At 58.1% G+C, this 135782-nt stretch overlaps 8 protein-coding genes across 8 annotated transcripts in view; all 8 read right to left on the bottom strand.

Moving 5' to 3' along the window:
* Positions 1-5600: 5600 nt before the first annotated feature.
* On the bottom strand, positions 5601-14795 carry LOC106731822 (CD177 antigen-like). The gene is made up of 8 exons (XM_075908214.1): positions 14647-14795; positions 13481-13597; positions 12675-12824; positions 12148-12288; positions 11482-11742; positions 7231-7383; positions 6710-6850; positions 5601-5931 (listed from the first exon to the last, which is right to left on the bottom strand). The coding sequence occupies exons 1-8, from the start codon at positions 14693-14695 to the stop codon at positions 5750-5752; spliced, it is 1194 nt and encodes a 397-aa protein (XP_075764329.1). The 5' UTR covers positions 14696-14795; the 3' UTR covers positions 5601-5749.
* A 4188-nt stretch (positions 14796-18983) lies between these two features.
* Positions 18984-23281, bottom strand: LOC142819681 (uncharacterized). The gene is made up of 7 exons (XM_075908213.1): positions 22354-23281; positions 22065-22189; positions 20714-20849; positions 20571-20625; positions 20390-20477; positions 19917-20066; positions 18984-19537 (listed from the first exon to the last, which is right to left on the bottom strand). Exons 1-7 carry the CDS (start codon positions 22449-22451, stop codon positions 18984-18986), a joined length of 1206 nt encoding a protein of 401 aa, XP_075764328.1. The 5' UTR covers positions 22452-23281.
* A 1317-nt stretch (positions 23282-24598) lies between these two features.
* On the bottom strand, positions 24599-28514 carry LOC102452732 (phospholipase A2 inhibitor gamma subunit B-like). Its single transcript, XM_025183394.2, has 6 exons — positions 28350-28514; positions 27654-27778; positions 27058-27174; positions 25925-26071; positions 25451-25591; positions 24599-24919 (listed from the first exon to the last, which is right to left on the bottom strand). The coding sequence occupies exons 2-6, from the start codon at positions 27700-27702 to the stop codon at positions 24681-24683; spliced, it is 693 nt and encodes a 230-aa protein (XP_025039179.2). The 5' UTR covers positions 27703-27778; positions 28350-28514; the 3' UTR covers positions 24599-24680.
* A 7744-nt stretch (positions 28515-36258) lies between these two features.
* Positions 36259-42210, bottom strand: LOC142819576 (phospholipase A2 inhibitor NAI-like). Its single transcript, XM_075907670.1, has 4 exons — positions 42117-42210; positions 39568-39693; positions 38021-38137; positions 36259-37099 (listed from the first exon to the last, which is right to left on the bottom strand). Exons 2-4 carry the CDS (start codon positions 39614-39616, stop codon positions 36906-36908), a joined length of 360 nt encoding a protein of 119 aa, XP_075763785.1. The 5' UTR covers positions 39617-39693; positions 42117-42210; the 3' UTR covers positions 36259-36905.
* Positions 42211-47980: 5770 nt separating this feature from the next.
* LOC106731821 (uncharacterized) lies at positions 47981-90595 on the bottom strand. Its single transcript, XM_075908212.1, has 12 exons — positions 90443-90595; positions 88703-88803; positions 87705-87821; positions 85328-85486; positions 84778-84918; positions 83853-84141; positions 61057-61388; positions 56101-56202; positions 54463-54576; positions 53455-53607; positions 50555-50698; positions 47981-49128 (listed from the first exon to the last, which is right to left on the bottom strand). The coding sequence occupies exons 2-12, from the start codon at positions 88761-88763 to the stop codon at positions 48905-48907; spliced, it is 1836 nt and encodes a 611-aa protein (XP_075764327.1). The 5' UTR covers positions 88764-88803; positions 90443-90595; the 3' UTR covers positions 47981-48904.
* On the bottom strand, positions 77686-80634 carry LOC142819493 (pregnancy-specific beta-1-glycoprotein 4-like). Its single transcript, XM_075907073.1, has 4 exons — positions 80407-80634; positions 79325-79693; positions 79132-79239; positions 77686-78942 (listed from the first exon to the last, which is right to left on the bottom strand). The coding sequence occupies exons 1-4, from the start codon at positions 80474-80476 to the stop codon at positions 78887-78889; spliced, it is 603 nt and encodes a 200-aa protein (XP_075763188.1). The 5' UTR covers positions 80477-80634; the 3' UTR covers positions 77686-78886.
* A 19100-nt stretch (positions 90596-109695) lies between the features above and the next one.
* LOC142819534 (phospholipase A2 inhibitor and Ly6/PLAUR domain-containing protein-like) lies at positions 109696-119818 on the bottom strand. The gene is made up of 6 exons (XM_075907394.1): positions 119625-119818; positions 117191-117320; positions 114672-114788; positions 113251-113409; positions 112511-112651; positions 109696-111748 (listed from the first exon to the last, which is right to left on the bottom strand). The coding sequence occupies exons 2-6, from the start codon at positions 117249-117251 to the stop codon at positions 111513-111515; spliced, it is 714 nt and encodes a 237-aa protein (XP_075763509.1). The 5' UTR covers positions 117252-117320; positions 119625-119818; the 3' UTR covers positions 109696-111512.
* Positions 119819-128201: 8383 nt separating this feature from the next.
* Positions 128202-135782, bottom strand: part of LOC142819734 (protein RoBo-1-like) — a 14310-nt gene continuing 6729 nt past the window's right edge. Inside the window, exons 4-6 of the mRNA XM_075908474.1 lie at positions 132597-132755; positions 130280-130420; positions 128202-129459 (exon numbers count right to left, since the gene is read on the bottom strand). Coding sequence (XP_075764589.1) covers positions 129212-129459; positions 130280-130420; positions 132597-132755 — 548 coding nt within the window. The 3' untranslated portion in view covers positions 128202-129211. The remainder of the gene's footprint in view (positions 129460-130279; positions 130421-132596; positions 132756-135782) is intronic.

The raw sequence follows: 135782 nt of genomic DNA, 5'->3' as shown, positions 1-135782 counted from the left end.
CGCCGGGGGGCCTGGCTCCATAGGGTGGACAGTGGAACATTCTAGAGTCGGGGGAGAGGTTGGAAATCCAAAATCCCAGTTTCAGAAGCACGTGGGGCCCAGTCTACGCAGGGGGAAGGGGCCTTCGGCTCAGGGCTGCTGGGTCCCAGTGGGGAGGAGTGGGGCAGGGCAGTTACATCTGGGGGAGGACTCCCGGGTTCTGGCTCAGGGAGGAAGTGACCTCACTGGGCGCTGATGGGAAGGGACCCGACACTGTTGCAACCGCTGTTCTCTGCCTGCCCGGGCCCTGTGCAGAGCAGCCAAGGGAGGGCTCTGCGGGGAGCCGAGGAGCCGCGGGGGCTCTCCAGCTGCGGGTGGCGTTAGGAGCACTGGCTCTGCACCTCAGTTACCAGCATGTGCTCGGGCGAGGCCCCCCCAGGCTTAGCCCGGCTCTCACGGAAGGGGGGCTGGTCACAAGGGTGATCAGTGAAGTGAAAAAGCAACATGGAGCAGGGACATGGGGGAGTGGCAGCCCTCTGCCCCCACACCCAGGCAAGTGGAGGGGCCGCAGTGGCGGCTCTGGGGGGCAGAGCCTTGTGGGGAAGAGGAGGGGCAGGGAGTGGAAGTGCTGGTGGAAAGTGCAAGGGCCATGGAGCTTGCCCATCCACCTAGGCTGGCTTCCCTGGGAGGTGCCCGGACGCCTGGGTCCCAGGGAGGAGGTAGAGGGGGCAGGGAAGGGCGGGGTGGGCAATGCAGGTGTGGGGGCTGGTGGGTGGGTGTGAGAGGGACGGCACCTCCAGGCCCAGGCTCCGGGATGCCATAGAACCGGGGGAGGGGGATAGTGATGACAGTGGCTGTCAGGACCCCGGGTTCTTTCCCAGCCATGTTGGGGGAGGGGTTAGGCACTTGGAGCAGGGAGCCAAGGCACCTGAGTTCTGTTCCCAGCTCCACCCACCCCTGTATCTCCTCTTCCGCTGGATCCAGCATAGGCCCCCCCAGGCGGGAGCGGCCGGTGGCAGCAGCCAGGGCCTGCAGTGCAATGTCAGCCGGTAGTCAGGGCAGTGAGTGGTGTGTGTGTTACACCTGAGTCTTCAACTGCTGGAACACAAGGCCCCGTCGCAGTGGGAAGTGTAGGAGAGACTGACAGGCGCCCCAAGGAGTTTAACGTTCGTGTCTTTCCCGCTCGTATCAGGATCCCTTGGCGGCGGGCAGCCAACAGGCTGACAGATGCCCCAGAGTTTACAGGGAGAGCCTATTACACCTCAGATTTTGACTGCCAGGATACACGATCCCTTTGCCGTGGGCAGCCTGGGGAGGCTGAGAGATGCCCAAACGGATCTGTCCCCTGGAAGCGACACGATCCAACGCTCAAGGTCTCCCTATATCTCTCCTTATGACCGGCTGGAGTTCTTTTGTTTGTGTTCATTTCGGGTGCAGCAGCACAAGTTCAAGTCAGAAACCTGAACGCACTAGCTTATTTGTAGGAGAAAAGAAAGAGAAAGAAAATAAAAACTTGGTTTTTATATATATAAAGTGAATGAGGGCACCAACTTATTTTCACTATAATTTAGGCAGCGGTCCAAAGGCAAACCGGGGTGATTTGATTGACAGGAAAATGATTTCTCGGGGCTTTAAAAAGGGCTGCCCACTTTATGAATGAAGCAACATGGTTGCTGCACCTTTGATTGACAAGCTAATGATTTTTCTGCGGTTTGATTGGATAATTGCTGACTGCAGGTCTCCAATGAAACAAAATGGCCACTGGGAGTGCTTCAATTAAGGAGAAAGTTTTCTTAAGTGTGATTAACAGTCTAACAAGATACCGGAGTTTACATTGAAGGGAAGGGCAGTTCTAATAGAAGTTAAGTGTTTATTGCAGTTACAGTTAGATACAAAGACTCCCTGCGGTTTGATTGACAAGTTAATTGGGTTCCTCGGTTTATAGCTAAATCACCTTACCAAAGGCAGTTTACAATAGACATGAAGCAGTTTGACTTAAGAAACTATAAGAGTAACTAAACTTATAACATAGTTACAATTAAAGTGTTCACATAAAGAAACACACTGCAGGTATAATTCTCACCCCTGCGTTCCAGACCTGGCATGGCCACCGTCTTTCTCTCAATCCCTCCGGAATAAGTAGGGCGAGGTTGGGCGTCCCACGGACCTCGGGAGACAATCAATACCTGCCAGCAGGTGTAGGTGATTGGAGCTCAAATGCGGTGGGCTACTAAACCCCTCTTTATATCCCTTGGGTCACGTAGGCTTCTTCCTGGTCTCAAGTGGCCAATTTAGGAAAAATGGCTTTGAAAGCCAAGTTTCCCAAGAAGGGTGCAAAGCATAATTCACACCTGGGAAAATGAAGACAATGGGCACTTCTAGTATGTGATGGGCAAAGATTCCTCTCCTGGGACAGTGTAGGCGTGTTAATTACTGGTATTAGCCATCAGGGCAACAGGAGGCCTCCCAGTCGTCAGCTAGCCCATTGACTGTCTGGTTTCTGTTTATGGTAGAAGCAGAGGCAGGCAGCACACCTGCGCTCCCAGGGCATCAAAGGCTGACTGCATCACTGGCAGTGGTGGCGGGGAAGGTGCAGGTTGGGCAGCGCCAACAGGGAAGAGGCGGGGCGGGGGTGGAGCAAGGGGGCACCGAGGGATGGGTCAAGGGCAGGGGTGGAGCAAGGATGGGGACAGGCGGGGTGGGGCAGAGCAAAGAGGGGAGGGGCAAGAGAGGAGGAGCTAGGGATGGGAAGATATGGTGCCCCTCCCCTTCCTCCTGCCGCCAGTGTCTATAAAAACCTTGGGAAAGGCCTTGGTACATTTGGATGTGGACAGGGCCAAAGCTCTGAGGGGTTTTGGGTCCCTCCCCAAGGCCCTCGGCCACAGCTCTGGTGCAAGGCCGGGGGTGACTGGCCGCAGCCTCTGTGTCTGTTTCCTCTCTCCATCAGCTGCGGCTACCCCAGCGCTGGAAATGCCGGGCAAGAGCAGAGCTGGATCCCACCCCAGCCCAGAGGTAATGTCAGATTTCATCAGCTGCCCCCCAAAATTGTCCAAAATCAGGAAATCAGTAAATAATAATCCCCTGGGACAGCCCCACATCTCCCCTCCTGCAGGGCCTGGTCCCTGCCTCCAGCACGTCTGTTTCATGCCGCGGCTCCTTCAGCTGGTCCCTGAGAGTTCGCACCCCACAGGAGGCTGGACTGTGGTTCTCCTGGGCTGGGTAGCTCCCGCCTGGGGTACCTAATTGCCCCCCTAGGGCCTTTCCTGTGATGTTGGATTGTGATAGGAACGTACAGGTCATGGTAGCAACCCCTGTTCTAGGTGTGCCCCTAATCCTGCACCACGTGAGCCACCTGACCGGTCTGTGAAAAGCTGATGATTGGCTGATCCTGTTTGTACATGCCCAGAGTATTTCCACACTGAAAGTTGTGGGAATCGGCGCTGGGCTTGGATTTCAGTCTTTGCTTCTGGGCAGCGCTTCTTCTGTCACAAAAAAGGTGCCGGTACTCCAGGGGAAAAGTTGTTGAGCAAACAAACAGAAAACGGCAGTGGGGCCAGCGTTACCCTTTTAAGAGACGTGGCCCCTTTAAGACACTCCGACTGTTGGCCACTTTCATTACAGAGGAGCCAGTACGCTCCGTTCTTTCCAGGGATGCTCCGATTGGAGGTGCTGCTGCTGCGTATGGGGCAGTCCCCTCCCAAAGGAAGCTCTGCTTGTGGGAGACACCGCCGGGAGGCTGGGCCAGCCCATTGTGAGAAGATTATTAGCCATGAAATCGCAGCACTTGACTGACAATGCACCTGGAGTGGTGCCGATTCACAGCTGAGCCGCTTTGCTGGGAACGTTCACACCAGCACGGGAGCCCTGGCTGCTGCCTGAAAAGGATTGAATCCAGCCCGGTCAGGCGACTTGTCCGTGTGACAGGCTGAACCTTGGGACAAACTTACAGCAAGAACAATGGGGTTGCCTCCTCGTGGGACAGGGTAGAAAAAGAACCGCCCCACTGGTCTTCAGTCCAGCTCCTCCCCACTGGAGGGTCTCTGCTCTGAGCTGTAGCCTGGAAGGACAGATGGCCCATCCTCACAGACAACGTAGCCCAGAGTCGCGATCAAAGGCAGCAGAGTATACCACAGGCCAGCACCAGGAACTGTGCAATTGTGTGTGCGTAATCTGATTCCGTTAACGATTTTAATTCTCACTTTCTTTCTTTTGCTGTGTCTACACTGCCCTGTTCTTCTGGGGAAAGCTATGGGAATTCTGAAGTGCAATTCGCGTAGCTTTTTCTGCTTCTTTTTTTGGAAGAGGCTTTTCTGACACTTGGCCTATCTTCGCTGGGCCAAATGTCGGACAAAAAACACATTTTCAGAACAAGCCTTCTTCCTCATAAAACGAGGTTTACCGGGATGCCGAAAAAGTGCATCTGCTCTTCCCAAAAAATGTTGGAAGAGCAGACGCCTTCCCTGGATGTGACAGAGTTTTTCCAGGATACGGAAGTGTAGACATAGGCTTTTTCTTTCTTTCTTTCTTTCTTTCTTTCTTTCTTTCTTTCTTTCTTTCTTTCTTTCTTTCTTTCTTTCTTTCTTTCTTTCTTTCTTTCTTTCTTTCTTTCTTCAATAAAGCTTTAGATACTAGATTCTAAAGAACTGGCCCAGAGGGCTCTTTTGAGTAAGGTCTGAGATATGCATCAGCGTAGGAATGGGGTTGGTGCTTTGGGATGGGCAGAACCTGTTTGGATTCAGTGAGATTGGTTTTCATCACCTCCCACCTGTGGGAGGGGCAGAGTTGGTGTGGGGAGAAGTGAACGGGAGGATCTGAGGGATTGCTCGCAGGACTTCTAGCTGGCCCGTGTGGGATACAGAAGTGCTCTTTGTGGCTGGTTTGGTACCTGATAAAGGGTTCCCCCCACCCAGTCTTGGGCTGTAAGTAGCCCTGTCTCCAGGCAATTCACCCTGAATTGACCCTCTCATTGGGGCCCCCAGAAACCTCCTCCCTTGCACCCCCGTAGGGTCTTTCTAAGCCTGATCTTCGGGCATGGAACAGCTTCTGTGTGAAGGGAGACTCAAAAGATTAGGGCTGTTCAGCATGGCAAAGAGAGGACTAAGGGATGATGTGACAGATCGCCAGAAAATCATGCAATAGGGTGGAGAACGTGACCAGAGAATTAATATTTCCCCCTTTCCCAGCATGCCACAACCTGTCCTCTCCCCTTGAAACTTCTTTCACACAAACAAGGGGATTTTTTTTCCAATCTGCAGTTAACCTTTGGAACTCCTTGCCACTGGATGTGCAGATGAGCACCAGATGAAAGGATCCAAAAAAGAGTTAGATCCATTCCTGGGCCACCAATAGCCAGGATGCATGGGGACAAACCCCCATGTTCTGGGGTCTCCCTAAATCTCCTTCTGCCAGAAGCCAGTAGGAGATATTGGGCAAGTCTGTCCTACATTAATGTGTGCTGTGCATGGCCCGAGAGTCCTGTGTTGCCATTGTCGGAGACAGGACATGGGACTAGCTGTGAACACTCTTACATTCTTACCTGGCTTCTTGACGGCCCGACCACAAGAATTAAATCCCCTACCCCCGTTGAATTCAATCAATAAATGAATCAATAATCCAAGGAATTTTCTTTCGGGGCTGTTTTATTCAGCACACAGACATCACGGGAGGTGACTCCATCGGGGAGCTCAGGCCCCCTGGTGGGAAGAGTGGGTAAGGCAGGCTGTGGGATGCTCTTCAGTGTGGTGTCGCCGTTGAAATGGGGGAGAGAAGATTAAGAAGCAGGCCGGTGACCCGCTAGTCCCAGAGCCAGCCCCATCGCGCTGGAGGCTGCTGTGCATTTGGCTGTGGTCACAGTTACACTGCTCCCTGCAATGGTCCCTGGATCCACTTTTAACTGGGCACAAGCGGACTCAGATGCGCAGCCCTTCATGACGGTCTGTAATGAGCTTTGACCTGCATGCGAGGGGAGAGTATGGGATGGAAAGCAGTAACTCGGTCCTCAGTCTGGACTAGGACACATCGTCTCCACCCCCATCCTCCATCTCCCCTTGGCTGTGCTCCTCCCAGACTGTCTGGCCTCGGACCGCCTCCCCCTTCTCCTCCGCTCTGACACGGAGTCCCGGTATGTCCATAATCCAGTCACCTGGAGCCCCAAACTAGAGCCCACCACCGACATCCAGATTGGATCAGGTCAGGATTAGCCCCACCGCTCATCTACAAAGCAGCAACTCGCTACTGGTGTTAGAAGTGGGATCATCAAGCAAGGTGGCTGGGTGGTGAGCTAAGACACCAGGATCGGACTGCACAAAACTAGCTTCACATCACTGCTCCTTGCCTCAGTTTCCCCATCTTTAAAATGGGAAGGAAAATCCTTGCTTTGCCCCCTTTGGAATACAGTCGCTTTGGGAACAAGGGTCATATCTCATGAGGGGTCCTTCGTCACAGGAGAGCACCCCAGTCTGGGTCAGTGCTCGGTCCAGGGCCTGGCACAGCAGGAGTCCCAGCACTAAGCCAGCTCCTCCCACAAAGAGTTTACAGATGAAACTATAAACTAACATTGGATGGAGGAGACCCTGAGGCCCAGAGAGGAGACTGGAGGGCACCGCTCGAACAGAACCCAGGAGTTCCGATCTGCAGCTGGTATCTTTCCTCCCTCCAGCACCTAGCTTCTGCCCTTTGCTGACTAGAACAACACAGGACAAATAACCCCGACAAAGCAGACACACGTTACCCATGTTGACGGTCCCAGCAGACTCGATACATTGGAACTCGGATCCGGTACAACTTACGATCTTCTCGCTGCACTGACCAGCGAACACAGAGAAGCAGGCTGGGCAGCGGCGGCCATTGGGTTTGGTGTCAGGCGGGGGCACTGGGAAGAGGGGGAGCAAACACACTCAGCTCACAGGACAAGCCCCAGGGAGAGTTGGGGTAGGGAGAGCAGCTGGGGGCTGCACCGATCAGCCCCGGATCCCCCTGCAGGGGGCGCTGCAGCTCTGGGGATGCCAGAGACAACAGGGGCAGGGGGGAGGTTTGCAGCTGGGATCCTTGGACCCGAGTGGGGTCAGCTGGGTTCACCCCTGGGGGGGAAGCTGCAGCCCCACCCACAAACCTCCACCCACCCAGGTGCTGAGTGTTATTCCATGGGGCCCCCTGGAGGGTGGGAGGACCAGACACAGGCAGGTAGGGGAGGGTCCAGGAGTGGGGGATGCTCAGGGCCGGAGGAGGCACGGCAGAGAGGGGGAGATTTACGTGTGACGTTGACTGTCCTGCAGGAGTCTCCTGTGCAGCAGGCGACGCCCGTCCTTGTCATTCCCATCCCAAAATGCACAGAGCTGGGGCCGGCTGTGCACTGGCTGGGCATCACGCAGCTCTTCAGGATGGTCTGGGACTTTATCTCCCCTGCTCAGGAGGAAAAGCCGGAGATTGATTCCCCTTCCATGCGCACCCCATTAACACCCTGCTCGTCTTCACGATGATGGCCCTGGGCTATTAGCTAGTCTCGAACTGTGGTGAAACTGAGGCACGGGGCGGGGCACTGACATATAATGCGAGGCTAGACTAAGTGATTTCAGCCCCTGAGCCGGCATTTAGATCCGTCACCCCCCTCTCCCCGACTGAGCTGTGGCTGAATCCTGGGGCCCTGAATCTCCTACCCGCAAGGCCCTTCCAATGTGAAATTTCCACCAGTGGCTACATGGAGGGGGGCAGATGTGCCCCCCACCTGCTGGGGCCTCCTTCGTGAGCGGATTGTGCCAGACACCCGATTCCAGCGAGAGCTTCCCGGCCGCGGTGCCAAGCCTGAGCTCGTACTAGAAACCCAACCTCTCAGTGGGGGGCGGGGCTTAGACCACACCCTCCCCCTCGGCATTTCCTATTGGCTGGCCCAGGCGGCTCCCACCCACCTGGATGCCTTTGGCCCTTCCCCAGGGGGCGCCAGCAGGTTCGTCACCTGGGCAGCTACAGGGGATGCTCCACCCAGCCAGCCCGCTCCGGCCCCGGGGAGGGGTAGAGCAGAGCCCAGGCGATGTCGGGGGCCTCGCTGGCCAAGCGGAGAAGCCGGACCCGTCGCTTGTGCCTCCTGCTCGGAGCCGGCTGGTGCATGTCGCGCCCTCTGGCTTATATAGCCAGGCCGGGGACCCGTGTTGATGCCAGGCAGCAGCTGTTCAAAGGTTCTGGCTTGATCAGATAACATCTGCCGATATCAGCTCCCCTCCCTGGCCCTGCCCACTCCTTGGCCCCACACAATGCCAGCCTGTTCCCTCCTGCTGCCGACAATGGGAAGAGGGGAACGAGAGAATCCCGCTCTCTGGAGGGCGAGGAGGGGTCGCGGGTCACACAAGGGACAGGGCAGCCGGACCCCAGGTTCAGATTCAGGTGCGTAAGGGCAGGACGCTTGGGTCCCCTCCTCACAGTCAGGAGGAGCCGGATCAAGTCAAGGAAACGGCCCCTGATGAAAGGCCTAGAAATCAGGGTGCGCAGGGAACATGCCCTGGCTGGGCTGGTTGAGCTGGGCTGCTCCTGCTTTGGGCAGGGGGCTGGATTTGATGCCCCCTGAGGTCTCTGCCCACCCTGTGGTTCTGTGAGTCTGAGTCACACCATGGCGCCTCCTGCTGGCTGTTCTGGGAATTACCTCTGGGTTCACCAGGGCGCCCTCCTCTACTGCCTCCCTCCCCAACATGCCTGCTCCCTGCCCTGCACCAACCTCCTCTGTACTTGGTTACCTGCCCCCTTCCAGGGCAACCTGTCTCCAGTCCAGCCACTGGCTTTATACCAGCGTTTCTCAAGCCGTGGGACGAGTCCCCTGGGGGTGCTCAAGAGAAGTCGGTGTGGGGCAGGGTAGATCAACACTGGCATTTGGAGAAAACGGAATGATTGTTTTAAGTGTTGCAGCGCTTTATTGGTTTTGTACTTATGACACCCAAAAACACCATCGCCCGCCTGGCTACAATGTAGTTGTTTAAACAAACGTGTTGCAATGGTAATGTCACCTTACTGGAGTTTAAGGGAAGCAGCCAGGTCACTGCTGCACCCATGGAGTGGGGTGTTTGCCCCAAAAGTTGGCACGAAGGGGGCCATGTGAGGTGTCAAAGCAAAGCTTACCTTCTACTGATTCTGTATATGCTCGTCATACATCAGTATAATGGCTGTGTGTGGAGTTAGGAATACGTACTCTGTGCGGAGACTGGAAGTTTATCTGTATATGGCTGAGCAATGAGTTCAGCCTATGGACATGCTAATTAGCAGGGCTCCAGGGACAAAGGTCTATTAAGTACCAGAGACCCACCTATGAAGGAATCTAGGTGCCTAGTTAGAGATCATGTGACTCTCTCCGGCTTGGAAGAAACCAGACGGGAGATAAATAGGCCACGTGGCTGACTCTATCTTGGTCTCCAGATCTGTTCCTGAGCCCACATGCGGCCTCACAGGGAATCACAAGCCGGGAAGGAAAGTGGACCCATCCTGATATAGCATGTGCACCGAGGACTTTTAAGCCAGCAGTTATAACATCTCTGCTGTGAGCCTGTATCGAGAACTGGGAGATTCGACGCATGTAACGTATGGTACTTTAACAACCTCACTCTCCTGCTTTTCGTTCTTTTAGTAATAAACCTTTAGATGGTAGATTCTAAAGGATTGGCTCAGCGTGATGTGTGGGTAAGATCCAGAGGGTAAATTGACCAGGGATCTGTGGCTGGTTTCTTGGAACCGGACAGAACTTGTCTGGGGATGGTGAGATTGGGCTCCAAAACCCCTCACCGGTGCATGAGGCCCAGGGGGTCTCTGGGGCACGGACATTGCTGGGGTGCTGGAGGGGTTTTGCTCCTGAGGCTTCTGGCTGGCTGAGCCGACAGCTGGAGCACTCTGTGGGACTGGTTTGTGGCCTGCTTGGGAGGGTCTCCAGTCTGGGAACTGTATAGAGCCCCGAATTGGAGCAATTCATGCTGAGCAGATGCCCTCAGTGGTGCCAGGACCCGGCCCGGTCTTTCACAGGTGGAAAAAAATGTTCTGTGTCGGAAAACTGTAGTTACTGGAGGTACTTATAACTCTTTTTTTTTAAAGGGGGTGTGACGGACCCCCCTCCCTCATGCTTTATGAAATGGACTTAAGGACAGGAATATACAGAGCTCAAAAGTGTGTGGAGTGAAGTATTTCATGTGACCCATCGATCTTCATGTCATGATCTGCTGGTTCTGTTCATCTGTCTTTGATGTAGGTATCGTTTTTGAGGTGTCAAATTAGACACACGGAGTGGGGAATACTTGGGAGGTTTCAAAGCTGAATGAAAGACACGGAGGGTGTTACCCTCAATTGTGAAACTTTGTCCTTCACTCTGAGCAGTGGTTGGTAGGGAGAAGCCTCAATTCTTTAACGAAAAGGATAGGAAAGCAGAGGTCTGGGTCTTTTGGGGGGGGGCTGCACCTGAAGGAAGGCGCCTGAGACCCAGGGTGGGGATGCAGCCCTGGGTTAGAGGGGCAGCCGGAAAAGAGGTTTGAGGGTGAGCGTTAGGAGTTTGTGCTGAGGTTTCAGTGTCGAATTAGCCAAGAATTTTGTTTCTTTTGATTTGTAACCTGCTTTGCTCTGCCTGTTCTCACTTATCACCACTTCAGTCCTACTGCTTGTACTTAATACAATCATTTCCTGTCAAACCCAGCGTAAGCGATTGTTACTGGGCGGGGGGGGGGGGGGGGGAACCGCTGTGCACATTCCCCTTTCATTGTTAAAGGGGGCTCACCTAATTCTTTGGGGTCTGATCCATCTGGGGAGTGCTACCCCAGGAGGCTGGGCCCTAAACTGTCCTCTCCTTGGACCTGAAGTGGTTCATTGTCTGTGCTGCTTCTCGGTGGGGGCAGGGACCTCAGCTCGGGGCCTTGACTGGGGGAGACCAGGGAGCTGGCCCAGCAGGACCGGGCGGTGAGGGGCCCCAGAGAGCAGGAAGGTGAGTGGCAGTGGCCTTGTCTGCACCCCGGCAGGCAGCCCCAAGGGTTTGTCTGTGACACCCTCCCCCCCATCATCACAAGGGGTACTTAACAAGGTTGGGAAACTGCTGTATACAATCCCAGAGCCGGCAGGGCCTCGAGACGTCATCAAGTCCCATCCCGTGACGGCAGGACCAAGCCCCACCAAGACCATCGCTCACAGGTGAGTGTCCATCCTGCTCTCCGGCATCTCCACGGTCGGGGACCCCAGAACCCCCCAGGCAACGTATCCCCATGTTTCATCACCCTGACAGGCAGGACCTTTTTCCTAATGTCCAACCCGAACCTCACTCGCTGCAGTTCAAGCCCGTTGCCTCCTGACAGCCCCTCCCATGAGAATTCCAGCGCGATAAAGCCAATCCCAAATCCCTCGCTCTCTGGATGGTTTTATTCACTGTAGCCGCCTCCAGGAGCAGTGACCCCACCCCGGGCAGAGAAGTCCCGTGTGAGGGCGGGCAGCTAGTGCCGGACGTAGGGGGACAGCGGAGCGCGACGGTGCTTGGCCCGGAGTAGGGGACTCAGGACAGAAGCCACAGGAGGAGGCCAGCGAGGGCTGGGAGGAGCCTGGCCAGTCCTAGAGCTGCACCCTCCCTGTGGGAGGTCGCGGAGCCTGGGCAGGAGCGCAGAACTGTGAGGGGCACTTTCCCTCCACCGGGGCCGTCTGAGCATTTGGCCGCAGTCAGAGTCACGTTGGATCCCACGAAGGTCCCCGAACCCACTTGGAACTGGTCCCAGGCGGACTCAGAAGCGCAGCCCTTCATGGTGAACTTGAATGGTCTTTCACCTGCATACAGGGGGAAAGCAGTAACTCAGTCCTCAGTCTGGATTGGGACACACCAGCCCCACCCTCATCCTCCATCTCCCCGTTGGCTCTGCTCCTTCCTGACTGCCTGGCCCACAATGGCCTCCCCATCCCCTCCGCTCTGACACAGGCTCCCGCTGTGTCCATAATCAAGTCACTTGCAGTCCCGAGCTAGAGCCCACCACTGGCGCACCGATGAATCTATAAACTAACAATGGATGGAGGAGAACTTGAGGCCCAGGGAGGGGAGCGGAGGGCAGCCCTGGAACAGAACCCAGGTGTCTCGAACTGCAGCCGGTATCTTCCCTCCCCCAGCACCTAGCTTCTGCCCTTTGGCGACTGGAACAACACAGGAGAAATAACCCCGACAAAGCAGACACACGTTACCCATATTGATGGTCCCAGCAGCCTCGAGACATTGGGTCTCAGATCCGATACAACTTACGGTCTCCTCTCTGCAGGGAGCAGGGGGAGCAGAGAAGCAGGCTGGGCAGAGGCGGCCATTGGGTTCGGTGTCAGGCGGGGGCACTGGGAAGAGGGGGGGCAAACGCAGTCAGCTCATGGAACGAGCCCCAGAGGGCGTTGGGGCAGGGAGAGCAGCTGGGGGCTGCACTGCTCAGCCCTGAATCCCCCTGCAGGGGGCGCTGCAGCTCTGGGGATGCCAGAGACAACAGGGGTAGGGGGGAGGTTTCCAGTGGGGATCCCTGGACCCGAGTGGGGTCAGCTGGGTTCACCCCCGGGGGGGTGGAGCTGCAGCCCCCCCCCCACAAACCTCCACCCACCCAGGTGCTGAGTGTTATTCCATGGGGCGCTCCCTGGAGGGTGGGAGGACCAGGCTCAGGCAGGTAGGGGAGGGTCCAGGCATGGGGGATGCTCAGGGCCGGAGGAGGCACGACAGAGAGGGGGAGATTTACGTGTGACGTTGACTGTCCTGCAGGCGTCTCCTGTGCAGCAGGCGATGCCCGTCCTTGTCATTCCTGTCCCAAAACGCACAGAGATGGGGCCGGCTGTGCACAGGCTGGGCGTCACGCAGCTCTTCAGGATGCCCTGGGACTTTATCTCCCCTGCTCAGGAGGAAAAGCCGGAGACTGATACCCCTTCCATGCGCACCCCGCTAACACCCCCCTCATCTTCAACCCTGAGCTATTAGCCAGCCTCGACCTGCGGGGAAACTGAGGCACAGGGCAGGGCAGTGACTCATCCTGCAAGGTTAGACTCATTGATTTCAGCCCCTGAGTCGGCATTTAGATCTGTCACCCGCCGCATCCCCACTGTCGCTTAATCCTGGAGCCCCCGAATCTCCTACCCGCAAGGCCCTTCCAGTGTGAAATTTCCACCAGTGGCTACATGGGAGGGGGAGGGCAGATGTGCCCCCACCTGCTGGGGTCTCCTTCGCGAGCGTTTTGTGCCAGACACCCGATTCCAGCGAGAGCTTCCCGGCCGCGGTGCCCAACCCGAGCTCGTACTACAAACCCAACCTCTCGGTGGGGGGCGGGGCTTAGGCCACACCTTCCCCCTCGGCATTTCCTATTGGCTGGCCCAGGCGGCTCCCACCCACCGGGCTGGCTTTGGCCCATCCCCAGGGCGCCCCGGCTGGTTTGTCTCCTGGGCAGCTACAGGGGATGCTCCACCCAGCCAGCCCGCTCCGGCCCCAGGGAGGGGTAGAGCAGAGCCCAGGCACCCGGAGTCCCCCTCCGGCGCTAGGCCCCAGCCCACCTACCCTGCGTGACTTCGATGAGGAAGATGCCGCAGGAGTCTTGCCCGGCGGGGCAGGGCTGCAGGCTGCCCGAGCAGTTCTGTCCCATTGCGGCGCACACCTCGCACTGCAGGCCGGCCCCTGTGGATGGAGCGAGAAGAGTGCGGGGCTCAATTTGTGGGGAAACTGAGGCACGGGACAGGTCTGTGACCCATTGCCCTCCCCTACCCCCTAGAGGAAGGTACGTGACACAAACCCCTCGGAGGCTGGAGGAGCAACTGGCACAAACCTCCTCTGTCCTTTAGCCTGCATGAGGGGTTGGGGGCAGTCGCCTGTGTTCCTAAAAACACCTGGAGAGACTCAGGGGCTGGGGTGTGTTGGCTGGGCTGCCCCGAGGGAAGGAGCCGGAGCGCCCGGGCGGCTTGGAGGAACAGCTGGGAAAGAAGTTTTCGGGGAGTGAGAGTCAGTTTGCTCTGAGCTTTCGGTGTCGAGTTACCCAAGCGCTTTGTTTCATCTGATTTGTCACCTGCTTTGCCTCCCTCTTCTCGCCTGTTCCCAGTCAGTCCTCCTGCTCGTACTGAGTACCATCGCTTGTGTTTCTATCACACCCAGTGTCAGGAGCTGTGACCTGGGGGCAACCAGTGTGCACATCCCCCTTAGCAAAGCCTTTGGGGTCTGATCTCATTTGGGAGGGGATCCCAGGAACCTGGGCCCTACACTTCCCTCTCCTTGGATCTGAAGTGGTTCAGTGTCTGTGCTGCTTCTTGGGGGCCAGGGACCTCAGCTGGGGTCTCGGCTGGGGGGGACCCGGGAGCTGGCCCAGCAGGACTGGGCGGTGAAGAGTTCAGAGAGCGGGAAGGCGAGAGGCAGTGCCCTAGGGTCACCCCCGAGGGGTCCTCTCTGACCACCCCCCAACACAGAAACAACGGCCCCTCATCCCCCAGTGGGAGCCCTGCCGTAGAAACACCGTTACCCTGCCTGGAGCCTGCATTGCTAAACCTGTTCCTCCTGTGACGGAAACTGGCTCCGTGCCAGACTGGAGGAAAATCCCCTCGGGAGTGTCCTTGGCTGCAGGCCAGCACTGACAGACGGCGACCAGGACACGTTTATAGAGCAGAGACCCTGGCAGGAGGCTCAGAGCTGTGGGCGTGTTGGCGAAGGTGGGAAATGGGGGGCCGAGCTCCACTCACCGGTGCCCAGCAGAGCAGCCAAGAGGCAGGCGGCCAGAGACACCGTCATGGTGCCGGGAGCAGGCGATGGGCGCTGGAGTCTCTGATGCAGCCCAATCTCCAGCTGAGGGGTGATCCCAGAGGGGCTGCAAGGAGATCAGACGGGGTCGGCACCACATGGGCCATGGGGGTGGAACCGGAGTGAGGCCCAGTCTCCAAGCACGCGCAGACCCGAGGGCTGTCACTCACCAGCGGCTCTGAAGGAGACGTTTGCCGGGGGTGATGTCGGCCAAGTGGGGAAGCTGAATCCGTCCCTTGCACCTCCAGCTCGGAGCCGGCTGGTGCATGTCGCGCCGTCTGGCTTATATAGCCGGGCCAGGGACCCACGGGGATGCCAGGCAGCAGCTGGTCAAAGGTTCTTGCTTGATCAGATAACATCTGCCAATATCAGCTCCTTTCACTCGCCCTGCCCATCCCTCGGCCCTGCACAGTGCCAGCCTGTTCCCTCCAGCTGCAGAGAATGGGAAGAGGGAAACTAGTGAACCCAGCTTCCAGGAGCGTGACAAGGGGTCGTGGGTCACACAAGGGACACGGCGGCCGGGCACCCAGATTCGGATTCAGGTGCGTAAGGGCAGGACGCTCGGGTCCCCTCCTCACAGTCAGGAGGAGCCGGATCAAGTCAAGGAAACGGCCCCTGATGAAAGGCCTAGAAATCAGGGTGCGCAGGGAACATGCCCTGGCTGGGCTGGTTGAGTTGGGCTGCTCCTGCTTTCGGCAGGGGGCTGGATTCGATGCCCCCTGAGTTCTCTACCCACCCTGGGGTTCTGTGAGTCTGAGTCACACCATGGCGCCTCCTGCTGGCTGTTCTGGGAATTACCTCTGGGTTCACCAGTGAGCCCTCCTCTAGTGGTGTCTAGCTACTGCCTCCCCCTCCCCCAACCCGCCTGCTCCTTGCCCCGCACCATCCTCCTCTGCGCTTGGTTACCTGCCCCCTTCCAGGGCAACCTGTCTCCAGTCCAGCCACTGGCTTTATACCAGCGTTTCTCAAGCAGTGGGACGAGTCCCCTGGGGGTGCTCAAGAGAAGTAGGGGTGGGGGGAGGGTAGGTCAACACTGGCATTTGGAGAAAACGGAATGATTGTTTTAAGTGTTGCAGCGCTTTATTGGTTTTGTACTTATTACACCCAAAAACGCCATCGCCTGCCTGCCTACAATGTAGTTGTTTAAACAAACGTGTTGCAATGGTAGTGTCACCTTACCGGAGTTTAAGGGAAGCAGCCAGGTCACTGCTGCGCCCATGGGGTGGGGTGTTCGCCCCAAAAGTTGGCACGAAGGGGGCCATGTGAGGTGTCAAAGCAAAGCTTACCTTGTACTGATTCTGTATATGCTCTTCATACATCAGTATAATGGCTGTGTGTGGAGTTAGGAATACATACTCTGTGCGGAGACTGGAAGTTTATCTGTATATGGCTGAGCAATGAGTTCAGCCTATGGACATGCTAATTAGCAGGGCTCCAGGGACAAAGGTCTATTAAGTACCAGAGACCCACCTATGAAGGAATCTAGGTGCCTAGTTAGAGATCATGTGACTTTCTCCGGCTTGGAAGAAACCAGACGGGGGATAAATAGGCCACGTGGCTGACTCTATCTTGGTCTCCAGATCTGTTCCTGAGCCCACATGCGGCCTCACAGGGAATCACAAGCCGGGAAGGAAAGTGGACCCATCCTGACATAGCATGTGCACCGAGGACTTTTAAGCCAGCAGTTATAACATCTCTGCTGTGAGCCTGTATCGAGAACTGGGAGATTCGACGCATGTAACGTATGGTACTTTAACAACCTCACTCTCCTGCTTTTCGTTCTTTTAGTAATAAACCTTTAGATGGTAGATTCTAAAGGATTGGCCCAGCGTGATTTGTGGGTAAGATCCAGAGGGTAAATTGACCAGGGATCTGTGGCTGGTTTCTTGGAACCGGACAGAACTTGTCTGGGGATGGTGAGATTGGGCTCCAAAACCCCTCACCGGTGCATGAGGCCCAGGGGGTCTCTGGGGCACAGACATTGCTGGGGTGCTGGAGGGGTTTTGCTCCTGAGGCTTCTGGCTGGCCGAGCTGACAGCTGGAGCACTCTGTGGGACTGGTTTGTGGCCTGCTTGGGAGGGTCTCCAGTCTGGGGACTGTATAGAGCCCCGAATTGGAGCAATTCATGCTGAGCAGATGCCCTCAGTGGTGCCAGGACCCGGCCCGGTCTTTCACAGGTGGAAAAAAATGTTGTGTGTCGGAAAACTGTAGTTACTGGAGGTACTTATAACTCTTTTTTTTTAAAGGGGGTGTGACGGACCCCCCTCCCTCATGCTTTATGAAATGGACTTAAGGACAGGAATATACAGAGCTCAAAAGTGTGTGGAGTGAAGTATTTCATGTGACCCATCGATCTTCATGTCATGATCTGCTGGTTCTGTTCATCTGTCTTTGATGTAGGTATCGTTTTTGAGGTGTCAAATTAGACACATGGAGTGGGGAATACTTGGGAGGTTTCAAAGCTGAATGAAAGACACGGAGGGTGTTACCCTCAACTGTGAAACTTTGTCCTTCACTCTGAGACGTGGTTGGTAGGAAGTAGCCTCAATTCTTTAACGAAAAGAATAGGAAAGCAGAGGTCTGGGTCTTTTTGGGGGGCTGCACCTGAAGGAAGGCGTCTGAGACCCAGGGTGGGGATGCAGCCTTGGTTTAGAGGGGCAGCCGGAAAAGAGGTTTGAGGGTGAGGTGAGGAGTTTGTGCTGAGGTTTCAGTGTCAAATTAGCCAAGAATTTTGTTTCTTTTGATTTGTAACCTGCTTTGCTCTGCCTGTTCTCACTTATCACCACTTCAGTCCTACTGCTTGTACTTAATACAATCATTTCCTGTCAAACCCAGTGCAGGCGATTGTTACTGGGGGCGGGGACCGCTGTGCACATTCCCCTTTCACTGCTAAAGGGAGCTCACCTAATTCTTTGGGGTCTGATCCATCTGGGGAGTGCTACCCCAGGAGGCTGGGCCCTAAACTGCACTCTCCTTGGACCTGAAGTAGTTCATTGTCAGTGCTGCTTCTCGGTGGGGGCAGGGACCTCAGCTCGGGGCCTTGACTGGGGGAGACCAGGGAGCTGGCCCAGCAGGATCGGGTGGTGAGGGGCCCCAGAGAGCAGGAAGGTGAGTGGCAGTGGCCTTGTCTGCACCCCGGCAGGCAGCCCCAAGGGTTTGTCTGTGACACCCCCCCCCCCATCACAAGGGTACTTAACAAGGTTGGGAAACACTGCTGTATACAATCCCAGAGCCGGCAGGGCCTCGAGACGTCATCAAGTCCCATCCCGTGACGGCAGGACCAAGCCCCACCAAGACCATCGCTCACAGGTGAGTGTCCATCCTGCTCTACGGCATCTCCACGGTCGGGGACCCCAGAACCCCCCAGGCAACGTATCCCCGTGTTTCATCACCCTGACAGGCAGGACCTTTTTCCTAATGTCCAACCCGAACCTCACTCGCTGCAGTTCAAGCCCGTTGCCTCCTGACAGCCCCTCCCATGAGAATTCCAGCGCGATAAAGCCAATCCCAAATCCCTCGCTCTCTGGATGGTTTTATTCAGTGCAGCCGCCTCCAGGAGCAGTGACCCCACCCCGGGCACAGAAGTCCCATGTGAGGGCGGGCAGCTAGTGCTGGTCATAGGGGGACACCGGAGCGCGACGGTGCTTGGCCCGGAGTAGGGAACTCAGGACAGAAGCCACAGGAGGAGGCCAGCGAGGGCTGGGAGGAGCCTGGCTGGTCCTAGAGCCATGCCCGCACCACGGGAGGTCGTGGAGGCTGGGCTGGGGGGCGGAGTTGAGAGGGGCACGTCTGTTCCACCGGAGGCCGCTGTGCATTTGGCCGTGGTCAGAGTCACGTTGGATCCCAGAAATGTCCCCGAACCCACCTGGAACTGGGCACAGGCAGACTCAGAAGCGCAGCCCTTCATGTTGACTTGTAATTGGCTTTCACCTGCATGTGGGGGGAGAGCAGTAACTCAGTCCTCAGTCTGGACTGGGACACCCCAGCCCCACCCTCATCCTCCATCTCCCCATTGGTTCTGCTCCTTCCAGACTGCCTGGCCCACGATGGCCCCCCCGTCCCTTCCGCTCTGACACAGGCTCCCGCCGTGTCCATAATCAAGTCACTTGCAGTCCCGAGCTAGAGCCCACCACTGACGCTTGGATTGGATCAGGCTTGGATTCATCCCACCGCTCATCTGCAAAGCAGCAGCTCAGTGCTGGTGTCAGCAGTGGGATCATCAAGCAGGGTGGCCGGGTGGTGAGCTAAGTCACCAGGATCGGACTGCACCAAACTAGTTTCACATCACTGCTCCTTGCCTCAGTTTCCCCATCTTTAAAATGGGAAGGAAAATCCTTGTTTTGCCTCTTTTGGATGACTGTTGCTTTGGAAACGGGTCATATCTCATGAGGGGTCCTTCGTCACAGGAGGGCACCCCAATCTGGGTCAGTGCTCGGTCCAGGGCCTGGCACAGCAGGAGTTCCAGCACTAAGCCAGCTCCTCCCGCAAAGAGTTTACAGATGAAACTATAAACTAACAATGGATGGAGGAGAACTTGAGGCCCAGGGAGGGGAGCGGAGGGCAGCCCTGGAACAGAACCCAGGTGTCTCGAACTGCAGCTGGTATCTTCCCTCCCCCCAGCACCTAGCTTCTGCCCTTTGGTGACTAGAACAACACAGGACAAATAACCCCGACAAAGCAGACAGACATTACCCGTGTTGACGGTCCCAACAGCCTCGAGACATTGGGTCTCGGATCCGGTACAACTTACGATCTTCTCGCTGCACTGACCAGTGACCACAGAGAAGCAGGCTGGGCAGCGGCGGCCATTGGGTTCGGTGTCAGGCGGGGGCACTGGGAAGATGGGGCCAAACACACTCAGCTCATGGAACGAGCCCCAGAGGCCGTTGGTGCAGGGAGAGCAGCTGGGGGCTGCACCGCTCAGCCCCAGACCCCCTGCAGGGGGCGCTGCAGCTCCGGGGATGCCGGAGGCAGCTGGGGCAGGAGGGAGGTTTCCAGTAGGGATCCCTGGACTGGAGTGAGGTCAGCTGGGTTCACCCCTGGAGGGGACTGCAGCCCCCCCCCCCCAACCTCCACCCACCCAGGCGCTGAGTGTTATTCCATGGAGCGCCCCCTGGAGGGTGGGAGGACCAGGCTCAGGCAGGTAGGGGAGGGTCCAGGCATGGGGGATGCTCAGGGCCGGAGGAGGCACGGCAGAGAGGGGGAGATTTACGTGTGACATTGACTGTCCCGCAGGCGACTCCCGTGCAGCAGGCGACGCCCGTCCTTGTCATTTCCATCCCAAAATTCACAGAGATGGGGCCGGCTGTGCACTGGCTGGGCAACACGCAGCCCTTCAGGATGCCCTGGGACTTTATCCCCCCTGCTCAGGAGGAAAAGCCGGAGATTGATACCCCTTCCATGCGCACCCCGTTAACACCCCCTTCGTCTTCACAGTGACAACCCTGGGCTATTAGCGAGCCTGGAACTGCAGGGAAACTGAGGCACGGGACAGAGCAGTGACTCATCCTGCAAGGTTAGACTCATTGATTTCAGCCCCTGAGTCGGCATTTAGATCTGTCACCCGCCGCATCCCCACGGTCGCTTAATCCTGGAGCCCCCGAATCTCCTACCCGCAAGGCCCTTCCAGTGTGAAAATTTCCACCAGTGGCTACATGGAGGGGGGCAGGGCAGATGTGCCCCCACCTGCTGGGGTCTCCTTCGCGAGCGTTTTGTGCCAGACACCCGATTCCAGCGAGAGCTTCCCGGCCGCGGTGCCCAGCCAGAGCTCGTACTACAAACCCAACCTCTCGGTGGGGGGCGGGGCTTAGGCCACACCCTCCCCCTCGGCATTTCCTATTGGCTGGCCCAGGCGGCTCCCACCCACCGGGCTGGCTTTGGCCCATCCCCAGGGCGCCCCGGCTGGTTTGTCTCCTGGGCAGCTACAGGGGATGCTCCACCCAGCCAGCCCGCTCCGGCCCCAGGGAGGGGTAGAGCAGAGCCCAGGCACCCGGAGTCCCCCTCCGGCGCTAGGCCCCAGCCCACCTACCCAGCGTGACTTCGGAGAGGAAGATGCCGCAGGAGTCTTGCCCGGCGGGGCAGGGCTGCAGGCTGCCCGAGCAGTTCTGTCCTAGTGCAGAGCACACCTCGCACTGCAGGCCGGCCCCTGTGGATGGAGCGAGAAGAGGGCGGGGCTCAATTTGTGGGGAAACTGAGGCACGGGACAGGTCTGTGACCCATTGTCCTCCCCTACCCCCAGAGGAAGGTACGTGACACAAACCCCTCGGAGGCTGGAGGAGCAATTGGCACAAACCTCCTCTCTCCTTTAGCCTGCGTGAGGGGTGGGGGAGCCGCCTCTGTTCCTAAAAACACCTGGAAAGACTCAGGGGCCGGGGTGTGTTGGCGGGGCTGCCCCGAGGGAAGGAGCCAGAGAGCCCGGGCAGCTTGGAGAGGCAGCTGGGAAAGAAGTTTTCCGGTGAGTGAGAGTCAGTTTGGCCTGAGCTTTCGGTGTCGAGTTACCCAAGCGCTTTGTTTCTTCCGATTTGTCACCTGCTTTGCCTCCCTCTTCTTGCCTGTTCCCAGTCAGTCCTCCTGCTCGTACTGAGTACCATCGCTTGTGTTTCTATCACACCCAGTGTCAGGAGTTGTGACCTGGGGGCAACCAGTGTGCACATCCCCCTTAGCTAATCCTTCGGGGTGTGATCCCATTTGGGGAGGGGATCCCAGGAACCTGGGCCCCAAACTGCCCTCTCCTTGGACCTGAAGTGGTTCAGTGTCTGTGCTGCTTCTTGGGGGCCAGGGACCTCAGCTGGGAGAGACCCGGGAGCTGGCCCAGCAGGACCGGGCGGTGAAGAGCCCAGAGAGCGGGAAGGCGAGAGGCAGTGCCCTAGGGTCACCCCGAGGGGTCCTCTCTGACCACCCCCCAACACAGAAACAACGGCCCCTCATCCCCCAGTGGGAGCCCTGCCATGGAAACGCCGTTACCCTGCCGTAGAAACACCGTTACCCTGCCGTAGAAACGCCGTTACACCTGCCTGGAGCCTGCATCACTGAACCTGTTCCTGGTGTGACGGAAACTGGCTCCGTGCCAGAGACTCCAGGAAAATCCCCTCTCGGGAGTGTCCTTGGCTGCAGGCCAGCGCTGACAGGCGGGACCAGGACACATGTCCAGTGATGTGCAGTGTCAATCGCCTCCTGTTTCCACAGTTGTTCCCCTCGCTGCCAGAGACTGTGGGGCCCCCAGCCCTCTCCCCTCACCCACTGTCATTCGGATGTCCCCTGCCTCTGCTTGGCCACGTTAATGAGCAGAGACCCTGGCAGGCGGCTCGGAGCTGTGGGCGCATTGGCGAAGGTGGGAAATGGTGGGCCCAGCCCCACTCACCGGTGCCCAGCAGAGCAGCCAGGAGGCAGGCGGCCAGAGACACCGTCATGTTGCCGGGAGCAGGCGATCGGCGCTGGAGTCTCTGATGCAGCCCAGTCTGCAGCTGAGGGGTGATCCCAGAGGGGCTGCAAGGAGATCAGAGGAGGGGTGGCTCAGTCTCCATCCGGGGTGCTATCCCAAAGGGGCTGCAAGGAGATCAGACGGGGTCGGCACCACGTGGCCCATGGGGGTGGAACAGGAGTGAGGCCCAGTGCTCCAACGACCCGCAGACCCAAGGGCTGTCACTCACCAGCGGCTCTGAAGGAGACGTTTGCCGGGGGCGATGTCGGCCAAGTGGAGAAGCCGGACCCGTCGCTTGCGCCTCCCACTCGGAGCCGGCTGGTGCATGTCGCGCCGTCTGGCTTATATAGCCGGGCCTGGGACCCACGGTGATGCCAGGCAGCAGCTGTTCAAAGGTTCTTGCTTGATCAGATAACATCTGCCGATATCAGCTCCCCTCCCTGGCCCTGCCCATCCCTCGGCCCGGCACAATCCCAGCCTGTTCCCTCCTGCTGCTGAGAATGGGAAGAGGGAAACTGGTGGACCCAGCTTCCAGGAGCGTGACGAGGGGTCGCGGGTCACACAAGGGACAGGGCAGCCGTGCACCCAGGTTCAGTTTCAGGTGCGTAAGGGCAGGACTCTTGGTCCCCTCCTCACAGTCAGGAGGGAGCTGGATCAACTCAAGGAAACGGCCCCTGATGAAAGGCCTAGAAATCAGGGTGCGCGAGGGAAAACTGCAAACATTGCGTTGCTTCAGTCTGGGGAAGAGCAGACGGAGGGGACACAAGAGAGCGGCTTTCAACTCTCCAAAAGGACATCACGGCGAGGAGGGGAGGAAATTGTTCTCCTTGGCCTCCGAGGACAGGACAGGAAGCAATGGGCTTAAGCTGCAGCAAGGAAGGTTTAGGTCCCTTGCTCATCCCAAAAAAATTTCGGAAGAGCAGACACGTTCCCTGGATGTGGGAAAGTTTCTCTGGAATACGGCAGTGTAGACACAGGCTTGCTTGTTCTTTCTTTCTTTCTTTCTTTCTTTCTTTCTTTCTTTCTTTCTTTCTTTCTTTCTTTCTTTCTTTCTTTCTTTCTTTCTTTCTTTCTTTCTTTCTTTCTTTCTTTCTTCAATAACGCCCAAGATACTAGGTTCTAAAGAACCGGCCCAGAGCCCTTTTGGGGAAGGTCTGAGCGATACAACCTGGGAATGGGGCTCCTCCTTTGGGATGGGCAGAACCTGTTTGGATTCGGTGAGATCGGTTTTCATCACCTCCCACCTGTGGGAGGGGCGGAGCTGGTGCGGGGAGAAGTGAAGGGGAGGATCTGAGGGATTGCTTGCGGGACTCCTAGCTGGCCTGTGTGGGGTAACCAAGTGCTCTCTGTGGCTGGTTTGGTACCTGATACTGGGGACCCCCAGTCTTTGGCTGTTAGTAGCCCTGTCTCTAAGCAATTCACCGTGATTTGACCGTCTCAGTCAGGGCCCCAGAAACCTCCTTCCTTGCACCCCTGTAGGATCTTTCTAAGCCTGATCTTTGGGCATGGAACAGCTTCTGTGTGAAGGGAGACTAAAAAGATTAGGGCTGTTCAGCATGGCAAAGAGAGGACTAAGGAATGATGTGACAGATCGCTGGAAAATCACACAACAGGGTGGAGAATGTGACTAGAAAATCAATATTTTCCCCTATGCCAGCATGCCACGACCTGGCCTCTCCCCTTGAAATTGACAGGCAGCAGGTTTCACACAAACAAGAGGATGTACTTTTTTCTGCAATCTGAAGTTAATCTGTGGAACTCCTTGCCACTGGATGTGCAGCTGAGCACAAGATGAAAGGATCCAAAAAAGAGTTAGATCCATTCCTGGGCCACAAATAGCCAAGATGGTTGGGGACAAACCCCCATGTTTTGGGAGTCCCTAAATCTTTCTACCAGAAGCCAGGAGGGGACATCGGGGTGAGTCTGTCCTAAATTAATGTTCGCTGTGCACGGCCCCAAAGTTCTGGTTGGAGACAGGACACGGGACTAGCTGTGGACACTCTTAGGCTGTGTCTAGACTGGCCAGTTTTTTCCGGAAAATCAGCCACTTTTTCAGAAAAACTTGCCAGCTGTCTACACTGGCCGCTTGAATTTCCACAAAAGCACGGACTTCCTACTGTAAGAAATCAGTGCTTTTTGCAGAAATACTATGCTGCTCCCGTTGGGGCAAAAGTCCCTTTTGCGCAAAAGGGCCAGTGTAGACAGCTCAGATTTGTTTTCCGCAAAAAAGCCCCGATTACGAAAATGGCGATTGAGGCTTTTTTGTGCAAAAGCGCGTCTAGATTGGCCACAGACGCTTTTCCTCAAAAAGTGCTTCGAACTAGGTTGGCTAGTGTAGACATACCCTTACATTCTTACCTGGCTTCTTCATGGCCCGACCACAGGAATTAAATCCCCTACTCCCCATTGAAATCAATAAGTCAATCAATCAATAATTCAAAGAGTTTTCTCTCCAGGCTGTTTTATTCAGCACAGCGACATCACAGGACTTGACTCCATCCGGGAACTGAGGCCCCCTGGTGGGGAGAGCGGGTAAGACAGGCTGCGGGGTGCATTTCAGCACGGTGTCGCAGTTGGAAGAGGGGAGAGAAGATTCAGGAGGAGGCCGGCGAGGGCTGGCAGGAGGAACCCGGCTGGTCCCGGAGCCAGGCCCGCCACGCCTGAGGCTGCTGTGCATTTGGCTGTGGTCAGATTTGCACTGATTCCTGCGACGGTCGCTGGACCCACTTTTAACTGGGCGCAGACAGACTCAGAAGCGCAACCCTTCAGGATGGACTGCGTCAGATTTCCCACTGCTTGTTGGGGAGAAAGCAGGCAAAGGTCAGGGCAGCAGCTCCACTCCTTACCCTAGACCAGAACAGAATACCCCCCATCTGACTCAGCACCCCATCGAACTCCCCACAGCCTCCCTCTACCCCGATCCAGAGCCCACCAGCAACACCTTGATTGGATGTGGCCTGTATTAGCCTCACTGCTCATCTACAAACCAACAGCTCAATGCTGGTGGCAGTAGTGGGATTTCTAAGCAGGCTGGCTAGGTCCCAAGGCACCATCATGGGCCTCTGCAAAACTAGAGTCCATTCCTATCACACAGACCTGCTGTGTGACCTTGGACAAGTCATGGCACTACTCTGTGCCTCAGTTTACCTATCTTTTACATGGAAAGAACGACCCTTCTTTTCCCTGTTTAGATTGCAGGCTCTTAGCAGGCCAGGATGGGCTCTCACTAGGAATCCTTCAGCATCTGGCAGAAGAGGGGTTGAAAAGAAAAGAAAAAGAGAACCAGAAGCGCAGGGTGGGCCCCAGAAGAAATGAACTGAAGTTACCTGTCAGTATGGTCCCAGCAGCATTAATACATCGGGTCTCGGCTCCGCTACAGTAGATGATCTGCTCGGTGCAGTGATCAGTGTTGCTCACAAAGCATCCGCGGCAGCGCTGGCCATTGGGTTTGGCGTCAAACGTGGGCACTAGGAGCGGGGTGGGGGGGGGAGGCAAATGCAGTCAGCTCGGGGTGTCGGGGCAGGGAGAGCAGCTGGGGGCAGCACCGCTCATCCCCGGATCCCCCTGCAGGGGGCGCTGCAGCTCTGGGGCTGTGGGACGCAGCAGAGAGCGTTGGCTCCCACTCCTGCTGGGGTCTCATCTGGGGGCAGCCTAAAGCCCCACCCACAAACTCCACCCACCAGAGCTATTCTGGGGGGGAGGGGCCTGCAGGGCAGGAGGACTAGTTTGACGGTGTGTACCTGGGGTGGGAGCAGCAGGGGAGGTGGAGGGGAGGAGGAGATGGGGGGATGTTCGTGTACCAGAGGTGTTTCTGCAGGCGTCTCCCACGCAGCAGGCGACACTCACTCTTCTTGTCATTTGGTACCCAAAATCCACAGAGCCAGGGCCGGCTTTGCACTGGCTGGACGTCACGCAGCTCTTCAGGATGCTCTGGGACTTCACTTCCGCTGCGCCGGGGAGAAACGTGAGATTCATTCCTCTTCCGTCCCACTGGCAGCCTCTTCACAGCACAGCCCTGAGCCATTACCCATGGGGAAACTGAGGCACGGGGGGGGGGGACGTGACTGACCCAAGATCTCATAGTCCTAGGCAAAGCGATTTCAACACCTAAATCCAGCATTTAACTTCTCCAGCCCCCCCACTCCATGGCTGCCTGACCCTGGCGCCCCCAACTCTGCTGACCCGCGGCCCTTTCATTGCCAGAGTTTCTTACCAATGGATACGTGCAGGGCGGCTGAAATCTCAGCACCGGGAGTCCAGCTCAGCCCTTAGCCACGGTGGGACTCATAAACCAGGTGTTCCCTGCCTCATGTGTCCTGCCTCATCCAGGGGACGCCCTAGGACCCTGCCCACCGGCTCGCCCCTGCACAACGGGTGTACCCGAATTCCCACTTCATACTCAGGAGCCCAGTGGGTTGGATGCTCCCCATGGATGTGGGGGGGGGGACAGAGAGACCCACCCGGAGGCTGGGCACGACCATGGGAGGGGGGAGATCTGGGCGGAAGTCCCCAGCCTCATTTCAGCCAGTGGGGATTTGGGCCCCCCCGGCCCAGTTGGGGGTCTCAGGGAAACCCCTCAGCCACAGCCATCCCCTGCCGGGAAGGGCTGGCCTGGTCCATGCACCGGACTCCTGGGGAGGGGCAACTGTCCATGGATCCCGTCCAGAGCTGGGCGCCTCCATGAAGCCAAAAGGGGCCAAACTCCGGGGGAGGGGCGGGGCTTAGGCCACACCCTCTCCTCGGCATTTCCTATTGGCTGGTTTTGGCCCATCCCATGCTCAGTGGCCCCCAGGGCTGGCTTGTCACCTGGATGGATTCCCGAGGCAGCTACCGGGGATGCATCCACCCACCCGGCTCCCGGCCCCAGGGGTGGGGTAGAGCAAAGCCCAGGTATCCCGGCTCCCCCTCCGGCGCCAGCCCCCAGCCCACCTACCCAGCGTGACTTCGGTGAGGAAGATGCCGCAGGAGTCTTGCCCGGCGGGGCAGGTCTGCAGGCTGCCCGAGCAGTTATGTCCTTCTGCGGCGCACACCTCGCACTGCAGGCCGGCCCCTGGGGACGGAGAGAGAAGAGGACGGGGCTCGATTTGTCCCTTCCTTGCCCCCTTCATGCTCTCCTAAGTTGACCTGGCCCCAGCTTCAGATCTGGCCCCACTGGCCCCCAGGGAGCAATGGCCCCTCGTCCCGCAACAGGAGCCGGGCTGCAGAGTCGCCGTTACAATTGGCTGGAACCCGTGTGGCTGCACCTGTTCCTCGTGTTACGGAAACTGGTTCTGTGCCAGAGCCGAGAGACCAGGCGAGAGACCAGGACAGGTTTCCAGTGATTTACAGGGTCACTTGTCTCCCATGTCCATGGTTGTTCCCTCACTGCCACGGGGACTGTACGGCCCCCAGCCCTCTCCCCTCGCCCTCTGTCACCTGGACACCCCCCGCCACCGCTCGGCTCCATTAACGAGCAGGGCCCCCGGCAGACTGCTCGGCGCTGTGGGCACGTTGGCAAAGGTGGGAAATGGGGGACCCAGCCCCACTCACCGGTGCCCAGCAGAGCAGCGAGGAGGCAGACAGCCAGAGACACCGTCATGGTGCTGGGAGCAGGTGATCGGCGCTGGGGTCGCCGGTACGGCCCAGTCTCCGGCCGGGGGGCGATCCCAGATGGGCTGCAAGGAGATCAGAGGAGGGACAGCTCATGCGCCATGTGGAACTGGAGCCGTTTGCCACAGCTCTGGGGCAGCCGCACCCCGGACCACTCCAAGGCTCGTACATTTGTGGCACCCCCCGGATCAGTCAGAGAGCAACCTGGCATGCTCCGGCTGGAAGGCTGCAGTGGACGGTGACTGGTTGTGGGACTCCAGAACCATCAGACACAACAACACACCAGAGACACAAACAAAGCCGGCTGCTCCCAAGAGCAGTGAGAAGCAACTCAGCCCACCTTGTTCCGCGCTGGTTCTGTCCAGACTCTTGGTTCTCTCCCCAGCTCTGGGAGTGGCGTGGGGTCTAGTGTGCCTGGGCGTTGGGAGACCTAGATTCTAGGAGAGTCATGCCTAGTGGTTAGAGTGTGTGTGTGTGTGTGTGTTGGAGGGAGGGGGGTTCCGGTGCCTTGTTCCAGTCCCTGCTCCAAGAAGGAAGCACTATATGGGGTTAGGGGTCAGGATTCCATCCTTGGCTTCGGAAGGGCAGCGGGGCCCAGTGGTCCAAGCACCAACAGACCCGAGGGCTGTCACTTACCAACGGCTCCGCAGAGAGACGTGTGCCGGGGGTGACGTCAGGGGCTACGTCGGCCAAGTGGAGAAGCTGGGCCCGTCGCTCGCGCGTTCCGATCGGAGCAGGCCCGTCTGTGTCGTGCCGTCTCGTTTTTATAGACGGGCTCGGGTGCCCACTGTGATGCAAGACAAGCCCTATTCAGATGTTCCTGCTTTATCAGGCGAGCGTGTGCTTTTCTACTCCCCTCGCTGGCCCTGCCCATCCCTCGGACGTCAGTGCACAATGAAAAACTATTCGCTCTTTCTGCCAGGGAATTGGATTAGAGGAATGAATCGAACCAGCTGCCTTGTGGTTGCAAACGGGTCACAGAAGGACAGGGCAGCCGGATGCCTGGGTTCTGATTCGGGTGCGTAAGGGCAAGGTCCTCTCCTTGGAATGCCCCATTTCAGGAAGGCTCCGGATCAATTCAAGACAGTCCAAAGAAGAACAACAAACATGATGAAAGGTCGAGAAAACATGGCATCTGGTTGTTACAGGAAGAAGAATGGGGAATTATTCTCCTTGGCCTTTGAGGATAGAACAAGCAATGGGCTTAAACTGCAGCAAGGGAGGTTTAGGTTGGACATTAGGAAAAACTTCTTAATTGTCAGGATGCTCAAACACTGGAATAAGTTCCTGGAAGGGTTGTGGAATCTCCATCTCTGGAGATATTGAAGAGCAGGTTAGATAAATGTCAATCAGGGATGGTCTAGACAGTATTTGGTCCTGCCGTGGGGGCAGGGGACTGGACTTTAGGTCCCTGCCGGTTCTACGGTTCTAGGATTCACTGAGAAGGGGGCTGCAGTGGTGAGGGAAGTGGGGGTGAGCACCAAGGTGCCTGGTGGAAAGTGGAACATTGTAGGGTCGGGGGAGGGGTTGGAAATCCGAAATCCCGGTTTCATGAGCACGTGGGGCCTAGTCAACGCAGGAGGAAGGGGCCTTTGGGTCAGGGCTGCTGGGTCCCCTTGAGAAGTGAGCAGGGCATCAGGACTCCTGGTGGTCCGGGTTCTGGCTCAGAGGATGTGACCTCATTGGAAGCTGAGGTGAACAGACCCAACACTGTTACAACTGCTGTTCTCTGGCTGCCCCAAGCCCTGTGCAGAGCAGCCAAGGGAGGGGTCTGTCGAGAGCCGAGGGGTCGCTGGGTACGTTTATGCCATTCGGGTGCATGTGGCCGTGTTGTGAGTGGAGTTCTAAGGACGGGCTCTGTATGTGGCTTTCCAATCTTTGCTTCTGGGAGACCTGAACAGGCTTTGCCCACCTTCCATGGAAGGGTAGCCAGTCACGTGACTAGCAGCACTTGACTGACAATGCACCTCAAGCGGGGCCAATCCGCATCCGAGGAGCTTTGCTGTGAATGTTCAGGCCAGCTCGGAAGTGACGGCCCCTAAGGGCCCCTAAGGTGGCTTGTCCATGTGACAAACCACATCGGGGCTGAGTGTCACTTACGGAGAGCAATGAGAGTCCCTCCACGTGGGCAAGGGTGTGAAGAGGGCCCGGGGGTTCCTCCATCCTTGTCTTCACTCCTCCAGCCCATCATGTCAGCAGCATCTTTGCTCTCCACGGAGTCCGGAAGGGCTGATGGTCCATCCCCACAAAGGGCGCCCTCCAGAGACTTATACGCCAGCAGATTATTCTGGCTCTGCTACTGGGCGGCACCAGGAACTTTGCAATTGGTGCCTGCAATTTCTTTCCTTCCACAATTTCACTCTCATCCTTTCCTTTCTTTCACCTTTAAATGTCAGATGCTAACGGACTGGCCCAGGGGGCTCATTTGGGTGAGATGTGAGGTGCAAACTGACCTAGGACTGGGGCTGGCCCCTTGAGACTGAGAGAACCTGTTCAGGGTTGGTGAGATGGGTTAGAACCTCTCCCCTGTGTAAGAGGGCCTGGGGGGCACAGGGAGCACTGGGATGTGTGAGGGGAGGTGGGGGATGGGTTACAACCTCTCCCCTGTGTAAGGTGGGGCTGGGGGGCACAGGGAGCACTGGGGTGTGTGAGGGGAGGTGGGGGATGGGTTCTAACTTCTCCCCTGTGTAAGGTGGGGCTGGGGGGGGGGGGCACAGGGAGCACTGGGGTGTGTGAGGGGAGGTGGGGGATGGGTTCTAACCTCTCCCCTGTGTAAGGTGGGGCTGGGGGGGCACAGGGAGCACTGGGATGTGTGAGGGGAGGTGGGGGGTGGGTTAGAACCTCTCCCCTGTGTAAGGGGGCTGGGGGGCACAGGGAACACTGGGGTGTCCGAGGGAAGGTGGGGGATGCGGTATAACCTCTCCCCTGTGTGAGGGGGGGCTGGGGGCACAGGGAGCACTGGGGTGTCTGAGGGGAGGTGGGGGATGGGTTATAACCTCTCCCCTGTGTGAGGGGGGGCTGGGTGGGGCACAGGGAACACTGGGGTGTCTGAGGGGAGGTGGGGGGATGGGGTATAACCTCTCCCCTGTGTGAGGGCGGACTGGAGGGCACAGGGAGCACTGGGGTGTCTGAGGGGAGGTGGGGGGAAGGGATATAACCTCTCCCCTGTGTGAGGTGGGGGTTGGGGGGCACAGGGAGTGCTGGGGTGTCTGAGGGGAGGTGGGGGGAAGGGATATAACCTCTCCCCTGTGTGAGGTGGGGGTTGGGGGGCACAGGGAGTGCTGGGGTGTCTGAGGGGAGGTGGGGGGAAGGGATATAACCTGTCCCCTGTGTGAGGTGGGGGTTGGGGGGCACAGGGAGTGCTGGGGTCTCTGAGGGGAGGTGGGGGATGGGTTATAACCTCTCCCCTGTGTGAGGTGGGGGTTGGGGGGCACAGGGAGCGCTGGGGTGTCTGAGGGGATTAGTTTGTGAGGCTCCTTGCTGACCGGAGTGGTCGCTCAGGTGCTCGGGGTGGCTGTTTGGTGCCTGACAGGGGAGGACCCCAGGCCCGGGCTGCATGTTGCCCTGGGTCTGAGCAATTCGCCCGGATTTGACCCTCTCCGTGGTGCCCCCAGACCCTGTTTCAGCGCCTGGCCACCGCTCACCCCACGGCTCAGCCTCCCAGGAACTCTGCCCCGTTTCTTGTGACTGCTGCTCTCATGGAACAGTTAGCTCCTCTCTGAGGCCCGGGGGAGCAGCAGGTGGAACCGGTCTGACAGCCAGGCACCCGAGGGCACGGCGCCAGCCCGTCGACAGTCCTGTTCTCCCGCCTCCGACTCTCCCAAGACTGACATGGGAGCCGTTGCCCATCCCCGTTTCTTTCGGCTGAGAGCGTCTCCCTCCTTTGGGGCACATTCAGCACCATTGGGCTTTTCTGTGCTCCCCGCCCCCAGAATCACAAGCCAGAAAACCCCTCTTGCGCAATGCAGTGTGACGGCGCGTTGGGGGTCCCCCGTCTCCTGCACCCCGAAATGGCACAAACAGACTGCACCAGCCGGTGGAATAGAGGAAGTTTATTGCCTCTCCAGGTTACAGCACAGCACAGATGGAATCTGGTCACAGAGCTGGGCTAGGATGCCTCAGGCCCCCTTGAGATGGGGGGAGACTGGGCCTCTAAACTCCAGCCCCTTTCCCTAGGCTGTCTCCTCCATGCTCCCAGACAGCAACTAACCAACCCTCTTCCAGCCCTGCCCCCCAGCCAGGGCAGCATTCCACCTTCCTTTGTTCCTCTCCATGGGGCGTGTCTGGCTATACGGGTTGAGAGATCCCTTTGCATAGTGACTCATCCTGTTTTGCTGGGTCGTGGTACCCACAGCAGCCAGTGGGGGTTACCCCAGAGCCAGCAGCATAGAAACCAGCCAGGTACCCCCACTACGTCACACCCCCGCCCCCAGAATCGCAAGCCAGAAAACCCCTCTGGCGCGATGCCGCGACGCCGATTCTTTTCGGGAAGAACGGCGTTATGCCAGAGGGGTTTTCTTGCGCAGGGAGGGGCCATGTAGATGCTCCTTCTGGCGCCAGAGCCTCTTCTGCAAAAATGGCGGCACATGAGGTATGCAAATGAGGCTCGGCGATATTCCACGCTTCGCCTCATTTGCATATTTCTCACGCAAGAAGCCGCGAGTGTAGACATAGCCTGGGAGGGGAGAGAGAGGGACGGCCGGGCTGGGGAAGATCCGGCCAACCAAGCTCCCAGGCTGCAGGGCCTGAAGCAAGGCCTGAAACAACTAGCGTTGTGAAGGGCAGCCCCAGTAGGCAGGGGCAACAGGTCACCCCCCTTTACCAGTACTGAGTGGCCATTTCAGTCTGCAGTTTGCCCCTGAGGCAGGGGCTAGATGGAGACTGGCAGTGGGTCACTGAGGCCAGGTGGGTCCAGGGGAACTGGGGTTCCTGGGAAGAGAAACCTGGGGAGTCACCAGCTAGAGGGAGGCGTCCAGTGAGCCAAGCCAGCTAATTCCCAGAGCAACCAACTGGAGGGGCCGTGGGGGGTGAGTTGGCCCTGTGACAGGGCCCCTCCAGGCTCTGGGGTGGGGCCAAACTGAGGGGTTCAGTGTGTGGGAGGGAGGCTTGGGGCAGGGGGAAGGGTGCAGGAGTGGGCTGCAAGGGGAGCCCTGAAGCATGGGGGGGCCAGATCCAGGCAAGCCAGGGGCCACATCTGGCCCCACGGCCTTTGGTTCCCTACCCTTGCTTTAGGGCAGTGTTTCTTAAGCTTTTTAAGACCAAGGAACACCAAACAATATATTTTTTAATGTGGCCCACCAATGAAAAAAAAAAGTCGGGGGGGAAAGTTATTGAGCAAAAAAAAAAAAAGTTGCCTGCCCCTTTAAGGGTGTCCATTTGGCATACCGGTGTTCCGTGGAACATAATTTAAGAAACACTGCTTTAGGGGGTCATAGTATTGCCCCCATTACCTCTGGGCTGCCTTCAGAGCTGGGTGGCTGCTGGATGATGTCCTGGCTTTGCAGTCAGAATAGTTGTGATGGGCCATATTGCCTGTCCAATCAGCCTGAGCGCCCTCACTCTGCCCTGCCAAGCCCGGCCCTCAAGCCTCCCCCCAGCACACACAGTCGGGGACCCCCTCCAGCTGCAAAAAGGCCCTGAAATAAGCTCTGCATGGGTAGGTTCTGCCAGGGCATTGCTTCAAGTGCCCACCCCCAGGGCAATGCACACCCCAAACTGCACAGTGACCTGTGCAGAGGGTGCGCATGAAATCCACCCCCCACTTCAGGAAGGAGAGAGAGGTGTGTGCCGCTTTCATCCCTTCCCCCCACGTACAAAACCCACACACTGGTTCCAGAAAACATAAAAAACAAGTTTATTTATTTAGGACCAAAAGATGGGGATTACGTGATGACCAGGGATAGCAAACAGATCAAAGCACGTTCCCGGAGCAAATAAATAAAACCCGCCATCTGCGCGGAACACACCGGAGAGGTAGGATATCAGCTAGCAATTTCTCCCCCTGAGTGAAGAACGGGCTGGCAGACGTTTCCGGCACGAGCTGCCTTGTCGCTTCACTTTGGCTCGCCCCCGTTTTCCTACACAGGCGAAAAATCTCTCTAGATTGGTGCTTCACGCAGTTCAATCGTCCCTGGCGGGTATTTGCAGGTGCGGTGTTGTAGAGAGAGTGAGGTCCCCCCCATGTCATGTTCACCTCTTATATCTTCTTCCCTCTTGCCGCGAAGCACTCTGGCTGTGACCTGGGTCACGCAGGTCCCATTGGGCAGCGCTATCTCGGAGCGGTTTTTACTGTGCCCAGTTCCTGGGGGAAACCCTTGTGGATGTGCAGTTCCGCAGTGAGACACTAACGTGACCAGGCCTTTTTACTCTTCTACCTGAAAAGCGGCTTGTGGGCATTCGTAGCCTCACATGTTTTGGTAGCAGCTACGCAGCCAAACGTCCCAGACAGCGACAGCCCATACAGTCCAATGAGGGATTGTCTAGCCGATCAAGAGTGACTGAGTCAAACGTCATGGGAACAGACTGCCTAGCGTAGTGTAGAACCCTGACCCACAACGGGGGTGCCTGGCTCCGACAGTAATACACCTAATAACACACCTAACACAGCAGGGTCCTACACCGACAATAACTAACTATTTCTCCTTCATAAAAGGTCGGGTGGCAAGTACTTTATCCGACAGCTGCTGGGGTGGCTCTTAAGTCGGAGTAGCTCTCCTGAGCATGTCCCGGCTGAGGGAATTGAACCTGTGACCCTTGGCTCCGTAGACAAGGATCTGAGCTAAAGAGCAATACGGTAGCCCCAGCCTCACAAACCTCTGCCCAAAGCAGCCACTAGAGGGGGCTGACGTCACCCACCGGTGTATGCATGGGTGTGTCTCGGGCCAGCCAAGTGTCAATCTAGGCCTGAAACATGACTCCTCCTCCACTTGGCCCCCCTTTTCCCTGAGACACCCCTGCCCTCTGGAACGGGGGAGGGGAGCAGGGCTCCATCACATTTCCTGCCGTAGGCAAGTGCAGTAAAGGGACGGGGAGCAGAGGTGCTGGGGGATCTCGGGGGAAGAGGTGGAGTCTGGGTCCAGGTGCTGGTGAGCCACCCACGCATAATTCCTCTGGGAGGTCCAAAGATGGCCGCCTTTCCCCCCTTCCCGGCCATCCTTTTTGGGGAGGGTTGGTCGCTTATTTGTGCAGCCGCCTTTCCTGTGTGGCTCCAGGAGCAGAGCCTCAGTGGAGGCCGGAGGGCAGGGGTGGTTGCCTGGCGCACCGAGGAAGCGCTGTGTTTAGCAGGAACGTGGGAAGGGGACGCCAGTGAGAAGAGCAGAGGGAGCCCAGGTGCAGCCAGTTCAGACGGGGCATTCAGAAGAAAGCCCAGGAGAAATGCATTAAACTAGGGTGGGGAGGGTGAGAGGTGGGTTGGAAGAGCCCGAATGAGGTAGATGGATGGACGACCCATGGGAGGAGCTGAGCAGCTGCCAGCCCACCGAGTCTCCACTTGCTTTCCTTCAGCGCAGCAACGTCGAGGGGCTGCGAGTCCCTCCGGGAGCCGAGAACCCCGGGGGAGCGGTGGAGGCGGGTGCAGGGTGTATCTGGGTGCGGCGCCACTGCACCGGGCAGGGGATTAGGAGAGAAGCTTCAGTAGGAGGAAGGCAGTGACGACTGGGAGGAGACACCCGGCTGGTCCCGGAGCCATGGCCGCCGTGCCAGAGAGGGTGGTTGTTGAAGTCGCGCTCGTCACACTGGAGGTCTGGACTCCGGTCACGGTGCAGGCCTCGCTTCCAGGAGATGTGCCCGTTGCAGAGGAAGCCTCAGTTCTGGGAGACGCGCCGGTCGCAGTGGAGGCCTCGGTTCTAGAAGACGTGCCCATCGCGGTGGTGGCCTCGGTTCCGGGAGACGCGCCGGTCGCAGTGGAGGCCTCGGTTCTAGAAGACGTGCTCATTGTGGAGCAGGCCTCGGTTCCGGGAGACGCGCCCGTCGCGGTGGAGGCCTCGGTTCCGGGAGACGCGCCCGTCGCGGTGGAGGCCTCGGTTCCAGGAGACGCGCCCGTCGCGGTGGAGGCCTCGGTTCCGGGAGACGCGCCCGTCGCGGTGGAGGCCTCGGTTCCGGGAGACGCGCCCGTCGCGGTGGAGGCCTCGGTTCCGGGAGACGCGCCCGTCGCGGTGGAGGCCTCGGTTCCGGGAGACGCGCCCGTCGCGGTGGAGGCCTCGGTTCCGGGAGACGCGCCCGTCGCGGTGGAAGCCTCGGTTCCAGGAGACGCGCCCATCACGGTGGAGGCCTCAGTTCTAGAAAACACGCCCATCATGGTGGAGGCCTCGGTTCCAGGAGACACGCTTGTCACTGAGGAGGCCTCGGTTCTAGAAAGCGCGCCAATCACAGTGGAGGCCTCGGTTCCAGGAGACGCGCCCATCGCGGTGGAGGCCTCGGTTCTAGAAAACGCGCCCATCACAGGGGAGGCCTCGGTTCCAAAAGACACGCCCGTCGCAGTGGAGGCCTCGGTTCCAGGAGACATGCCCGTCGCGGTGGAGGCCTCGGTTCTAGAAAACGTGCCCATCACAGTGGAGGCCTCGGTTCCAGGAGACACGCCCGTCGCAGTGGAGGCCTCGGTTCCAGGAGACGCGCTCGTCGCAGTGGAGGCCTCGGTTCTAGAAAACGCGCCCGTCACGGTGGAGGCCTCGGTTCTAGAAAACGCACCCATCATGGTGGAGGCCTCGGTTCCAGGAGACACGCTTGTCACTGAGGAGGCCTCGGTTCTAGAAAACGCGCCCATCACGGTGGAGGCCTCACTTCCAGGAGACACGCCCGTCGCGGTGGAGGCCTCGGTTCCAGGAGGCATGTTGTGGTTGGGGGTGAAGGCTGCAGAGCGAGAGTGACTCACTGGGGGGCGCTGACAGACTGGTTGTTGCGGGGTCCCAGACCTGCACCCTCCACCCTGCACAGTCACAGGGAGCAACACATCCTCCACCTCGAGAGAGCGGCTGCTGGTACCCCCAGAATCCCCCAAATACCTTGTCCCAGTATACACACCCCTCCAGCACCCCCTAACGCATCCCATTGTACCCGCAGGTCCCCTCTCCCCAGCAGCACCCTCCCTGCTAACCCGAACACAGGGGAGCCCTGGGTCCACCCCCCACACCAAACGCCCTTCCAGGGGCTGTGTGTTTCTCCATGGGACGCCCCCTGCAGGGCGGGAGGCCAGCCTCAGGGAGCTGCCGGGGGACAGGCGGAGACGGGGGACGTACGTGTCACGGAGGTTGCTCTGCAGGCGTCATCCACGCAGCAGGTGAAGCTCGTCTTCATTTCCATTCCGTTCCCAAAGTTCACGGAGACGGGGCCAGACTGACACTGGCTGGGCATCATGCAGCCCTTGAGGATGCTCTGGATCTCCACGCCCCCTGTACAAGGGGAGACGTCTGGGGTTTATCCCCCTGCCTCTCCCGCCCCAACGACGTGAACCCTGAGCCATCTGCCGTCCTCCACCCATGGGGAAACTGAGTCACGGAGCGAGGCAGTGTCTTACCCAAGGTCCCACAGGGCCAAACAAAGTGATCTCAGCCCCTAACTCCAGCATTTCACTTCTCCAGCTCCCCACGCAGCTGCTGCCAAACCCTGGGGCCCCTGAGTCCCCTGCCCATAGAGTCCTTGTACTGCCAAAGCTTCCCCCAGGGGGTACAGGTGGAGCTGGAAATCCCGACACTGGTCCAGCTCGGCCCGTACCTGCAGGGATTCCCAGACGAGGTGCCCCTGCCAGTCTCACCTGCGAGGCCTGATCCAGGGATACCCTCGGTGCACTCTCACCGAATCGGGCCCTGCACTAAGCCCAGCCGGGGAGGAGATGTGGGGGCGCCCCCTCCATGGCCAGGAGCCCAGTGGGTCAGCAGTCGTCACCCCCTTCCTGGGCGGCGATTCCAAGCAGAGCTGAGCAGCTGGGACTTAGACGCTAAACTTGGAGGAGGGGCAAGGGATAGGCCACGCCCCTCTCCTTGGCGTTTCTTATTGGCTGGCTTAGGTGGCTGCCTGCTCCGTGCTGGCTCTGTGGATCCCTCTCTCTTCCCATCCACCTTAGGAGGAGTCTGGGCCCTTCGCCCACTGGCCAGATAGTTGCCGGGAGTGCAGCATTTTAGTGCTGATCGGACACCCCCTCGTGGAGTTAGCCCCAGGGTCTGCCATAGAACCCAGGCATCCGGGTTCCTTAACGGCTGCCCAGACCCACCCCCCCTGCTCCCTTCCCAGAGCTGGGACAAGGGGAGGACCGAGGTATCCCACCTCCCCAGCCTGTAACCAGACTTGAGCGGGTTACAGCCCAAGTCACCTACCCCAGGTCAATTCTGTCAGCGCGAGGCCGCACGAGTTGCGCTCAGCGGGGCAGGGCCGTGGGTTGCCCCTGCAGTCAGTTCCCAGCCCGGCACACACCTCACACTGCAGACAGGCCCCTGGAGAGGGAGGGAAAACGTGAACTGAGGAGAGATTCAAATGCCACTCCACTGATAAGCAGAGTCCCTGGCGCCAGGTGTTTATGCTGGTGGTGCACATCCACAACTGTCTGAGTGCACATAAAATTATTCCGCACATGGAAGGAAAAACTCCGCACATGGATGGAAAAAAGAAAACGTTGCTCCTGAGAAGTACCAGGTATTTATGGCTATGTCTACACTGGCATGATTTTCCGAAAATGCTTTTAATGGAAAAGTTTTCCGTTAAAAGCATTTTTCGGAAAAGCACGTCTAGATTGGCAGGATGCTTTTCTGGAAAAGCACTTTTTGCGGAAAAGTGTCCGTGGCCAATCTAGACGCTCTTTTCTGCAAAAAAAAGCCCCGATTGCCATTTTCGCGATCAGGGCTTTTTTGCAGAAAACAGAACTGTGCTGTCTACACTGGGCCTTTTTGCGCAAAAGTCTTTCGGAAAAAGACTTTTGCCCGAACGGGAGCAGCATAGTATTTCCGGAAAATCACTGACGATCTTACATGAGATTGTCAGTGCTTTTCCGGAAATTCAAGCAGCCAGTGTAGACAGCTGGCAAATTTTTCCAGAAAAGCGGCTGATTTTCCGGAAAAACTTGCCCGTCTAGACACAGCCAATGTGCACACATTCAAGAAGACTAGGACAAGTCCAGCCCATGGTAAAACTACAGAATAAAGTATCAGAGGCGGTGGTGTGTTAGTCTAAATCTGCAAAAACAATGAGGAGTCCTGTGGCACCTTATAGACTAACAGATTTATTGGAGCATAAGCTTTCGTGGGCAAAGACCCACTTCGTCAGATGCATGTAATGGAAATTCCAGAGTCAGGTATAAATATGCAGGCTCATGAAAAGAAGGGAGTACTAATCAAGCGGAAGGACAGAGATAACGAGATCAATTTAGTCAGGGAGAATGTGGCCCACTTTCAAAATAATCACATCATAAAAACAATCGTGGGGGCTGGTTTGGGGCCACACTGACTCCAAGGGATTCCTAAGGCAGGAGGACAGAGTGACGGATGGAGAAAGCTAGTTCGAACCAACAGGAGAAGGTGCCGGGTGGTAGCTGACCCTGTCTGGAGCGTGGGTCATAACTCGTTTGTTTCCAGGAATGAAAGAGAAATCGGGGGGTCATTTTTGTCCAGCTTGGGGGGCAGCAGGAAGTCCTGCTGCTGACGAAGCGAGGGCATTGCCATGGGCGCACATTGCCTCTGTGCTGTGACCATGCGGCCGACATCTCAGGCTGTGCTTCATAAACAGTAACACTGGCTGCCCGCGTTCTCCACCAGACTGGGGCTCTGGTCTCTCAGTCACATGGGCAACGTCGGTCATGCCTGCTCCCTGTGCAGAGCTGGAACGGGGCAAGGGAAAACCATGTACCCAGCCAACGTTGAACCCCACTCACCCGTGGCAAGGAGAGCAGCCAGGAGGCAGACGGTCAGAGACGCCGTCATGGCGATGGGGAAGCAGCAGATCGGCGCTGGAGGTCTCAGAGGGAGGCAAGTCTGGCTGGGGGTTTATCAGAGAGGGGCTGAAATGAGAGCAGATGAGGGATGGCAAATGCATGAGCCAGACAATAAGGTGGGTGGAACCACAAGGCCGTTTGCCACGGTTCTGGGGCAGCCGCACCTCGGACCCCTTTGTGGCTGGTCCGGCTGTTCCACCCGCACCACAGGTCAGAGGCAGACCTGAAATGCTCCCGCAGGAAGCCTGCCCTGTCAGGTGAGTCTGTTTCTGGGGATCCAGATCAATCGCCCACAAGAACCAAAAACCAGAGGAAACCACAGAATCCCAGAACCCCAGGGCTGGCAGAGACCTCAGGAGGCATCGAATCCAGCCCCCTGCCCAAGGCAGGACCAGCCCAACTCAGTCAGCCCAGCCACGATTGTGTCCAGCCGGGACTGAAACACCCCTAGGGATGGAGATTCCACCCCCTCCCTAGGGAACCCAGCCCAGCGCTTCCCCACCCTCCTAGGGAAATAGTTTGTCCTAATCTCCAACCTAGACCTCTCCCCTGCAACTTGCTCCTTGTTCTGCCACCTGCCACCCCTGAGAACAGCCTCTCTCCAGCCTCTTTGGAACCCCCCTTCAGGGAGTTGCAGGCTGCTCTCAAATCCCCCCTCACTCTCCTCTCCTGCAGACTGAACAAACCCAAATCCCTCAGCCTCTCCTCACCAGTCATGTGCTCCAGCCCCCTCATCATTTTGGTCGCCCCCTGCTGGATTCTCTGTAATGCCTCCACATCCTTTCCATAGTGGGGGGCCCAGAACTGGACACAATACTCCAGATGTGGCCTCCCCGGTGCCAGATAAAGGGGAATCATCACTTCTCTGGATCTGCTGGCAAGGCTCCTCCTAATGCAGCCCAAGGTGCCATTAGCCTTCTTGGCTACACTATGCAATATGCTAATCTGCGCTTCATTTGCATAGGCTTCTGCGCAAGAGGGATGCAGTGTAGATGTAGCCATAGTGTCCAGCTCCCTAGGGGCAGGGGAAATGGCACTGCCCCCTGTCTCCACTCAGGGGGGTTTGCTCCCCACACCTTCCCCACCCACTCCAGGTCACCTTCATGCAGACCATCCGGAAGCCATAGACTCGGGGGTGAGGAGGGGAGGAATCCTCCTCCCTCCGGGGAGCAGTTACTTCTGCCCCCCACCCTCCCACACCACTGGCACATCCGTGGAGGGCATCATGGTATTGCAGCTGCCTCAGTTTCCCCACATTTGTCTGGGGGCTCAGTCGCCTGCATACGCTGCTCCACCCCATGAGCCCTGACAGCAGCAGCGGGGCTGGGGGGGGGGGGGGGGGCAAGCAGAGCTTATTTCTGGCTCCCGTTGCAGGCATCCAAGAGTTCACACAGGAGTCAGTGAGTCACCTGTGCGGCTCCCTCACCTGGCTCCCTTCCAGCTCAGGGAGATGTTGGCAAACCTGCGGCACCTCCCGTTTGCATGCCGGCACTTGCCTTCATTCACATTCAGATGGTGGGAAAATGGGGTGGGGTGGGGTGCCAGGACTCCTGGGTTCTATGCCAACCTCTGAGAGGGGAGTGGTGGCTAGTGGTTAGAGTGGAGCAGAGAGGTGGGGGGGGGGAGATGCTCTGGGTGCCTGGACTCCTAGGTTCTCTCTCTAGCACCAGCAGGAGTCTGAAGTCTAGTGGTTAGAGTAGGGTGAGGCATGAGAGCCCAGAGTCCTGTGTTCTCTCCCCACTTCTAGGAGGAGAGTGGAGTCTAGTGGTTAGAATAGGATGAGGCATGGGAGCCCAGAGTCCTGGGTTCTCTCCCCAGTTCTAGGAGGAGAGTGGAGTCTAGTGGTTAGAGTAGGATGAGGCATGGGAGCCCAGAGTCCTGAGTTCTCTCCCCAGTTCTAGGAGGAGAGTGGAGTCTAGTGGTTAGAGTAGGATGAGGCATGGGAGCCCAGAGTCCTGGGTTCTCTCCCCAGTTCTAGGAGGAGAGTGGAGTCTAGTGGTTAGAGTAGGATGAGGCATGGGAGCCCAGAGTCCTGAGTTCTCTCCCCAGTTCTAGGAGGAGAGTGGAGTCTAGTGGTTAGAGTAGGATGAGGCATGGGAGCCCAGAGTCCTGGGTTCTCTCCCCAGTTCTAGGAGGAGAGTGGAGTCTAGTGGTTAGAGTAGGATGAGGCATAGGAGCCCAGAGTCCTGGGTTCTCTCCCCAGTTCTAGGAGGAGAGTGGAGTCTAGTGGTTAGAGTAGGATGAGGCATGGGAGCCCAGAGTCCTGGGTTCTCTCCCCAGTTCTAGGAGGAGAGTGGAGTCTAGTGGTTAGAGTAGGATGAGGCATAGGAGCCCAGAGTCCTGGGTTCTCTCCCCAGTTCTAGGAGGAGAGTGGAGTCTAGTGGTTAGAGTAGGATGAGGCATGGGAGCCCAGAGTCCTGGGTTCTCTCCCCAGTTCTAGGAGGAGAGTGGAGTCTAGTGGCTAGAGCAGCCAGCGGGGTGTCACTTACCACACTCTGCTGAGAGCGATGCTTGCCCGGGGCGAAGTCGGTAGCTCACTCTGTGAAGTGGAAAGATGTTCCAGCCTCTCCCTTTTATAGCCGGGCTCCGGGACATGCAGTGATGTAATGAATTATCCAGACTCTTCTGGTTGTGTCTCCAAACCCCTGCTCCCGTGGCCGGCCCTGCCCACCTGTGGCACGTCCCCGCCCGCTGACACACTCCTCTCCCTCCCAGCAGGAAATCCAGCCAGAGTGGTAGTTTCCAGACTGGGGAGCATGCACCCTTAGGGCACATGGGAGCGCTCCATGGGGTGCATGAGAAATACCCGGCGAGGGCGGAGCACCATGGGTGCAGAGGGCCCCGGCCAGCAGCTGCTGCTCTCCGGACACCCGGCTCTGAAGGCCGCACTGCCGCCACAGCCACACAGAGCGGCCAAGCCAGCCCAAGATGGTAACAGGGCTCAAGAAGGACCCTGGAGTTCAAGTCCATCACTGGCCAGTCGCCAGGACGGGCAGGGAGGGTGTGTGAGGAAGCGGGGAGTTTGGGGGACTCAAAGGGGGTGTTACATACAGGGGGGCACTCGGTGCCCAGCAGTTACTGGTTCAATGTGACAAAGGTGGGGAGTTTGTTGTTTCAGAGAACAGCCCAGAGCTGGAGCCGGGGTGTCTGGGACTCTGGTGACCCCGACCCTGCTTGGAGGACACGGCCGGTTCTGGCCAGGTGACAGACAATGGGCTGCAGAGAGGGACCTGACCCCAGCGAGGGGAGAACATTGGACAGGAGGGAGGTGGAGAAGAGAGGGGCCCAGGCGACCCTCTTACCTGGGGAGAAGACAATGGCCGGGGGAGGGGCTGTCTCTGGGGGTATTGGAGGCTCTGCTGGGAGACTGGGGGTTGTTGTTTTCTTGGGGACTGAGGGCAGAGCAGGCAGGGCTCAGCTGGCTGCAGGGGAGGCTGACGTGTGGGCTGAGGGCCCAGGGCTGACTGGCCTGAGAGACCCGTTGCTGTTCAAAGCTCAATAAAACCTCCTGTTTGGTGCTGGCTGATAGTTGCTCTGGTCTGGAGAACAGGGGGGCGCCATTCCTTCTGGGGGGGAGGCCCCGGGCGTCCAGAAAGAGGGGACCCCACCGAAGGGTCTCCTGGTGGAGGCAGGCGGCTGGAGGCCCGTCCTGGAGGTGGAGGGGCACACCGCCCAGGAGAGAGTGGGCCCCCCAAGAGAGGGTCGCCACGCTGGAGTGGACTCCCTGAGGAAGGGCTGTCTCACGGCCGCTGGAGGGGGGGGGCTCCCTGAGAAGGGGCTGCCGCACTGGAGGGTGGAGGTCCGCCCAGGAGCCAAGTGTGGGCAGGACCTGTGAGCCGTGACAGGGTGTCTCTGGTCTCTGTTTGCCAGGGGTGGGGAATGGGCAACAGAGGAGGGATCACGTGATGGTTCTCTGGTTGGCTGGCTCCCTCGGGGCACCTGGCCTTGGCCGCTGTCGAGAGACAGGACGCTGGGCTGGATGGACTGTCGGTCTGACCCAATGTGTCTCTGTTCCGCCCTCCCCAGTGATTAGCAACCTCTGCCATTGCAAAGTCCTTGGCACATCACCGTGCTGGAGCTCTGAGGGGGATTTGGGCCCTTTCCCGCCTTCGTTTCATTGACGCTCGTGTCAGGCCCCGTTCCCACGCCGAGCGGAACAGAGGGACCCGGGCCTAGAGGAGAACCAGTGACCTGCAGCCCTGTCGAAGGTCTACCAGGCCGGCAAAGTGGCACCAGGGTTTCCTGTCTCCTTCCCAATGACCTTGGCAGCAGCTCTGATGTCAGGCTGGGTGTGAATTGGGTGTAGCCTCTACTCCTCTTCCGTCTAGCAGTCACCCTGAACTCCCTCTCACTGTGTCATAAATGTTACGTAAAAGGTCGGTTTCATCGCCCGCCCCCCGGCCCGGAGGAACCGTCAGCTTTCAGTTTTTAAAAGCAACCCTGAAACCCTCAGGAATCTGAGAATCAGAAAACTTTTCATGGGAAGTTGTGGGATTAGGGGGCCCTTTCAGCCAAAAAATTAAGTAGAAAATACTATTGGTTGAAAAGGTCTTAAAAGCAGAGACCTTTTGGCTATAAACTGCTACCAAGTGAGCAATTTTTGGCCCAAAGTGAATCATTTTCAACTTCGGGTATATCTCGACTACAGAGCTTTTCCCGGAAACCTCTGCTCTGCTGCCTCCAAGGAATGCGTCTGCTTTTCCGAAAATTTGTTTGGAAAAGCAGAAGCGTTTTTTCGGCATTCCTGTAAACCTGGTTGTACGAGGAAGAAGGGATGTTCTGAAAGAGGGTGTTTTCCCTGACATTTGGCCCCATGTAGTCAGACCAAATGTCGGAAAAGCCTCTTGTGGGAGAAAAGCGGAAAAAGCTACGCAAATTGCGAATCGCAATTTGTGTATCTTTTTCCAACTTTTCTTTGTAGTGTAGACACAGCGTTAAATTGAAATATGTTTGGAGTCCCAACTGTCAAAGCACAAACCGTCGGCAAACAGAACTGGGAAAAAAATGTTTTCTGCTGAAATGTGAACAGTTTGGGGCCAGAAATTGCCAAAATCAAACCAATGTGAAGTTAAAACAAAGTAAAAAACTGAAACAAATGAACCATTTTCAACCAAAAGATCCTGAAAACTGAATGATCATCAACTGAAAGCCAAACTGATTTGGCCAAACATCAAGGAGTCAAAAACTTTGGCTGCTTTGGCTTGAAACCCAGACTATGTTTAGCCCCAAACAGCAGAAAACATAGCTGAGGAATGAAAAGAATGCGACACAGAGCTGTGGAACACTGAAAAATAAAATATACCGGTAGGTTTTTTTTGACAAAAAGTGGACTTTGAGGAGGGCGGCGGGAGAGAGAAGCATGCCCTTGCTGTGAAAATGCTTTGGTCGAAAACTTGATTTTCTTGTTCACAAAATAAAAAAAGTTGGAATGAAAATTTCTCTACCACTTCCTCACAGAAGACAGCGTGTGGAGACAGAACACCAGGGAGGTGTTGCTGTGTTGAGAAAACTCTCACCTCTGCTTTTCCATCTCTCAAAGGCCCTATTCCACGGACGACCCACAACCAACGGCTGCAGTTTGATTACCTCATGTTCACTAGTGTGAACCCCTCGCAGGCAGAGGTAGCTGCCCTGAGCTTCTCAGTAAGGACTTAACTCCCAGAGCTATAGCCTCAGAAGGCTTTAGTGATTGGGGAAAACACTTGGGGGTCCCACTTCTTCCCACCAATGCATGTTTGAGAAAGGAAAAGCATCTCCTGATGGCAGGAGGGTGGAGTCATCAGGGCAGTGGAAACCCTGGCTGAGCCCTGAATTGCCAGAATCCAGCCCCATGTGAGACTTTAGGTGTAGACTTTGGAGGGATGGAGACATAATTGGGCATCCCACTTCTGCCACCAACACTTCCCCTGAGGAGCACTGAGTGGAGAGGAGGAGGTCAGATCATGGTGGGTGGAGAGACTGTCATAGGTGCCAGATTGTATCCCACAGGATGGACACAGGGGAAATTCTTGGCAGGAACCACAACCGGTGACCCCCCCATGCATCTGTGAGGCTCTGATGGAATTATTCAGAATGGGATATGCTTTGCTGGTGGAAGCTGGCCCAGCTGGAACCTTTGGGCACTCACCAAAGAATGGGCCAACAGTGTTGATATTTATACAGTTACACTTGGGATTAAGACCAACGAGGTTAGGGTGTGGAGGAAGATGTTTAAATTAGCCATGCCACCAGAGTGCGTGGGTTCTTCTGCTTCCAGCAAGGGCGTGATGGGTGATGAGTTAAAGGAAAGAGAGCTAGGAGGCCCGGTTTGTACCGGTAGCACCGAGACAGAGGTGAGGCTGACAGGTTGGGAATTGGAGCCAGAACTCCAGGGTTCTGTCCCCAGCTGGGGAAGCAAGGGGTTCCGGTGGTTACCCCATGATCCATGCTGTGTCCCCAGTGAAATTTCTACTGCCTGTTGCTGCTGTCCTGAGGCAGAGAGATGCCACACAATGGGGGATGCTTACGTTGCAATTTACAAAACAACCTTTACTCTGACCCTAATCCTAACCCCATCCAGAGGGGAGCAGCACAGCAAAACACGGAGACACCTTAGGCCCAGGCAAGGGCAGAAAAGTGGACAAGAGGCTGGACAAGGAGGTGACCCATGAGCTGACGGACGCTCCAGCAAACAAATCGCACCGACTCCAAGCAAACAGGTACGATTTCCAAAGGACGAAGCCCAGCCCGTGTAAACCTTTTGCAGCAAAGGAGAGCCAGGCATCCTGCACAAATAGCCCTGTAGTTTATCCATCTATCTATATTAGAGTGCGTCTGTCCGTGTGTCTGTCTGCGTGTCCGTTTGTGCAAGAATTCCTCCTAAACAGTAAGAGCCAGGCTCACCAAATTTGGCAGGCAGCTTCCTCTCCTCCTAACTCAAAGCAAGGTCTGGGGTTGGTGGTGCCAGGACAACCGGAAGCCCTGGGGAAAGGACTGGTTTCCAGAACTTGCAAAGGGAGGGGCTGCTGTTTGGAGGGATGCAATATGAGAGTGTCCACTGGGGGCAGCCATATCACCAAGGGAGTGGTCAGCCAGGCTGGGGCTCTGCCATCTTGCCTGCCAGCACCCCGAGTTAGTAGCCCCCGTGCCCCAAATCTTTTCCCTCTCCCAGCCCTTGGCCACGGTACAGACAGGGAAGTTGGGGGGGGGGGGAAAGAGGAAAAACACCCCTGGTAGCTGGAGAGGAGCCGGGGGGGGGGGGGAGAAAAGGCCCATGGCAGATGGGATCCCCCCACCCTGAGCCCCTCCTCACCCCCTAACCCTGACTCTCGCACCCCCCTACAGACAGACAGCTTCCTGCACTGCCCTCCCTCCACACACACACACATCCCCAAGGCCCTGCCTTGAGTCCTGCACCCCACACACCATGATTCCCCTGTTCTGTGGGACCTGGACAATGCCACGTAAGTCTGCTGGTTATTAGATATTATCAATGCACTTAGAGACCCTATTTGAGATCTGGGTTCCTGTTGTGTCAGGGCACTGCACAGACATTTCCTGAGATCAGGGCCACCCGTTGTACCAGCAGCTGCACAGACTCCCCCCTTCACATTAGGGGCAGCACAGACCCTGCCCTACAATTAAAATCAGGCCCCCATTGCTCCAGGTGCTGCACAGACCCCTCCTGCCAATTGAGACTAGGGGCCCTGCTGAGTCAGGTGCTGCCCAGACATACAATGAGAGATGGTCCCTGCCCCCAAAAGAGATAACCGATCTAACCACATTTTGCTAATTGTGAAACTAAAGCATGGAGCTGGGACCTACCCCGGGGTCACACAGGGACTTGGCGTCAGGGTAGGGAGTTCCCAGTCTAGTCCAAGGCATTAACTGCAAGATCATCCTATGAGTTCCCACCGCAGATACCAGTATGGAAGCCACCTGAGATGGGAGCATAAAGACTTCCCAAGAACAAGTGTTGGTGTCAGTAGTGGGATCCCCAAGTATTCATTTTGGAGGCAGAAAGATGGTTGGTGATAGCAGTGGGATTAGAGCCAAGTGTGGCCCTGGAAGCTGGCAGGAAAGGAAGTTCAGGATGGGATGGACGCTGATAAGCCTTGGAGGAAGAGGATGAGCTGATGTTCTCCACCGTTGCTGTCCACCACCAAGGAGTGGTACGTTGATCCACTTGCTGATAGTGATAGCCATTTGGGATTCACTCATATTGGGCCTTATAAATATGGGGATTCCCCTTGGTCTGGCAGATGCTTCTTGTGGAACAGTCTCTGGCTGAGGAATTAACCACTGGAAAATGCTCAAGCAACTTTATTCAGAATGTATTTTAAAACAATGAAAGCTGAAATTTCTGCCTCTTCCTGTGACTTCCACTGTGGTTGTTTTAGCACCCAAGTGTCACCTCTTGGCAGTCCTTAGCAACCTTCAGCACAGCAACATGCACAGAGTAACTAGAGGGTGAGGGCTGGTGTTACCAGGTGGTGCTGTTACACGTAGTCTGGGCAGGATATTTTCTTATTGTGCGAGCTTGTTTTGACTTCGGGGAGATGTGCCGGGTGGTTTGCTAGTTCTGGGGGGGTGAAGGAGGTGTGCAAAAATCAGGCCTGTTTGCCATGCCCTGCAGCTTCTGGTTGGAGTCCGGGATGGTGGCAGAGCTGCTCCCGGAAGCACCGGCGTATGTCATGAAAGAGGAGCAGACACGGATGGCTTATACCCACAAACACACAGGCATGCACGGACGCTCTCTGGTCGAGCTTTATTCAGAGCCATTTGGAATCTGCAGTGGGACTTGGACCATTGCTGGAATCTCCGGGGAGCTGGTTCCCAGGACTCCTGGGTTTTAGCACCAGATGTGGGAGGGGAACTGAGTCTAGTGGTCAGAGCAGGGAGTTGGGAGCCGGGATTCCTGAGTTGTCTCCCAGCTCTGGGAGGGGAATGGGGTCTCATGGCTTGAATGGGGGAAGGGAGGGAGCCAGGTCTCCTGGGTTCTCACCCAATTCTAGAAAGGTAGTGGAGTCTAGTGGCTAGAGTAGGGGGGAGGGAGGGAGCCAGGACTTCCCTCGCAGGGATCTTTGAGAAGCTGTGAGGGGGTTTTAGCAGGACACAGCCCCCTCCTCCACCCCCCATCAGAATTAGCAGAGCATCTTGACTTGGCTTGTCTGCAGCCCCCGCATCCAGGGATCCCAAATTCCTTTGCAATGGCAGCTCACCATTGCTCTCCCCTGGAGAAACTGAGCCACCAACGGCCCCGGTCTATGGGTGGCGTGCCAGTCACGCAGATGGGGCATCAGCAGAGGAAGGGCCCCAGAAGGGCAGGAAGGAAAAGGGGGATGATGCTGCTCAGGGGGCCCCATACCAGCATCCGGGGGGCACCGCTGGGCAGCGCTTTGGGTGCGGGTTTGCAGCTGGTCTTGGTCAGCTTGTAGGTGAACACCCCCGACTCCAGCGTCGTGATGCTGCAGGCCGCCTGGGTGGCGCAGCCTCTGGCTGCAAATGGTATCGTGACATTGCCTGTGCCGGGAAACCAGAGCAGATCAGATGCAGCATGACCTAATCCCACCGCTGCCACCATTATCGGGCCCCAGCGAGTTCTCTAGGACCTTGTCTCCAAGCCAAGTCAGCCTACAGATAGCTACCAACCTGGTTAGTAAATTCTAAGGCCAGGAAGGGTTCACTGCATGGATCGCTGACTCCAGCCCTTTCTTGGGGTCAAATTATTCCCTGGGAGCCACCAGAGATTGAAGGCAGATTGAGGGGACAGCCGGTGTGCTGTTTGTGCCCACCTCTGTTCCAGGACTGGTCGAAACAGGGTGAGCAAACAAGCTGCCCTAAGGAAATACCTAGACTTTGCCCCCATGGATTTCTTCTCCTACTGTCCTACCAGGCCTCAGAGTTCTGCTGCTTCTCGGTAAAGGGGGGACAAATATTGTGACCCTGTTGGCCAGAACGGTGCACCAAAAATGTGAGCTCTTGAGAATCACTCCCATTAGGAAGAGAAATTGGCCTTGGTTACAGGTGTATCCTTGAAGTAGTCCTGGGTATCGACAAACAGGGTATCTGCCCACGGCCAGGGCCCCTCTGCTGCCAGTTCTCTGCCCAAAAGTGCTGCCTTCGCTTTGCTCCAGGCCACATTCCCATTCAGCTCGGCCTCACCATGTGTGACACGCAAAGGGACTTCAAGTCATGCTGGGAAGTCCAGAGGGCGGGGAGCCAGGACACCAGGGTTCTTTCCCTGGGTCTGGGAGGGGAGTGAGGTACACTGGTTAGAGGGGGGGGGCAGAACTCCTGGGTTCTCTCCCTGGCTCTGGGAAGGGAGTGGGGTCTAGCGGTTAGAGCAAGGGGGACTGGGAGCCAGGACTTCTCGGTTCTCTCCCTGGGTCTGGGAGGGGAGTGGAGTCTAGTGGTTAGAGGTGCATGGGTGGGGGCGGGGAGGCAGAATATCTGGTCTCTATCCCTGGCTCTGGAGTGGGGTGCAGTGGTTAGAGCAAGGGGGAATGGGAGCCAGTACTCCTGGGTTCTCTCCCTGTGTCTGGAAAGAGAGTGGGGTGTAGTGGTTAGAGGGGAGGGGAGGTGGGACTCAGGGTTTCTAGTCCCTATCCCTGGCTCTAGGAGGGGAGTGGGGTGTAGCGGTTAGAGGGGAGGGGAGGTGGGACTCAGGGTTTCTAGTCCCTATCCCTGGCTCTAGGAGGGGAGTGGGGTGTAGCGGTTAGAGGGGAGGGGAGGTGGGACTCAAGGCTTCTAGTCCCTATCCCTGGCTCTAGGAGGGGAGTGGGGTGCAGTGGTTAGAGCCGGATGGGCTGGGAGCCTCCTGTGAGTGACGGCCTCTGACCTTTTGGCTTGTGCTAAGGCAAAGGGGCATTTCCCAGCCCCCCCCCACACCCCGGCTGGCCCAGAAGAGCCGCCTGGCACCGCCTGGCTCCCTGGGGTGTTCACGTACCTTGCTCCAGCGTCCCGACCACGTCAGCGCACTGGTCAGCGCCTCCCAGGCAGAGCAGGCTCCCGGCGGGCTGGCAGCTCTGGAAGCCGGGGGCGTAGCAGGCCTGGCACTCCCGCCCATTGGGGACGTTGTTGATGGCCAGCCCTGAAAGGCAGCAGGGGGAGAAGGGTCGGCTCCAGACCCAGGAGCCGGAGAACGCAGGAGGGGCCAGACCCCCCCGGCCAGCAACCCAGCCCACGGCCCCGGCCCGGCAGCTGCCTCCGGGATTTGCCCCCGGCACCACCCCCTCCTGTAGCCCCTGGAAACCGCCTGACTCCCAGCCCCAGTGGCCGGCCGGCGTGGTCCCGCGCCCCCCTCGTCCCCCAGCTTCCCAGGGCTGCTCTCCCCTTGTGTCCGGGGGCGTCCGGCCGCCTCGCTCCACCGGAGTTGGCCCCTTTCCACAGACCCAACCCAGCAGCGTCCAGGGACCCCTCCCCCCCGGCGGGAGGCCCCATCTCTCCCTGCTGGCTGGTGTCTGTCCAGCGGGGGAGGCCAAGAAGGGTTCTTCCACCATAGACTTGCAGAGCCCTAGGACCGGCAGGGACCTCGAGGTCACCGAGTCCAGTCCCTGCCCCCACGGCGGGACCCAGCACCGTCTGGCGCAAGGGTGGGCAAAAGGGCCTTTGCGGGGCAGATCCAGCTGATCAGGCCCATGGAGGCCTGTCACTCCCCCGCCCCCCAAGCCCTGATTGGCCAGTGGGAGGGGGGAGCGTGCAAAGTCTCCTCCCACCGCTAGGGGCACGGGCACTAGAGGGAACCGCCAGCTGTTCAGAACACCGGGCGGTTCTCTCCAGGGGGGCAAAGACTTCACACACGCCCCCACCCGCAGACCAATCACAGTCGCTGGGCGGGGAGGCAGGGAAGTGTTCTGGCCCCGCCCCTTCCAGGATCGCCCGGGGCCACTTCGAAAATGTATTAAGTGACCCCTGGTTGAAAATTATTGCTCACCCCTGATCTAGACCGTCCCTGACAGGCGTCTGCCCAACCTGCTCTTTGGAGAGTCACAACCCCCCTCGGCAACTTATCCCAGAGTTTCACCACCTGCCAGGTGGGAAGTTTTTCCTAATGTCCAACCAAAACCTCCCTGGCTGCAGTTTAAGCCCCTTGCTTGTCCTGTCCTCCGAGGCCAAGGAGAATTTTTCTCCCGCCTCCGTGTGACGCCCTTTCCAATACCTGAAAACCGCTCTCACGTCCCCTCTCAGTCTGCTCCTTTCCACACTGCACAAGCCCAATTCCTTCAGCCTCCCATAGCTCGTGTTCTCCAGCCCTTTCCTCCTTCTGGTCGCTCTTCTCTGCACCGTCTCCAGTTTCTCCCCCTCTTTCCTGAAATGTGGGGCCCAGAGCTGGACACAACACACCAGCTGAGGCCTGATCCCCACATGCCATGGGGAGTGGAGTCGCAGGAAGAAAAGGCTCAGGAAGAAATGAGCCGATGCGGTGACTTGCTGAGGCCACGCCACTCCCAGGCAACTTTGGATGCTGTTTCTTTGTGACCCTTGCTAGCTCTCGCCCTGCTCCTGGGTGTCGTGTGGCCTGAACCCTCTTGCTGAGAAACTAACTTGACTTTTCACTTGAGTCCATGGTTTGCACTTCCCCCATGTACAAGGCCCCTGAAGAATTCTGAAGGCTCCTTTCGGATTGTCAGACATCGGCAGCGACCCTACCAGCATCCACAGCCTTGAGAACCACTGATCTAAGCCAACCCGGTGCTGTGGGGAACATGAACCTTGACTGCAGGGCAGGGGGCCGGGCGCTGGGTCTCTTTGGGGACGTTTACACAGCAGCGTTATTTCGGAATAAAAGGGTGGGCCGCTATTTCGAACTAATATGGAGCTGGAGGACGTCTCACTCCGACTCCGGTGCCCCGCCTTGCCAGCGGAGCAAGGGGGGTCGGAGGGAGAGTCCCGTCCATCGACGTCCTGCTGTGCAAAAGCCAAATGAAGCTATTTCGACGTCAGCGACACAACTGGCGTCAGCCTTGCTGCAGACACGCACCCTTGGAATGAGCAAATGTATCTGATTGTCCCTCTCATTGCTGAGCCGGCCCAAGCTACGGGGTGACCAGGCTACCGCCCGGGGCATCCCATTGTAGGGGGCACCACGTGGGGCTGCCGGACCGAGTGGGGGCGGGGCCATGCATGCACCAGACACCGGGGGGCGGGGCCACACATACACCGGGCTCCGGGGGAACTGGGCGCCCAGGGTGGAGCCACGCATGCACTGGGTGCCCGGGTTCCCAGGACGCCGGGCGTCCGGGGGAGGAGCCGTGTATGCGCCGCATTCCTGTGGGCGGTGCCGTGCTCCCGGGGCACACGAATGGCTCGGGCCGGCCCTCTCTGATTGGCCCAGGGCTGGGAAATGGGGGACAGGGGGAGGGGTCAGGCTGACCTCTTCAACCAGCACTCACAGTGAGGTGGGTACCAGGTGGTGAGCCCCGGAAAGAGCATTTTAAGGTGCTGGCTCTGGACTACCGTGACCCCTTACCGGTCTGCTTTGCACCCCAGAACACGCCCCCCGAGAGCAATTGGGTCTCCTCTTAGAGTGGGTTATCCCAGGCTAAGCAAACCAGGCCCCCCCCAGGTCCCGCCCGCAAGATCGGCTCCGCATTTGAATGTGTCTCCCTAGAAGGGGCGGGGACGGCTGGCAAGTGACGGTCTCCCCAGGCCGAAGACGTTAATACTCCCCTCCTCGGGAAACGTCTCCTCCACGCTTGCTTCCCACGAAAAGTGACCCCCCCCCACTAGCCGCCTGCTTGCCCCTGGAACGTCAGCAGTCCCCTGGTGTTTTCCCACAGCTGGGACTAGCAACCCCCGGGACCCCGCTGCAGCCCCGCGCCCGTGAAGGAGGCCGGTGCTACGCACGGGGGGGCGTGGACTCGCTGTTGCAGTCATCGCTCTTGCAGATTTCCGACTGGATCTCCACGGTCACCTTGAGCCCGAAGTAGAACGCCAGGAAGCCGGTGAGGCTGCGGCGGGAGTCGGCGCAGGCCTGGAACGTGCCCGAAGTGTCCGCGCCTGGCGGGAAGGCAGCACAGGGAGGAGGGGGCTTGGCATGCTGGTTAAAAAGTGACGGAGCCGCCCCCCGGCGTGGGGCCCCACTAAGTATTGACAGGTTCAGCTCCTCAGCCAGGTGAGCGCGCTAACCACTGGGCAATGCAGCCAATGTCTCCCCAGCCCAAGGACCATTCAGAACGGCTTCGGGAGCAGAGACTGGACATGCCGGGAGAAAGCAGGGGGGGTCTCCCTTGTTTCTTTCCAAAGACAAGACATGCCTGGTCTGATTTGGGCACCCACCTCAGGGGAGGGGCTATGGCTGAGTATCCCTGGCAAAGAGAGGGGCTTGCAGGAGGTGCGCCCCCATAAGCTCAATTCCAGGGTCCCCAAATAGCACTGTCCCAAAGCCACAGAGGGGTTGGCATCATGCCAGGTGAGGCTGGTAATGGCCCCTCACACTTTTTCCATCCATGTGCAGTTTTTTCCACTCATGTGCGGAATAATTTTTCAGTGTGCACCAAGCCACGTGCAAATGTGCACCACCAACAGAAACCAAACCCAGGGGCAGGTGCTCTGCTAATCAGCAGGGTGGCATTTGAATCTCTGCTGAGTGGGTGCCCAAGCGCTCAGCTTGCAGGGGACACCGGAGGCTGGCGTCCCAGGGTCATCACGCAGAGTAGGGCGGGTGTTCACCTTTCACTTCCATGTCCCCGGGCCTCATGCCCCCTGCAATCTCCCGGTGGGTGCTCCGGGAAGCTGCTAGTTGGAAGGGGCGCAAACGGGCCGCTGTCCCGCCTTAGGCTGCATTCAGACACCCACCGGCAAACGCACCCAGCAGCAGGTTTTCCGCCCCCCGGAGGTGCCCGCGGGACTCACCCAGCGTGTTGCGTTCGTGAACGACGATGCACGCGTCCTGGGGCGAGGAGCAGGTCTGGGGGGTGTGATGACACCGCTGCCCGGATTTGCAGTAGAAACAGCTCAGAGGCACGCCTGACAAGGGAAAAGACAGCTCAGCTTTGTAGCCATGGCCAACGTCCGGCTTCCCGATTTTAGGCTGGCTCTTAAACGTCCCGGGTCCCATCCACGCTACTGCCATTAGGGGCCATGGCAAAGTTCTGCACTATTTTTATGACGCCGACGTGTGCCTCAGTTTCCCCCATGCTTGGCCCTGCTACCCAGTAGCACAGAAGAAAGGGTTGAGGATGCAATAGCCCCCCTCCCCTGCAGCCACCCTCATGCAAGGGGGTGACATCAATCCGGGGGGAGGAGGGATCCAAGCGTGAAGGGGCCTATCACCTGATGATAACCCACAAAGGTGACACCGCTGTCTCCTGATGGCCACAGCTAATTCCCGGCAGGGCCTTTCATGGGGGAAAACGACCCTGGCCAAGGGTGGAAGATGCTGGGCTCTCCCAGCGATTGCCAAGTTCAGGGCTCAGCTGACCCCACCAGCCCAGAAGCTACGGTGAGGGGCAGGCAGGAAAGGAGGACCACCGATCTGTTCTTACCACCCAGGGCTGCATCAAGGCGGCTTCCACCAGCCTCTGCAGTCATATGGTTCGGGCCCCTTTCCCTGGAAGTGCTCCGTGCCCGGCGGCCAGTGCACACACTCGGCCCCCTCTCGCCCCAGGAGTCCTCCGACCCTGCTCTGGGGCGGTCTCTAGGGCCTGGAGCCGAGCGACCCTGCTTCTGTGTATCCCCCTCGCCCTCAGTCCACTCACCTCGCCCCCCGGCTCCGCCCACTGCCCGCAGCCACAGAGGTGATTGGCGGTCGTTCCGAGCCAGCTGGGCCCTCACCTGCTGCTGATTGGCCGGGCTAGTTTCCCCCACATAGGGCAGCTGGGGGAGGGATTGTTTTTGGTTTTCCCCACCCGGAAACCAGTGCACTCTGCCTCCCCCCCCCCCCCATACACCCCGCCCCATGGCTGAGAAGGTGAAGGGCTGGAAACTGAACTGGTTTGAGGGGCCAAAGCCCATCCTATCTGGAACTAGAAACGGCACCTGGTGGGAAGTGAAATTCAGCCCCATTCTCCCTGCGTCACACGTTTCATGGCGTGCCTGGTTCCCAGACCCCTGCTCTCACCATTAGACCCCACTCCAGTCTGAGAACTGGGAAGAGATCCCAGGAGCCCTGGTTCCCAGACCCCTGCTCTAACCACTAGACCCCACTCCATTCTGAGAAATGGGAAGAGATCCCAGAAGCGCTGGTTCCCAGTCCCTCCCACTCTAACCACTAGGCCACACTCCCTTTCTAGAAGGCGCACCAGGCCTCTGAACGACAGCTCCCACGAGGCACCAGGGCAGGACAGGAAATGCTCATGTTTCAAAATTTCCTGAGCAGCCTGAATTTTTTGTTGGGGGGGACCCTGCCCCCACCCACCTCCCAGCCAGCGTTACCCCCGAACAGCCTGGGCTGAGGGGGTGCCTCAGCCGCAGAACTCAGTGCTCCCCACACGAGAGCCCCCAGACTCAGTCCCCCTCCCCCGGCTGCCGGCCCCGCCCGCTGCGGCTCACCTGTGTCGTTCTGCACGGCCGCCGTGGCGTGGAGCGCGCCGAGCAGGCAGAGGGTGACGAGCCCGGTCGTCATGGCAGCCGAGCGCCAGGCCAGGATCGGTGCTGATCAGGGCCTGGAGGACACAAGCGCTGGCCGGTCAGGGCCTCGTGGGGGGTGCCGGGCCGCCCGGGTGCGAGCCGCGTCTCGGCCGCAGGCCTGGCGCGGGAACCAGCGCACCCTGGGGCAAGACCCCGACCGAGACATTGTGGGTGGGACGGGAAGAAAATGAAATGGGTAAAGACCCTGGAAAACAGCTCGACCCCTGAAAAACTCCTGGGCCAGGGCATTGTCACAGAACCCCGGGACAGACAGAGCCCTCGGGCGCCATCGAGTCAGCCCCCTGCCCAAGGCAGGACCCGCCCCGACTCAATCAGCCAGCCAGGCTTGGTCCAGCTGGTACTTAAACACCCCTAGGGATGGAGACTCCACCCCTCCCTAGGGAACCCAGCCCAGGGCTTCCCCACCTGCCTAGGGAAATAGTTTGTCCTAATCTCCAACCTAGACCTCCCCCACTGCAACTTGAGCCCCATTGCTCCTTGTGCTGCCACCTGCCACCCCTGAGAACAGCCTCTCTCCAGCCTCCTTGGAACCTCCCTTCAGGGAGTTGCAGGCTGCTCTCAAATCCCCCCTCACTCTGCTCTTCTGCTGACTGAACAAGCCCCAATCCCTCAGCCTCTCCTCATGTGCGCCAGCCCCTAAATCATTTTGGTTGCCTCCACGGGGCCCTCTCCATCGCTCCACATCCTTCCTGTAATGGGGGCCCAGAACTGGGCGCAATACTCCAGATGTGGCCTCCCCGGTGCTGAATAAAGGGGAACGGTCCCTTCTCTAGATCTGCTGGCAATGCTCCCAGTGCTGTGAGCTACCCGGGCGCCCGCTGACTCATCTCCAGCTCCTTGTCTACTGCGATCCCGGGTCCTTGCCTGCCGAACTGCCGCAGGTGTCGGCGGGAAGGAACAGAACAGGTGAAATCATCCCAAGAGCATCGGAGCGGGTCAGCCCAAAGGTCCATCCTGCCGGGTGGCCAACGCTGGTGCCCCGGACGGAGGGGACAGAGCAGGGAACGAGCGACTCCCTGCCAGACAGACGCTCAGGACACCGTCCCTACCCATCCCCTGTCGGCCACTCCCAGCGTCGGGCAGACGCTGGCTACGGATACCCAGAGCCTGGCTGATGGACGGATCCTCCGGGACCGGACCCCTTGGCCCTGAACCTGGTCGTATGGCCCCTGGCAGGGCGCCGTTTGGAGAGAATTGGGGGCTTCTCTCTCCCCACAGCGGGGTGCAAACAGGAGCATGAGCAGCTGCTCGGTGCTGTGGCTGGGGAGCCCGCGGCCTGGAGCTGGGCTCTGAGTGGGGAGGGGCTGTTGGCTGACAGGGCCTGCGCTCGGGTCCGGGCAAGGAAAATGGAGCTTCCCCGACCCTGGGGGCTGCTGCTGCCCTTGGCCAGCAGGGGGCGCTGTCGGCAGGGCTCTGGCTGCCCCCTCCCTGTGCCGAGCGGGTACCACACGGTTCCCGCAGGCCCCTCTGGCTGGGTAGCTGATGGCCTGTGTGCCCCTTGGCTTCCCCTGTCAACGCCTGCAGCCAGCAGGCCCAGCCCCACGGGCCCTCACAGCCCCGGCGATGGGGAAATAGCTCCTGTCACCCGGCTGGTGGGGGGGGGAGCCGGGTCTGGCCAGCCTGGGCCGGAGAAGGGCCCGGTTCAGTGTTTGTCTCCCGACGCCTCTCCCCCAAAGCCGGGCGGTTTTAGTCTCCGAGCCCCAGCCAGTGCTGCCCTGAGGCGGTTCAGTTGCCCCTGGTGGAATCAGAGGATGTTTCTGTCCATCCCCCGGCGTCTCACATGGCAAATTCAGATTTTTTTTTATTCATCGGTGGGACTTTTCACAGGTGCTGAGGGCTCTACTGGTACCAGGTTGTACCCGCCTGGGGACAGGTCTCTCTGCCGCCTTCCCTCCGAGCGGAGCGCGGCCTAGAAATGACCTTGCTTGGAGGGCACGTTGTCCTGATAACACGTAAGCCGTCTCCCGTGGTGCTTCAGAGGGGCAGCCCGGTTAGTCTGTTTTAGCATCAACACGGAAGAGTCCTGTGACACCTTGATGACGCCTAACAAATATTTACAGCTGAGAATCGTCTGGCAGGCTGACGGCAGCTGCATACTCCGGATTCCTGCGTCCCATTATGGAACGGAGCCATTCCCGGAGGCTAACACGGCTTCCAGGTCCTTCCTTTGTAAATGCAAGTGCCACTTTTACATTCGCTTTTACGCTTTGAATCTTGGCACCGTTAATACCTTGAAATGGAGCGTGTTTGTGTTGGAGAAATAGCAAATGCATTGTGTGACTGGATAAATAAACAGTGATTAAGACTTTCTTGCTAGTTACTGGGGGTATGTCTAGACTACACGCCTCTGTCGCCAGAGGCAAGTAGATTAGGCTACACGGCATAGGGAAATGAAGCCGCGATTTAAATAATCACGACTTCATTTAAATGTAAATGGCTGCCGCACTCTGCCGACCAGGTGTTTGTCGACAGGTCGGGGCAGTCTAGACGCGCAGGTGTGCCTTTGTCGACCGGCGCAGGTATGCCTCCTGAAACCAGGTTTTATCTCCTGGAAATACACCTAGGCTCTGTCTAGACTGAAGGCTTCTTTCGGAAGAAGCTTTTCCGGAAGAGATCTTCCAGAAAAACTTCTTCCAAAAGAGAGCGTCCACACTGCAATCTGCTTTTTCGACAGATAGCATCCACACGGAACGGACGCTCTCTCGCATGTAACTGTGGACGGAGTGGTCAGCAGAACACTTCTGCTTTTTCCTCTTTCCTCTTCTTCCAAAAGAACTCCCTCTTCCCTGTCCGCACGTGACTTTCACACCAAGGCTTCGTCCTCGAAGAATGAGGTTTACCAATGTCAGAAAACCCTCCTCTGTTCTTTCAATTTTCTTTCGGAAGAACATGATTGCAGTGTGGACATAAGTGAAGTTTTTCCAAAAAAACTCTGTTGTGTAGACATACCCCAAAGCTATGTCTACACTATGAGTTTTCTCGGCAAAAAATATGCTAATGAGGGACTCATTTGCATGAGGTGCGATCTCATTTGCATATTTTCTGCCGATCCGTTTTCGCGTTTGGAGTTTTTGCTCAAAAACAAGCAGTGTGGACATTTTCTTTGTTTGCAAAAACCCCTTTTTCCACAAGATCGGTATGCCTACTTTTTTGGTATCTTGGGAACCATTTGGGAGGGGACAAGAAACAAGACAGAAAATACCCCAGCCTATAAATCCATGGTACACCCATGCGCTGCACACAGATCTGTTCGCCCCATCCCAAAAAGATATATTGGAATTGGAAAAGCTAAAGGGAAGGGCAGCGGACGTGTTTAGAGGTAGGAAACAGCTTCTGTATAAAGAGAGATTACTAAGACTGGAACTGCTCCACTTGGAAAAGACACGACTACAAGGAGGAGATATGACAAAGGTCTATAAAATGTTGCCAAGTATGGAGACAGTGACTAAGGAAGTGCTGTGTACTCCTTCTCATAGCTGAAGAACCAGGGTTATGCAATGAAACTAATAGACAGCAGGTTTAAACCAAATAAAAGGCAGTATTTCATCATGCCGCTCACAGTCAACCTGTGGAACTCCCTGCCAGAAGCTGTTATGAAGGCCAAAACTCTAACAGGGTTCAAAAAAGAACTAGATCAGTTCCTGGAAGAGAGCTACAATGGCTATTAGCCAGGATGGGCAGGGATGGGCTACAGGCGAGGGATCGCTTGGTGATTCCTTGTTCTGTTCACTCCCTCTGGGACCCCTGGTATTGGCTACTGTCAGAAGACAGGATACTGGGATAGATGGATCTTTGGCCTGACCCAGTCTGGCTGGTCTTATGACCCCTCAAGGTTTGGGATTGGGAATATCTTGTATTATCTCCCAAGTGTTCTATATTTACATACACCTGTAACATATGGCTGTTCCCAGGGGTAATATATAGAAAAATAATTTTCTTCCCTTATATAGGAATTAGATACAGTGCTCCTTTCGGCTAACTGTATTTATTATTCTCTAAAACTCCAGAGCTTTCCGGTACCTGAGTGGCTCCTGGAATGATGGTTAAAGTAGCCCCCTCGTATGAAATGGCCCCCTGTCCTCTGGCAGGGAGTTCCACAGGTTAACTGTGCATTGGGCCCAACCGTAGCTCCCTGTTTGCATTAGACATCACTGCCCAGGAATTTTCCAGGGTGATGCCTGATTCCTGTGTTGTGGGAAGGAGGGAATAGCACTTCTTTGGGCCTTTTCACTGCACCCAGAGTGATTTTATCGCCCCCTGCCCTGTCCCCTCTGGGTCGCCTCTTTTCCTGGCTGAACCACCCCCATCTACAGCCTCTCCTCACAAGGAAACTCCTCCACCCCCTCATCTCTTTTGTTGCCCTTCCCAGTCTAATATATCGGTGGGCGACCACCCCTGCACCCAGTATTTCAGGTGTGGGCCTCCCAGGGACCTAGCAGGCCTTGGAGTGGGGTTCTGATATGTCCTGTGGCATTATCTGTCCCCAGGGCTCTCACGCTGTGGTCCCTTTCAGGCGGTCTACAGACAGTTCCCTCCGAGGCCACCTGTGGAACTCCTTGCCGGAGGATGGTGTGAAGGCCAAAACTCTACCAGGATTCAGAAAAGAACTAGATAGGACCGCCTGTCTAATTAGCTCCACTCGTTAGCTGCCCGGCTCCCGGAGAAGATGCACAGGTAAGATGAGGTGGTGGCCATGGGGGAGGAATAGGGGGTAGGTGGGAGAGGGCAGTGAGGTGAGGTGGAGAATCCCCTTTTTCCTATTCCCCCTCAGTAGCTACTGCCGGGGGGAGTGATAGCTCCCCTAAACTACTGCTCAAAAGGAACAGAAGCCCCTTGTCGGACAGGTGAGTCCCTCACCTTTGGGCATGAAGGATAAAGACCTTGTCTGCAAGTGCTTGGCAGCCAGCAGCCTCCAAGCCCCATCTGGAGGGGAGTCCCCGGGGAGGGGGTGAGAACTGACAGACGGGTGAGTCGTGCGCTTTCCTGTGTAGCCCACAGAGGTTCGTGGATTCAGGGTCCAGGTCACGGCGCTTCCACCCAACACGTGTTCCCGTCGCTCGCCAGCGGCACCAAGCCCTTGGCAATAGCGGGACGGGGTCTGCCCAGACCCCCAGCCGCTTCTCAAGGGGAACCACGGACAAAGAGCCACCGATTGATCCCTTTGTTCATGAGCATCGGATCCTCGGACACTAGAACAGGAAGGGACCTCAAGAGGCATCGAGTCCGGTCCCCTGCCCCCACGGCAGGAACACGCATCATCTAGAGCATCCCTGACAGGTGTGTGGCCAACCTGCTCTGGAATATCCCCCGTGATGGAGATTCCACAACCCCCCTCGGCAATTTATCCCAGTGTTTGACCACCCGGACAGGCAGGAAGTTTTTCCTAATGTCCGACCTAAACCTCCCTTGCTGCAGTTTAAGCCCCTTGCTACTTGTCCTGTCCTCAGAGGCCAAGGGGAGCAATTTTTCTCCCTCCTCCTCGTAACAACTTTTTAGATACTCGAAAGCTGCTCTCTCGTCCCCTTCTCTTTTCCGAACTAAACAAGCCCAATTCCTTCCATCTGCCCTTCTACCTCATGATGCTCCCCCCTCACCGCCCCATTCTGGGCACTTTGTGGCAGCTGCTGCTGTTTTCAGAGAACTCCGTGAGCACCCCCAGGACCCCCTCTGGAGCGCTGAGAGCCCCACTGACACCCGCCCACCGGGGTTGTGTTTTCCACTCGGCATCACTGCGCATTTCTCAATCCGTCTTGCGTCATCCGCTCTCCTGCTGCCCGTGGGGCGAGGCCCCTTTGTCACTCTTTGCAGGCAGCTTTGGCCTTCGCTCTGGAGTGATTTTGTCTCATCTGCAAACCTGGTCTCCTCCCAGGTCACCTCCCTGTGGGCTGTGGCTCTGACCATGCACAGATCCCCAGTGGACCCAGCACCGCAAGGCCTCTGATCGCTGCGCTGTGATTAAGATCAGCAGCAGCTGTCGTATGTCACACTCATGAGCGAGGCACCAGGGTTTCCTGCTCTGAACCCCACCCCATGTTCTATCCACAGCTCGGCCGCAGACGCCCGGCTGAGTCAGCGCATGGCTCCGTGCCTCAGTTTCCCTCATCTGTTAAATAGGGAAACGGATCCTTCCCTGGTCTGTGGAGAGTGCAAGAGCTCCGAAGGCAGGGACTGTCTGTCCTGGCCTGATCTCAGTAAGAGATCCCCATCAGAGAGCCCCAGCTCCTGCCGAGAGATCTTTCGGGAAGACGGCACTTTTTCGGTGTGCACATAGAATCAGAGACTCATAGATCTGGAAGAGCCCTCAGAAGTCATCCCGTCCAGCCCCCTGCCCAAAGCAGGACCAGCCCCGACTCAATCAGCCCAGCCAGGGCTTTGCCCAGCTGGGACTGAAACACCCCTAGGGATGGAGATTCCACCCCCACCCTAGGGAACCCAGCCCAGCGCTTCCCCACCCGCCTAGGGAAATATATTTTTTTTAATATCCAACCTAGACCTCCCCCACTGCCACTTGTTCTGCCACTTGCCACTACTGAGAACAGCCTCTCTCCAGCCTCCTTGGAACCCCCCTGCAGGGAGTTGCAGGCTGCTCTCAAATCCCCCCTCACTCACCTCTCCTGCAAACTAAACAAACCCAACCCCCTCAGCCTCTCCTCGTAGGTCACGTGCTCCAGCCCCCGAATCATTTTGGCCACCCTCCGCTGGACCCTCTCCAATGCATCCACGTCCTTTCTGTAATGGGGGCCCCAGAATGGACACATGTGGCCTCACCAGTGCTGCATAAAAGGGAAAAGTCACTTCTCTGGATCTGCTGGCAATGCTCCTCCTAATGCCCCTAATATGCCATTCGCCTTCTTGGCTACAAGGTCCACCTGTTGACTCATCTCCAGCTTCTCATCCGCTGTATCCCCAGGGCCTTTTCTGCCGAACTGCTACTCAGCCAGTCGGTCCCCAGCCTGTACCAATACTTGGGATTCTTCCGTCCCCAGGGCAGGACTCAGCACTTGTCCTTGTTGAACCTCATCAGATTTCTGTTGTCCCGATCCTCTAATCCGTCCAGGTCACTCTAGACCCTGTCCCTGCCCTCCAGCGTATCTACCTCTCCCGCTAGCTTAGTGCCATCTGCATGCAGCGCCTGGCACTCCTGGAGGCAGATCACACATCGGAGCCGCCGGCTGCTCCCTCAAGTGAAAAACAATAACCCTACCTTTGGTTCTTGCAGGCTCCAGGCGCTCTCTGAAGTTGCAGTCAAAACCTCGGCCACAGCCCACCCCCTTCCTTCCCTTATATGAGACCGAAAGGCCGGCTCAGATGCCGAACGGAAGCAGCGAGAGAGAGAGAACGCGTCACCGCGAAACCTCAGGATCTTGGTAACCACACGGCGTCCGCGGTGTTACCAAGGAATCAAAACAATGATAGATTTGGGTGGGGAGCTGCTGCTAGTCTGGGAAGCCCCATGTCTGGGGTGGGGGGTGACTCCGAAGCAGGGCGATGGCCCTGGAACAAGGCAGGGGGGAGGAGCTCGATTGTCGATTGTGTTTTGACACAGTCCCATGGGCAGATGCGGGAAATCACTGCGGCCCCAAAGAGCAGCCGACCACGGTCGAGCTGGAAGGACATCTAGCAGGGTGCCAGGGTCAGAGTTAAGGACGCCGATACCGGAGTGGGGAGGGCGGCTCGAAAATCTGCGGCAGACACCGAGCCAGGAGGGGTTGCCAACACTTTGGCAGGAAGGGGACGTTCCAAATATCCTGCACGAAGGGGAGAATTGGGACGAAACCAACAAGAGGAAATTCAGCCACGTCACGAGCAAAATGCGTCCCTTGGGAAGAGAGACTCCAGTGCAGCCCCAAACTGGGGGATTGCCGTGTGGCTGCAAAGGAGTTGGGGGGGGGGGCGAAGAGAAGAGCAAATTGAACCAGATCCAGTGCCCGTTTCGTGCATTCACAGGCGTGTTGTCAGTCGGCCCAGCTGGAGACGTGGATCCAACCACAGCACCGCGCTGTAGGAAAGATGGGCGCAAGCTGTAGAGAGTCCAGCAGAGAGATTCTGCCCAGACAATCTGGGAGAGACTGGGATTGGATAGGGAATAAGACCGAGAAGATCTTACTGCCTCAGTATGAAACCGTGGGACGCCCACAGCTGGAATCCTGCGTGCAGATGTGGTTGTCTCATCTCGAAAAAGATCTCTTGGCATCAGAAAAGGTTCAGAAAAGGGCAACAAAAATGATGAGGGGCTTGGAAGGGGACCTGTATGAAGAGAGATTAGAAAGACGGGGACTTTTCAACTTAGAAAAGAGGAGACTAAGGAGGGATAGGATAGAGGTCTATAAAACCATGACTGGTGTGGAAAAAGTGAATAAGGAAAAGGGATTGACTTGTTCCCATAACACAAGGACGAGGGGTCGCCAAATGAAACGAATAGGCAGCAGATTTAAAACAAACCAAAGGACGATTTTCTTCATGTAGTGCACAGTCAACCTGTGGAACTCCTTGCCAGAGGATGTGGTGAAGACCAGGACTTTAACAGGGTTCCAAAAAGAACTAGATGCATTCATGGAGGACAGGTCCATCAATGACGATTAGCCCAGTTTGTCAGAGACTGGAAATGGCGGACAGGGGAGGGAATCACTCCCTCTGAGACACCTGGCATTGGCCACTGTCAGCCAACAGGAGCCTGGGCTAGACCCAGTATGATTGCTCTTACGTGCTGCACAGACTCCGACCGACTTCGGCGGGGCAGACAGCCAGAGCAAGATCAAAGCCCTGGTAGCTCCAAGACCTCCCCATCTGGGCAGCTGGACCACGTCACACCTCGGGCCTGTAACCAAAGCCAGGGAGCTGGACAGTGCCTGGGCCCTGATGCTGACGAGGTTTTTATAAGCGGCGTTTCCCTGACAGCCATGGAGATTGGACCACGGGGGCAGTGGGAATTCAGGCTCCCGAATTCATAGGCAAGGGCTCGGCTTGGAGGGAAGCATGGTTCAGAGGAGAGAAAGCATCCGGGTTGGCTGTTTGTGTGTTGCTGATAAACCCACAATCCCCTTTGTTGTGGGGCCATCAAAGCATCCCGCCCTGATCCGGAGATTTACAAAGATTGAAAAATCGTTTTAGAACAACGCAAATCAAGTCAGTTCACAACGAAACAAAACGTCAGCCTGTTGCCTCCCGAAGTTGAAGCTGCGACCGTACGGGCTTGATTTCTGGCTCCTTCCACGTACATCAATGTCGTCAGAATCGACTCGGTTCTGTGAGAAATTTCGGGGCTGCCGAAAAGGTGTTTTCCAGAGCAAGAATTTTCCCAACAGTTCCAAAGAGCAGTTTACTTGGACCCAGCCAGGAATTAATAGTTGGTAGAGGCAGGACTGTCTTTAGCATTTATGGTGTTCTCAGGCCCGATAGCAGCCTGGGGGGAAGCTAACTTTTTCGTGATGTGATGTTCTAATCTCCAGCAGCATGCTAAGGTCCTGTTGACTAACCCAGTACATTCAGAAGCTGACAGGAAATATCTAGACTTGGCAAGTCCCTGTTAAATGGCTTCATTACCACTCGAACGACTCTTCCCCGGGTCCTGCTAATAGCTCTGGCCGGCTTTGTCACTTGTCAACTAACTAGATCCTCTCTAGAGGAAGCGGAGTCACAGACCAGGGATGGGAAGAGGCAGGTGGGTGGACATTAAGACCCAGTGGTGCCCCAAATTTTGGAGTGCCCTATGAACCTGCATATTGTGCGTAGGGGTAAGGACGGCACTGGATACAGAGGGATGTTGCATCCACATTTGGTCTAAAAATTACAAGGTTCCACTGTGAGACTGCAAAAGGCACGAGACCAGAAACCCGGGCAAAGCCTTAGGATCCCACTGCTGCCACCAATCTAAGTGGGAAGTGGTTAGTACTAGGAAGGAGATATTGAGGACTGCACACCGGATCTAAGTGAGACGTTATACATAGACCCGAAGGGAATCACTTCACAAAGTGATGTGGGGGCTTCAGTGAAGCAGTGTATTAGCCCATGAAATACACATACCGTCTATCTCTCCTCCTAGCATATCCGTTCTTATGCCGAGTCATACAGAAAGCAGGAAGTAGCAGGATGTGGTTTATTAAAAATACCAAGCACTCAACAGTTATGCTAAGGAAATTTACAGAAATTACAGCAGATCAGAAGCCAGAACCCCAAACGATGTAATCTTATAAATCATTTCATTTAGAGATGGTTAAACAAAACCCAGAATAATAGTCTAGTGCAAGATTTTGCCATCAGGAATGGCCAGTTCTTCCAACACTCTCTGATTTTCTTCAAACCTCTGTTCCAGGCGTCAGGTGGATACGTGAAAAATCTCCATTTCTGCCAAATAAACAAAAGATCCATTTCTGGCTCTCATGACCACAAAGAAGAGTTCAAAACTGAGACAGCTGAATCCGGTGTCCCATTGTGGTGCCCACCGTGATGAGGAGCAGCTGAGGGAGTTGGTCTTATTTAATCTGCAGAAGAGAGGAGTGAGGGGGGATTTGAGAGCAGCCTGCAACTCCCTGAAGGGGGTTCCAAAGAGGCTGGAGAGAGGCTGGTCTCAGTGGTGGCAGACGGCAGAATGAGGAGCGATGGTCTCAAGTTGTGGTGAGGGAGGTTGAGGTTGGAGATTAGGACAAACTATTTCCCTAGGAGGGTGGGGAAGCTCTGGGCTGGGTGACCTTGGCAAGGGGTGGACTCTCCATCCTTTGAAGTGTTGAAGGCCAGGATTGATCGGGGCCATCCTTTGGATTTCGGGACCCTAGGCAGTACTATTAACATGCTGCCCTGAGCCAGATGGCAGCTGAGTGCTTTTTAGTGATGTGAGTTATAAGATCAAGAACACATATTCCTGCACATCCAGAAATATAATTTACACTATCATGTGCCAAAAGTGTCCGTCCGCTATGTACATTGGACAAACGTCTCAGACACTTCGCCAAAGGATCAATGCCCACAAAACAGATATCAGACAGGATCACAAAGAAAAAACAGTTTCTTGCCATTTTAACCAGGAAGGACACTGTCTCAATGACCTGCTAACCTGCATCCTGCTTCAAAGACCTTTTAAGACTTCACTTCAAAGAGAATCCTCTGAACTGTCATTCATGCTTAAATTTGACACTTTACATGCAAATTTAAATAGATGCTAATTATCTTACCCATTACAAAGATAGCTTCCCCAATTATCACCTCTAATATCATTAGCTCACAGACATCTACCTCCCTTCTTCTCCCCCCCTCTATCCCTCTTCTATTCTGAAATGTGATTTGTCCTTTTCATATCTGTTCATTTTTTTTAATTGTATCCTTTGGTATATATGGTTGTGACAATTTTCTTCCTCTATTTGATCTGAGGAAGTGGGTCTGGCCCACAGAAGCTCATCACATATTAAACCATCTTGTTAGTCTTTAAAGTGCTACACAGTCCTGTTTTTTGTTTCAGCTGCACCAGACTAACACGGCTACATTTCTACCGTGATTTCAAGATGTGATTCTTCAGCAGCACGCCAATGAAATATTTTTACGGCAAATTGTAAAGGTCCTGTCAACTAACACAATACATTCAGAAACTGACAGACTAGACCTGGGGTTGGCATATGTCTAGTAACTGGCTTCGTTGCCGCATGAATGGCTCTTCCCCAGGGTCTGCTAATAGGTCTTTCAGGTGTATTCCCCTTTGAAGTTAGCTACATCCGCTCGGGAAGAGGCAGCGCCACAGAACAGGGATGGGAAGAGGCGGGTGGGTGGACATTGAGACCCAGAGGTGCCCCCAATTTTCAGGAGCCCCACACAGCTGTGTATTCTGTGAATGGGTACGGAGCCTGTGATTCAAGAGGGCTGTTGATAGACGGAGAAGGGCTCGGAGGAGAGCTGTGGGAAGGACGAGAGGGTGAGAAAGCAGGAGCTCCGTGAATCCGGTGTAACCAAGACAGGAAGGTGACTTGATCACGGTCTGCAAGAAACCGGATCCTGGGATCTTCAATCCATCCGAGGTCTGACACGACCCAGGGGCTGCTTGCGGGAGCCAGACAAATTCAGATGGGAATAAAGGCTCAAATCCTTCACCGAGAGAGCAATTCACTCGTAGGACGACTGGCCAAAGGCTCTGGTGGCTTTTCCATCCAGGGTCATTTCAGAAGCCGGATTGTTCGTTTTTCTAGGTGTCCTGCTCTTGCCCAAACAGAGACCCCTGCTCTGCCCCAAGCCCCGCCTCCACCCCACCCCTCCCCCCAAACCCCGCCTCTTCCTGCCTTCACCCTGCCCTGCAGCGCCTCCGGCACCCCGCTGACCATGGCAGTGGGAGGTGCTGGAAAGGAGGAGAAGCTGAGCGGTGGGGCCTGGTGGCGGGTGCTGGGCACCTGCTGTTTTTATTTTGGGGGTGCTCCAGAGCAGCCACAGAGTCGGCGCCTGTGCCCTCACCCCGTTTCCAATCGGAAAAGCGTGGCCTGGCTCGGCTTGGTTTTCAGTCAACGGACGCTTTCGCTCGCGACTCTGGTTCGGGAGGGTGGGGTTCCCCTCTGCAGAATGCCCGTTCCCGTTCTGGGAGGAAACGCCGTCCGGTTCTCGGGGACCGAACCCTCCTCCCCCTCCCTGCCCAGCTGGACTCTGGGTTCTGTGCCCCAATGGCGCCATGATGCTGAGTTGCTCTGAGGCCAGCTTGGGGCGCGGGGGCCTGGCACACACCCCGTGTGACACAGCAAACCGCTTCCTTGAGCTGTGTTTCCTGCCTGCGGCGGCGTGTTTAGGGCTGGCTTGGTTACACGGCGGGAATCTCTACCAGCCCTTGCCGCAAGTGGGGCTGGGCGAGAAAGGGGGCAAGCCACAGAGGGGCCTCAAGGGGGGGTTGCCAACAGCAATTCCTGAAGTCCAGAGAAGCAAACGATTTGCTGCTTTGGGGGTTAATTTCCAGCCAACATAACTCGTGTCCTTTCCTCCCTCCCCCCCACTTCCTGTTTCTCCTCCAGGGCACGGAACCTTTTCTGGGTCGGGGGCTGCTGACCCACAGAGAAATCAGTCAGGGGCCGTGCACGAGTGAGAAGCAAACCCCCCCCAAATCCCCTAACTGATGCCGCGCCCGACTGAGGAGAAAGAGGCTCCCACATTCCCCTCCCACAGAGTCTCGGGGGCCCCAGCTAACAGATGTTGTGTGTTCCAGCCCCACAGCAGAACAGCATGGGGACAGCGGGGCTCCCAATGCTGAGGGGAACCCAGAGCCATGGGGACTGGATCCAGGCAAGCCAGAGGCCCCCCGAGTCTTAGGTCCCCCACTCTTGGGCTACGTCTACACTGGCACCCTTTTCCGGAAATGCTTAAAACGGAACAGTTTTCCGTTATAAGTATTTCCGGAAAAAGCGCGTCTACATTGGCAGGATGCTTTTCCGGAAAAGCACTTTTTCTGGAAAAGCGTCCGTGCCAATCTAGACGTGCTTTTCCGCAAAAAAGCCCCGATCGTCATTTTCGCGATCGGGGCTTTTTTGCGAAAATACTACTGTGCTGTCTACACTGGCCCTTTTCCGGAACAGTTTTCCGGAAAAAGGACTTTTGCCCGAACGGGAGCAGCATAGTATTTCTGGAAAAGCAGCTGATTTCTTACAGTAGATTGTCAGTGCTTTTCTGGAAATTCAAGGGGCCAGTGTAGACAGCTGGCAAGTTATTCCGGAAAAGCGGATGCTTTTCCGGAATAAGTGGCCAGTGTAGACACAGCCCTGGTGTATAGTAATATTTTCAGGAATCCCTGAACTCAGGGGTTCTCAAATTTCATGAGACCGCGACCCCCCTCTAAGTTGCTCGCGACCCCCCCCCGGGGGGGTCGGGACCCACAGTTTGAGAAATGCGGCCTTAACCCGTCTCTTCACAGAAACGTCACTAACCAGCCCCAACATGGGAACCTCCTGGAGCTCATCCGGTTTGGCCACCAAAGCTCCTGACCCTTGACAGGTATTTGGTGCGTCCCCAGGGCGCTCCAGGGCCACGCGCTGGTTTGAAAGTGTCGGGCGAACTCGGCGACCCATTGGAACGTGCTCAGCTAACCAGCGACTACCACCCCCGTCCGCCTTACACCTCCCCCCCGCCGGCAACGCTCCTTCTGCAGGGGCACAGCCGGCCACAGACCCTGCAGCAGTGAGAAAGGCGGATTTCACACCCAGCCGTTGCTGGGGCATCCCTGCCACGCAGAAAGCTGCCAGGCCACGGGGCACGGCTCTTCCCTCCGCCCGGGACCACAGCGCACCTGGCCCCTCCCTCTTCCTGGGGCCAATGGGACTGGTATGGAGTGTGTGTCTGTGTGTCTGTGTGTATGTGTGTGTCTGTGTCCATGCCTGCTGGAAGGCTGAACCCTGCGGGGCGGGGGCAGGTGTTGTGTCCCTCCCTGCCATCCCTGCTGGAAGGGCTGAGCTCCGAGTGAGTGTCACATTCCTGGATTTTAAGGGGAGCAGCCAGAAACTAACATCCATGCATCCATGGGGGGGTGTTTGCCCCAAAAGTCTATACAAAGGGGGCCACATGAGATATCACATGAAAGCTTCTGTTCTACTGATTCTGTGTGTGCCCTTCATGTAATTGTCTAATGTCTGTATGCAGAGTTATACACATGGGCTGTGTCTAGACTGGCCAGTTTTTCCAGAAAATTAGCCACTTTTCCGGAAAAACTTGCCAGCTGTCAACACTGGTCACTTGAATTTCCGCAAAAGCACTGACGATCTCATGTAAGATTGTCAGTGTTCTTGCGGAAATACTATGCTGCTCCCGTTCGGGCAAAAGTCCCTTTTGCGCAAAAGGGCCAGTGTAAACAGCTGAGATTTTGCTCAAAAAAGCCCTGATCGCGAAAATGGCGATTGGGGCTTTTTTTGCGCAAAAGCGCGTCTAGATTGGCCATGGACGCTTTTCCTCAAAAAGTGCTTTTGCGGAAAAGCGTCCGTGCCAATCTAGACACTCTTTTCCGAAAATGCTTTTAAGAATTTCCGGAAAATCATGCCAGTCTAGATGTAGCCATATACTCTATAGGGATGCTGGAAAATTCTCTCTCTGTGGCTGAGCATTGGCAAGGACTGCTCAGCCAGTGGCCGTGCTAATTAGCAAGGCTCCAGGGACAATAGATCTCTGAGTGCCAGAGACACACGCGAGGGAATGCCTGGATATCTGCAGGCCAGCCAGAATGATGGCTGCTGATTTGGGACACAAGGAGAGGCTGTTGGACCATGCAACCTTCTATGGCCAGGAGGATGCCAGGGGAGGTATCTCCGTGCCATGTGGCACCCTCCATCTTGGTCTTCAGCTCAGCTCTTGGTCCCAGAGGCAGCCTGGCAGGGAACAACGAGCCGGAAGGAACTGTGGACCCGTCCTGACATAGGATGTGCACCAGAGACTTATAAAATAGCAGTTTGTAACATCTCTGCTAAGAGCCTGCATTGAGAACTGGGAGATTCAACGCATGTCATGTATTCTCCTTAACAACCTCACTCTCTGGCTTTTCTTTCTTTTAATAATAAACCGTTAGATGGTAGATGCGAAAGGATCGGCTCAGCGTGGTTTGTGGGTAAGATCCAGAGTGTAAATTGACCTGGGATCTGTGGCTGGTTTCTTGGGACCGGAAGAACCAGTTCGGGGAAGGTGAGATCGGGTTCTAGAGCCTCTCCCCTGTGTGCAGGCCTGGGGCTTATTGGGGCACAGGGAGACTGGGGTGTCCAAGGAGTTTTGCTCGTGAGGCTTCTGGCTGGCCAGGCAGGCAGCTGAAGTGCTCAGTGTGACTGGTATGTGGCCTGTTCGGGAAGGGCCTCCAGTCAGGGGCTGTAAGGAGCCCTGGTTTAGAGCAATTCGCCCCGAGCGGTGCCCAGACGCAGCCCGGCCCATCACAGTGTGTGTGTGTGTGTGTGTGTGTGTGTGTGTGTGTGTGTGTGTGTGTGTGTGTGTGTGTGTGTGTGTGTGAGAGAGAGAGAGAGAGAGAGAGAGAGAGAGAGAGAGAGAGAGAGAGCACTGCCCCCTGGTGGAAGAGTTGAGCCCTGCTCTGCTGTGTGTGTGTGTGTGTGTGTGTGAGAGAGAGAGAGAGAGAGCTTCCCACTGACGGAGGGGCTGAGCCCTGGCCCGTGTGTCTGTCTGCTCTCCCTCCTGACCCCCCCAGCTGTGTCCCTGTGAGCCATGCACCCCCACTCTCTGACGTCCCCACCCTGCAGTCTGTGTGGCCCAGCCCAGCTCTGCTGGAGGGGGGAGAGGCTGACAGCCAAAACACGTACCCACCTGTAACTCCCCTGCAGGGCTGGGGGGGCAGGGGCTGCAGGTCGGGAGTGAGGGGCACCAGCAGGGGCTAGGGTGGGGGGCAGGGCTCAGCTGTCAGGGGCTACAGGTCGGGAGTGAGGGCCATTGGGGGGCAGGAGCTGCGGTTCAGAGGAGAGGGGTGCTGGGAGGGTTAGGGGGTAGGGCTGAGGGGCAGGGGCTGCGGGTTGGGGGTGAGGGGCACTGGCAGGGCTGGGAGGCAGGGGCTGCGAGTCAGGGGCAAGGGGCACTGGTAGGGCTGGGGGGGAAGGGGCTGCGGGTCGGGGCTGAGGGGCACTGGCAGGGCTGGGGGGGCAGGGGCTGCAGGTTGGGGGCGAGGGGCACTGGAAGGGCTGGGGGGGCAGGGGCTGCAGGTTGGGGGCGAGGGGCACTGGCAGGGCTGGGGGGCAGGAGCTGTGGGGAAGGGGCGAGGGGCTCTGGCAGGGCTGGGGGGCAGGGGCTGTGGGGCAGGGGCGAGGGGCTCTGGCAGGGCTGGGGGGCAGGGGCTGTGGGTCGGGGGGAGGGGCTCTGGCAGGGCTGGGGGGCAGGGGCTGCGGGTAGGGGGCGAGGGGCACTGGCAGGGCTGGGGGCAGGGGCTGTGGGTCGGGGCGAGAGGCACTGGCAGGGCTGGGGGGCAGGAGCTGCGGGTCGAGGGCCAGGGGCTCTGGCAGGGCTGGGGGGCAGGGGCTGCAGGTCGGGGGCGAGGGGCACTGGCAGGGCTGGGGGGCAGAGGCTGTGGGTCGGGGGCGAGGGGCACTGGCAGGGCTGGGGGGCAGGGCCTGTGGGTCGAGGGCCAGGGACACTGGATGGGGTGGGGGACAGGGGCTGTGGGTCGGGGGTGAGGGGCACTGGCAGGGCTGGGGGGCAGGGGCTGAGGGTCAGGGGCGAGGGGCTCTGGCAGGGCTGGGGGACAGGGGCTGCGGGTCGGGGGTGAGGGGCACTGGCAGGGCTGGGGGGCAGGGGCTGCGGGTCGAGGGCCAGGGGCACTGGATGGGGTGGGGGGCAGGGGCTGTGGGTCGAGGGCGAGGGGCTCTGGTAGGGCTGAGGGGTAGGAGCTGTGGGTCGGGGGCGAGGGGCACTGGCAGGGCTGGGGGGCAGGGGCTGCGGGTCGGGGGTGAGGGGCACTGGATGGGGTGGGGGGCAGGGGCTGTGGGTTGGGGGCGAGGGGCACTGGCAGGGCTGGGGGGAGGGGCTGTGGGTCGGGGGCGAGGGGCTCTGGCAGGGCTGGGGGGCAGGGGCTGCGGGTCGGGGGTGAGGGGCTCTGGCAGGGCTGGGGGGCAGGGGCTGCGGGTCGGGGGCGAGGGGCGCTGGCAGGGCTGGGGGGCAGGGGCTGTGGGTTGGGGGTGAGGGGCACTGGCAGGGCTGGGGGGCAGGGGCTGTGGGTCGGGGGTGAGGGGCACTGGCAGGGCTGGGGGGGCAGGGCCTGTGGGTCGAGGGCGAGGGGCACTGGATGGGGTGGGGGCACCGGCAGAGTCTGGCTCTGTGCCATGAGGCTCTGCCCCCCACATCACTTGGGTTCTGGCTCCCCCTAGTGGCAACCCAGGTAACCGCAGCCCGATGGCCCCTCCTCGCTCGGCCCCATGTGGCCAAAATGGGGGTTTCCCTGCGCACCGGAGAGCAGCCGCGGCGGGTCCCACAGGCCAGGCGCCACCCAGCCTCCCTCTGCGCAGAATGTAGCCCCGGGGGCCTCCCCCCCCCCGGTATTTCCCACTCTTTCGAAATGTCTCTTTCAGAAGCGCTTTGTCCCCCCCCCAGGGAGCTGCATCCCCCCCCCCTGGCCCTTTTCCCTCATGGCCGCCTGTACCCGTCAGCCTCGCTCTGCGCAAAGGCCCAAACCTTTCCTGCTGCAGCGGCTTTCGCTCCGGGCGGCTGGGCCATCCCTTCGCAGCCCGGGCGGGGCCGCCTTGGCTCAAACGTGCGTTTTCTTAACCCAGGGCAACAGTTTGGCAAGAGCCCCCTGTAGCAACCTCACCCTCCCCAGGTTAAAACACAGCGTTTTACCCCCCCTTTGGGAAAACCCAACAGCCATGCCCAGACGTTACCCCCACGACGGCGTCGCTGGTCACAGGAAACCACAAACGGCAAATACGCTGGAGAAAACGAGAAGCAACGACAACCGCTCGTTCCTAGGTGAACCCCAACCCCGCTCTGGTTTTCTGGGAGCTGAGCTTGCTTAGCCCAGACAAACTCAACACGCTCAAGGGCTTTTCCGTGACATTGTTTGAGGGAAAGACGGACACGTACTGTCCAGCCAGCCGGGGCTTTCTGCTTGTTAATTCCTTCCATGTCCCAGGCCGACTGACCCACACTCAACCTAGTTTTGCATTTGGGGTGCCCCACAGTTTGGCTGGGGGCAAACGTTTCTGGCCATCTGTGCTTCTTGTATTGGGAAGGGGGCTTCTCAGGCCCAGTGCAGAGAAGTGGCTCATGGAAACCTTGTTGCCTGTTGTGACACTGGCCTGCATGTTATTTAACTCCCTCTGAAATGTCTCAATTCTCCTTCAAACAGTCAGACCTTGGCAGTTTTCCCATTGCTCACATCTTCCTCTCTGCCTTCGTGTCTCTCCTACAGCCTCCTCCTTCTCACCCCTCTGTAGGCCGCTCACGGGCCGCTCACGGGGCTCCCCCCGGCCGTGTGGCTGTTCCAGGAAATATTGCGACGCCAAAGACAACTCCCATTGCTTTGAAAGCCGCTGTGTCTGCTAACAACGTCTCCTGCTCGGTTACATTCCTGGTGCTATGCCAGGGCTGCGAGTGCCGGATCCCTTTTCCTCTGCGTTCCCCCCCGTCAATCCCCTGACCATCCCTCTTGGCCGGTCCCTCTTGGGCATCTCCAGTTTCCGGTCCCTCACCTTCCCCCTAGCACCCTGCCCTCCTTCCAGGTCCTTCCCCTTGGCAGGAGTTTTCTCTGGGAGCCTTCTCACGCCCCATCCCTGGAGAACAGGACTCGGGCTCTGTTCTCCAGACCAGGACAGCGGTCCCTGCCAGCATCCTCCACCCAACGGCTGCTGGACCTGTCTCCCTTTCACCCACGGGGCTTTTTCCGGAATTCCCTACAGGGAAAACTCCGGCTCCTACACCCCCCCACAGCGCAAACTGTTCCTCTGTGGGGCTGGAGAGCCGGGGATGCTCCCATGCTCCTGCAATGGCTTGTTCAGCACCTTCTGCAGCACGTCCCCCCTGTGCTCCAGCGCCCCAGCCACGAGCAACGAAGGCTACTGCCCCCATCACCAGCCCTCCCTCGGGAGTGCCCATTGGGCGGCGGGGGAAGGGAGGAGTCGGGTCCCCCAGGGCTCCAGCAGGCTGAGGAGGCCTAAAGTCCAAAACCCCCAGGGAGGGGCTAGGGAGAGGGGAACAGGGAGGGAGGATTGGCCCCACCAGAAGGGAAGCGGGGAGACAGTTCATGGCCTATCCCACCTCGGCTGCAGCAGTGAAAGCAGATGGGAAGTGAGGGGAGTGGGACTGGGTGGCTGAATGGGTCCCTATGAGGGGTGTAGACCCCCCCCCAAGCTGGGCCCCAATGGATTCATGAGCTAAGGGGGGCTCAGGCATCAGGGCTGAGGGGAGAACTCAAGAGGGAGAAACTGAGGCAGAGACGGGGTGAGCTGCCCCATAACCCCATGATCCTTCCTGTGGCATGGGGAGGGCCAGATGCCAAAGCTGCTGTAGAGAGAACCCTTCCCATCTGCTACCTGGACAAGCCATTTCTTTGCCTCAGTTTCCCTGTTCACCAGCTTCCCCAGGGACACGGAGGCTCCTGATTGGAGGAAGATGTCGACCACCACAAAGCCAATGTGACCATTGGCAGAGGGACCCACGAGGAGAGAGCCACCTTCCCCCCACCCCGCCCTGCCCTCCACTCCATGTAGAGTGACTGGTCCCTCTGACCTACTGGACATGAGGCCATGGGACATCTCTCCTGCCCTGCATCAGACCCGGGTACCTTGGAGCCCTATGGCTGTAGAGCATTGGGAGCTCTCTGCCCCCACTTAGTAGTGAAGGGGGAAACACTGTGGGAGGAGCCAGGCCTTATTTGCATTTTTATTACCCAGCCTCCCCTGTGAGACCACTTTGGCCACCTTGGTAAACAGCCACGGAAGCTGTGAGTGTAGAGGCCTGGAAGGAAGCATGTGCAGAAAGGGCAAGAGAAATGCAGGACTTGGGCCGGGGGGAAAGGGGTCACCCTAAGCACAATGGCGGTCTTGCCCCCTTGGCTATGGTTATGCTGAGCTGTAGTGAAAGGGGTTAGTTTATCATTGCTGCAATAGGCATGACTGTGCTTTAAGAGTGTGTCTAAACTACATGGCTCCATCGATGGAGCCACGTAGATCAGGCTGATCGGCAGAGGGAAATGAAGCCGCGATTTAAATGAAGCTGTGATTTAAATAATCACGGCTTCATTTAAATGTAAATGGCTGCCGTGCTGTTTGTCAGCAGATCGGACGCGCCGCTGTCGACAAGGAAGCTGTCCCCAGCTCTTAAAATGAGGGATAAGGGATCTTTCGGAGAAGGCTTTATTTTCCGTAAGATCTGCATCTAGATTGGCGCTTTTTTCGGGCAAAGCTCCATGCCGAAAAAAAGTGGCCGCCATTTTTATGGTAATGAAGTTGGGGAGATTTAAATCCCTGCTTCATTAGCAATTGCGATACGTCTAATTTGCATCCCTTTGCATCCCTTTTTCGTAAATCTAGACGTAGCCTCCGGGTCCTTTATGCCATTGATTTCTCTCTAGGGCAGAGGCAGAGCTGGGGTGAGGAATGCCCCCTGTTGTGGACTCTTACTTGATGTCACAGTAGACCTGTTTGGCCTCTGAGTTTCAGCCATCCTCTTGTGCTAGGAGGCTCTGCCATGAAAAGAATCCCTAAAATGTAACAGCCCTCCTCTCCCTCTTGGCTGGGAGAAACCAGACACGGTCCTGGCAGCACAGTCTTGATTCATATCCATGGAGGTATTCCCAGGGGCTGAAACAGCCTGGCGTCACACAGCTCAGCCCAACGGGCCCATCTAGCCCGGCATCCCACCTTTGCCTCTGGCCCACTACCTCTCGTTCCTTCTGCCTCCCAACCTCGTGTTCCCTCTCTGCCGCCATCGCTTTGGGGGCTGCAGTTGGGGTTTCTCTTGAAAAGCCGCTTTTCCCGGTGGCCTGTTTTTTGGTCTGACCCCAATCGGCCCCCCAAAGGGCCTCCTTGCTCCGTGCTCCCCTCTCGCACAGACGAGCCCCGGGTGCCACGGTCTCCTCGCCGGTCGCTGCAATCCCCTTTGAGGCTCCCAGTCGGGGAGAGGATCCGGGGTGCGGGCTGAGCCGCAGGGCGAGAGGAACTCTTGGGAGAAGGGCTGCGCTGGACTGGCTGGGTTATCGGGGGCTAATGGGGGTCCCTCTGGGTTCTATTTAGTGCACAGACGTCTCCCGTGGTCAAATTCGGAGCCCCGCACAAGGTGGAGCTGGCGTTGCTATAGTAACTCACTCGGGCTGAGGGTCCGCTAGGCCCCTGCCCCACAACGCCCCCGTTTTGGGGTATGTTGCCATCCCACGATGACAGGCCTTTAACCTCCCTGTACGGCCGGGGAACCGGGGTGCAAAGAGGCGGAATGGTTTCCCCCAGCGGCTGGGGCAGAGGAAGGCAGGGAAATCCGGGCGCCCATTAGCACCGCGGCCTTCCGGCTCCCCATCGGAAACCCCAGTGAACCTCGCACGAGACTCGCACGGAACCTTTATTGGTTTATCACCAACAGCTGCTGGGTGGGAGTGAGGGGCACTAGCAGGGCTGGGGGGAGGAGCCAGGGTTGGGGCTGGGAGTCAGGAGTGAGGGGCACTGGCAGGACTGGGGGGGCGGAGCCAGGAGTGGGGGCTGTGGGTCAGGAGTGAGGGGCACTGGCAGGGGTGGAGCCTGGAGTGGGGGCTGTGGGTCAGGAGTGGGGGGCACTGGCAGGGGTGGAGCCAGGAGTGGGGGCTGTGGGTCAGGAGTGGGGGCACTGGCAGGGCTGGGGGGGTGGAACCAGGGTGGGGGCTGGGAGTCGGGAGTGAGGGGCACCAGTAGGGCTGGGGGGCAGAGCCAGGGGTGGGGGTTATGGGTCAGGAGTGAGGGGCACTGGCAGGGCTGGGAGGGCAGAACCAGGGTGGAGGCTGGGAGTCAGGAGTGAGGGGCACCGGCAGGGCTGGGGGGCAGAGCCAGGGGTGGGGGCTATGGGTCGGGAGTGAGGGGCACCGGCCGGGCCGGGGGGTGGAGCCAGGGTGGGGGTTATGGGTCGGGAGTGAGGGGCACCAGCTGGGCCGGGGGGCGGAGCCTGGGGTGGGGGTTATGGGTCGGGAGTGAGGGGCACTGGCCGGGCCGGGGGGCGGAGCCTGGGGCAGGAGCTGTGGGGTCGGGAGTGGGGCACCGGCCGGGCTCGGGCAGGCTGAGTTCCTGGCACACGCCGCTGTCGGGTTCTTCTACTTTGGAACGATCCCGGTTTTCTCTCCGGGGGGCTGGGCCTCGTAGCTGGCACCTGGGGAGACGTGCAAGATGCTGGATTTGGGGTCCTGACTCCCAGCCCCCCATGTCCTCTCCCCGGAGCTGAGCAGAGAACCCAGGAGACCCGGCTCCCAGCACCCACCCCCTGCTCTAACCACCAGACCCCACTTCCCTCCCGGGGCCAGGGTCCCGGCTGCCATCACAGGGATGTGCCCGGCTGTACCTGAGCGACGTTTCATGCACACGGCCAGCGTCACCAGCAGGACCACACAGAGCAGCACGACCAGCGGCACGCCCACCACGGCAGCCAGGAACCAGGCAGCCCGTCGGGCTGGGGAGGGACAAGGAGCCTTTAATAACCCTCCCCAGAGGTGGCTGCCTCCCTCCTGCCAGCGGGGGGGCGGGAGGTCACTGACCGGCGAAGGAGACGCTCGCGGAGAAGCCCTGGTTGTACCCAGGCCCCTGGACGTTCAGGGAGTAGCTGCCGGCGTCAGTCGCCCTGAGGCCGGTGATGCGCAGGGAGCAGCTGGGCCCCACGGCCTCCCGCCCCGTGAAGGCCGGGCCGAAGATCTGCCGGGGGGTGGCCCGCGGGGTGTAGCTGACGATCAAGCCGGAGGTCTTGCTGGATTCGGCCCCCCGGTACCAGCTGCAGACCTGCAGGCTCGGGGGGACCCCCCGCACCACCAGGGTCAGGTTCCCCCCCACGGCCACGGCCGCCGGCTCCTGCCGGATGGTGAGTCCGAGCGAGGGGCGCGCCGGCCGGAGGCAGCAGCTCAGGACGGAGGCTGTCGGGGGACAGGGGAGGGTGAAATGTACCTGTGCCCCTCAGCCCGGACCCACAGCCCCTGCCCCCCAGCCCTGCCCCTCAGCCCGGACCCACAGCCCCTGCCCCCACAGCCCTGCCCCTCAGCCCGGACCCACAGCCCCTGCCCCCCAGCCCTGCCCTTCACCCCGGACCCACAGCCCCTGCCCCCCAGCCCTGCCCCTCAGCCCGGACCCACAGCCCCTGCCCCCCAGCCCGGACCCACAGCCCCCACCCCTCAGCCCGGACCCACAGCCTCTGCCCCCACAGCCCTGCCCCTCACCCTTGACCCACAGCCCCTGTCAGCCCAGCCCTGCCCCTCAGCCCAGACCCTCAGCCCCTGCCAGCCCAGCCCTGCCCCTCAGCCCAGACCCTCAGCCCCTGCCAGCCCAGCCCTGCCCCTCAGCCCAGACCCTCAGCCCCTGTCAGCCCAGCCCTGCCCCTCTCCCCAGACCCTCAGCCCCTGCCAGCCCAGCCCTGCCCCTCACCCCAGACCCTCAGCCCCTGTCAGCCCAGCCCTGCCCCTCACCCCAGACCCTCAGCCCCTGCCAGCCCAGCCCTGCCCCTCAGCCCAGACCCTCAGCCCCTGTCAGCCCAGCCCTGCCCCTCTCCCCAGACCCTCAGCCCCTGCCAGCCCAGCCCTGCCCCCCAGCCCTGCTGGTACTCCTCACTCCCCACCCGCAGCCCAGCCCACACCTGCCAGGATGAGCCCCGTCCATGTGCGGGCCGGGCCGGGCGGGCGCTGGCTGGAGGAGCGGGGCCCCATGTCCTGTCGCCCGCGGGTGCCGGTCGCAGGCTGCGCGGGGGCTGGGGGCTCCTCACGCCGCGCTGGCAGGAGGAGCAAGGCGGGGCCAGGGCTGCCATTGCCTAAGGGCCCCCCATGCAGCCCCCACTTCCCCTTCTGCTTCCTCCCCTGTGGCTGGAGCTGCTGAGTCCCGGGGGTGGGGGGGTGCCGGGCATGACCCTGTCTCCTCCCCTCCCTGCCCCCCCAGGTCATGGCCTCGCCCCTCTGGGAGTCATGACCCCATAGCCACCTTCCTGGGTGTCCTCCCCCCGCCTGTGGGGACCGAGCCCCCAACTCCCTGCCCCCAGCCCCACATCCATCCCAACTGAAGTCTCAGTTCCCCTGCCCCCACCACTTAGGGGTCGCACTTCCCTGCCCGGAGGTCGCGACTCCCCCCCCCCCCTCAGACGGGGAGTCCGGCCCCATGTCTCCTGTGCCCACCTCTGGGGGGTGAACGGGGATGGACTGGTGGAGCCAGACAGGTTGTTGGGGGGGGGGGGGAGCAGCCGTGAGGATTCGGGCCCCAAGAGGGAGGTTTGTGCGGGGGAGGGAGCTGAGGGGGGCGACGTCCCTGCTGGGAATTCTGCCCCGGGGAGGGGGGCGCTGGGTGGGGGGCCGGGCTGAGCAGGAATTCAGGGCCTCGGATAGGGAAGGAGGAACCGGGCGGAATGAGGGTCCGTTCCACACAGACGTGGGCCCCTTGCCAGCCAAACCGTGGGCCCCTTGCCAGCCAGATGCGCTGGGATCCCCCCGGCCGAGACCTGACATCTCCCGCCCCGTCCAGCCAAGGCCCGATCCCCCCCAGCAGAGCCCTGATCCCCCCAGTCTAGCCCCGATCCCCCCCGGCCGAGCCCTAACATCCCCCCCCCCCCCGTCCAGCCAAGGCCCGATCCCCCCCAGCAGAGCCCTGATCCCCTGAGTCTAGCCCCGATCCCCCCCCCGGCTGAGCCCTAACATCCCCACCCCCCCCCGTCCAGCCAAGGCCCGATCCCCCCCAGCAGAGCCCTGATCCCCCCAGTCTAGCCCCGATCCCCCCCGGCCGAGCCCTAACATCCCCATCCCCCCCCCCCGTCCAGCCAAGGCCCGATCCCCCCCAGCAGAGCCCTGATCCCCTGAGTCTAGCCCCGATCCCCCCCCCGGCTGAGCCCTAACATCCCCACCCCCCCCCGTCCAGCCAAGGCCCGATCCCCCCCAGCAGAGCCCTGATCCCCCCAGTCTAGCCCCGATCCCCCCCGACTGAGCCCTAACATCCCCACCCCCTATCCAGCCAAGGCCCGATCCCCCCAGCAGAGCCCTGATCCCCCCAGTCTAGCCCCGATCCCCCCCGACTGAGCCCTAACATCCCCACCCCCTATCCAACCAAGGCCCGATCCCCCCCAGCAGAGCCCTGATCCCCTGAGTCTAGCCCCGATCCCCCCCCCCGGCTGAGCCCTAACATCCCCACCCCCCCCGTCCAGCCAAGGCCCGATCCCCCCCAGCAGAGCCCTGACCCCCCCCCATACCCCACTGGCTGAGCCACAGCACCCCCCCCCCCCGGCTGAGCCCTAACATCCCCACCCCCAAATCGATCCCCGACCCCCCCCCCCCGACAGAGCCCCAGTCCCCCCCAGCAGAACCCTGCCAAGTCCCGATCCCCTCCAGGTGAGCCCCGGGCCCTGCGCTGTGGCTGTTCCCTGCCCCCCAGGGCCCACGGGTGCAGAGCTGGTGCCTGCGGAGGATCCTCACGCCGGGTTGCAGCTGGGCTGCTGGCAGCAGGGGGCGCTGTCCCCCCGTGCGTGTCTGCAGCCGGCTCCTGGGGTTGCCAGGTGTCCGGTTTTGAACCGGACTGTCCAGTGTCTGAGCTCTGTGTTGGGGAAGCGACTGGAGAAAAGGGAACTGTCCGGTGTTGTCTAACTCAGCTGGAATGTGGATTGTGATGGGTCGTCCTGTGTCCGGTGTTGTTGTTGAAACCATCTGGCCTCCCTACCGGCCGGCCCCGGCTTCCCCACCCTGGCCCGGGTCAATTCTCCATCCCGGCGGCTGCGAAATCCGGGTTTGCTCACAGGCCGGCAGGGGCGCAGGGCTCAGTCCCGGGGTGTGCTGGGTCCCCGGGGTCGGATGGGAGGCCCGTACTTGTCCCCCCACCCCCGCCTGCCAAAACCACTAACCCTGGAGGGGCCCCACTGGCATCTGGCCAGAGCTGGTTCCCCATTCCAAGGAGAAGGAAACTGAGGCACGGGCAGGCTAAGGGACCTGCCAAGGCCTCAGAGGGGATTCGGTGCAACTTCCTGCCTGCCAAGCGCACATTCTCACCACTAGACCGCGCTTCCTCCCCCTGGTGCAGGCAGCCAGCAGGCAACTCCCTTCTGCCCAGCCCCTGGGTTGGTATAAAGCAGCATCGCTCTCTTGGCTACGGCCGATTCCCCCACCTGCACCCTAGGGATCCGGCCCCATTGCCCCAGCGGGATCCCTAGATGCTGAGGCCAGAAGGGATCCCGCCCTCAGCCGGCGCGGCCCAGCCCAGGGGACTCCGCGCGTTCCCCTCCTCCTCTGCAGCAGGGCCCTGGGCAGGCGCCCAGACTGGGGTGGGGAGGAAAGATTCCAGGGCCCAGCCAAGATGCAAAATACCCCCCCCCCTTCCCAGAGACTCGGCAGTGTGGCTCAGGAGCGCGCAGGGAGCCAGGCAAACCCTGGTGCGGCCGATGGCCCTGGGAGCACCCAGCCTTGTGCAACCCGGCCCAACGCAACCGGAGCGAAACAACACACACAGGGCTGCGATTTCCCAGCCTGATTTATTCGGTGCACTTGCCAGTGGGCCGAGAGGCTCCTGCCAGCCGGGCGGTGCCGGGACAGACCCTCGGCTCAGCAGTGGGCCCCGGGCATCACCCCCCAGTACAAAGGACCTGGTGGGGGGGGTGTCGCTGCAACAGGGAATTCGGGCCTTGATGCCATCGCTATGGAGCCAGCTTGAGAAGGAGCGGGAGCGTGGGGGGAGGGAGGTTTCCCCATAACCACCCAGCCAAGCCCAGGGGCGCGAGCTAATGCCAGCATGGGGGGTCTATAGGATGCCTTGTAGCAGGGGGTCTCGAGCTAAGCAGCAGATGGAACCCTGCTGGGACGGGTCTTGGCACCTCAGCCCCTCTGGGATCCTTGGGAACGCCGAGCTGATCCCCAGAATTCATGCAGGGTCGCGCGGTCGGGCTACGAGGTGCACGGGGCCTGGCCAGGGCCAGGCCTGCTCAGGAGAACAGCTTCTCCAGCAGCTCAGCCAGAGCGCGAAGGGGACTATCCCCAGAGCCAGGTCTCCTCCGTGGCTGGGTACTGGCTCCGTGGCTGGGTACTAGCTCCGGGGCTGGGGGCTGGCTCCGGGGCTGGGTACTAGCTCAGGGGTTGGGTGCTGGCTCCGGGGCTGGGTGCTGGCTCCGTGGCTGGGTGCTGGCTCCGTGGCTGGGTACTAGCTCCGGGGCTGGGTGCTGCCTCCGTGGCTGGGTGCTGGCTCCGTGGCTGGGTACTAGCTCCGGGGCTGGGCACTGGCTCCGCGGCTCTGACGCTCGCGTGGTCGAAGTAGAAGGTGTGAATTCCCGAAACCAGGCCATATACAACACTGATGCCCCGTGCAGACGGCGTGACGCAGCCTTGGGCCGCAAACATGGCTACATCCAAAAAACCTGTTGGAGAAATGCGGCCTGTTCATGGGCATAGGCAGCCCTGGGCCTTTCTCCACCCCCTCCCCTCTGTCCCCACCAGCCTGGCGCTGGGGTTGGGGATGGAGCTGTGGCCGGGGCGGCTCCTTCCCCAGCGCGGCGCCACCGGGGAACACGCCGGCTCTCCCCACCCCCGGCAGCCCCCCACTCGGTTCAGTTATTTTATAACCACCCCAGAGCGCAGGGAGCCCTGGGCCACACTGAGAGCAGGAGCTGCCTCATGGAGCAACAGCAGCTTAGCTCCACCTTACACAGCAAGGGGGAGGGGACTAGTGGTTAGAGCAGTGGGGGTGGGAGCCAGGACTCCTGGGTTCTCTCCCCAGCTCTGCATCCCTGACATCTCAACCCTCCCCTGGTAAGTGCCCCACTGCTATCGCCCCCAGAGCAGGGTGGCATCATTGACGGGGTGGGGGGGAGAAAGCTGGGCTGGGAGGGAAACGTCCCAATTCCTCTCTCCTTGCCTCCAGCCAAAACCCCTCTTGGCCGCCCCACCCGCCCAGGGCCCAGCACAGACTCCGGGTCCCACCAGCTCTCGGGGGCTGCCTGAGGCAGAAGGTTCCCCAGCTCCCTCCCGCCCTGCGGCCAGCTGGCAGGATTTACCTCTATGGAGGGTCCCAGCGAAATCGCCGCAGTACGTCTCCTCCCCGGTGCAATGGATGATTTGGCTGGTGCAGGTCTGGGCACCAAAAGCCAGGCAGGCCGGGCACTGCCGCCCGTTCAAGGTGCTGTTCTCCTGGGGCGCTGGGAACCCAGAAACACGGTCACGGGGTGAGTTAAACCTCAGCGCCCGAGGGGTGCGCCCGCTGCCCTGCCTCGCCCGTGGGCTGTCCCGGATCCCGGAGCAGGAAATCCGGGGGGGTGGGAAATGGCCAAGGAGGCTGGTTTCAATTCTTCACACAAGAACCAACAGGGACAAACCGGCAGCACGGGACAGGCCTGGGGCTGGGAACCCGGCGCCCACCCCCTGGAGAGGCAGGTCCTGGAGCCGGATCCCAGCAGGGGGGCTCGTCCCCTTTCAAGGCGATTGGACGGGCTGTTCCCAAGGTGCGGGGGACCTGGAGTAGTGGGCCCCCCGTCCCATGCTCAGCGCCCTCGAACGGCTCCTGGGAGACGCCCCTCCCGAGGGCAGGACACCCGACCCCGCACTTACGTTCCATGGGGCCCGAGTTACATTTGTCCCCGTTCCTGCAGCGCACGTTGTTGACCCTCAGATACAGGCCCTTCCTGACGGTGAAACTGACGGGCTCTATGATGCCGCTGTAGTAGTCGGACAGGCAGCCTTTGACATAGCCTGTGACCGGGATCCCACCTGTGTCAGAGAAAACCGAGGGTGGGGCTGGGCACTGGAGCTGGGAGGTGATTTCACCTCAGCGTTTGGCTGCGGGGAGCCCGGCCCAGTCCCAGGGCACAGTTCCAGCAGGAGGTGGTGAGCTGGGAGCTCGGTGGAGCCGGGGGGCTGGTCGCAGGGTTAGACACCTGCCTCGGAGCCAGAGACTCCAGGGCTGTGTCGATGCGGCTTGGCCCAGTGGGGTGACCGGGGACCTGTCTGCCAGCACCCGCCCGGAGCAAATCTCCACTGGGGAACTCCTGGCTGGGAATGATGGAAATTTTTCTTATTCAGGGAATTAATCCCTGGGCCAATCCCCCCGGGGCCGGGGCGGGTTCAACGTGAAGCCAGAAGGGATACTTTTCCGGGTGGCCCTGTAGTCCAGGAATCAGTGGCTGTGAGTGCAGTGCTGGGATACCCTGGGTTAGCCACCCCGGTGTGAGCATCCGCAATGCTGCACCTCCGGAGGTGAGAGTCACCCAGACAGTGCCAGGTCGGGTGTGGGGCACGTCGGGTGTCCTCCGACCCTGCACCCCATTTCCAGCAAGAGGAGACTCCACTGGCCAGTAAAATAGAGGCTTTATTGCTTCTGCAAGGTACAGCACAGCCTGGGTCCTATGTAGGGTTACCCGGTCATTTCAAAACCAATACCGGACACACTTGATGCGGAGGGACCGGCCGGGAGGGAGCGGGGCTGGCGGTGTTGAAGGGGTGGGCCAGGAGGAAGGGGGGAGACAGCGGGGCTGGCTGGGGGAGATCGGGGGAGGGGCGGCCGGCGGGAAGCAGAGCTGGGTGGAGGTGGGAGGGTGGCTGGCAGGAGCAGGGCTGGCCGGGGGAGATCGGCGCAGGGGCGGCCGGCAGGAAGCAGAGCTGGGCAGAGGTGGGAGGGTGGCTGGTGGGAGCAGGGCTGGCTGGAGGAGATCGGGAGAGGGGCAGCTGGTGGGAAGCAGAGCTGGGCGGAGGTGGGAGGGTGGCTGGCAGGAGCAGGGCTGGCTGGGGGAGATCGGCGCAGGAGCGGCCGGCAGGAAGCAGAGCTGGGCGGAGATAGGAGGGTGGCTGGCGGGAGCAGGGCTGGCCGGGGGAGATCGGGAGAGGGGCAGCCAGCGGGAAGCAGAGCTTGGCGGAGGTGGGAGGGTGGCTGGCAGGAGCAGGGCTGGCCGGGAGATCGGCGCAGGGGCGGCCGGCAGGAAGCAGAGCTGGGCAGAGGTGGGAGGGTGGCTGGCGGGAGCAGGGCTGGCCGGAGGAGATCGGGAGAGGGGCAGCCGGCGGGAAGCAGAGCTGGACATAGGTTGGGGGGGTAGCTGGCAGGAGTAGTGCTGGCCGGGGGAGATCGGGGGAGGGGCGGCCGGCAGGAAGCAGAGTTTGGCAGAGGTGGGGGGGTGGCTGGCAGGAGCAGGGCCAAACTGCATGCGCCAGCCTGGCCAAGCTCGTACCCCCTGAGGTGAAAGGGTTTGTGTGGGGCTCCCAGGGGCTGTGGGGCAGGGGATTCGGCTAAACCCTGGGTCCCAGCCCCCAGCAACTCTGCAGAGCAGCCAGACCCTGAATGGGTGAAAGTTCAATCAGACTGTTTGAGAGGAAGCTGGACAATTTCCTGGTGTGCTCAGAGAGAGAGAGAAATGGGAGTGTGGGGATAGACAGACAGACAGACAGGGTGCGCCTAGACTACATGGCTCCGTCGATGGAGCCATGTAAAGTAGTTTACTTGACACAGTCAATGTTCCCTGCTTCTTTAAAATAAAAATGGCCGCCAAAAAACTACTTTACATGGCTCCATCGACAGAGCCATGTAGTCTAGGGGTGTGTCTAGACTGGCAAGATTTTGTGCAAAAGCAGGCGCTTTTGTGCAAAAACTTGCCTCCTGTCAACACTGGCCACGAGAATTTGCACAAGAACACTGACAGTCTAATGTAAGAAATCAGGGCTTCTTGCGCAAATACTCTGATGCTCCCGCTCAGGAATAAGCCCTCTTGTGCAAGAGGCCAGTGTAGACAGGCAAGTTAATTTCTTGCACAGGAAAGCCCGATGGCTAAAATGGCCATCAGAGCTTTCTTGCGCAAGCGAGCATCTAGACTGGCACGGAAGCTTTTGCCCACGGGCAGGACATCCTGGCCCCGCTGGTTGAAGTCCGGGGCTGGCCGTGGTGGGGAGGGTGGCCCAGGTTGGGGGTGAGATGGGCCGGGATCGGTGCAACATCACCTACCTAATGTATTTACTTCTACCGTGGAAATGCAGCCGCCTGTGTCCGTGTCCGCTCTGCAGGTTCTTGTCCTGTCCTGGCATTCGGCTGCCGAGCCGCGGCACCGCACACATTTGATAACTACGGGGAGAGACGTTTCCTTCTCACCAGGAGGACCCGCCCCTGAGCCCGCATCCCCCCTGCTCCCAGCAAGCCGAGGGGCTAAGGGGCCCGTGGCCTCTGGGACCCTCTGCGATGGCAGTTTCAGCCACCGGACCAACTGCCCACGAGAGGTCAGTCTGGGGACAGCTGAAGGGGGCGGTGCTCTTACGAAGCCCCTCCCTCCAACTAAGCTCCACCCACCTAGGAGGTCTTTCCCATGCTACAGATATTCATAGTACCAGAAAGCCACTCCTCTCGCAATGGGAATTGGCTGAACCTTTAGCACTGCCTGGGGCTCCTGGCAGCCCCCCCATTGCCCTACAAACTTCTGGGGTGCCCCCCACCCCCTCTGCCACAGGGCCATCATGAAACTGCCCAGCCTCATGCCCTCGGATCTATGGGATCCCCATCCCCGCTCCCAGGATCCCTCATTCTCAGGGCTCTGTGTGCACCCCCAATTTCCCATCCCCCATCCCAGGGCCCTCCATTCTCCCCCCAGCTCTGTGTGCCCCCAATGCACCCCTCCCCCATCCTCATCCTTCTCTCAGTCACAGCGAGGCTGACAGAACCCCAGTGCAGATGCGGCTGGGCTGAGGGGGAATGTACCCCTCGGTTTGGCCACCCTCACTCGGGTGGTGAGCCCCTCGAGGGAGGGAAACCCCCTTCTCCTGGGCCAGGCAGCGTCTGCACTACACTCTCTGCCGGCCCCACTCCAGTGCCGTGGCCAAGCCGCTACCGTAACTGTCATGTGGACAGGCCCTTGTGCCATACATGTGCTGGAGGGGATCTGGTCGGGGACCTGAGGAACGCGAGGGGTCGAAGTCCAGGAGGGTTAAGTGGCTACAGCACGGACGACTCACCTTCGGCACTGGCTGTGGCTAGGAGAGCAGGGAGGAGGCAGAGGAGGAAGGAAACCCCCATGGTGCTGGGAGGAGCCTTCTCACGGCCGATGCAGTGAGCTCTGCCGGAGGGGAGGAGGAGAGAGATGAGGCCGAAATGAGAATGGAAAGGGAAATCCAGCCGAGACTGGGGGTGGGACAGAAGCACCAGACAGCAGAGCCGCACAAACACCCGATGGTTTGGCTCCCTGGCAGTACAAATATTGGGAAACATCATGTTGGGTTGACCCAAACCTCTCGTCCCCAGAAAGGCCGAAAAACGGTGCCAGTCCCTTTCCGAGCAATTGGAAGATTCACGTTGGTGACAGAATGAAAAGTCCCGCCCACGCAGCAAGGCCAAGACACTTCAGGTGGGGAAAAGAGCAAAGCGCCTCACTCTGGCCGTGTGACACCAAACGTTGCCATTTCTCAGGGTTGTTTCTTGTATTTTTTCCCTGCTGAAGCGCGGCGGCGAAATTGACACAAATTGGTGACATGTGTCAATCAACCCAAACCCTCATTTTGAGTGGAGAAAAGTGTCAGTTGGAACATTTCCCCCTCCCGGCCTGCCCCCTTTACCCCACTTAATGAAAGAATGAATGGACAATGCACGGAAACCCGCTGGAGCACACTTTCACCTGCCCGACACTCATCCAGGGATCTCCAAGTCACCGTGTTGTTTCAGGCCAACTCCACAAGCCACATACACAAGGAAACATTGGAACTTAACTTCATTCTCAAGTTTGGGACCCAGCACACAGGTCTGACTAAAGACATTGCCTGGCTAGCACACTGCCTTCCCCATCCCAGTGACTTAACCAGCCCCCCACTGGGTACTTCAGAACAATTTCCACCTTCGCTATCAGCAACACGAACACTCAAATTCACGAGTTTTTTCCTTGCTTCTCCCCCTCCCCCCATCCTCTATTTACGTTGGAACTGAACTGTTAATACTCCAGTCATCTGAAGAAGTGGGTTCCACCCACAGTAGCTTATGATCCCATTGACAGGGTTTGTTCATCTTTACATTGTACAAGAGTTTTTGCTTTTTTCTCTTCCTTTAGTAACTATTCATCTTGCCTGGAACGCGGCACAATTGCAGGGTGAGAGTGAGACAGCATCACAAACGGCCGCGTGGCCAAAAAGAAGCAGAGACCTTGAGGAGAACCAGAAAACACACAGTGCATCTGCGGAAGAATCCACTGAGGAGCACAGACGGACCCTGGAGCCAGTCAGACACCCCAAGGGTAAGACACAAGGGAGACAAGGGTGGGAAATCTGACAATCGCCATCGAAGGAGAACTCTGGAAATCACAGATCAACATCTCCTAAGGATCAACACCCACCCACGCAAATGGGAACTGACATGGCTAAGAAGGGGAGCTCTGGCCAGTAAAAATGTGGGTTCAGTCCCACAAGCCAAGTCTCAGAGGAACCCCGATCCTCACTCAGCCTGGCCTAGCCAGCCAGATGGACTTGAGCCACAATGCACCATCCGCAGGACACGTGTGTGTGTGTGTGTGTACGTGTGTGTGTGTGTGTGTGTGTGTGTGTACGTGTGTGTGTGTGCATGTGTGTGTATGTGTATGTGTACGTGTACGTGTGTGCGTGTGTGTCTTTTCGAATGCTAGCAGCTTCTATATTGTATTCTTAAGGGACATGCCATCTTGTTTTCTCCCCTAAAAAGATCCCGCATGCTTCTCATAAGCATGACATACTTACGTCCTCCTGACAATCCTGAGCTGGAGGACCAGCCAACCAGCTGGTGGAGCGGTCTCCCAGTGAGATGCAAGGCAGAGGGAAAGGAGGCTGTAAGAGAGGGCTAGTCCTGCAACAAGGAACGAAGCAGAACGTGTGAGGGGGAAAGCAGAGACGAGGGTTTTTAGCCTGGCCTGCCGTGGGGGGCGGGGTTTTAGGCCATCTCGTGTCACCCAGAGCCCAGCCCTCAAAGCCAAAAGCAGATTTCCGCACCCTTAGGCTTTCGAGGGTGCACACACTGGATTGGAGAATGGAAAAAAGACACCTCTTTGAATGTGCACGAGACATCACGCCGGGCCCGCGTGAGCATCCCTAAAAGGGGAACCTGTGGTTACAATTGAAAGAAATGCCACACGGCACCCACTGCCCCCTCCTTTGCTGAGAAAGCAAGATGTTCCCTTTGGCAGCCCAGGCTATTTTAGGACCTCCAGATAAAATCTAAAATAAAAACACGTTCCCTGTCAGCACACTGGCTTTCGCGCTTTCATCTCAGTTACTCAGAAGAGCTGGCCCGAGCTATCATTCCTGAATACTGTATTCTAGCTCTGTGCTATTTAATGCTACAGAACAATATTTCAAAAACACTGCCTCTCTTACCGCTCACTTACAGCCAATTTACACTGCTGCCAAAGTAAACGTCCCACAGTGCAAAATACCTCTACGGCCTTCCTAGAATAGATTAAAACAGTGAAAGGGTTAGGAGAATCTATAGGCTTACACACTGCCCAGGTACTTCAATGGAGCAATGGGCCATTGATCCCAGCTGGGGTCTTCCCCATTGAGGAGGGAGAAAACTTGTTCCTCTTGGCCTCTGATGATAGAACAAGCAGCAATGGGCTTAAACTGCAGCAAGGGAGGTTTAGGTTGGACATTAGGAAAAAGTTCCTAACTGTCAGGGTGGTCGAACACTGGAATAAATTGCCCAGGGAGGTTGTGGAGTCTCCATCTCTGGAGATATTTCAGAGCAGGTTAGATAAATGTCTGTCAGGGATGGTCTAGACAGTATTTGGTCCTGCCGTGAGGGCAGGGACTGGACTCTATGACCTCTCGAGGTCCCTTCCAGTCCTCGTATTCTATGGCTCTATGATTCTATTACTCTACTGGAGCTACTGCCCATTGACCCAGCTGGGATCTTCCACATTCACTCCAATGGAGCTACGGCCCATTGACCCAGCTGGGTTTTTCACTCCCTCTGTCCTCCAGGTCGGCACTGTCCTTACTGAACCAGGGCAATTGGCGCTGCCTGGGTCGTGCCGGGGCCCAGGCTCCCCGCTTCTCTGGGGAGGGGCTCTGCAGGGTTTTTCACGTGGTGTCCTTCCCCTGGGCAGCCCTGTGGCTTGTTGGCTTCTCTCTCCTGCGTTGGCACAGCGAGCTGAGGGAGCCACTGAGCCTCCGACGGGGAAGCTTGGTTCTGTCCCTGGATTCGCACAGCTCAGTCAGAGCCCGTCTGGTCTTGGGGTGCTCCAAACCCGCCCGGCCCCTCCCGACGTGCGACACTTTGGCAGGGTCCAGAAAGCGCGTCCCTGCCATGGCGCTGACCGGCCACCCCGCGCCATCAGGTCGCCCAGTTCTAAGTTCTGAGGAACTGCAATAAGTTGCCTCATCTGCAAAGTTCACTTCCCCTCCCTCCTACCCCTCACAGCTCATCGCAGTGCTCCCAGCACTCACTCGGTGCAGAGCCAGGAGGCCTCCGCTTTGCAGCCTGTGCAAAGAATTCCTGCTCCCCAGAGAGACGAGGGAAAGAGACGAGCTACAAGTGACACAGCTCATCTGCAGCCAGCGGCGCCCGAGAGCTGGTGTCTCTCCCCAGTAGAAATCGGTTCAGTAAAAGCTTTTACCACCTGTCACATGTCAGGGGGGTCTGGGCACTGCTGAGAGGGTCAAATCGGGGTGAATTGCTCAGAACCAGCCTACGTCCAGCCCCCGACAGGGGTCCTTCCCCATGAGGCACCGAACCAGCCACACCGAGCACCTGAGCTACCGCTCTGGCCAGCAAGGGACCTCACAAACAAATCCCAGCAGACATCCCAGCGCTCCCTGTGCCCCTGCATCCCCCCTTACACATGGCAGAGGTTATAACCCATCCCCCCATTTCCCTGGGCTTGTATTGAAATGTTTGTGTCTGGAAGATGGCTGCAGGCCTGCCCCACCTGTTGTGAGGGACGGTTGCCCAAGGAGTGCCTGTGCTAGTTAGCCGTGCTGCATAGATGCTGGCTCTCCAGGGGACCCACATGCATCTGAGGGTTGCGGCAGGGTGGGAGGCAAATACCCCCTTGCAGTGCTCAGCTCCAGCTAGGCTGCCTCCAGCCGAGCCCCCTGCCATTTGGGGTGAGCGTGGCTCTGGGGGCCGGCCAGTGCCAGATGGGGGAATTGCATTCTGGGATAACCAGCAGGGCTAGTCGGCTTCCTTGCCTGTGACTTTTCTGGCGGGTGCCCGATGGGGTGATGGCTCGATCTGTTACAGTAGGGTTACATGAGCTGTCCCACAGGGAACCCGTTGGCCATGCGCGACCTGCAAAGACAGGGCCCAGTGAGCACGCACATGTGCAGAGCTTTCACCCACATGGGGGCTGATGCACGAAATCAGGGGCAGCCGGTGTGTGCGGCAAGGGAAGGCGTTGCCTCCCCAAACCACCAGCCTGGGCTTCATTGGAGAGGCGGGGAGCTGGGCTGGGTGGGAAACGTCCCAATTCCTCTCTCCTTCCCTCCAGCCAGAACCCCTCTTGGCCGTCCCACCCGCCCAGGGCTCCGCACAGATTCTGGGTCCCACCAGCTCTTGAGGGGTTGCCTGAGGCAGAAGGCTCCCCAGCTCCCTCCCACCCTGCGGCCAGCTGGCAGGATTTACCTCGTAGGATCCCAGTGAAATCGCCGCAATACGTCTCCTCCCCGGTGCAATGGATGATTTGGCTGGTGCAGGTCTGGGCACCAAAAGCCAGGCAGGCCGGGCACTGCAGCCCGTTCAAGGTGCTGTTCTCCTGGGGCGCTGGGAACCCAGAAACACGGTCACGGGGTGAGTTAAACCTCAGCGCCCGAGGGGTGCGCCCGCTGCCCTGCCTCACCCGTGGGTACGTGGCCCCACCCGGCCCGACGGCACCGCTCCGCCCTCTGTCCCACGGCAGCCAGAGCCTGTTGGAGAATCTGGCGGACGTGCCCGTCACCGCCTGCCCTGGCTTTGCAGGACGTTGGAGGTTGCCCATAAAAGCTCCCTACCCATCCGCCCTGGCCAGAGGTGCCAATTTCCCAGCCAGGCCGAGCGTCTCCCAAGGCTCCGACTCCGGTGACGCCGCAGCCGTGAGCTGTCCCGGATCACGGAGCAGGAAATCCGGGGGGTGGGAAATGGCCAAGGAGGCTGGTTTCAATTCTTCGCACAAGAACCAACAGGGACAAACCGGCAGCACGGGACAGGCCTGGGGCTGGGAACCCGGCGCCCACCCCCTGGAGAGGCAGGTCCTGGAGCCGGTTCCCAGCAGGGGGGCTCATCCCCTTTCGAGGCGATCGGACGGGCTGTTCCCAAGGCGCTGGTCCCCCCTCCCCCATTCAGTGCCCTTGAACAGCTCCTGGGAGACGCCCCTCCCGAGGGGCAGGTCACCCAACCCCGCACTTACGTTCCACGGGGCCCGAGTTCTCATTCCAGCAGGGCACATACAGCCTTTCCCTGACTGCATTGTCCTGGAGCGCTGGGGAGACAGGCAGTGGACCCAGAACTTCAGGATGAAGAGGGACACCTTCCTGGAGCTCTGCGAGTGGCTCGCCCCTGCTCTGCAGTGACGGGACACTCGCATGAGGCCCGCCATCCCCCTCCACAAGTCGGGAACCAGTTCAGTGTGGGAAGAGCCACTATCAGAGCAGTTCTCATGCAGGTACGGCACTCACTGGCCAGTGGGCCTGGATGGGGGCTGCAAGGAGGACATGGGCTGCCCCAGGGAAAACAGGAGGGAGGTGGTGTAAGTGCCCTCCTCAGGAGAGGTTGGTCTATCCTGGCCGGGCTACAAACCACCCGCGGTGGCCAGGATTGCAGTGGGGGTTGGTCTTGGGAGTGGGGCTCAGGGCAGCGGTGGGGAAAGAACACTCCCAGCCAAACGAGCACCCCAGTGACAGAGTCGTCTGCCTCACCGACCTGAACACGGTCATCCAGGGGTTTGGCGCCCTGAGCTTCCCCAACTGCGGGGGGGGGAGGAGGGGCAATCGAAGGGACGCACACCCCCATCCATGCCCTAGACCACCAGGCTTCCCTCTACATTAACTCACATGTGGAGGCCTCCCCGGCCTCGGATGAGGCTGCTGACAGGCTCTCCAGTTCGGCTTGGGGGTCCTGGGTGCAGGGCAGGCTCCCTGAAGGCTCCAGGCTGCCGTCATCCTCCTCTTTCTCCTCTTCCCCTGTGTCAGGGGCAGGGCCCTCTGCCCCGGGGTTGATGATGACCAGGGGGGCACAGACCATCTGACCCCCCAGGATGCGGTCCAGGGCCTCAAAGTGTGGGCAGGCGTCCGGGTCAGCCCCTGGTTGGAAGACCCTGGCATAGGCCTGCCGCTGTTCTTTTATTTTGCAGCGGACCTGCTCCTGGCTGCGCACCTGGCCTCTGGTAGCCAGGCTGGCAGCCATGTGGCTGTAGACAGCCGCATTCCTGTGCTTAGTGTGGCACTCATGGGCATTGGAGGCTTCCCCCCAAACCTCAATAAGGCCCACGATCTCCTCACTTGACCAGGAAGGGGCCGGCCTTTTGCGGCCCCTGGCAGGCTCCTGGGAGCTGCCAGCCTGGTCCTGGGGAGTGGTGGAGGGCTGGATGGCAGCGGGTGGCTGGCTTATCCTGTGCCAAGTGCACAGTCTTCTGGCTGGATGCTAGCAGGCTGGCAACTGGATAGGCACTGTGGCCAGGGTTTACCCCTTCAATGGCTGCGGGACTGGGGGAGAGGAGAGGAAGGTTTCCTGGTTGTGCCCAGAGTGGCCACCAGGGCTCCCTGGGAAGGGCTGGAGGCCAGCTAATTCAGCACTTATTTCGAATGATCTCTTTCGAATTAGGTGTTATTCCTCGTAGAATGAGGTTTACCTAATTCGAAATAAATTTATTATTTATAACTTTAATAGCGGTTTGTCTGTGTAGACGCTATTAAAGTTAATTCGAAATAATGTCTGCTATTTCAAATTAACTCTGTAGTGTAGACAGACCCTGAGAGAGACCTGGCCCATCTGTGCAGGGGGAGAGGGCTGAGCACGGGGAGGCTCACTAAGGAGCAGCTAATAGCTCAGCTGGTGGAGAATGACCAGTCGGCGTTATAGGCTCAACCCCGTGATGCCTGGAGAGCCAGGGGTAGCCGGGGGTGGGCAGTCAGTGTAGCAGTCTGGAGTCTGTCAGAGCCGACTCCCCAGCCAGCCCAGGGGAGCCCCAATCTGGGTTCTCCCGGGGGAGCTGCGGAGGCTGGAGCTGGAGGAGCAGAGGCTGGTGGACAGGCAGAGAGCGAGAGGACCGAGTCCAGCAGCAGCAGCATGAGCTGAAGCTGGAGGAGAGACAGGCCAAGAGGGCCTGTCCGGGGTCAGTGGGGAAGGGCCCCGAGATGGCAGCTCTGGGGGGAAGCTGGACTCCGAGCTGCTTCCCCCGTTTAGGGAGAGGAATGACACGGATGTCAACCTCCCAGCCTTCAAGAGGGCTTGTGATGTGCCCCGGATCGACCCTGCAGACGGTGCTGCAACCTGACCCCCGTGCTGGGGCCAAGGCCATAGTGACATCCGGCCAGGTGGAGGGATTGAGACTAGGGACTAGGAGCTGTTCACACCGGCCTGGCTGCTGAGGGGGGAACTGACCCCGAGGCGACCGGACACGGTTCCAGGGCCTGCGCAAGTCCCCTGGCATCACCTAGAAGCAGGTGGCCAACTTTCTGGGGAAGGAGGCCACTGCCGAGGATGTGTCATCCTGGTGGGGCTGGAGCAACTTTATGGCATTTGCCCCCCAGACCTCAAGGTGTGGCTGGCTGATCAGAAGCCCAAAGTCTGCACAGGGCGGGGATACTGGCAGGCAAGTGCGTGGCCAGCAGGTCAGGGATGGGGGGGGACCATCCCTGACCTGCTGGCCACGCACTTGCCTGCCAGTATCCCTGAAGGGGAGTCACCCAGAGACCCCTCAAAAGTGGGACTCCCAGAAGCCTAGCCCGGGGGGGGGACAGAATACCAGGCCAGAGCAACCCCCGCCTCCCCGTGGGACTAGATGGACCTGAGATGCAACTTCTGTGGCCAGAAAGAGCCCAAGATGGCACAATGCCATTGAGTGAGGTAGCCAGATCACGGCTGTACCCATGGGGGGGCGCTAATTGGTCCCAAAAGTAGTATAAAGGAGGCCACGTGAGATGTCAAATAGAAGCTTACTGTCTGCTAATTTCATATATGCTATTCATGTAAAAGATGTCATGTGACCCCCCTCTAAGAACTCTTCCCCCCATCCTCCTACCAATAGGGATTAATTTGGCCCCCACCAAACCCCCCTCAAGCAACTATCCTGCAGTTGCATTAACCCACCATGTGTGACATTACCATGGGGGCAGAGGGGCTGTGGGAAGGTTTCCTCTAAGAGTTTCCTCCCATGAGCAGAATGAATGTTGTGTTGTGCACCAGCACTGAGTTCATGTGCCACCCAAAATATTAATAAATATCGTATAACCCTCGACCTTTTCCCTCTGCTGCCATGTTTCCCTTGCTCCATCAGCTCCCCTGGTGCCTGCCGCCCCCCAACCCCTCATCCTCCTCTGCTGTCCTGACTCCTGCTCTTCTCACAGCCCTCAGCCCTCCTGCGACCTGCCCCCCTCCACCAGCCCTTCTCTCCCCCCTGTGCCCACTCCTCCAGTAGCCCCACTCTGATCATGTGAGCTACCCCTCCTCATCCCCTCTCCTAACACCTCCCTCTACACACCTGCCCTGCCTCTCTCCTCTGGTGCTGGTCCCTCCTCTGCAGGTGTCTGCCCTTCTGCTTCACCCTCAGAATCCCCTGGCACCTGCATCTTCCCTTAGCCCTGCACCCTCCTGGTGCTTCCCCCTTCCCTTACTGCCCCTGCTCCTCTTACCATCTTTTCCCCTCACGCCCCTGTGCCCTCACACATGTCTTGCTCCATCCCCGCCTTCCTCACGCCCACCCCTTCTTTCAAGCCTTCTCCCAACACCTCCCCCTCCAGCCCCCAATGCCCTTCCCCTCTCCTCTCCCAGCATCAACCTGTCCCCCTCCCGCCCTTTCCCTCATTGTCTCCACTTGCCTCCCCCCCATTTGTCTCTCTCCTCCACGCTGTCCCTTAATGCCTGCCCCTTTCTTCTCCTGATCTGCTCCCTCTCCCCTCAGCACAGGCCTCTTCCTCTCCCACCCCTTCCCCTTATTTTTCCCGCACTCCCTCCCCTCCCTTTTGCCTTCCAGTTTGCAAGGCTGGAGTTTGCTGCGATGGGGCCTCAGAAGTCCCCGCACTGCTGACTAGACATGGGTGGTGTGGGAGAAAAATCAAATAACTCCAACTGTGTCTAAGGGGGGACTGTGCAGGAAATCAAAACTCTCTAAGGGTATGTCTACACTACAAAGTTAGTTCGAACTAACTTTAATAGGCGCTACACTAGCGCTCCGCTAGTTCGAATTTGAATCGAACTAGCGGAGCGCTTAGTTCGAACTAGGTAAACCTCATTTTACGAGGACTAACGCCTAGTTCGAACTAGCTAGTTCGAATTAAGGGGTGTGTAGCCCCTTAATTCGAACTAGTGGGAGGCTAGCCCTCCCCAGGTTTCCCTGGTGGCCACTCTGGCCAACACCAGGGAAACTCTATGCCCCCCTCCCGGCCCCGGACCCCTTAAAGGGGCACGGGCTGGCTACGGTGCCCGTGCCAGGTGCAAGCCTGCCAGCACCCAGCCAGCAGACCCTGCACCTGGCACGGCACAGAGCCACCCACCCGATGTCCCCCAGCCCACCCCCTCTTCCCGGGACCAGGCTGGCGGCTCCCGGGAGCTTGCCCTGGACCGCAAGAGGCGGGTACCTTCCTGGGCTAGTGCGGACATCGTGGACCTCGTCCACGATCTCCGCACTAGGCACAGGAAAGTGGCCGTCTAGGGCAGGAGAGCTGCCAGCCTGGCCACCCAGGAGCAGGTGTGCATGAAAATCAAGGGGGTCCACTGAGACCACCGACCCTGAGCTTACAATGGCCGTCCTGGGTCAGACCAAAGGTCCATCTAGCCCAGTAGCCTGTCTGCCGACAGCGGCCAACCCTAGGGACCCTGGAGGGGATGGACCGAAGACAGTGACCAAGCCATTTGTCTCGTGCCATCCCTCTCCAGCCTTCCACAAACTTTGGGCAGGGACACCACTCCTACCCCCTGGCTAAGACTACTCCATGGACCCAACCTCCATGACTTGATCTCACTTCCCTTTCAACTCTGTTCTAGTTGTAGCCTTCACAGCCTCCTACAGCAAGGAGTTCCGCAGGTTATCTATTTGCTTTGTCAAGAACAACTTTCTCTTACTAGTTTGAAGCCTGCTACCCATTCCTTTCCTTTGGTGTCCTCTAGTCCTTCTTTATGGGAACTCAGGAAGAACTTTTCTGAATGCACCATCTCCACCCAACCCCTGCTTTTAGAGACCTCTATCCTGTCCCCCCTCCGTCTCCTCTTTTCTAAGCTGAACAGTCCCAGTCTCTGTAGCCTTTCTTCATATGGGACCTGTTCCCAACCTCTGATCATGTTAGTTGCCCTCCCTTCTCCCAGCCTCTCTCTTCCCCTCTCCCACCTCCTTTTCCCAGTCTCCCCCAGTTTTGTTCAATAAAGACAGAGTCAATGTTGGAAGAAACGTTATCTTTATTTTGTACATCAATAAGAAGGGGGGCTAGGGAAGGGTAAGTGGAAGGAGGTGAGGGAGGAATGGGGTACGAGCCCCCGATGGGGAGGACTGGGCTGGCTCTGCGGGCTTCTGGGGGTGGAAGCTCTCCTGCAGCCCCCCGATTGCCCCCTCTCCCCAGATGGCAGCCTGCGGCAAGTGCAGCCGGGCTGATGGCCGTGTGCTGTGATGTGCCTAGTGTGGGTACTCAGGGCACTCCAAGCCAGGACTGCTTTGCAAGCAGGGAACCCTGAGAACTGTCTGTCCGGGGTGGGGGTCGGGACCCTTTAAGCGCAGCCCTCGGCTAGCCTGAGACAGCATCTGCACGCTCTAAGTCCTCCTCTTATGCCCTGCCGGCACTGCTTCCGGCCATCCTTAAGCCCTGTTCAGAGTCCACTCAATGTGGACATGCTAGTTCGAATTAGCAAAACGCTAATTCAAACTAGTTTTTAGTTCTAGACGCGTTAGTTCAAATTAGCTTAGTTCGAATTAACTAATTCGAACTAAGTTAGTTCGAACTAGCGCTGTAGTGTAGATGTACCCTAAAAGAAAACTGCTGTCAGGGTTAAAAGTTTTTCAGGCCTCTTTCCCTGTAACAGAGAGAAATCAAATTAACTCTAATCAAGACCCTTACAAATGCCTATTTCAAGTTCATGGATACTCCTAGTCTGTCACAATTTGTCATGTAAACCCTTACCTGTATCACAGTTTGCCTTGTAGGCTCCTCACTCAGGTTCTCATGTGCCTTTGTACTGCAAAACTTACTTCTAGCACTCCTGGTGTGAACAGAAACGGCTCAGAGTACTTCTGCCGAGACTTTGCTATGTTAAAGAAAACAATCAACAACTGAACTGTCTAAACATACTGCATAAAGGATCCCTGAACCTGTCTCTCAGGGCTGCTGCTGCTCTCACTCTGGTAGCTGTCAGCCTGCCTGCATAATAAAGTTTTCCTTCTAGGTTTCTCTCCTGCCTCACTGCTTTGACCTCCAGCCTCGGACCTTTCTGGGGACTCTGTACCCCAGGGGAGTGAGATATCCCCGACAGTGGGCACCTACGGAGCAGGGTGCAGAGACCGTTCCCCCCCAACAAGAGGGTTCATGTAAGCAAAGTTCCCTCCACGTGCTGGGGGGGGGGTGGGGGTGGCTCCCGCCTTGCCAGCAGGGATCTTCCTTCCAGGCAGCCTGTGCGCTTGGGGGGGGGGGGGGAAGGGCTGCATGCTGCCTGTGCTTGGGGTGGGCACAGAAACTCCCTGTAGAGCAGCGGAGGAGCATGATCGTGCTCAGCCTGAAGGTGCCTGGGCGCAGCGGGAGGCGGGCAGGGGTGCTGGGTCCCCCTCCTCGTGGCTGGGCCCTTGGAGGATCCCTCCACCCCCTCCTTTCCCTCAGCATGTGCCAGCTGCTGCCTGGGTCCTCCTCCTCGGCCAATGGGGTCTGCCTAGGGCCCTGCCCCTGCCCAGAGCTCACAGGGCGCATCACCCTGCTGCCCAGAGCGCAGCGCTGGATGGGGGTGCCGGGGGGGGGTCGCACCCCCAGCAGAGGTGGGACGGGCCTCAGGAAGGCGGAGAGAGAGTTCCAACTACTCACTGTGCCCAGGCAGCGTTCGCAGCCCCAGCCCCACTGCCATCCCGCCTCTAGCCAGGCTCTGCTCCCCCACACCCTGAGCCCCCTTCCCCGACCCTACCCCCGGTGCAGCCCCGGCTTCGCCCGTCCGCTGCCGCCCAGGTTGATGGTCCATTCTCACGCCCACTTTCTCTTCCCCTGGCCCGATACCTTCCCCAGCCGGGGTCAGCTCGCTGGCCTCCTCACCGGAGTCCCTCGGTCCGGCGGGGTCTTCTAGTGGGGCCGTCCGTCCCGGCAGAGTGGTGCCCCAGAAAAAGTGGTGCCCTATGCAACTGTGTACTCTGCGTATGCCTAAGGATGGCCCTGCCCGGCAGGACAGGCCGGCTGGGGAGCGAAGCGCCAGCCCTCGAGTGGCCATACGCAATCCGCTGGGTGAGTGGGGGAAAGCCCCGGGGGGCTATCGTCATGTCACCCCACTGAGGTGGGGTAGGAGCATCCAGGGGCTCTCGGACACGGTGGCGGCGGTGACACTGGTGCATGAACCGGCTAGTGTCTGATGCCGGCCTGACCCTGGGGGGCGTGTTCGGACCCCGGTCACGGTGCCTGTGGCGAGGATACACCTGAAATGGGGGCCAGAGAGGTGGGGGTGCAGGATCACCTGCCCACGGAGGCGCTAATGAGAGACGATCTGGGGGACTGGCAGGGAGCACTCAGAATGCCTGGTCCTCATCCGGAGCCAGAGTCAGCGGGGGGTGCAGGACCCCCCAGAGAGGGGAAGGGAAGCAATGGGGGTAGGGCTGGACAGTGGCCGCCCAGAGCCTCCAGCCCAGGGCGGGGAAACTGCGGCACAACCCTCCGGGGCCATAACCACCAGCCCAGCAGCCAAGTTCCAGAGGCAGCTGCATAAGGATCCCTCTGGAGAAGCTGAGGGCCCTGGCTGGGTCCTGGTCCCTGGGGAGGGCCGCAGGGACAGATTCCTCAGGAAGAAGGGATTCCTGTACCAGGAATGGACTGGCCCGGGACAAACTGAATCCTGGGAGGTGAGAAGGCAGCTGGGGGTGCTTCAGAAGTGCTGCCGCAGGCTGCTGTTCCTGGCCCATGATACTCCCTTTGTGGGGCACCAAGGAGTCCAGCGCCCCAGACAGAGGGTGCACTCACTCGATTGAAGAACGAAATGAAGACGCCGCTTTGAATGTGCACGAGACATCACGCCGGGCCCGCGTGAGCATCCCTAAAAGGGGAACCTGCGGCTACAATTGAAAGAAATGCCACACGGCACCCACTGCCCCCTCCTTTGCGGAGGAAGCAAGATGTTCCCTTTGGCAGCCCAGGCTATTTCAGGACCTCCAGCTAAAATCTAAAATACTAACACGATCCCTGTCAGCACTAGGGGTTTTGCGGTTTGACCTCAGTTACTCAGAAGAGCTGGCCCGAGCTATCATTCCTGAATACTGTATTCTAGCTGTGTGCTATTTAACGCCACAGAGCTGTATTCCAAACACTGCCTCCCTCACCGCTCACTTACACACAATACCTCTGCTGCCAATGCGAACTCCCCACAGGGCAGGATCCCTCCAGGGCCTTGCTAGAATAGAATAAAACAGTGAAAAGGCTAGGAGAATGTGTAGGCTTAAATGCTACCCAGTGATTGCAATGGAGAAACAGCCCACTGACCCCAGCTGATTCCAATGGAGCTACAGCTCATTGACCGAGATGGGATCTGCCCCATAGACCCCAGTGGAGCTACAGCCCATTCACTCCAGCTGGAGTCTTCCCCATTCTTGCCAATGCAGCTAAGGCCTATTAATCCAGTTGGCACTTGGCCCATTCATGCCAGTGGAGCTACGGCCCATTGACCCAGCTGGGTTTTTCACTCCCTCTGTCCTCCAGGTCGGCACTGTCCCTGCTGAACCAGGGCAGTAGGAGCTACCCGGGTCGCGCCGGGGCCCAGGCTCCCCGCTGCTCTGGGGAGGGGCTCTGCAGGGTTTTCCACGTGGTGTCCTTTCCCTGGGCAGCCCCGCGGCTTGTTAGCTTCTTTCCCCCTCAGCGGCACAGTGAGCCGAGGGGCCCATTGAGCCTCCGATGAGGAGGCTCAGTCCCATCCCTGGATCCGCACAGTGCAGTCAGCTCTTGTCCAGTCTCGGGCTGCTCCAAGCCCGCCCAGCTCCTCCCGACGTGCGACACTTCGCAGGCAGTCGGGGCTTTCTTGCGCAAAATCGCATCTAGACTGGCCATGGATGCTTTTGCGCAAAGGCACTTGCCAATCTAGACGCGCTTTCCCGGAAATACTTTTAACGGAAAATCTTTTCTATTCAAAGTATTTCCGCAAAACCATGCCAGTCTAGACACAGCCCTTGGGTAACCAACCCTCACAACAATTGGTGCAGGCCTGCATCTGTCTCCCAGGCACAAACATTTCAATACAAGCCCTGAGGGGAGGTGGAGGACGGGTTATAACCTCTGTCCTGCGTAAGGTGGGGCTGGGTGGGGTACTGGGCATGCTGGAGTGTGTGAGGAGAGGTGGGGGGATAGGTTATAACCACACCTGTGTATGAGTAGCGCCCATAGAACCAGCAGCTCTCATTAGACCCTTCACTTGGCCCTCTGCACCAAATTTGGGGCCCACATGCAGCCGTGGGTGCACCAGCCAGCCGCCTGCTCACATCCCAACCCATCCCCGTGAGAGTTGGTGCGACCCATGCGGTCAGCCCAGGGGATTCCCCTGCGTGACGTCCCCTTCAGACGAGGGCCGCTCGCTAGCTCCCCCCTTCTCCAGCACGGCCCTGGGCAGGTGCCGGGACCGGGCTGGGATGCAAATCCTCCCCCTTCTCTACTGACTCCAGTGGATCTACAGCACATTGACCCCAGCTGAGACCTGCCCCATTGACCCCAATGGAGCTACAGCCCATTGACCCAGCTGGGATCTGCCCCATTCACACCAAAGGAGCTACAGCCCATTGACCCAGCTGGGATCTGCCCCATTCACACCAAAGGAGCTATGGCTGATTGACCCAGCTGGGATGTTCCACATTGATTTCAGTGGAGCTAGGGCCCATTGACACAGTGGGATCTGCCCCATTCATGCCAATAGAACTAGAGCCAATTGACCCCAGCTGAGATCTGCCCCACTGATCTCAATGGAGCTACCTCACATTGACCCAGCTGGGTTTTTCACTGTCTCGGTCCATCAGGTATGCACTGTCCCTGCTGAACCGGGACAGTTGGCGCTGCCTGGGTCGTGCCGGGGCCTAACTTCCCTGCTGCTCTGGGGAGGGGCTCTGCAGGGTTTTCCACATAGTCTCCTTCCCCTGGGTAGCCCCGTGGCTTGCTGGCTTTTCTCTCCAGTGGTGCCACAGCGAGCCGAGGGGCCCATTGAGCCTCCAACGGAGACACTCGGTCCCGTCCCTGGATCCGCACGGCACAGTCAGAGCCCGTCCGGCCTCATGGGGCTCCAAGCCCGCCCGGCCCCTCCCAACGTGCGACACTTCACAGGGGTCCAGAAAGCTCTTCCCTGCCATGGCGCTGCTCAGCCACCCCGCGCCATCAGGTCGCCCTGTTCTGAGGAACTGCAGTAAGTTGCCTCCTCAGCAAATTTCACTTCCCCTCCCTCCCGCCCCTCGCAGCTCATCGCAGTGCCCCCAGCGCTCACTCGGTGCAGAGCCAGGAGGCCTCCGCTTTGTAGCCTGTGCCACCCGCAGAATTCCCCCCCCATTCCTGCTCCCCAGAGAGACGAGGGAAAGAGACGAGCTACGAGTGACACGGAGCTCGTCTGTAGCCAGTGGTGCCCGAGAGCTGGTGTCTCTCCCCAGTAGAAATCGGTTCAGTACAAGCTTTTACCACCTGTCACATGTCAGGGGGGTCTGGGCACTGCTGAGAGGGTCAAATCGGGGTGAATTGCTCAGAACCAGGCTACGTCCAGCCCACGACAGGGGTCCTTCCCCATGAGGCACCGAACCAGCCACACCGAGCACCTGAGCTACCGCTCTGGCCAGCAAGGGACCTCACAAACAAATTCCATCAGACACCCCAGTGTTCCCTGTGCCTCCCCATCCCCCCTTGCACAGGGGAGAGGTTCTAACCCATCCCCCACCACCCAACAGGTTCTCCCAGTGCCAAAGGAGCAGCCACAGTCCCAGGGCAATTGGTACCTCGTGTTTCACACACAGGAGCCCCCTGGGCCAGTCCGTTGGCATCGACCATGGAAAGGTTTATTAACACGAGAACGAGAAGGTGGGGAGCAGGGTTGCTCGGGGAATCCTAGGGCAGGCTCTCAGCAGAGCTGGTACAACCTGGCAGCTGGAACGTCTCCAGGTACGTCCCACGTCAGGCTGGGTCAGCAAATCCTTCCCGCCCTCTGTCCCCACCAGGGCGTGTGTGGAGCGGCGGGAGGAGTGAAGGCAAGATGGAGGCTCCCTCAGGACCCTTTTATTCCCTTGCCCGTGCAGAGGGAAACCCCTGTTCCCTGGGGCCTCCCAAGCGGGAGCTGGTCACATCCCCAGTGACCCCTCCCTGGCTTTCATGCCAGTAGCCATGATGGGCTGGCGGGTCTGCAGGTTCCCAGCCGCACCCCTCAGGTGAGTGTGGGGCCCCTGGAGAGCCAGCGTCCATGCAGCACGGCTAACTAGCACAGCCGCTCCTTGGGCAACCATCCCTCGCCACAGGTGGGGCAGGCCTGCAGCCGTCTCCCAGACACAAACATTTAAATGCAAGCTCTTCCAATTGAGATATGGCCAATTGTCCCAGAGGGGATCTGCCCCACTGATTTCAATGGAGCTACTTCACATTGACCCAGCAGGGTTTTTCTCTCCCTCTGTCCTCCAGGTCTTCACTGTGCCTGCTGAACCCGGGCAGTTGATGCTGCCCAGGTCGCTCCTGGTCCTAAGTTCCCTGCTGCTCTAGGGAGGGGCTCTGTGGAGTCTTCCACATAGCCTCCTTCCCATAGGCATCCCCGCTATTGTTGGCTTTTCTCTCCTGCGTCTGCACAGCGAGCCAAGGGGCCCATTGAGCCTCTGACAGGGATCCGTCCCTGGATCTGCACAGCGACATCAGATCCCATCTGGTCTCGGGGGCCTCCAAGCCTGCCTGGCCCCTCCCGACGTGCGACACTTTACAGGGGCCAGAAAGCGCGTGCCTGCTATGGCGCTGACCGGCCACCCCGCGCCATCAGGTCGCCCTGTTCTGAGGAACTGCAGTAAGTTGCCTCATCTGCAAATTTCACTTCCCCTCCCTCCCGCCCCTCACAGCTCATCACCAGGTGCCCCAGAGAGGGTGGACCGAAGACAATTATCAAGCAGTTTGTCTCCTGCCATCCTTCTCCAGCCTCTGACAAACAGAGGCCAGAGACACAATTTCTATCCCCTGGCTAATATCCTTTTATGGACCTAACCTCCATGAAATTATCTAGCTTCTCTTTAAACTCTGTTATAGTCCTAGCCTTCACAGCCTCGTCTGGCAAGGAGTTCCATAGGTTGACTGTGTGCTGTGTGAAGAAGAACTTCCTTTTATTAGTTTTAAACCTGCTCCCCATTAACTTCATTTGGTGTCCTCTTGTTCTTCTATTATGGGAACTAATGAAGAACTTTTCTTTATCCGCCCTTGTGACGGACCGGGCCGTGTCTGGGCACAGCTGCGGGCGTCCACTCAGGGCGAATTGCTCAAATCCGGGGTTCCTTACAGCCCCCGACTGGCGACCTCTCCACACAGGCCACAAACCAGTCTCACAGAGCGCTTCAGCAACCTGCCTGAAGCCTCCCGAGCAAAACCCCTCCGACACCCCAGCAATATCTGTGCCCCAGATGGCCCCGGGCCTATACACAGGTGGGGGGTCCTAGCACCCAATCCCACCTACCCCGAACAAGTCCTGTCCGGTTCCAAGAAACCAGCCACAGATCCCTGGTCAATTTACCCTCTGGACCTTACCCACAAATCATGCTGAGCCAATCCTTTAGCATCTAAAACTAAAGGTTTATTAACACAAGAAAGAAAAGCATGAGAGTAAGGTTATTAAAGTACAGTACGTTACATGCACCGAATCTCCCAGTTCTCGATGCAGGCTCTAGCAGAGATGTTACAGCTGCTGGTTTAAAAGTTCTTATTGCACATCCTGCAATCAGGATGGGTTCACAGGTCTTCCGGGCTCTTCAATCCCTGCAATGCTGCCTCTGGGATGAAGTGCTGAGCTGAGAACAAACTGGCATCGACCGCATGGCCTCTTTATACTCCTTCCTGGCCTCTTCTTGTATGCAGCCAGTCACCTGGTCAGAGGCCAATCTCTGTTTCCTGCTGGCTGCCCTCAGGTGACAAATCCCATTCTTTGGGTGTGTCCATAGCCTATTGAGAGTCATTGTTCTACAGGGCTTTGCTACTCAGCCTGTCCATAGCCATGCTTAACCACATTCACAGAAATATTCAGCTTCCACACAGATTACAGATTCCTACCTACACACACAGACATTATACACTCACATAAATAGTGTACATAAGATTAACAAACAATAAGCTCCCATTCAATACCCCACATGGCTCCCCCCATATCAATTTCTGGGGCCAACACCCCCACCTAGGGGTGCAGCAGCGATCTGGCTGCTTCCCTCCAATTCGGTAATGTGACAGCCCTCTCCATGCCACTCATGATTTTATAGACGTGTATCATATCCTCCCTCAGCCTCCTCTTTTCTAAACTGAAAAGTGCCAGTCTCTTTAGCCTCTCTTCATATGGGACCCGTTCCAAACCCTTCGTCATTTTAGTTGCTTGCAATAAACTTGTCAAGGGTACAATCTGTCTACTGTGGGTCTCTTGGTCTGTGAGCCGGTTATAATACACAGTCAGGAGCTCTGCTTGCTTGGCTTGATCACCTGAGCAGCAGCAGCGCCCCCTTGTGATAGCTGGTGGAGAATGCGGGCACAGACAGAAGAATCCACAGTAAAAGCACAGATGTGTGTGGGGAAGGGATTGGCTGGTAAAGTGATAACAAAGGAGTGTGTTGTTAGAAATATTTGACCACAGGGGGCGCTCTGCCTGGGGAAATACCCCGAGTCAAGCAGAAGGACACAGGGGAAGAGAATAAGAGGGGTCTAATGATAGTGTTCCGTAATAAAGAAAGGGGGGATCAAAGGGAAGAGGTGGATTTTGTGGCGGTGGCCAAATTGGTATCAGATCCATCAAGTCGGGAAAAGTGGCTCTCAAAGGCTGGACAGTCGCCATGGGCCGCTCGTCCTGAATCTATGAAAGGTATTTCTAAATGTGAAGATCTGGAGGATACCTTTGACAAATATGAACAGATGTATAAACCGGGACAGAAGGATGGTTTAGCAGCAGCTGTGTCACTTGCATGCGCTGCAGCAAAGGAAGGATTTGAGCGTCGGCAGCATGAAGAGGAACGAACTGAACAATTGCAGATTGATTTGGGAGCATGTATGCAAGAGCTGGAGATAGAAAAGGGTCATTTAAGTGTAGCTGTAGGACAACAAGAGGAAGTCAGTGGAAAATTGAGGAAAGAGAGAGCAGTGAAGGAGATACTGAAACATGAAATTGAGAACTTATGGAAAGTGGCAGAATTGGTGCCAGGATTACAGTCCCTAGTGCAAAAATTGAGTTTACTAAATTAGTAAGGGACAAAACTTGTGTCCATGGAAAGGGGACATTCAGCAAAGAAAGCAGAATTAGGCACAGACAAATAAGTAGCCAAAGAAGCAAGTAAGAGTGGGTGAGAGGTTTAAAACCCTAATGGGGCTTTGGAAATTTAAATTTATTGGAAAATTATTGGAAATGGTAACATTTAAACTAATGAAGTTTTCAGTTCAAGGATGAATAAGTAATTAAGGGGGAAAAGTAAGAAATTAACTCTGTGGAGTATGGAAGGAATTAAGCAATTGTTGTTAAATATGCTAGAAGAAAAAGTGTTATAAAAATCCTTTGTTTCTTAGCAGCCTCTTTTCTGAGAAGTCTGTAAATAATGCAGGCAAAAAAGTATTCTGATTGAAATATTCGGCTGTGGACACTTTTGTTAAATTTGCTAAAAGGGAAATAAAGGATTCTACTGAAAATTAACTGGTTAAATGCATAAAAGGGAATTACATCTGTGCATTGTAAATTTGTAAATCTGTTTTTAAGATTTCAAATGAATTGGTTTGGTTTTCTTTTAAATAATGCCCTTTCATTTAAAGTTGCAAACTGACAAGACAGTTTTTGCCAGACACAGGTAATTAAGTGCTGCTTGTCTTCTGACATTTAACCCTTATGGTATCTCAATGCTTTATAATGTTCAAAATCTTGTTACTGGCCAAGTTGTGGCTGATATTTGGGACAGCCAAAGCCCCCAAAATGAGGATGGAGTCTGGATTTCTTTTTGGGGGGAGGAGGGGGGAACAAGTCAGACTGTTACTTTGATAAGGAAAGCAATATCAAGGACCGTGACATTGGCCTCTTGTGACACTGGTACGACCTGGGGGGCCTCTCCCTGGTCCCCTTGCACGACAGGGCGTAACACAGCCAGATCAGCTCCCCGGCTATGGGAGGGGGACCTGGGCCGGCCCTCTCTCCAGGTCCCGACCTAGGGCCCTAAGGTTGGAGAGTCCTCCCCGTCTCGGTTGGTGGGTACTTCCCCTAAATGCACCAATCCTTGGGCGTCCACTCAGCCCTACCTGGGTCACTTCCTCCCGGCCGGCCTCCTGCCGGCACTCGCTCACCTGTCTGCCCAACAGGTCCCTTCTTCCCGCTTGCACCTTCCCCCCTCGCTCCTTTATCCTCAGCCCTTTATCAGCTCCACCCTCCACGACAGCATCTCTCCCTCCCCCTACGTGGCTTTCCGGAGCATCCGCTGACATGGGCACCGTTGCCTCCTCCCTTGCTTCCTCCTTCCCCTCCCAGGGAGGGTGTGGTGACGCCCTTGCTCCGGCGCCCGTCGCCGACATCACCCCGCAGTGCCCCCTCGATTCCCGGCACATGTGCCATGTCCGCGGCGCCGCAGCTTGTCCTCTGCGTCCCCGGCCCCACTGCTATCCCCTTCCAGGGTGGGAGAGCGAGGCAGCCATGCCCCGTCACGCTTCCCAAACCACTAGCCTGGCCCCGCCCACTCTCCGCCCCCAGACATGAAACACGCTGACACCAGGACCCCTCTGCTGACACTAGACTCACCCACTCTGCTGGGTGGGAGCAAAACATCTGACCTTGAAAGACGATGGCCCATCATTCTCCACCCACTCCAGTTCCTAGTGATGCTGGGAGCTGGTGTCTTTTTCACTTTCTGTTTCCTAGTCATGTGGACTTTCCCCAGAAAGCCCGGGCCGTGTCAATACAATGGGCCATAAATGAGCTAAGGGAGGCGTGGAAGGTTTATTTACTCTCTCCCAATAACCAGGTAATTTCCTCTTATCAGGCTTTGGCCTCCAGGCCAGGAATGTCTCCTGTAAATATGACAATTGCCCTGAGCTCCTGTGTAATGCTGCTGCACAGCTGAGAGTCGGTTCCCGGGCCTCACCCCTTCGTTACACTCACTCTGCACGGCCGCCACTCGCCTAGGGCTGAGCCCCAACGTAAGCGCTCTATGTCGATTCCTGCCCCATTTTACAGCAGTGGTGTCGTCGGCCCGGTGGGTCGGCGCGGGTGTGAAATCAGCCGACAGGGCCTGTGCACCCCACCCTAGACATGCCTGCATCTCAGCTCTGGGAAAACGTTCCCTGTGTAAACAGCACCCTCTCCCCTCACCATGGCTCACCCCAGAGACAGCTGCTTGGCAGCAGTGGGGGATTAGCAGAGTTGGGGTTGCGGGGTCCCTGTGCCGAGGCTCCAGCCAAGGTGCAAAATAAACCCCCCTTCTCCGTTCCCAGACCCTCGGGAGGTTGGCTCAGGGGTGCGCAGGGAGACAGGCTAACCCTGGTGCACCCGATGCCCCTGGGAGCGCCCCAATTGTGTGCGGCCAGGCACAACCCAGAGCAACCGGAGCGTAACAACACACGCGGGGCTACGATTTCCGAGCCTGATTTATTCGGTGCACTTGCTGGTGCGCAGGGACAGACACTCGGCAGCGGACACCGGACATCACCCCGCAGCACAAAGGGCTGGGGGGGTCAGTAGAAATGGTCATCATGGCGCCAGCATGAGCATTTCTTCCCTTCAGCCTGCCAGCATGGGGACACGGTTTCCCCATAACCTCCCAGCGAGGCTGGGGGACTGAGCTAAGGCCACCGTGGATGCCTGGCAGCAGGGGTGGGCAAGTATTTTTGCAGGAGGGGAGGGCACTTCATGAATTGTGGGTAGTGGTCACGAGCTGGCTCCTCCCCCAGAAAGGGTGTGGCCTGAGGATGAAGGGGTGGGGCATGAGGAAGGGGCGGGGCTTCAGTGGCGGGGGTGGTTCCCTCGAGCACTATGTGCCCCTGGCAGGGCGGGCGCAGGCCAGATCCAGCGGCTTGGCGGGCTGAATGCGGCCCATGGACCGTATCTTGCTCCTCCCACCGGCCTTGTAGGAGGGTGTCCAGTGTTCAGGGCTGGAGCGTGCGGGACTGTGCTCATTGCATCCGGTCCCTGGCTAAGCAGCAATTGGAATCCTACCGGGACGGATCTTTGAGATTCCCGGGAGCCCCTAACTGATCCCCAGAACGCAGGCAGGCTCGGGCTGCGAGGCGCGCGGGGCCTGGACAGGGCGGCGGCTCAGGAGATCAGCTTCACCAGCAGCAGCCCCACGAGGGCGGGTAGCCAGAGGCTGAGGGGGACTGTCCCCGCAGCCAGGCCGGCTCCGCGGCTGGGCACTGGCCCTGCAGGTCTGACGCTCGCCTTGGTGAAGGTTAAGACATGAATCCCTGAAATCAGGGTGACTCCAGGCTGGATGCCAACTGCAGACGGCGTGACGCAGCCTTGGGCCGCAAACGTGGATTCAGCCGAAGAACCTGTTGGAGAAATTCGGCCTGTTCATGGGCACAGGCACCTCCGGGTCCTTCGCGGCCCCCTCCCCTCTGTCCCCACCAGCCGGCAGCTCCCCCTCTGCTTCCCCTTCCCACCCGCCTGGGGTCTCCCTGCTCCGGGTGCATCAGGCCACGGCAGGACAGGCGCCTGGCACCCTCTTGCCTCCCGCCCGTCCCACAGGAGCCTGGCGCTGGGATTGGGAATGGATCTGTGGCTGGGGCGGCTCCTTCCCCAGCGCGGCGCCACCGGGGAACACGCCGGCTCTCCCCGCCCCTGGCAGCCCCCCGCTCGGTTCAGTTATTTTATACCCACCCCAGAGCGCCAGGAGCCCTGGGCCACACTGAGAACAGGAGCTGCCTCACGGGGCAACAGCAGCTTAGCTCCACCCTACACATCAAGGGGGAGGGGACTAGTGGTTAGAGCAGTGGGGGAGGAGGGGAGCCAGGACTCCTGGGTTCTCTCCCCAGCTCTGCATCCCTGACATCACAACCTTCCCCTGGTATGTGCCCCGCTGCCATCGCCCCCAGAGCAGCGTGGCATAGCTGGGGGGGAAGGGAGGGGAGAGCTGTGCTGGGAAGGGAAACATCACAATTCCTCTCTCCTTCCCTCCGGCCATAACCCCTCTTCGCTGCCCCACCCGCCCAGGGCCCAGCACAGACTCCGGGTCCCACCAGCTCTCGGGGGGCTTCCTGAGGCAGAAGGTTCCCCAGCTCCCTCCCGCCCTGCGGCCAGCTGGCAGGATTTACCTCTCTGTTGGGTTCCAGTGAAATCGCCGCAGTACGTCTCCTCCCCGGTGCAATGGATGATTTGGCTGGTGCAGCTCTGGGCACCAAAAGCCAGGCAGGCCGGGCACTGCAGCCCGTTCAAGGTGCTGTTCTCCTGGGGCGCTGGGAACCCAGAAACACGGTCACGGGGTGAGTTAAACCTCAGCGCCCGAGGGGTGCGCCCGCTGCCCTGCCTCGCCCGTGGGTACGTGGCCCCACCCGGCCCGACGGCACCGCTCCATCCTCTGTCCCACGGCAGCCAGAGCCTGTTAAAGAATCTGGCGGACGTGTTGCCCATAAAAGCCCCCTCCCCACCCGCCCGGGCCAGAGGTGCCAATTTCTCAGCCATGGGCGAGCGTCTCCCAGGGCTCTGACTCCGGTGACGCCGCAGCCGTGAGCTGTCCCGGATCCCGGAGCAGGAAATCCGGGGGGTGGGAAATGGCCAAGGAGGCTGGTTTCAATTCTTCGCACAAGAACCAACAGGGACAAACCGGCAGCACGGGACAGGCCTGGGGCTGGGAACCCGGCGCCCACCCCCAGGAGAGGCAGGTCCTGGAGCCGGTTCCCAGCAGGGGGGCTCGTCCCCTTTCGAGGCGATTGGACGGGTCGTTCCCAAGGTGCGGGGGCCCTGGAGCGCTGGCCCCCCTCCCACGCTCAGCGCTCTCGAACGGCTCCTGGGAGACGCCCCTCCCGAGGGGCAGGACACCCGACCCCGCACTTACGTTCCACGGGGCCCGAGTTACATTTGTCCCCGTTCCTGCAGCGCACGGTGTTGCCTCTCAGATACAGGCCCTCCCCGACGGTGAGCGTGAGGGGCTCCTTGACGCCAGTGTTGTAGTCGGGCAGGCAGCCTTTGAGATAGCCCGTGATCGGCGTCTCGCCTGTGTCAGAGAAAACCAAGGGAGGGGCTGGGTGTGGCGCCTTGCGCTGGAGCCGGGAGGTGATTTCACCTCAGCGTTTGGCTGCAGGGAGCCCGGCCCAGTCCCGGGGCCCTGTTCCAGCAGGAGGGGGTGCAGCTGGGGGCTCAGAGGAGCCGGGAGGCTGGTCGCAGGGTTAGAAACCTGCCTCGGAGCCAGAGACTCCAGGGCTGTGTCGATGCGGCTTGGCCCAGTGGGGTGACCAGAGACCTGTCTGCCAGCACCCACCCGGAGCAAATCTCTACTCGGGGGCTCCTGGGTGGAGTGGGGAGGGTCTGACCCCGCCAGGGAGCTGGGAGCGGCCGCCAGACAGACTCGGGCTGGGAATGAGACGAGTGTTTCTTACTGAAGGGAATTAGCCCCTGGGCCCATCCCCCCAGGCCCGGGGCGGGTTCTCCACCAGGGACCGTGTGGGAAGCCAGAGGGGATGGTTTCCTCCAGCTCTAGGGACGAGCGGGGGCAGGTCTCTGGCCTGTGCCGGGCAGGGTCGCATGAGATGCTCACGAGGGTCCCTGTGGCCCTGCAAGCCGGGAATCGGTGGCCGTGTGCAGTGCTGGGTTAACTGGGCTGGCCATGCCCTGGTGTGAGCATCCGCACTGCTGCATCCCAGGGGTTACAGCCACCCGGACAGGGCCAGGCCAGGGCTGCACGAACCCGGCACAACCCTGGGCCTTTGGGGGCCTGGCCTTGGCTCTTCACGCCGCACTGAGCTGCACCAGTCTCTGTGCTGAGTCTCTCTAGGCGGCGCTGCTTGAGCCGGTGGGGCTGGCACTGGCTGTCCCTACCTCCGTATGAAGTAACCCTGGTTACAGCTGCATCCGCACTGCAGAGTGTGGGGGGGAGGGGAGGGGGCGGAGGGGAGGTTCTAGTCCAAGCTGAAGTAGAGCCAGGGTCTCAGCAGCACCCCAAACTACATGCACCAGCCTGGCCAAGCTCGTACCCACTGAGGTGAAGCAGCTCTGCCGAGCGGCCAGACCCTGAATGGGTGGAAGTTCAATCAGCCCAGTGGATGAAATCCCGTCAGTAGCGCCCAGGGGCAGGATATCCTGGCCCCACTGCAGTCACTGGCGTCTTTGCAGCTGTCTGTTGCGTTCCAGGGAGCGCAGACTGGGGGGATGTGCTGGGGCTCCGGGGCTCCAGGGCTGGGCTGCATGGGGCTGGCTGTGGCGGGGAGGGTGGCCCAGGCTGGGGGTGAGATGGGCCGGGATCGGTGCAACGTCACCTACCTACTGTATTCACTTCTACCACGGAAATGCAGCCGCCTGTGTCTGTGTCCACGCTGCAGGTCCCTGTCGCGTCCTGGCAGTCGGCTGCCGAGCCCTGGCACTGCACACATGTGATTGCTGGGGGGAGAGACGTTTCCTTCTCACCGGGGGAGCCGTGTGCCCGCTGACCCCCCCGACCCCGCATCCCCCCTGCTCCCAGCAAGCGGAGGGGCTAAGGGGCCCATGGACATCGGGACCCTCTGCAATGGCTGTTTCAGCCACCGGACCAGCAGTACCCAGGAGAGGGCAGAAGGGGGCACCCAAGCTCTGCCCTCCAACTAAGCTCCACCCACCTAAGGTCGTTCCCATGCTGTACCAGAGAGCTGCTCCCCTTGCAGCGAGTGTTGGCTTAGCCCATAGCACCTCCTGGGGCTCCTGGCAGCCCCCCATTGCCCTACAAACTGCTGGGGTGCCCCCCATCCCCTCTGCCACAGGGCTGCCATGAAACGCCCAGCCTCATGCCCTGGGCTCTATGGGCCCCCCATCCCCTCTCCCGGGATCCCCCATTCTCAGGGCTCTGTGTGCACCCCCAACTTCCCATCCCAGAGCCCTCCATTTGCCCCCTGGCTCTGTGTGCCCCCGATGCACCCCTCCCCCATCCTCATTCTTCTCTCAATCCAGGAGACCAGCCGCTTGAGAGAGACTCCGATTTCCCGGTTCTAACGGTGATCTAATTCCGGATCCAGCCCAGCCCACGCCCGAGACCCTCGCCTGCCCACACCTGCCTGCAGCCCACGTCTGATCGGGGAGCTGGCTGTCACATTACTGGATTTTAAGGGGAGCGGCCAGATCACTGCTGCACCCATGGGGGGGTGTTTTCTCCAAAGTCTGTACAAAGGGGGCCATGTGATGGGTCACATGAAAGCTTCTGTTCTGCTGATTCTGTGCAGGCTAGTCATGTACCTGCATAATATCTGTATGTGGAGTTAGATACATGGACTCCGTAGGGATGCTGGAGAATTCTGTCTGAGGCTGAGCAATGGCAAGGAATGCTCAGCCAGTGGCTATGCTAATTAGGAGGTGACATGAAGCTCTAGGTGCCAATCCACACCTCAGGAACGTGACTGATACCTGCAAACCAGCCAGGGCCAAAGGGCTGCCAGCATGGGACGATGCAGGGATAGGTTGTTGGAGCATGTGACCTTCCCTGGCCAGGAAGATGACAGGGGAGGTATATAAGGGCCATGTGACACCTTCCATCTGATCTTCAGTTTAGCTCCTGATCCCAGGTGCAGCCTTGCAGGGAACAACAAGCCGGGAAGAACCATGGACCCATCCTGACATAGGATGTGCACCAGAGACTTTTAAGCCAGCAGTTATAACATCTCTGCTAAGAGCCTGCGTTGAAAACTGGGAGATTCGATGCATGTCATGTATTCTCCTTAACAAGCCTGAGAGTGAGGTTGTTTTTCTTTATTAATAAACTTTTAGATTGTATATTCTAAAGGACTGGCTCAGCGTGGTCTTGTGGGTAAGATCCAGAGCGTCAGTTGACTGAGAGCTGTGGCTGGTTTCCTGGGACCGGAAGAACCCATTCGGGGTAGGTGAGATCGGGTTCTATAATCCCTCACCTGAGTGTGAGGCCCAGGGCTGCTAGGGCACAGGAAAAGCTGGGGTGTCAGAGGGGTTTTTGCTCGTGAGGCTTCTGGCTGGCCAGATCGGCAACAGAAGCGCTTGGTGTGACTGGTTTGTGGCCTATTTGGGAAGGTCTCCAGCCTGGGGCTGTAAGGGGCCCCGAGTTTGAGCAATTCGCCCTGAGCTGTGCCCAGACCTGGCCCAGCCCATCACACTAGCGCCCATCCCTTAGAGGGACAGTGTAATGATGCCAAAAAACGGAGACCCCCACCCCACCCTGGAGAAGTTGCTGCCAGGATCGGCCGTGGATCAGTCTCAATTCGACTCCCAGACCCGGGATCTCGCCCTGCCCTTGCGTGCTGGGATGCAGGCTGGGTCCCCAGTGACGCTCCAGGCCCAGGCAGTGTCATTTCCTCCCCGTCGTGCTGCCCCAGCCGCACCGAGGGGCCTGCGCGAAACGGGCCTCCAGGGCAGTACCCAGTCAGGGTGTCCCTCGGGCCTGGGCTGCCCCAAACGCGGGGTGAAGCTAATGTGCATGGAAGTGGTGGAGGGTAAAAAATCCACCCCCTGAGCTCCAGAGCGAGGCTGACAGAACCCCGGAGTGGATGCGGCTGGGCCTTGGGGGACGTTCCCTTCAGCTTGGCCACCCTCGCTCGGGAGGTGACCCCTCCAGGGAGGGAAACTCCCTTCCACTGGGGCAGTCGGCTTCTGCACTACGGGCTCTGCCGGCCCCGCCCCAGTGCTGTGGCCAAGCCGCTACCATAACCGCCGTGTGACAGGCCCTTGTGCCCCAGAGCCAGTCCCAGCGCCCTGCATGTGCGGGAGGAGCCCTGGTCGGGGAGCCGAGGGGCGCGAGGGGTCCAAGTCCAGGAGGGGTTAAGTGGCTGCAGCCGCGCACGACTCACCTTCAGCACTGGCTGTCGCTAGGAGAGCAGGGAGGAGGCAGAGGAGAGAGGAAACCCCCATGGTGCTGGGAGGAGCCCGGGGCCGGGCTGGGAGCTGAATGGAGCCTTCTCACGGCTGGTGCAGCGAGCTCTGCCGGAAGGAAGCAGTGTAGAATGAAGAAAAAAATTAGGCTGGAAAGGGAACTACGGCCGAGGATCAGTGTAGGAAACCACCCAGCAACAAACACCTGCCGGCTTGGTTCCCTGGCAGTTCAACTATTGGGAAAAATCATGTTGGGTTGACCCAAACCTCTCGTCCACAGAAAGGCCAAAAATTGGTTCCGGTTCCTTTCCGAGCATTTGGAAGATTCACGTTGGTCACAGAATAAAAAAACGTTGCAAGGCAAAGACTCTTCAGGCTGGAAAAAGAGCAAACTGTCTCATTCTGCCCGTGTGACGCCAAATGCTGCCTTTTCTCAGGATTCTGTGATCTATTTTTTCCCTCCTGACGCATGGCGGTGAAATTGACACAAATTGATGACATGTGTCAATCAACCCAAACCTTCGTTTCAATGGAGAAAAGTTTGAGTGGAACATTTCTCCCATGCTCGACCAACACACACACACACATGCCACAGCCACAGACCTGCCCAAGCGTTGCAGCGGAGGAGCGCTGGGGACGGGCGTGCCTAGAGACAGTGCTTGTAAGAGTTGTGACTGATGGAATCAAAGTTACAAGCAAAGCCAAATTGACAAACGCAGCCCATGACGGACACAGGGCCATGACCTGCCCCTGCATCACGTCCTGCTACACCAAACAGCTTCCATGTAGAAGGAAACTGTTAAACAGCATGTCCGCCTCCAGCCACGGACCTATCGTCAGACTGCCAGGGCCCGGCAAGCCGAGGATCCGGCCTGCCATGTCTGGTAGCAGTAGGCTCTCCAAGCTAGCACACCACGGCAGGATGAGATCCAGAGGGGTGGAAGTTGAATATAGACCTATCCACGACCCATGCTGACAGCAACTTCTCAAGTGGGGAGGAGGGAGTCTTTTGGATACACTTAATTAAAGAATGAACGGACACAAATCGGATCTCCGAAAAGGCAACACATGGAAACCTGCTGGGGAACGCTTTCACCTGCCCGGCACTCATCCATGGATCTCCAAGTCACCGTGTTGTTTCAGGCCAATTCCACAAGCCAAATACACATGGAAGCATTGGAACTTAACTTCATTTACAAGTTTGGGACCTAGCACACATGTCTGACTAAAGACATTGCTTGGATAGCACACTGCCTTCCCCATCCCAGTGACTTAACCAGCCAACCAATGGGTACTTAGGAACAATTTCCACCTTCGCTATCAGCTTCATGTAACACGAATACTCAAATTGACTGGTTTTTCCTTCCTTCTCCTTCTCCCCCTCCCCCATCCCCTATTTATGTTGGAACTGGACTGTTAATACTCCAGTCATCTGAAGAAGTGGGTTCTACCCACAAAAGCTCATGATCCCATTGACATGGTTTGTTCGTCCATACGTTGTACAACATTCCTTTCTTTTTTCTGTTCCTTTACTAACTATTAATCTTGCCTGGAACGTGGCACAATTGTAGGGCGTGAGTGCAGATGTCTGCGAGTGTGAAAGTATCACAAACGGCCACGTGGCCAAGAAGAAGTGGGGACCTTGAGGAGAACCAGAAAACACCCACTGCCTCTGAAGCAGACTCAGATGAGTAGCACGGACAGACTCTGGAGCTAGTCAGACACAAGGGTGAGACACAAATGAGAGACAAGGGTGGGAAATCTGACAATCACCATCGAAGGAGAACTCTGGAAATCACAGATCAACATCTCCTAAGGATCAACACCCACCCACGCAAATGGGAACTGACATGGCTAAGAAGGGGAGCTCTGGCCAGTAAGAATGTGGGTTCTGTCCCACAAGCCAAGTCTCAGAGGAACCCTGATCCTCACTCAGCCTGGCCTAGCCAGCCAGACGGACTTGAGCCACAATGCACCATCCGCAGGACACGTGTGTGTGTGTGTGTGTACGTGTGTGTGTGTGTGTGTGTCTGTACGTCACATGCATCTGACGAAGTGGGTCTTTGCCCACGAAAGCTTATGCTCCTACACTTCAGTTAGTCTATAAGGTGCCACAGGACTCCTCGTTGCTTTTGCAGATTCAGACTAACACAGCAACCCCTCTGATACTGTACGTGTACGTGTGTGTGTGTGTGTGTGTGTCTGTACGTGTGTGTGTTTGTGTACGTGTGTGTGTGTGTACGTGTGTGTGTGTGTGTGTCTGTATGTATGTGTGTTTGTGTATGTGTGTGTGTGTGTGTGTGTGTCTTTACGAATGCTAGCAGCTTCAATATTCTATTCTTAAGAGATGTGAAATCTTGTTTTCTCCCCTAAAAAGATCCCGCATGCGTCTCATAAGCATCACATACTTACGTCCTCCTGACAACCCTGAGCTGGACGACCAGCCGCACCAGCTGGTGGAGCGGTCTCCCAGTGAGACGCAAGGCAGAGGGAAAGGAGGCTGTAAGAGAGGGCTAGTCCTGCAAAGAGGAACGAAGCGGAGCGTTTGAGGGGGAAAGCAGAGACGAGGGTTCTTAACCCAGCCCGCTGTGGGGGCTGGGTTTTAGGCCATCTCGTGTCACCCAGAGCCCAGCCCTCAAAGCCAAAAGCCGATTTCCGCACCCTTAGGCTTTCGAGGGTGCACACACTGGATTGGAGAACGGAACGACGACCCTCTCTGATGAGCGTGAAACCTCACGCCGGGCCCGCGTGAACATCTCTAAAAGGGGAACTTGTGGTTACAATTGAAAGAAATGCCACACGGCACCCACAGCCCCCTCCTTTGCTGAGAAAACAAGATGTTCCCCAGGCTATCTTAGGACCTCCAGATACCATCTAAAGTAATAACACATTCTCGGTGATTAAAGGTCTAGAGAACATGACCTATGAGGGAAGGCTGAAAGAATTGGGTTTGTTTAGTTTAGAAAAGAGAAGACTGAGGGGGGACATGAGAGCCGTTTTCAGGCATCTAAAAGGGTGTCATAAGGAGGAGGGAGAAAACTTGTTCATCTTGGCCTCTGAGGATAGAACAAGAAGCAATGGGCTTAAACTGCAGCAAGGGAGGTTTCGGCTGGACATTAGGAAAAAGTTGCTAACTGTCAGGGTGGTCAAACACTGGAATAAATTGCCAAGGGAGGTTGTGGTATCCCCATCTCTGGAGATATTTAAGAGCAGGTTGGATAAATGTCTATCAGGGATGGTCTAGACAGTATTTGGTCCTGCCATGAAGGCAGGGGGCTGGACTTGATGACTCTCGAGGTCCCTTCCAGTCCTAGTGTTCTATGATTCTCTGTCAGCACACGGGCTTTCGTGGTTTGGCCTCCGTTACTCAGAAGAGCTGGATTGAACTGTCATTCTTTAATACTATAGTCTAGCTATGTACTATTACAAAACTGTATTTCAAAAATACCACCTCTCTTACCGCTCACTTCCACCCAATCTCCCCTGCTGCCAAAGCGAACTTCCTACAGGGCAAGATCCCTCTAGGGCCTTGCACTCCGGCTAGAATAGAATAAAACAGTGAAAGGGTTAGAAGAATTTATAGGCTTACACACTGCCCAGATACTCCAGTGGAGCTACAGCCCATTGACCCAGCTGGCATCTGCCCCATTGACTCCAATGGAGCTACGGCCCATTGACCCAGCTGTGATCTGCCCCATTGACTCCAATGGAGCTATGGTCCATTGACCCAGCTGTGATCTGCCCCATTGACTCCAATGGAGCTATGGCCCATTGACCCAGCTGGGATCTGCCCCATTGACTCCAATGGAGCTACGGCCCATTGACCCAGCTGTGATCTGCCCCATTGACTCCAATGGAGCTATGGTCCATTGACCCAGCTGGGATCTGCCCCATTGACTCCAATGGAGCTATGGCTCATTGACCCAGCTGGGATCTGCCCCATTGACTCCAATGGAGCTATGGCCCATTGACCCAGCTGGGATCTGACCCATTGACTCCAGTGGAGCTATGGCCCACTGACACAGCTGGGATCTGACCCATTGATTTCAATGGAGCTACGGCCCATTGACAGAGCTGGGATCTGCCCCATTAACACCACTGGAGCTATGGCCCATTGACCCAGATGGCATCTTCCACATTCACTCCAATGGAGCTACGGATCATTGACCCAGCTGGGTTTTTCACTCCCTCTGTCCTCCAGGTTTGCACTGTCCCTCCTGAAACAGGGCAACTGGCACTGTCCCGGTTGTGACAAGACCCAAGCTCCCCGCTGCTCTGGGGAGGGGCACTGAGGGTTTTCCACATGGTCTCCTTCCCCTGGGCAGCCCCGTGCCTTGCTGGCTTTTCTCTCCCGCGGTGGCACAGCGATCTGAGGGACCCACTGAGCCTCCAACGGGGGCGATTGGTCCCATTCCTGGATCAACACAGCGCAGTCAGATCCTGTCTGGTCTTGGGGGGCTCCAAACACGCCCAACCCCTGCTGACGTGTGTCGCTTCACAGGGGTCCAGAAAGAGCTTCCCTGCCATGGCGCTTCCCTGCCATGGCGCTGCCCAGCCACCCCGCGCCGTCAGCTCGCCCTGTTCTGAGCTCTGAGGAACTGCAGTAAGTTGCCTCGTCTGCAGCTTTCACTTCCCCTCCCTCACGCCCCTCGCAGCTCATCTCAGTGCCCCCAGCGCTGACTCATTGCAGAACTGGGAGGCCTCCGCTTTGCATTTGTGTCACCCCCCAAAATTCACACCCATTTCTGCTCCCTGGTCAGATGAGGGAAAGAGACACGGAGCTCGTCTGCAGCCAGCGGCGCTCGAGAGCTGGTGTCTCTCCCCTGCAGAAGTTGGTCCAGTAAAAGCTTTTCCTTCCTGTCACATGTCAGGGGGGTCTGGGCACTAAAGAGGGTAAAATCGAGGTGAATTGCTCAGAACCAGGCTACGTCCAGCCCCCGACGGGGGTCCTTCCCCATGAGGCATGAAACCAGCCACACCGAGCACCTTAGGATATGTCTACACTAGCCACCCTAGTTCGGACTAGGGTGGCTAGTGTAGACATACCCTTACCTACCACCCTACAGAGAGGGCCAAGGGAGGGGTCTGATGAGAGCTGCTGGTTCTGTGTCTGCTACTCATGCACGGGTGTGGTTATAATCCAATTTCCCACCTCCCCATAGACAACCCAGTGATCCTGTGCCCCACCCCATCCTCCCTTACACAGGGGAGAGATTCTAACCCATCTCCCCACCTCCAAACAGGGTCTCCCAGTGTCAAAGGAGCAGCCACAGTCCCAGGGCAATTGGTACCTCGTGTCTCACACACAGGAGCCCCCTGGGCCAGTCCGTTGGCATCGACCATGGAAACGTTTATTAACACGAGAACAAGAAGGTCGGGAGCAGGGTTGCTCGGGGAATCCTGGGGCAGGCTCTCAGCAGAGCTGGTACAACCTGGCAGCTGGAACGTCTCCGGGTACGTCCCATGTCAGGCTGGGTCAGCAAATCCTTCCCGCCCTCTGTCCCCACCAGGGCGTGTGTGGAGCGGCGGGAGGAGTGAAGGCAAGATGGAGGCTCCCTCAGGACCCTTTTATTCCCTTGCCCGTGCAGAGGGAAACCCCTGTTCCCTGGGGCCTCCCCAGCGGGAGCTGGTCCCATCCCCAGTGACCCCTCTCTTGCTTTCGTGCCAGTAGCCATGATGGGCTGGCGGGTCTGCAGGTTCCCAGCCGCACCCCTCAGGTGAGTGTGGGGCCCCTGGAGAGCCAGCGTCCATGCAGCACGGCTAACTAGCACAGCCGCTCCTTGGGCAACCATCCCTCAGCACAGGTGGGGCAGGCCTGCAGCCGTCTCCCAGACACAAACATTTCAATGCAAGCCCACCCCGAGGGGAAGTAGAGAGATAGGTTAGAACCTCACAGCTGTGTCAGGTGGGGCTGGGGGGCACAGGGAGCGCTGGGGTATCTAAGGGGAGGTGGGGGGATGGGTTATAACCACACCCGTGCTTGAATAGCACCCACTGAACCAGCAGCTCTCATTAGACCCTTCCCTTGAGCCTCTGCACCGAATTCGGGGCACATGCACCAGTGGGGGCGGCAGCCAGCCGCCTACTCACATCCAAACCCAGCCCCGTGAGAGCTTGTGCGACCCGTACAGCCAGCCCAGGGGATTTCCCTGCATGACATCCCCTTCAGACGAGGGCAGCTCGCTAGCTCCCCCTTCTCCAGCAGGGCCCTAGGCAGGCGCCCGGACTGAGGTGGGTGGCAAATGCCCCCTGCCAGGACTCAGCTCCAGCCAAGCTGTCCCCAACCAGCGAAGTTGGCATTGGTGGGGTCCCTGCGTCCATACCTTCAACACAACGCCACCACGCGCATGGGGAGGACGGGTCAGGCCAGGGATAACAGAGGTGAGAACGAGCAAATGTCGTTAATAGGCCAGGATGAGGCATGAATAGGTGCAAACATGCCAGCCATGGGGTAAGCATGCCCAGACGTTGTGTGGTGAGGGAAGGGCGGGGGGACCTGGAAGGAGGGTTTGGGTCCATATGCAGGAACAGCTCCCTCTCTCTCTCTCAATGGTTCGTTCTCGCTCATGGCTTCAGGCCTTAGCTGAGGTAACTCAAAGAGAGCGTCTGTCGGTTTCCCGTCATCTGCGTCTCCCTCTCGCACTAATGAACCAGGCCAGGCACTCTCTTGGCAGGCCAAAGGTGAGGCCGGTCCTTGGTCGTGAGCCATGGGGAGATCTGGGCAGGGTGTCTCAGCCGAAGAGCCCAACAGCACGTAGCACCAGGGGAATTGTTAGAACAACAGGAGGGCCCGTATTGCTTGGAGTCTGCTTCATTAATGTGCCAGGAAAGCTCTCCATGACGCTCCCTTGGGACTGGACTATGGGAGCCCATCTGAGCCAATAATAACGACCTCCTAAAATCAGGCTGTGCGGGTACAGGCTGCCCCTGGGGCTGTATTTGTGGGTCTGGGCTCTGCACAGGCCCTTTCCTCTCTACCTCTGAGAGCATGAGAATTAGAACTTAGTGGAACATGGAGTCAATGGAAGACCCAGGCGTCCTAGTTCCTGGTCCCCCCTGCTCTAACCACTAGACCCCACTCCTCCACCCAAGCCAGGAATAGAACCCAGGACCTTCCCGGCAGCGACTGGAGGTTTGGGTCTCAGTCCAGCCAGCAGTGGGGCAGGGGCATGTGGCCCAGAATTGGGCCCAGAACACTGGACGTGTGGGGCTGGCAGGGCCCTTGGTGCAGAGGCGTGGCCAAGCCAACACAAACCAGTCCTGATGGTGTTGGGATTGAAAGTTTTATTCTTTTTATATTTGTATTTTAGGTTTAGTAATGTAGTAATGTAAATATATGATTTCTTGTTTAAAGTGTAGTGAGTTGAGTAAGTAAAGAGAGCGAGTTTTGGTATTGTGTCTATGTTAACGAGATTAGAGGAATGTTGGCAGTTGAAGTTTTAATTGTTTGATGTGCAATGTCCTTTGCTTTGCCCAGTATGAGATGCTTTGTTTATACTGTCGTATTACGTTTTTCTTTGCAACATTTTGTGCAGATTGTTTATGTGTGAACGTGGCATGGAAGTGTGGCGAGAAAGGTGCGAAGGTTATTGCTCAGAACCAGATGGCCAAGGAAGAAGGGGTGAGCGTGGGTGAAAATACTTGTCGGCATCAAAGAAACCATCAATAACCACCAGTTCATGGCCAGGATCAAGGACTGACAGATAGGCAGATGGATGGCCCTAGAGCAGAGCAGGTACCTCTGAAAAACTATTTCACTAGGAGGGTAGTGAAGCACTGGAATGGATTCCCTAGGGAAGTAGTGGAGTCTCCATCCCTAGGGGTGTTTAAGTCTCGGCTTGACAAAGCCCTGGCCGGGTTGATTTAGCTGGGATTGGTCCTGCCTTGGGCTGGGGGCTGGACTTGGTACCTTCTGAGGTCTCTTCCAGTTCTATGGTTCTATGGAAAGATGATTGATGACAGGATGAGCCTTTGGAGATGTTTTGGGAGTGATTGTGGAAGCAGGACTAAGGGAGAGGGGATTTGGGTGGCCATTTCAGGGTTTGTCAGTAGCAGAGCAAGAGTCTGGGTTCACTCTGACTCTTGCTAACGCGAGAGCCAGGAGAGACGCTGCACTCGCCTGGCTGCCTCGCTCTCCAGGATAAGAATGGAATGCCGGAGAACCTTGGAGATAAGACAGCATCCGATGGGGACTGAGTGGGCAGGGAAGTAATTGTGTGACGTTATGTGTCACAGGAAGGTATGTATATTGGGTTTTAATTGTTTTGTATCTGAAGATCTGCTTATGCTGTCTTCCCTTGCAATATTGCTCGAATAAATTGCTTCTGGCGACTTGTTGCTTCACACAACGCAGAGTGACAGCTTGTTTTCTTCCACACGATTGACATCAAAACGATCACACACCAGCCACAGGCCGAAGTGGAATCCAGAGACGTCCACAGAGAAACGGATTATAAAAGCAGGGTGCCTTGCTATGAAGCTTTGGGTTCGTCTTGCCACCAACTTGAGAGGAGCATCAGATCTGGACCGACAAAGGCCCTGTTCCCCCACTGTGATCGATCTGGCTGGCCACTAGATACAGACTCTGGACCGGTAACTAAAACGTCGTCTGGCGGGACTGTGTGTGTGGTGTCCAGGTGCGTGAGTGACTGAAAGGCATATGCAATACATGCAGCGTACGGCCTTTTCCCCTATAAAAGATCTCGTGTCCTTCATTGAAGCGTAACAACGGGGCTTTGTCCAGCCTGGTGTTAAACCCCCCAGTGACAGGATCCCAACCCTGAACGGCCTCGGGAATTAGAGTTTCCTGCATCCAACCTCCATCGCCCTGCAGCACCTGAGCCCTTTCCCGCTTCTCCCCCATCGGGGACCTGGCGAATATTCGCTCCCTGGCTGTTGTATAAGGACCTCTCACACATTTCAGGGCTGTTATCCAGTCTGCTGCCCCCAGGTCTCTGACTGAGCACGCCCAGGTGCTTCCACCTCCTCTCCCGGAGCAGGTCTCCTAAACCTCAGAGCCCTTCTCTCACCTCTCGGGGCCTCTTTCCAGAATGCAGCGCCCCTAACTGGGCCCAGGGCTCCGTGGGCCGTAGCGGTGCCGAGCCGAGCCAGACAAGGACTTCCCTGGGCCTCTTAATGCTCCCCACAATGGCATTCACCTCGTTTGCAATGGCCTCACATTATTGACAGAATCAACATTCCTTGCCAGGCCTGGGCCACCCCTCTGCAAAGGGTCCTCCTTTGAGGGCTTAGGTGGGACATGGGAGCCCCTCTCCACAGGATGCATAGATTTCACTTGCAGGCTCTGGACTGAATTTAGGAGTTTCTGGCTGCTCTTTGGGTACTGGAAATGGCTGCTGTAGTGGACGGTAAAATCATAAGGCAGGCACTGAGATACTACAGGGATAGCCAAGGTGTAAAACCTTGGGAGAGGGAGATTGGTACCAATCACTCCAGTATCCCACTGCTGCCACCAGTAACCCACCGTTGACAACAGTGCCACTGCTCTGCTGGGTGGGACCAAAACTTATGACCTTGAAAGACGATGTCCCATCATTCTCCACTGGCTCCAGTTCCTAATGATGCTGGGAGCTAGTGTATTTTTCACTTTCCGTTTCCTAGTCATGTGGACTTTCCCCAGAATTGCTGAGCCAGGGGCGTGTCAATACAATGGGCCATAAATGAGCTAAGGGTGGTGTGGAAGGTTTTATCTCCTCTCTCCCAATAAGCAGGCAACTTCCTCTTACCAGGCTTTGGCCTCAAGGCCAGGAAAGTCTCCTGTAAATATGACAATTGCCCTGAGCTCCTGTGTAATGCTGCTGCTCAGCTGAGAGTTGGCTGCTGGGCCTCACCCCTTTGTTACACTCACTCTGCACAGCCACCGCTCCCCAGTCCCTGACCAGTGCAGTAGCCCTGGGTCTGAGCCCCAACGAAAACGTTCTGCGTTGATTCCAGCCCCGTTTTAGAGTGGTGGTGTCGTCTGCCAGGTGGGTCGGCGTGGGTGTAAAATAAGATGACAGGGCCAGATATGGCTGCATTTCAGCTCTGGGAAAAGGTTCCCTGTATAAACAGCCGCCTCCTCCCACCGTGGCCCACCCCAGAGACAGCTGCTTGGCAGCCGTGGGGGATTAGCAGAGTGGGGGTTGTAGGGTCCTTGTGCCCAGGCTCCAGCCGGGGTGCAAAATAAAATCCACCTTCTCCATTCCCAGAGCTTCAGGAGCCTGGCTCAGGGGTATGCAGGGAGCCAGGTGCAGCCGAAACCTCTGGGAGCGCCCCAGTCACATGCACCTGGGCCCGACTGTGAAGAAGTGGGGAGTTTTGGGGTTCAAAGGGGGGTGCTACCTACAGGGGGGTGCTCAGTGCCCGGAAGCTACTGGTTTAATGTGACAAAGAGGGGGGGGGGAGTTTGTTGTTTCATAGAACAGCCCAGAACTGGAGCCGCGGTGCCTGGTACCTTGGTGCCCCCGGCTCTGCTCAGAGGACACGGCCGATCTGGCCAGACGGCAGACAAGGCCAGAGACCAGAGGGGAGACCCTGGCCTGGCCCAGCTGGTCCCAGCGGGGGGAGAACATTGGACCTGGAGGGGGGCGGAGAAGAGGTGCCCAGGTGACCCTGTTACCTGGGAATAAGACAATGGATGGGCGAGGGGCTGTTGCTGGGAGTATTGGAGGCTCTGCTGGGAGATGGGGGCTGTTTTGGGGGGACTGAGGGCAGGGCAGACAGGACTCAGCTGGCTGCAGGGGAGACTCAGACAGGCGGGGCCTGGAGGCCAGGCCGACAGGCCTGAGGGATCCTTTGCCGCATTCAAACCTCAATGAGGCCTCCTGCTGGGCGCTGGCTGGGAGTCGCTCTGGGCTGGAGAACAGGGGGCGCTAGTCCCATTAGCAGGGGAGGCCCCGGGGGTCAGGAGGGAGGGGACCCCCGAAGTGGCTCACAGATGAGGCAGGCAGCTGGAGGGCCTGAGAGGCACCGTCCCGGAGGCAGGGGGACAGGTGAGAGTGGGTCCCCCAAGAGAGGGTCACCGTAGCAGAGTGGGACCCCGGGAAAGGGCTGTCTTACTGCTGCTGGACTGGAGGGGCTTCCCAAGAAGGGGCTGCCTCACTGGAGGGGGGTCCTGCCCGGGGACGGGCGGGCGAAGGGAGGGCAGGACCTGGGAGCCGTGACACCGGCCCTGAGCAACTGGAGCGTAACAACACACCTGGGGCTTTGATTTCCCATCCTGATTTATTCAATGAATTTGCTGGTGCACAGAAAGGCTCCCGCCAGCCACGCGGTGCCAGGACAGATGCTCGGCTCGGCAGTGGGACCCGGGCATCACCCTGCAGCACCAAGGGCCCCCCCAGGGGGCTCGGTACAACTGGGAACTTGGGCTTTCATGCTGCCACCATGGAGCCGGCTTGAGCATTTCTTCCCTTCAGCCGGCCAGCGGCAGGAGTGGGAGCGTGGAGCCAGGAGGTTTCCCCATAACCACCCAGCTAGGCCCAGGGATGCAGGCTAACACCAGCGTGGGGGGGTCTGCAGGGTGCCTGGCAGCAGGGGTGGGCAGGTGTATCTGCAGGTGGGGTCACTTCATGAATTGTGGAAAGCAGCTGTGGGCTGGCTCCTCCCCCAGAAAGGGTGGAGCCTCAGGCAGAAGGGCAGAGCCTCAGGTGGAAGGGGCGGGGCCTTGGGCAGATGGGGTGGTTCTCTCTAAGTGCCACGCACCTCTGGTAAAGGGACAATGCCTTGCACCCTGCCCTGCCCACCAGGCCAATCGAGACCCTCCTCGACTGTGCTCAATGCATTGATGTAGGATCGCGGAGGGGCCCGTACGGCAGGAGGTCGGGGTCTCCAGCGAAGCAGCTATTGGAATCTTACTGGGATGGCTCTTGGAACCTCAGCCCCTCCGCCCGTCGGTGATTTTGGGGAATCCATAAATAATCAATAGAATTAACGTAAGAATCACAGGTCGGGTCACAACATGCAGGCATCAGGCGCCGTGGGGCCTGGTTAGGGCAGGCTCAGGAAAGCAGCTTCACTAGCAGCAGCCCCGTCACGCCCGGCAGGAAGAGGGCAAAGGGGACTTTCCCCGGGGCCAGGCTGGTGCCGCTGTTCTTGGAGGGTACTTTCTGCGCCGCCTCCGAGGTTGCCGTGGTGAACGTGAACGTGTACTTTGCCGAAACCAGCGTGTTCTTGTCTTTAATGTTTTTGGCAGACGGAGTGGCGCAGCCTTGGGCTGCAAATGGTGTTACAGCAGCACCTTCACCAGCTGGAGGAAATTGGCCTGTTATTGGGCTCTGGCAGCTCTGAGTCCTGCTCCACCCCCTCCCCTCTGTCCCCACCAGCCGGCAGTTCCCCCTCTGTCTCTCTTCCCTCCCGCCTGGGGTTTCCCTGTTCTGGCTGCACCAGGCCACGGCAGGACAGGTGCCTGGCACCCTCTTGCCTCCCCCCCATCCCACAGGAGTTTGGTGCTGGGGTTGGGAACGGAGCTGTGGTCGGGCGGCTCCTTCCCCAGCGCGGCACCACCGGGCAACACACCGGCTCTCCCCACCCCTGGCAGCCACCAGCTCGGTTCAGTTATTTTATAACCACCCCAGAACACCAGGAGCCCTGGGCCACACTGAGAGCAGGAGCTGTCTCACGGAGCCACAGCAGCTTCGTTCCACCCTAGACATCAAGGGGGTGGGGACTAGTGGTTAGAGCAGTGGGGGGTGGGAGCCAGGACTCCTGAGTTCTCTCCCCAGCTCTGCATCCCTGACATCACAACCCTCCCCTGGCAAGTACCCCGCTGCCATTGCCCCGGGAGCAGGGTGGCATTGCTGGGGAGCGGGAGCTGGGCTGGGAGGGAAACATCCCAATTCCTCTCTCCTTCCCTCCAGCCAGAACCCCCTTAACAATTTCCCCCACCAAGGGCTCAGCCCAGCCAAGGGGCCTGGGAGGTTCTAGGAGCCCTTCCCCGTGTGCCTAGCAGGGGTGCTGCTGTCCCGCTGCCCAGGGGCCTGGCCCTAGGCTTCCCCTGCTCCCGGGGGGCTGCCCATGGCGGAAGGTTCCCAGCTCCCCCCACCCCAAGGCCAGTTGACAGGATTTACCTTTCGCGATTTGCCCAGTGAATTTGACACAAAGATTCTCATTCCCAGCACAAGGGACGGTGACGGGGGAGCAGGTGGTGGCCTTCGGAGCAAAGCAGGATGGGCACTGCCACCCGTTCAGGGTGTTGTTTGGCTGGGGCACTGAGAACAAAGAGACACACAATTGGGGGGGGAAGTTAAGCTTTATAGAACCCGTGTTGTGCGCCCACAGCCCAGCCTTGCCAAAGGCCCCCACCCCAGCCAGATAGCATCACTCCGTCCGTCTGTCACCCGGCAACCTGTGCGCCCTACTGCCGATGGGTTCCTGCCTTCCTGGGCCCCAGAGCCAGCACCCTGCTGTGTTTGGGGAAATCAGACCCACCCTCCTGCCATCTGATCAGCCCAGTCACCTCCAGGCCTGTCTCAGACCCAGCGCTGGATAATCTGCGACCAGATGTGTTATTTTCCCAGTCTCAGATTGGCTGAAGTCCCCTTTCACTTCCAAGTCCTGGGCTAGGTGGGTTGTTCATAAAAACCCTCATCTATCTCGTCCTCCCAGTTAGCTGCTATGGGGCTGACCCAACCATGGAACTCCCCCTTGGGGCTTCGCGCCTTTTATCCCTGCCCGGAGGCTGGCAACCCGCCTGGCTCCTATTCCCATCTCAGCCCCAGAGCTGGTGCAGATGCCTTTGCCACACAGGGTAGCCCCCTGCCTGCCCTGCACCAGCAGTGCCAGTTTCCCAGCCGCGTGCGAGCTTCTCCCACGTCTGACACCGGTTACACCACAACCGTGACCTGTTACTGATTCCAGAGACGGAAGCAGCAGGAAATCAAGGGGTTTGGAAAATGGCCAAAGAGGCTGGTTTGAATGTTTCACGCAAGAAGCAACAGGGACAAACAGGGAGCAGCAAACAGCCCTGGGGCTCTGAACCTGGCTTCCAGCCCTGACAAGATGCAGGTTTTGGAAGAGGTTCCCAGCAGGAGGAGCGGGAAAGAAAAGCCCCCAGTTTGAAGGTGGAGCCTGAAAGGTTCCGGGAAGTTTAGATTTAAGCCTGTCCCAGCAGCTGCTCCCTTTCTCGCAGGTAGCCCCTGCTCATTTTATGGCAAATGGGCCTCGACTGTTCTACCCCGCTCCACTCCCAGAGACCTGCCAACTACAGCTATTGGCTTGGAGACTGAAATGACATTGGAGTCAATGGAGTCTGGGGCAATCCAAGGGAGAAACAGGAACAAATAGAAGGGGTGCCAGGGCTTGTCCACATGAACTGCTGGAGTGAGGGGAGGGGGGCTGAGAATCCTCCGGGGGTGGTGGTAAAGATGCCCAGAGCCCACCTCACTGTCCCATTGCCCTGCCGAGGCACATGAAACACTCAAAGAACCCTAGGGATAGAACAGACCTCAGAAGGCACCAAGTCCAGCCCCCAGCCCAAGGCAGGACCAATCCCAGCTCAATCATCCAAGCCAGGCTTTGTCCAGATGGGACTTAAACACCCCTAGGGATGGAGATTCCACCCCCTCCCTAGGGAACCCAGCCCAGGGCTTCCCCACCCGCCTAGGGAAATAGATTTTCCTGATATCCAACCTAGACACCCCCCACTGTAACTTGAGCCCATTGCTCCTTGTTCTGCCATCTGTCACTACTGAGAACAGCCTCTCCCCAGCCTCTTTGGAACCCCCCTTCAGGAAGTTGCAGGCTGCTCCCAAATCCCCCGCCCCCTCCCACTCTCCTCTTCTGCAGACTGAACAGACCCAACTTGCTCAGCCTCTCCTCATAGGTCATGCGCTCCAGCCCCTGAATCATTTGGTTGCCTTCGCTGGACCCTCTCCAACGTGTCCACATCCTTTCTGTAGTGGGGGGCCAGAACTGGACACAATACTCCAGACGTGGCCTCACCAGAGATGAATAAAGGGGAATGATGACATCTCTGGATCTGCTGGCAACGCTCCTCTTAATGCCCCTAATCTGCCATTAGCCTTCTTGGCTACAAGGGCGCCCTGTTGACTCATGTCCAGCTTCTCATCCACTGTAACCCCAGGGCCTTTTCTGCCGAACTGCTACTTAGCCAGTCGGTCCCCAGCCTGTAACAATACTTGGGATTCTTCCATCCCAGGGCAGGACTCAGATTTCTTTCAGCCTAGACCTCCAATGTATCTACCTCTGCACCTCATCCCTGCCCTCCAGCATACCTACCTCTCATGCATGTGCTTTGAACTTTTTCCCTTTTGAGACAATAAACAACCTGTTCCCAGAGTAGGAGGCATCCCTGCCCCTGCACAGTCGAATGGTCCCTGGGAACAAGCCCCTATCAAGGGGTGGGAAAACAGACCCCATGTTTACCTTGTAGGTTATCTTTGTTGCAGTCATTCTCTTTGCATTGTTTGTTGTTGATCCTCACGTACCAGCCTGGCCCAAAAGTGAACGTGAGGACTCCTTGTAGGGCGTCGTTAATTGCAGCTATGCAGCCTTTGGAGGACTCCTTGGCAGATGATATCCCTTCTGTTTGAAAGAAAGAGGGAGGACGGGGAAGAGCTGAGGTGCTGGGCACGGCACCTTGCACTGGAGCAGAGAGGTGATTTTTCCTCAGTGTTTGGCTGCGGGGAGCCCGGCCCATTCCCGGGGCCTGGTTCCAGCAGGAGGTGGCCCAGCTGGGGGCTCGGCGGAGCTGGGAGCTCGTACCCCCTAAGGTGAAAGACTTTGGGGAGCAGCTGGCAAGGCCCAAGGGATCCCCTCCCCAGTCTCCTTTTCCAGCCCTCTCAGAAAGTGCGTTTCTACCCGGCGCAGCTTCACTTGCTGCCGTGCAGCTGGCCCGGATGGGGTTCAAAGCATACGTACAAATCAAGAACTACATCACAGGGGGTGATGTTAGGGACCGGCTGACGTTCACTGGAGTGTGCATAGAATCATAGAACACTAGACCCTCGAGAGGAACAACACTTCCCCATTCTTTCCTGAGTACCCCCTCCCAATGCCTCAGGTCAGGGTTTGTTGTCGGCTCAGCTGGGCTCCTTTACCACTCCTTCCCCCCACCTTGCCTGAGGGAGGGTTATTTATGGTGCGCCCATCAGCCTGAACTGGCCTCAGGTGTTCTGATTAGCCTTCCCGTCAGGCTGATGGCAGAGGGGCTTCAGGTGTTGAACTGCTGGGCCACAGGCCCTGGCAGTCTTTACTGGGAACATAAAACTGCATACCCAGCTCCCCGGCTGCGTTTAGACTGACATGATTTTGCGCAAATGCTTTTAACGGAAATGGCAGTGTAGATGCTCTCTTGTGGAAGAGTTTTTTCACAAAAACTCTTCTGCAAAAGGTGCCCTCAGGGTTCTCATGAACTCCCAATGGTCAGCACAGGCAACCAGGACTGGCTAGAGCTGCCTCTCTCTCTGGCCGAGTTTTCAGAAGCCCTCTGTCTCATGCCCACCAATAAATCCCCAGGCATGGACAGGCTGACCATGGAGTTCTACCACATGTTCTAGAACATCCTCTGCCTGGACCTGGCTAGCATCAGAGCCGAGTCTTTAGAGAGCAGGATCCTCCCTTTATCGTGCAGGCGAGCCTATGCTCACCTTGCTGCCCAAGAAGGGGGATCTCCACGATCTGAGGAATCGGCTCTTCAGCACAGAGTATAAAATCATTGCCAAAGACATGGTCCATCCAGACCAGACCTACAACCTCTTTCTGGTCCGGGATCTCTTAGAGCTTGGGTGTAGGGATGATCTGTTGTTTGTCCTCCTGTCCTGGGATCAGGAGAAGGCGTTTGACTGGATGGACCACGGGTATCTCCTGGGCACCCTGTGGGCCTTTGGCTTTGGGCCCCATTTTGTGGGGTTTCTCCAGGTGCTGTACACCTCCACAGAGTGCTTGGTCAAGCTCAACTGGACTCTGACTGCACCAGTCACCTTCAGGCAGGGAATACATCAAGGCTGCCCGCTGTCAGGCCAGTTCTACACTCTGGCCATGGAGTCCTTCCTCCATCTCCTCCGCAAGAGGTTGACGAGGTTGGTGCTTCATGAGCCAGAGTCACAGCTGGCCCTGTTGGCATATGCCGCTGACGTGCTCCTCATGGTCCAGGACCCGGGCGACCTGGTGCAGGTGGAGGCTTGCCAAGCCATCTACTCGGCAACCTCCTCCGCCCGGGTCAACTGGATCAAGAGCTCTGGCCTGGTGATAGGGGCTGGGTGGCAGGCAGCCTTCCTCCCACCCATGCTTCAGGCCATCAGGTAGAGCGCAGGTCCACTGCTCTATCTCTGCATTTTTCTCTCTGCCACGCATCCCTCTCCGCCGGAGAACTGGCCAAGTTTAGAGGCCAGGGTGGTTGAGCGGTTGCAGAGATGGAGAGGACTGCTCCGGTGCCACTCCCTGCGTGGGAGGGCACTGCTACTCAACCAATTGGTCCTGTCCATGCTCTGGCACCGTCTCAACACCCTGGTCCCGCCCCCAGGTTTCCTGGCCCGTATCCAGCAGCTTCCATGAGACTTCTCTGGCTGCCGGCCTCCCACCAGGACCTCCTCCGGGCCTGGAAGCTACTTGTGGGGACCATGTCCTTGGGAGCCACCATGGGGGCAAAGCTCCTTACGGAGCCCCTGCTATACAATCCCCATCTATGTGTGCAGGCGGCGGAGTCCCCCTCAGTGCACCAGAGGCTGGTCCTGGCAGAAGTCACAAGGATTGGAGACCTCCTGGACTACGACTGGGGAGACTGGGTGGATCCTCAGGTGCTCGCCCAGCGCATGGGACTTTCCACCCTACGTAATCCCCGATGCGTCCTTCAGGAGGTGAAGAACACTATGTCGCCCCCTTCTTGGGTGTACCTAAACAGGGTCCTGTGAGAGAGTGCACTCCACCCACCCCTCACCTGCAGCCCTCCTGATCTCTTCATTGGCCCCTACTCCAGATACCTTCCCAACCGCCTCCCCCTCATCACCTGAGCTGGCTGCACACGTTGCAGCCGGTCCCCTTCCGAACTGCGCCAAAGAGTCACCTGTACACGATCGTGCTTCACAAGCTCCACTTTCCCACCCTCATGTCCCACCCGGATACCAAGTGGCAGGACCTCTTACCACCAATAGAGGGTGGGGAGACCCTGTGGGCCAGCTTTTATTCGACCTTGGTCCCACGGCCCACTGGGGACATCGGCCAGAGAATCCTGCATAGCGCAGTGTGCACAGGTGTGTACTTGGTGCAGTTCACCCCCATTCCTGACACTTGCATCTTCTGTGGTGTGAAGGAGACCCTGGCGCATATCTACCTCGAGTACACCAGGTTACAGCCTCTCTTTCGGCTCCTCCAGAACCTCCTGTTGAGGTTCTGGCTGCACTTTTACTCCCACTTGCTAATTTATACACACCCTATCTGTGGCCCCACAAAGTCGTGGGGCCTCCTGGTCAATCTCCTCCTGGCTATCACCAAATTGGCAATCGGCAAAACCAGGGAGAAGAGGTTGGCTGGGGGAGGGGCTTGCGACTGTGGGGCCTATTTCCGTTCCTGTATCCGAGCAGAATTTCAATGGGCAGCATCTGCCGGCTCTCT

This window comes from Pelodiscus sinensis, chromosome 24, assembly GCF_049634645.1.
Source record: "Pelodiscus sinensis isolate JC-2024 chromosome 24, ASM4963464v1, whole genome shotgun sequence".
Classification (NCBI taxonomy): Eukaryota; Metazoa; Chordata; order Testudines; family Trionychidae; genus Pelodiscus; species Pelodiscus sinensis.
Note: the sequence above shows the minus strand (reverse complement) of the source record. Positions and strands in the feature narration are given on the sequence as shown.

Bases quoted from the DNA above. Each gene is read 5' to 3' on its own strand.
- LOC106731822 (XM_075908214.1), bottom strand. From the start codon at position 14,695: ATGACGGTGTCTCTGGCCGCCTGCCTCTTGGCTGCTCTGCTGGGCACC. The intron at 12,289-12,674 runs GTAAATCTCCCC...CCCTCTTCCCAG, and splicing joins CAGGACAGTCAACGTCACAC to TGCCCCCGCCTGACACCGAA. The intron at 11,743-12,147 runs GTAACGTGTGTC...CCCTGTATGCAG, and splicing joins TGCTGGGACCATCAATATGG to GTGAAAGACCATTCAAGTTC.
- LOC142819681 (XM_075908213.1), bottom strand. From the start codon at position 22,451: ATGCACCAGCCGGCTCCGAGTGGGAGGCGCAAGCGACGGGTCCGGCTT. The intron at 22,190-22,353 runs GTGAGTGACAGC...ATCTCCTTGCAG, and splicing joins CGTCTCCTTCAGAGCCGCTG to CCCCTCTGGGATCACCCCTC. The intron at 20,850-22,064 runs GTGAGTGGGGCT...CTCCATCCACAG, and splicing joins GGCTGCTCTGCTGGGCACCG to GGGCCGGCCTGCAGTGCGAG.
- LOC102452732 (XM_025183394.2), bottom strand. From the start codon at position 27,702: ATGACGGTGTCTCTGGCTGTCTGCCTCCTCGCTGCTCTGCTGGGCACC. The intron at 26,072-27,057 runs GTAGGTGGGCTG...TCCCCGGCGCAG, and splicing joins CCTCACCGAAGTCACGCTGG to CGGAAGTGAAGTCCCAGAGC. The intron at 25,592-25,924 runs GTACACGAACAT...CCCCGCTCCTAG, and splicing joins CGCCTGCAGAAACACCTCTG to TGCCCACGTTTGACGCCAAA.
- LOC142819576 (XM_075907670.1), bottom strand. From the start codon at position 39,616: ATGACGGCGTCTCTGACCGTCTGCCTCCTGGCTGCTCTCCTTGCCACG. The intron at 38,138-39,567 runs GTGAGTGGGGTT...CTCCCTCTCCAG, and splicing joins GGCTGCTCTCCTTGCCACGG to GGGCCTGTCTGCAGTGTGAG. The intron at 37,100-38,020 runs GTAGGTGACTTG...CCCCTTGTACAG, and splicing joins GCTGACAGAATTGACCTGGG to GGGGCGTGGAGATCCAGAGC.
- LOC142819493 (XM_075907073.1), bottom strand. From the start codon at position 80,476: ATGGGGCCCCGCTCCTCCAGCCAGCGCCCGCCCGGCCCGGCCCGCACA. The intron at 79,694-80,406 runs GTGTGGGCTGGG...GTCCCCCGACAG, and splicing joins GACGGGGCTCATCCTGGCAG to CCTCCGTCCTGAGCTGCTGC. The intron at 78,943-79,131 runs GTACAGCCGGGC...ACGTCTCCCCAG, and splicing joins GTGCATGAAACGTCGCTCAG to GTGCCAGCTACGAGGCCCAG.
- LOC106731821 (XM_075908212.1), bottom strand. From the start codon at position 88,763: ATGGGGGTTTCCTTCCTCCTCTGCCTCCTCCCTGCTCTCCTAGCCACA. The intron at 87,822-88,702 runs GTGAGTCGTCCG...CTCTCCCCGTAG, and splicing joins AGCCACAGCCAGTGCCGAAG to TTATCAAATGTGTGCGGTGC. The intron at 84,919-85,327 runs GTAAGTGCGGGG...CTGGGTTCCCAG, and splicing joins TAACTCGGGCCCCATGGAAC to CGCCCCAGGAGAACAGCACC.
- LOC142819534 (XM_075907394.1), bottom strand. From the start codon at position 117,251: ATGGGGGTTTCCTCTCTCCTCTGCCTCCTCCCTGCTCTCCTAGCGACA. The intron at 113,410-114,671 runs GTAGGTGACGTT...TCTCTGACACAG, and splicing joins GGTAGAAGTGAATACAGTAG to GCGAGACGCCGATCACGGGC. The intron at 111,749-112,510 runs GTAAATCCTGCC...TTTCTCCAACAG, and splicing joins CACTGGAACCCAACAGAGAG to GTTCTTCGGCTGAATCCACG.